Raw genomic sequence first — 144179 nt, 5'->3', positions numbered from 1 at the left:
TTGACTTTTTTCAGTAAGGAAAGATCAGCTCTAACGAAATTATGAAAGTAGCCTACTTGCAAAAAATATCATTTAAATTGTGGACAACCGATCTAAGATGTTAAAACCGGACAACTAAAAGGCTGTTTCTTTTCTTCGTTCCACCATTGTGGCTGCGTTATAGATAAAATGTGTTCTATTTGCATTTACATAACGTCTCCCTCATAACAAAACTGCTTAACTCACTTTTTGACAATTTTGAGATTTTCAGCCCAAGTCACTGGTTTTAACTTTAGTGATGCCTGGAAAAATGCTCGAGACGCTTCACTTTCTTTAAAGTACTTTTTGCTAATCTGCCTAAATCATATTGTGGGAGTTAGGCATATTCGCACTTGACTTGGGCAATTTTACTTGACAAGCATCAAGCCTGGAAAAAAACTGGCGATCACTATTACTTATGACAACCACAAAACAATGGTTTTTAATATGTTACAATGATCGTCTAAGATTTTATTGTTAACAACAATAGCCTACATCAACAAGATAAAGCCAATTTCTAAGAGAATCTATAAAAAGGATATTACATTGGTGCACTGTTACAAATGTGTTTTGGAGATGCGAGGAGCATGGTGAACAATTTCAATTCATGGTGAACAATCTCATTCAGGCATTTTATTTATGGAAAAACGCTCCAAGGGAGGTGAGATGAAGTCATGATGGAAGATTACATTTAGGTTTGTTACTTGAGGTTGTCACAAAATACAAACGAAAACTCTTTCCAGTGTGCATTTTTGATTAGGTGTCCATACTGTTTTTTTTATTGTGTGTTTATTGTGCTTTTAAGATGTAGTACGCCATTTTTACGGCATGTAAGAGCTATATGTGGGACATATTAACTTGAAATCATGTTTTCATAAAATTATAATTAGTGACAGAAACATTGACATTACAAACATTTTACCGCCATTTTTGAAATCAGCGAACCAAAAAACATACAAAAACACTCTAAAATTATGATAAAAAATATTAAAATAAATTTGTTGTCCAGTGGCTTGTCCTGATGAATATAAGAATGAGTGATAGTCGAGCATTCATCCTGCTAGCAAATCCAACGACCGCTTTCGGGATTTGCCCCAATTGAAACGAACTTATTGCTATGCTCACTTCTTTCTGTGTAAACCCTGATGAGGCTCCAGCTCACATACAGCTAGTTGAGCTTCACTGCGTCGTCGAGTACCGAAAGCGATAGCAATATCTTTTCCTTCTGTTTTTTTTTTACTAGCAAGTTGTTAAAAAAAATGCAAACGTTTTAAAAACCAAATGTTGAGTTTGTTTAGCTTAACATATTTGTGGGAGCAGACGTTCTCGGTTGTGATCTTAAACAAGAACAGCTCGAGATCAAAGCTGAGCAATTCTCGCCTACGTGATGTTTTAATTTTGTCTACTACTTTCTCTATGTGTTATCTGGATGTGTTAATTTATAATGGAAAAGCAGACAACTTATATAGCCTAACTTATCATAATTCAAAAAAAATGAAGGGGTGTACTGGCAAACATGTAAAGGTTTAGCCCATAATACAAGAGAAGGATCCACAGAGGATACAAACTGATATGAATAAATCAAAAAGTGAATAATATAAATAACAGTTACCTCTCAAGTACATGTAGCACCACACAAAATGAAATTTACATGACTTTTGACTCTTTTTCATTTTTTTCAAATAATGTCTAAAAAGACATTATTAAAAGTAACTACGGACTGTGGCCCAGGCCCGTAGCCAGACATTTTCAAGGAGGGCTTCCCAAATCCAAAAATATGGACCTTTTGAAAACGCTTTCTTCTTGGTGTGTCCACAAGCAAACAAAAACATAAGAAGGGGAAGTACATGTACCAACAAACAAAACAAACTTCAAATTGTCAATTATAAAAAAACAAAATAAATAAATACCGGTACAAACAATTTTCACATTAACAATAGCACATCTACAGTGGAACCGACAGGGGCGCCGGAGGCGGGAGGGAGAGGGCAGATGCCCTTATAAGGTCATGTAAGCTACTGCACAATTTGCAATATAACAATTTGCACCACTGGTGATCCACCTGGAATTTTTAGTGGTCCAAAGAGAATTTTATTGGTTCACATAATGGACATCAATTGCCAATGGCCAATGGAATTTTTTTCTTAAAAAATGGTCCATGGGACAATGGCACAAATACATGTAAGCTTCAGCGAATTTCACTGTAATTCAGCTTAAAGTATATCTCACACTATCCACTAAACTAGTGGTTCCCAACCTGGGGTCTGCGGACCCCTTAGGGGTCCGTGATTACCTTGATGAATTTTGGAAAAAAAGCGAAAAGCGATCTTTTTACTTTCATTTCTCTCATTAAATTTGCTTACGTTGAAAAAGTTTCGGCCTGGCACTTTGGGTCACCTTAATAATAATCAAATACTGCTGACATTTCTTGAACAATTCATTCATTTTCTTATTTGAGCGACTGTTTAACCTAATATTTGCCGCAGGAGTCATATTACAATAGTCAATAGTAGGCCTATGTTAATTGAGTTTCAAGCAAAATTTAGGTAGGGGTCCGCAGAATTAATAATTTGTCTAAAGAGGTCCGTGACAATAAAAAGGTTGGGAACCAGTACTGCACTAAACCAATACGCGTCCACAATTCCGTTGCCTGTTCTCACGTCAACTATCTTTTATCACGAGAACTGTATTCATACCGTCACCGCCCTCGATGTCGTTTACGCGCTGAAGCGCCAAGGACGAACCCTGTACGGTTTCGGCGGTTAGACGACTCATCAATGACAGCAACAACAATGCGTTCGAATGGTCAATTTTAAAGCTATTTTCGGGAAATCAGAATAAAAACAGACTTTCTGACGATTTTTGTTATCTCAAACACTTTATTTCAATAAATTTGTGGGAAAAAAATTAATTTCTGTACGCACAATCCTACACATGGCTATTATCTTATAAAATATTTTGACTCTGTGATTTTCGTAGCTCCCGTTATTAGCGATTAATTAGAACGGGGCAAAGAAAGCCGGTGACGTGCTTTCCGCGTACGAAAACAGCTGTATTAAGATAGGGTTAAACATTAGAACGATGGTAACAAGTTTGCACAGTTAACAATGGAAGGTTTCGAAATGAACACCTATACTATTAGAGGAATAACATCACTCTAGATCGCGTGTAGAACATTTATTTGAGCAGATATGAGCAGATGTGAGAGTATGAGCAGTAGTACTGTATTGCGTTTCAAACTAAGCTACAACAAACTAAAATTGCCGTTTTGTTGATAGTGTCTTGACAGTTAGCCTATTCTTGCTGCGAGGCACATTCCTTGCGCCCGATAATTTTCCAATTACCAGTAGGCTACCACATTTTCCACAGGTTGGCTTTCCGCAATGCTGGTAAATAAACCTTTCCCGCAGCTCTGTGCAATGAAGCGTGTCGTGGAAAACATCACGCTGGTTGATTCATTAACAAGGACAAAATTGCTTGTGAATACGTGTTTACCAGTTATTAGAATCTTTCTGAAAACGTGGCATCCATTAACGTTAAAAAAGCAAGGAACTGACTGTTGTAGTTTATTCAAGTTACTTTTACAAGAAAAACAGGTCAAGTGATACAGTAATAAGCCACTTATTAATGGGCTCCAGTAACTGCACATAAGCTATGGCGCTTGAAAGAACTGGTGGTAGTGTGTTACTGTGTTGGTGTGAAAGCAAAATTCTGTTGGTCTACTATTCTGATAGATTTATAATTCCTTTCTGCATTACTGTGTCTTCATAATAATAAGTGGGAATTATTGTCTTATTTGCTACAATAAGTAGCTTAAGATAAGTAGGTTTCCGTTTGTAACCTTATTTTGCTTCTACTTGTGAAAATAATATATCACTCATGGCCTAATTGCACTGAATATGAATCAACTGGAGTAGGCTAATAAGCCTTGTTAAACGGACATAACTTTAAAAAAACATTCAGCAAACTCGTTTATTTTAGCCAAATTAAACAAACTTGCAATAACAATAATTATAGATAATGGTTATAAAATTATATTTGAGGTAGGCTATCACTGCTGTAGAGGAAGCATTTTCCGTGGTTTTATTGAGCTGGACTGCCATTCAATCAAGGCCGTAGGTTAATTTTCTCCGTTGAGGCCCGATGCAATTATGGGGCCTCCGTTTTTTTTCTGTTCATATTAGAACGTAGATATGACGCATGTAAAGCTCGCAGGAACTACACACCACGAAACACCACTGTCTATCGCTGTCTATTCTTGCAACAATCGGCTGCCGGCAAACATTTATTGTTATCATATAACTTGTTTTGGCCGCTTTTTTGGGCTTAAAAGCTAACCAGCTTAACCTATTGATGAAGGCGTATGGGCCTATACACTTTGCATTTGCTCAAACTCATCAAATAAAAACTGGATTTCCGTAGAAGTTTGGTGATTACTTTAGCTTTGAAGTTAAAACTACGTTTTAATTGTTTTTCTGACCACAAAAGGATTTCAATAGTTTGTTTGTTTAGCCTACCCAGTTTCATATAGGCTACCTAGTAACGTTGACATGGGGGTCCAATAATAGGCTAGCCTAATCATGTTTTTTTTGTCCCCATTGCGACAACATATAGAGTACGTAGCCTTCACTGCGATCACAAATGCAACACAACAGGAAGCAGCAAAGAGATATATAGCCTAGTCGTCGAGTCAGCTGTTACACTTATTTTAGCATGCCATTAAATGTCTTTGCCGAGACACAGCCGCAAACACTGGAGCGGTGTCGAACAGAAGTTCTTTGCGAACGTCGCGCAAACGTTCTCACCACTCAACCATGCAGACGCTACATTACTATAAATTTTTTGTAGTTACTTAGAGTTTTAACATGTCAAAGATTTACTAACAATTTAAGCAACAGTTAGTAGGCTAATAATTTAATGAAATTGCAGTAGTTGAGCCTAACCAAAAACTATGGTATTGGGTGGTTCCACCTGCGCTGTAGTCAAATTCAAAATGAAAGCGTGTGTGTTGCAAACTTGTGGTTTGATTGTTTCTATTTCGACAGAAAGTAATAATTGCAAAAAATACAAGTGCTGTTTGATTCTGTATCAATACATTAGTTCTATAAGAGCAAACGAAGCCGAGCCAAACACAAACATGAAGTGGCTAGCAACTTGGAGTGACCCCAAGCATAGGCCAAGTTAGGACGAAAACATCAAGTGATAAACGAAAATGCTGCACGAAAAGATTATAAGCGTAGATTCTAAATGAAATAATAACAAGTTTAGGCTACCTACTTTAGTTGTTTTGACTAATAAAACTTTTTTGTTTTTTTGTGAACGACCCAGCAAACCATAGCCGTACGAGCCAGGGAGGCAGGGGAGAAGCCGCCCCCCTGTTGTTTCAAAACGTCGCGAATTCGGGCAAAATCTTGCAATTATTAGGGCAAATATTGCTATAAGAAAAGCTACAAAATTGCATGAATTAAGAAAAACTATAAATTAATATCTTTTACCTATCAAACTAAGTACAGCCTCTTATTTGCACAAGAAATGTGCCGCAAAATTTTCATTTGGCACACCGCATTGATGTATTGTGTTGCATGGTGATCAAACTGTAGTACAAAATACATTTAACCAACTGCATCATGCCAATTTGGGCAGCCACCAAAATATGTCTCTAATACTTTTGTGAAACTGCCCAAATCAAAACGCAAAATTTGTTATATAGCTGATTAAATGCATCGTATTGATTTGGGCAGCTGAAAACATGAAATTATCTGATGAAACTGATTAGTCTGTTTATGCAACTGCCCAAATTAGCGTGAGGCACTTTCCCCAAAATGAACAAATTCATTAATTTTTCCCATTTACATAACTGTATCGTTTAGATTTGGGCAACAAAAAATATGAAATTATCTGATCATAGTCTATTTATAAAACTTCCCAAATTGGCATGATGCAGTTGCCTTGGCATCAAAATTTACAAAGTCTTTAATTTTTTTCATAATATCCATAAATGCATCATCTTGATTTGGGCAACTAACTTACAAAATATGAATTCATATAAATCTGGTGAATACTTTTATAAAACAATTCGGGTGGAGACGTTATAGTAGGCTACTTTTTCAACCATAAACGAACATAGCTAAGCAACACCACAACATTTAACAAAAAATGTTATACCTGTTAAATGTAATGTTAATGTTGTGGTGTTGCTTAGCTTTGTTTGGTTACTTTTATAAAACTACCCAAATTAAAATGATGCAGTTGCGCCCCAAAAAAAAAAAATATATATTTAGTTTGTTTATGCAACTGTGTCATGTTAATTTCACCAACATTTAAAATGCTACTGTTGAAATATATAATCTCAAACCAATCATAATATATTCATTTATTTCAAAGCTTTCAATGTTTTTTCAATTTCAATTTTCAATCCATTTCAATTTTCAATCCTTCACTCTTTCAATGTTTTTGTTGTAGATCTTAATATTTATTTTATTCGCCTTTTCAGTTATAATTTTTGTCTTTTTGATGTTGACTTTAACAGAGCTATATGCATGTAAAAGCCCATATTTAATAGTTGTTCTGGTAGTTAGTTAAGCTCATTCATAAGTGTGTATGCAGGTAAAATTGGCAGTGAAAAGTGCTTAGATAAACTATTGTGCAGTACAGATGTAGCCACAGTATATACTCCAAGTGTGTAGCCTACTAGGCATATGAACTCTGCTCCTGCTGTTACCCTTTGGTATCTGATTAGTGTAATCCTACTGTTTAGCTAATAGAACACATTTTGAGTTTTTTTTTTTGGTGCAAGGTTTAAACTCTACATACCGGTACATTTGAAGTTTGCACCTGGTATCAATGTGGTATTGTTTATGCAATGTTGGTAGGTAGTCGTACCACTCAGCATGCGACAACTCAGCAAGTGCTTCAACTCAGCAATTGCATTTCAGCAACTGTTCAAGTCAGCAAATAAGATTTTCACCTAGCAGCGGATTTACTTGGTCATTGCTTGCGAAACTGAATTTGCTGACTTGTGACATGACAAGTTTTGGCTTGCTCAATTGTTACTTGCACAGCTTCTTCATTAGCCAACTTCAGCCTCTTGCTGAAATGTTGTTAGCTGAGTTGTCGCTTGCTCAGTTGTCACTTGCTCAGTTCACAACTGCTGACTTGTAGGAGACTCATGTTGGTATTGCCAGGCGCTGAGGTTAAGCATTACTTGATGATCCACTGTATTTTGAAGTGTTTATGCTACTTTTAGTTTTTTTACATTATCAATACAAAGATAATTACATATAGCCTTAAACCAACGATGTGGTTCTTAAAACCGAGCTGGTGATTTGCATTGTTATTCTGTACAGTACAGTAAAGTAGTAAATTTTAGTGCATATTTCTTTTGATCAATGTTTACTAATTTCATGGCCACACCTTATGTTTTTGCATGCTGTCTGAGGTCCAACCCACCAGTTGGGGATTATTTATGTGTGTACTGTGTAGCGGTCTATAAAATATATTAAAAAATTATACAATTAATTATCAGCAAGATTGTCAGTCTCTTTGTGTGTCTCAAGGCCGTTGCCTTAAGCATCAAGCAAGGGTTGCTCTGTTGTTGAACTTGGCCAAGTCTCAAGCCGAGCACTCTGTTTTCAGACCGTGGTTTCATTCAAAAAGGTGCTTAATTAGGGTGAGACATCCTAGAATCTAAAGTAAAATGTGCAAACTTGGGTTTTGTTATATTATCATGAGTGCATTTATATTGTCCAATTACAAATATACTCAATTTCAAAATTTCCTTTCAGAGAATGCTGGGTGTAATATTAGAAAATTAGGTGGGTATATTTTCTTGCCTGTAATTCTCATTAAACAATAGAGTACATTTTGGTAAGTACTAATATATTTCCTGTTGCTGATTTTCCTGATATGATTTCTGCAATCATATAACTGCAGACAGGCTCCATTTTTTCAACTTCAAGGTCTATTAATCAGTGCACTTGGTCTATATAGGTCTACCGTACCATATTTTCATCACCCAAAAAGAGGACATGTTTAGTAAGCAAGTAAAATGCCAGTGGATTTTTAAGTTTAAACATTTTTTACATCTTCTTAGATGATTATAGGCCTATGTAGCAAAAGTGACAAATAAAAAACATAACATATTTATTTGTCAGGCTCAGTCAATGAACATTTTGCTGTTCATTTGATTTTCTCCACAGAAAACATGTGTTTTACATTTGCATTTTGAGCCATAGATTATTACAGGTGAAGAATTGCTCGATTTTTAACAATTCATTAAAAAAATTTATAGTTATATGCAATGTTTGAACTATTCTGTCCATTTTCTAATGTGCCATCATTTAAACAAAGCTAATGCAAGCTAGCTATCAGGTTTAAGACGCCTTTGCACTAGCTTTGGTATAGATCGAACAGTTTAGCATCATCAATGCCAACATTTTTCTCTGACAGATACTGTACTTCCACACACCGCTGAAAAGAGTTATCCTATTCTTTGGTGTAAGACAGCATAAGCAATAAGCATCCAATCAAAGGATGTGAACTCGGAAAATGAAATTAGTGGTCTATTAATCCAAATAGGCGACACAAGAGTCGAACAATAGAAATACATCTGACATAGTCATCGAGTAACACTTCCTTCGTTTGCAAGAGAAATAAATGTATCTACCAAATCCACAGCAAGCAATGTATTGTCAACCTCAAAGTCAATAAACACTTTTCTTAAACAAGGATAGCCTACTTCTGCCACAGCTCACAGAAAACATATTTTTCCTTTTTGGTATCGTTGCTTAGCCTTATTTAGCTTTCGCCAAGGTCACAAAACCTTGTTGAAAATGATAGCAATGCAAAAAAGAGGACATTTGAGCATTTTCAAGTGTCCTCGGAGGACAATTCATCTTTTATGAAAAAAGAGGACAAATCCTTCTAAAAGAGGACATATAGTAGCACTATTTTAGGTCTAATTTTAACCAGTAGCCTACCTTAGGTTATACATTTTATACAGAATATTTAAGTGTTTTTTTTTTATTTATGGTGTGTAAAGCAATGTTTGTTACTCCTACCTACTATGCTAAAGTGCAGAAGCATCGAGCAATGCACAAGCAAGGTATCTTCAAAGATGAATTCAGTTGTTCTATCTTGATTACTATTAGCTAGCTGGTGATCTTGTTATGGTAGTTTTTCAATGTTACCATGCACCGCATACATTATATTTGGGCAATTTCTATAAAAGTGTGCAGATTTGGGCAAATTTACGTTCTGCCCCCCAAAATGGTTTGGTCTCGTACGGCTATGCAGCAAACTGTCCACTTGAAGCGGTTGACTTTCTTTTATCATTAGTCACGTCCTGTTGCTCAACACAACAAACAGTGTACCAGCCTCATTTTTGTAATCAAATATCGATTTCGCTTTTAAAGCATCTTCAGTTTGATATTGTCAAGAGCAAAATAATAATAAAAAATTCTTCAAAGGTTAAAAGTTTAGATATTATGACGTAACAATTGCATGTTGCGCTACCATGGAAACAATGAAACAAATTATATAATCTATTACTACGTAATTACTAATGAAGAAACGTAACATGTAAAATTAAATAGCATGAAAACCAAAAGAGTCTATAACTTTTATCAAATGAAGTAAAATATAACTAATAAGCAATTGATTGAGTTTCGCTTTTAGCAGCATGATCGTTGCTTACTTCACTGTGTAGATTCTAACGATCTTTTTAAGCCTGATGCTGCGAGTTAGTTGTGGCAATATCGAATTACACGAGCTTTCAGAACACAGTTCCCTAGTCATGTGCTATGACGAATGGTGTTGAATTCAGTGAGTGGTTCTTTCATGTGGCTCTTTGGTTTAGCTTGAGGCTGCCGGCTGTTGAGTTTCTGTGCTGTTAGGCGCTATTGTTGTGAAATTTTGTTGAATCAGTTGTTAGTAGATTAGGTAACGTAGTTCTTCCCTTTCGGCACGGTTGTTGATTTTTGGATTTCGTCTGCTGATGAATATGGCCTCTTTAAAACGTAATTGTACCGCGTCATTTTCTCTGGCAATAATTTTAAATTCAAAGTCGGCGTGTCACTGTTGTTGATGATCAAAGACCGAACTTTTATGTGAACTAAGAAAAACTATCTGAAATAATAATAAGTTTCTACACTGTAGATTTGACATTCAAGAAATTGACAAAATTAATGGATGCTCTAAAACAGGGGTTCTCAACCGTGGCCCTCGGCCCCCAAGGGGGCCACAGAGCGTTCTCAGGAGAGGCACGATAAAAGGCTTCATTAATGAACTACAACAGGTTATAGGTAAAGCTAGGTAAACGATTGTTTTTTCATCGTATGTTTTTTCTCACTCCATGTTCCATCATCATGCATCGCAGTGACATTCGTCTTACTGTATCAAAGACTGAGCCGAATATAAAAGGCTAAAACAAAGTCAGGCGCAAGTTTCGCAGTGAGGTATAAATCATTTAATCACTCGCTGTTTTCATTGATTTCGTTTCGTTCGTTGTTCTTTAAACAAATACATTTTTATTTCACGCAAGGGGGCCACGGTCTTTTAGAGCCACAGTCTGGGGGGCCATGACTCAGAAAAAGTTGAGAACCACTGCTCCAAAACAATTACGTATGCAGATCAAATTAAAACAATTAGCTAATCAATAAAATCAAATATCAAAATTAATGACTGTCTAATGTCTATGCATAGTGACATTTTTGAGATTTCGCTAAAAAAATTAACAACAGCAATTTCATGAAGTGCACAGAAACAAATGTTCTACACTTGGCCTACAAGTGTATGGAATCAATTGTGTATGGAGAATGCATTCGAATGCGTCGATTGAATGAAACTGAACCATATTACTAGAAGAGTTTAATTCGTTTGTACAATAAATGCATAGTCTCTGGCTTTAATAAAAGAAATGACCAAAAGCATTATTGACTTGGCAAAAACTTGGAAATCTAGACTTGCACCGGAGAAGAAAACCAACTCAGACAAAAAAAGAATCATTTGGGCTTCCTCTTTTACAAACATTTTGAAGCTTACCAACAAAGAAAAGAAATTAAAATCTTCGGCCAGTATTGTCCTCAAAAGACCACCAACTATTGCATCTTATGTCACGACTTACAAGGATTTAGCTTTTTCAAATAAAAAAATTAAAAACATTGGATCTTCAAAAAGGTCTGGAAATTGTGCATTGCGTGGTGGTAGAGAAAACTATTCTTGTATGGTCATACAGCCTTACATCGCAATCAAGAAAACTTCTTCACCTTAAACAGAATTTGACATGTAAAAACTTTGGAATTTACTTAGCTACTTGTAAAATTTACAAAGAGCAGTATGTTGGACAAACAAAAATTCATTTTCTGCAAGTCGGAACAAACATCGCTCCATTTGGAATTCAGGTAACTGTGGCAACTCCTCAGACAAAACCGACAAAACGGTGCTACTACAACATTATCAAAACAAAGCATACGTAGGCTATACTTCAATAAAGAAACTTCATTTACCGGGCTGTTTTGAAGTCATGTTTGTGGAGGAACCAGACCCAACCAAATTTGACCACAGAACACTTGTAGGCCTACTAGCACATTTGTTTGCTGTGCACTTCATGAAATTGGTCTTGTTAATTTTTTAGCTAAATGTCAAAACCTACACTATGCATAGACAGGCATTAATTTAGGATTTTATTGATTAGTTAATTGTTTTATTGTTATTTGCATGCGTAATTGTTTTAGAGCATCCATTAATTTTAAACCTTTGTAGAATTTTTTATTATTATTTTGCTCTTGACAATATCAAACTGAAGATACTTTGAAAGCGAAATCGATATTTGATTACAACAATGAGGCTGGTACACTGTTTGTTGTGTTGAGCAACAGCACTTTAATTGTTAACTGAAATATTTTAAAATAAATTTATCAATGCGAGGTCCTTTCGTTCAGTGGCCAGTGCAGGAGGCTATAGCGCTGTGCCGAGAGTAGTTAGGCCCTGAAGTAAATCCATCTTTTTTTGAAAATGGATAACTTAATTGTAATACTCAGCCAATGAAGTACTTTTAGTACAAAATGTACGACTAAAATGAGCGATTGTTCAATAAAACAAACAACCAAAACTTTCAAAAACTGTGCTTCACTGCTATGAACTTAGCTCCTGAAGTGCTTTGCTACCACATCATGCTTCATTGGTTGGCTGCGGGAAAGGTCAATTGTTACAGTTTTATTGTTACACAGCTGCCCAGCACATTTTCGTCGCTTTCTGGAAGGTCTGGGGAGTTTCCTCAGTTTCTCTATGTATGATCTATGCCAGGGGTTCCCAACCTTTTTACGGTCGCGTACCACTTGGACACTCTGTACTGCCAAGCGTACCACTTCTTGCATAACAGCTAATTTCATCGAGTCATATTTTATTCAAAAGAATAATATTGGCGTACTAAAATAACACTAAAGCACCACAACTAAACTTAGCATGGGAAGCTAACGTTGAATATTAGGAGGCCATACTGATTACTGAGCCAGAAGTTTATTGGAGAACATTCCTTGTAACTGTTGTTGAACATTTTATTCCGATCTATTTTTAGATAACAACTAGCATTATTCAACGCTATTTGTAGCTTTAGCTATAAAACAGTAGATGATATCTATCAAGAGCAATCATTTGAGAGAATTAGTTGACGCTCACTGTCCCACAGCGTTGTACGGCTTTTCAAAGCAACTGTGCTCCTTGTTGACAATTGACATGACCTGTATTTTGATGATCGTAATGTTACGAAACAACAGGAATAGTTACATAACAATAAGAATAGGCTTCTGGAATTTTTATTTTGTAAACAAAACCAGATAAACAAAATATAAAGTAGTGAATCTAGGTTTTTGTGAAAAAAACGGAAGCTACTGGGGTACCATCTGAAAAACCTTCGCGTACCACTAGTGGTACGCGTACCACAGGTTGGAACCCCTGATCTATGCAGTGCCGGATGAACCACCAGATTGGAAAGGCTGAAGCCTGGGACCTCAAAATTTAAAAGCGTCTCAAAATTTAAGATGTATCACGTGTATTAAAAACGGTTTAAATATTATTTGTATAAATTTTCACCTGGTAATAACGTGAACTTTTTTTAAACGCAGCCGTCATTAAAATACGTAAGCATCGTAGATTTAGTATTTACAAAAAGATCGTAATGTAATTTAATTTTCTAGTCTTTAAGAAAAGCAGCTATAGCCAATACAGCATCAAAGTTGCACAAATGTTTTGCTTACTTCCTAATCTGACAGCATCTAAGTAAGATAGGCTACTCATCAAGGTTTTGAACTACTGATGGAAGTATACCCAAAATACGTTAACACGAAACTGACTGATGATTTTTTGCATTTTCACATGTATGCAAGACATAAATACAAGTCTAAAGAAGAGCACGTTTGGTCTCACAGACCTTTATCAAATTATATAGACTACAAGCAAAACATTCAGATGGTCTTGCCAAGTGTAGAATCAATCATTCGGCTATTTCTCAGCATATTGTTTAACAACTGGTCAGGGGAGAGGCTCTTTTCAAGACTTAAAATGAATTAAGACCCACAACGTTTCAAGATATAAGTTGTCTGCACAGAGCATTCTGTGTATTGAAAATGACAAACTGAAATTAATAAATTGTGAATTGATTTTGGATTATTTTGCTTCAATGAAGACTAGAAAAATTTTATTTAGTCAGTCTAACTGTTTTTCATGATAAACGTTCATTTCTTAACCCTTTATCCTGTGACGTATTTTGGCCAGTTGACTTGCGGACGGGGGGGCCGGTTCGACACTATCACTTTGAGCTCGTGTAACTCAAAAACTACGCAAGATAGATCAATCAAATTTTCACATGGTGTAGATAATTTATCTGACAACATAACATCGAAACTCTTTTGCAATTTGTTCAACAGCACAACTTGAAAAATCAAATAATTTGATGGTTGGTCATATTTTTTTTATTTGACTTGAGAAATTGCTTCGTAATTAACTTATAATTGAGTGTGACGGGTTAATTCCATTGTGTAGATTTTAATCTCTTACGCGGAGACGTCGTCTACGCTTCAATGAAATCGTAATTGGCGTCCGACTCGCGTTTGCTTGTTGTTTTGCCGGGGGCATTGTAAAAAAAATTTGCTTTGTTTCAACATTTGCAGAGAATGAGACAAAATCACCACAAAAAAATTATTTCAAGTTCTTTTTGAGTCACGTGTTTATAGTCTACACTTTTTCAAACGTACTGTCATTACTTGATATTGGAACTAAATCAAGCAAATTTTTTTTCACATTCACACTGTCGAATTTGGTTATGCATGATCAAGAAACACTTTGTATTTCACAGCACATCTCAGGAAGCTATTTATTCGTTTTCAACATTATTTCAACGTCTAAAGACGTTGAATCGATGTAAAAAGTGTCTGATTTGCTGTCTGGGTAGCGGTTGAATACAGAAAAGTAAGGTAGCCTGTGGTGTCACGTGGTATTTGAACAACAACCTATCTAAAGGTAGTGACTTGCTTCGATAGGAGCTTGTTCCATTTTAGGCCATCATGCACTCCAAAAACAAAGAGCGTCTAAAACTCCTGACTGATAAACTATGTCACGATGCATTCCAAAGTGAAATGTTTCAATACTTACCAACAATGATCACTTTGAATGAAACAATTTTGCAAACAGTTGTGACAAAATGTAGTGATAGGCCCTAATAATCGTTTAGTCAAATCGTGTTGGTAGGTTATAGAACAGGTCGTTTGCCAAATGGAACTCCCGTTCTGCCTGACAAACTCAAAGTCGTGGCATAACGATACGAAAAAGAGAAAAAATTATTTTTCAGGCCGATGCTATTGTCGTAAAAAAACAAAAAAATCACTAAAGTGTTGAATTTTTCCTTGGGCAAAATTGAAGGTTATTGATATTTTAAAAATGCACGTTTGTGTCAATATGATTGAAGTGTTTTTTTTTCATGTTGTTAACTAGATTTGCAAAATAACGTTTTCTACATTTTTTTCTGATTTGTTGGACATGCACTTTTTGTCAAGTTATTTATTACGCATTAGAAGATTTCTTTCTGTTCAAATTTTGAAATAGCATTTTAGATGCAGTTTGCGGTTGATGGCGTTACTGCAAAAACCATCTTTTGTAATTGACACACATCCAAAAACAAAAGACGCATAAACTACTGCTGGCTGATAGACCACGTCACAATACATCATAATAAAAACAGAGAGAGACTGTTCACCAGGCATTTTATAATAAAAGTAATTTGCGTTCTTCTGGTGACTATTTACTAGGTTACCTCCTGATGTTAAAGATGATAACTAGCTTTTGTATTTCCGACGTTTCGTCAGTCAGCACGACTGACTTTATCAAGGTGGCTAAAACAGGTTAACACAACCTGTTCAGCAACGATGGCACAACACAAAAACGTACTGATAAAATGAATAAAGTAAGCAGCAAGAATCAGAATTAAAACACGCAACAAGATACCTAGAGGTTAAACTGAATGCAGTGAATGCCTAAAACCAGTAGGCTGCTTTCCAACAGCGTAAATTTATCTATCTATTGGGCCACCGTCAAGAAACATTGAAAAGTCATCAGACAAGACAGAATTCCCTTGGTTTCTGTCTTGTCTGATGACTTTTCAATGTTTCTTGACGGTGGCCCAATAGATAGATAAATTTACGCTGTTGGAAAGCAGCCTACTGGTTTTAGGCATTCACTGCATTCAGTTTAACCTCTAGGTATCTTGTTGCGTGTTTTAATTCTGATTCTTGCTGCTTACTTTATTCATTTTATCAGTACGTTTTTGTGTTGTGCCATCGTTGCTGAACAGGTTGTGTTAACCTGTTTTAGCCACCTTGATAAAGTCAGTCGTGCTGACTGACGAAACGTCGGAAATACAAAAGCTAGTTATCATCTTTAACATCAGGAGGTAACCTAGTAAATAGTCACCAGAAGAACGCAAATTACTTTTATTATACATCATAATGATGTTTTTCCGAACCGAAGACCTAGAAAACCAATTTTGTCGTATATTAGATTAGACGTCTGCAGACGTTGAACCAATGATAAAAAGTGATTTGCTGATTTGAAACAAAGTGATTGCTGTTTCCAATGTGCAAACATTTTGATAAAAAGTAATCAAGTTTTGGCCACAGCATTTTGGTCCATTTAGGCTACTATGGTCAATCAACTCACGTTGCAAATAACTTGTTTTGTGTAAAGTCTTGCTTGTGAAAAAAATCGAAGTAAAAACGCAAAAATGAAGTAAGCTATATTTACAAAGTATTATATTCTTGAATGAACCATAGTTTTAAAAAAATAGTTTGAACAGGTTTCATCTGATAGACCATTTGGTGTCACTGCGCAAGAAACTGACATCCCGCGCTGCATTACTGAAGCGCCTGGCAGGCTCTAGCTGGGGGGCGAGGGCTGACACTTTGCGAATAGCAGCCTTAGCCCTTGTCTACTCTTCAGCAGAGTACTGTGCACCTGTCTGGTGCCGCAGTGCTCACTGCCACAACATCGACACTGCCATAAACAGCGCCCTGCGACCGGATGCCTGCGTCCCACACCATTGGACAATCTACCCATTCTCGCTGGCATCCAACCTGCTGAGCTTCGTCGCGAAGAAGCCACTCTGTCCCTCGGTCGACGGGCACTGGAGCCTAATCATCTTTTCCACCACAAGATCTCTGCCTTCCCAAACGGGCACCCCCGCCGACTGAAATCAAGACACCCATTTGTGCCAGCCGCTCGGCTTCTGATCAACGAAGCTGATGAACAAGACATCTCTGCGGCTACTTGGGCGGACCATAAATGGAATTCTGAATGGAGGTCAAGCACCACCAGACTCCATTCATTCATCCCCGACGCCGACACACGCCCAATCGGCCTGACACTACAGAGACAGGCGTGGGTGCGCTTCAACCGTCTCCGTACGGGCGTCGGCCTTTTCCGCTCAACCATGCACCAATGGGGAATGGCTTCTTCCTCCTCCTGTGAATGTGGTGCCGAGGAACAGACCGCAGACCACATCATCAATGACTGTACCATCTTCAAGCCACCTAACGGAGTGGAAGGTCTGCGCGTCATGGATGATGAAACTAAAGACTGGCTGCTCTCTAGCAGCCTTCCAGTGTAGTCCGGGAACATCGTGAATCTGGGGTGGTAAAAGGATAGACCCTCGGCCCCAGAAGCTCAGACGACGACGACGACGATCTGATAGAAACTATATTGATATCATCGCGAAGGATCAAATAGCTGCAAAAATCACTTCAAGCAATTCTTTGGGGTGATTTTCATTATGCAAACCAAGGTGAACCTCAATATACATATTTTTATGCCAAACGATAAAAATCGTTCTTTCTTTTTTTCAAGGACAAGGAAAACGATCCGTATAAAATATAATTCAATTCAACGTATTTCCCTTCTTTTGTCAGATATGCATTTTGTGTAACAATGCTTTAGAAAAATTGCTGAGTATGGCATAGCGTTTGAGATGCAGTCAGAGAATACAACTCTATGGTTGATGGCGTTATTACAAAAGCCAATCTTTTGTCACGGAAATGTATTCGAAAACAAAAAGGCACAAAAGCGCTGACTGATAGATTACGTTACGACACGTTACACAAACGAGGCATTGATTTCAGATTCTTTCAACCCAACAAACAACTTTGCTCCAAATGACACAAACGTCTAAATTTATGGAGAAAAAGATGTAGGCCTACACCGTTTTGTGAATGAAAAGTTTGAAATTATTGAGTTGGTCCTAATAGTGTTTCTGCTGAGATATATCAAAACTTTTCAATCCTCGTATAAAAAAATAATTTTGTAATCTCTCAAGCAACTGCAAAATTACCATTTAGGTAAAGATTCAGTGATGATACAATATGCACAATGCTTGTCAAAGCACAATAATTTAGCTGCGCGTGTTTTTCCACAAAAGCCAAGCAGTTTAGATAGTCTATGTCAAGTTCTTTTCAATATCCATCAATCTCTCGTTTTCATAAAACATTTTCACAACATTCATGTGAATATAAGTGTACAGGTACATGGAAAAGTTTATTGGCGGGTCATGAACGCACTCCTTGCTTTTCGACAAGAAATCAAGAAACTTACCACATCAGTCTGTTTGTTTTATGAGATAAACAGAGTTTTGGCAAGAATTTTCCTACTGCTTCTTGTTATAAGTTAGAAACAAAATGTATTCGCCATAGAAAACAACGTAAAATTACATTTTTTTCAGTATAGCTTATCGGATGCTCTCTGATAATTTCAAAGCAACTCAGATGTAATTAAAAGATTAATCAAAGCAACTCAAAACTCGAGTTTGCAAACAAAAGGCGGACTCATTACGGTTGAATGCTTTACAACAAAGCCAACTCATGAGATATCTGCGTCGCAGTTCCACGCACGGCGGCGCTCAGTAATCCTATTAATCCGTATAATTTGAAAACAAAAGGGCTAGCTAGCTAAAATATCAGAGTATGTTATGAAAATCATGCCATATCTCTAAAACTATAGACAATAGCAACGTCATTTAAAGCGGAATAAATACTTGAATAATTTTTAGGAAAAGTCAAGAAATTATAAAGCTGTGGATCGCGTAGTTCTTTAATGATATTGCTTTGAAAAGGAGCAAGTCCCCACCGACCCCCCCCCCCCACAGGAAATAGGGTTAAGACGTGTGGTGATCCAAACTATTTAGTAAGAACATAAAACAATAAATAATAAATGCTATTCATCAGTGACGATCGGTGAGGGAAAGCAAGGAAAGCAGTGCTTACCTGAGCGAAAACTATACAAAATATAATGACTGAATTCTAGGTTTAACTTCTTATTATTTTTATCAAGTCTATTTTAACTTGAAAATTACTGTGTTCGTGACTAGAATTACTCGTAACGCTTGTGAGTAGTCTAAGTCCTCACCAAACCGCATGTCTTGCCTATAAATGCCAATTAACGCAAACGCTTTTGTCAGAAACCATCACTGAAGCTCCAGGGAAATCAACTTTCAAAATCGCTTTCCCACGTTGAAAAACGCCTTCGTTTTATCCAATCATCACTCGTTTTGCAAAACGACACCAGCTGCTTAGCCAATCAAATGCGTTATCTGGTGTTATGGTTAAAGTTGCTTTCCCAGTGACGTCAATGCGTATCTCATAGCAGCTGCTTTTGGTTTCAGGCGAAAGGAATACAGCCTCTACGCATGAGTGATTTTCGCGCTTGTAACTATAGGCTACTGAGTACGCTGAAAATAAAGCTGGTTCTCTTACATAAAAAAAAACATAGATTCTACAAAAAAATATGCAATTCCAAAGGGTACATTAACCAACCAGTACTGAAACAGCACAAGTGTTTTTTAAATTCTTTGGGTCAATAGACTGACATCACAAGTTCAGAGCAAATTTACTTGTGTTCTTCAAGAATGGACTAGCTTAATTGATAGGCTAAATATTTGCTCTTTACTAGCGCACCAGTCCAATGCATGTCTTAAATGCTTACAGATGACATTGACAATAAGCTTTTGTGCTCAGTCTAAAAAAGCAGCCAACATTCTAGACTAGTCCCAGTTTGATTGATTGATTGAATCTTTATCCTCGGACTGGGAAAGTCCGAAGATTTTGTTTTGGAAATGCTCTCAGAGCGCACCAAATTGGAAGTGTTTTTCAAAATTTTCTGGGGGAGGCCCCCAAGACCCCCCGCGGGAAGTGTTGCCTTCGGCAACACGCCTTCGGGCTTCGCCCCACGGTCTACCCGACGGTTACGCCCCTCGTGCCTACTACCTTGTTGCAGCATATTTCCAAGTTGCTTTCCCAATGGCTTAAGCCACCGAACGTCTAGTCTTTAAGAAAAGCAGCTATAGCCAATACAGCATCAAAGTTGCACAAATGTTTTGCTTACTTCCTAATCTGACAGCATCTAAGTAAGATAGGCTACTCATCAAGGTTTTGAACTACTGATGGAAGTATACCCAAAATACGTTAACACGAAACTGACTGATGAATTTTTGCACTTTCACATGTATGCAAGACATAACCACAAGTCTAAAGAAGAGCACGTTTGGTCTCACAGACCTTTATCAAATTATATAGACTACAAGCAAAACATTCAGATGGTCTTGCCAAGTGTAGAATCAATCATTCGGCTATTTCTCAGCATATTGTTTAACAACTGGTCAGGGGAGAGGCTCTTTTCAAGACTTAAAATGAATTAAGACCCACAATGTTTCAAGATATAAGTTGTCTGCACAGAGCATTCTGTGTATTGAAAATGACAAACTGAGATTAATAAATTGTGAATTGATTTTGGATTATTTTGCTTCAATGAAGACTAGAAAAATTTTATTTAGTCAGTCTAACTGTTTTTCATGATAAACGTTCATTTCTTAAGACGTGTGGTGATCCAAACTATTTAGTAAGAACATAAAACAATAAATAATAAATGCTATTCATACTACAAAAAGTGCTCAATGCCAAGCAAAAATAGCCAAGCAGAGCGAACTACATCAAATTCAGTTGTAACAACCGAATTCTTGGAGATCGTAAACTGACCTTGCATCCAACAGCTGTGCTTTTCGCCTGACAAGAACGGTTCCAAGGTTAGGCCTCAAATTATCACAAACTTACTCACGCTGATTAAAAGTTTATTCATGTACACACGAAAACAATTGCAATCCACGAACAAATAGTGAGTAATAGTGACTGAACAGCAAGAATAAGAACGCAAACTACCCTAGCGATGTTGCCTCAAAGTTTAAAGTAATAATTAAGTGTGAGGCGTTGAGCAGCGCCTGACTGACGCTGGCAAACGAACCCTAAAGTTGCTGCTATCACAATGATGCGCAGAAAGATACCGTATGAAAAGACAAATTAACTAAGCAAGTAGCAACTAAAGTACACTCTAATTGAGCTTTCATAAAGTAGTCACACAAAATGCACTGAAACCGTCTTCCACGGAATGAATCAAGGCAGTTAATAATTGTAATGTTTAACTTTTGCGCTACACAAACACAATAAGAAGCAACACAAGAAAACTAAAAGGACGGCTTAGTTGAACAAATGGCACATTAGCCTACTAGTGAAGATAGAAACATGGAATGGCCAAACAGGGCACGGACAAGTGTACAGTAAGAAGTGCCCGAAAAGGCTAAGCAATTAAATCACAAATCATTATCACACAACTTGAAACTATTCAAACGGAACAGTAAAGAATCGCGGCAACTGGAGACAATGATGCGAATTGCAGTAATGTTCAATACTAACTGGGTGGCTTAAATTACGTCACCATAAGAAATTAACCACACACACCAACAAAAGATAAAACTGAACAGAGAAACTTACAATAGACACAAACAGTAATGATGCACAGCACGAAATGGCCCGCAACCCTATTTTGAGTCTCGTTGAGTCTCCTTTCAAGCCCGTGAGTAGCATGCTTGGAGTGAGAGCTTGCAAGTCGTTTGGTGATGATGGAAGTGGGGTAATGAAGCGGTCATTCAGTATTCTTTCGACCTCCGCCACCAAGGTCAGAAGGTCAAATTCATCAAGCGTAGCATTTCTAATCATCGATCGCATCAGTTTCCGTACCAAAAGAAAAACTATTTCATAGAAACCACCCTGGTGCGAAACCCATGGATGATTGCAATGTCAGTTAGTCTCGTTTCGAAAAAGTTCGTCGCTAACCTTCTTCTGTTGTAGGTTCTTTATTCCTTGTTTGAATTCGTTTTCTGCCGCCACACGCTTTGCCGCCATTGTCACTGCACATGTCCCTTGGGCGAACGTTTCTTCGTTTTTTGCACAGCACGAGTCGCTAAACAATTAAAAATACATAATATGTATCTTTTGAAACTGCTGCGACCACTTTTTACTATCAGCGACCGAGAAGGTCGGTTTCAACGGCCTGGAATGAGCTGAATGTGTTAACACGATTGGCCGGCAGGTTCCCCACCTGTTGCTTTCTGACTGTGGCCTTCCACAAACGACAATAATTTATTCATGAAGGTCTTCAGCACTTGATGGACTGCAAATCTTCCCTTGAGGATCCAGTATCCACGGTTCAGGGTGGAAACGACTTGTGAAGCTCCCATGTGATCTTAGTCCACATGAACCATCATGATAAGTAAATCGGTTACCTGATGACAATTTAGCAGAATTATGGGATGCTTGACCTCTGATGGGAGAGATGCCGTTTGTAGAAGGCCTTCCACTCGTAACAAGCCATCAACTAGGTAAGGATTCAGCGCTTGGACACAGTCATTTAAGCATCGGATTCTTGGACAACTGCTGCTCGATAAGAACATCACTTCGGAAAACACTTGCCACTGTACCGCTTTTACGATAGTAAGACGGGCAGCATATATATCTTCGCGGGTCAAAAGCACATTCGGAATCGACTCTTTCCGCACGCGACCTTTCAAGGTCCCCCAAAAACGAAGTAGCCACGCTACGGTGCGCTGCAATTCATGAAAGTTCGAAAAACGGCGAAAAAAATTTTGCAATGGCTGCGACGGTCGCTAAGTGGGTGTTGCAAAGTTTGACGTCTATCACTTCAGGACCGTCTTTAGGCAAACATCATAAGAAATCGGGTTGCTTAGGCCAATTAGTCTCGTGCTCATAGAGAAAGTCTGGACAATGTAGACACAACTTGGCCTCATCGATTTGTTCAGGCCACACACCTAGAGAACTGAGGCCGGCCGGATTTAAAGACGTAGGAACAAAACGCCACTGTTCAGTAAACACCAAACAGTGAATGACATGCAAACGATTGGCTAAAAAGGTGTGAAATCTGGACGATCTGTTGTTGATATAACGCTAAACGACGGTAGCATCAGTCCACAACAAAGATCTCGAAATTTCCCACTTTAATTCGCGTGCCACAAACGCGCTCATTTTGACTGATGTTACAGCAGCTACAAGTTCCAGTCTCGGTAAAATAGTGGGTTTTAAAGGGACTACTCGTGATTTTCCCATAACAAAGTTGCATGTAACACAATTATCAGAGTAACGAATCAAAACATAACAGCATGCACCATATCCACTCAGTGAGGCGTCAGAAAACGTATGAAGTTCAACAGAGGAAACCATTTTATCTGAAAGAGTTAAGCTTCTCGAGAGTAATACGTTTTCAAGTTCAGGAAGATCACCTAACCATTTATTCCAGTGGTCTCCTAACTCTGTGACCGATAGAAGATCTGCGTTCCAACCCAACTCCTGACGACAGGCTTCTTGAAGCAACCTGCGTGCATGTAAAACGAACGGGCACAGAATGCCATTTGGGTCGAAGACCTGGCTTACCATCGAAAGCAGACCTCGTCCAGTTAATTGCTTCTCTGTTACATTAACCTTTACCCTCAGACGATCAGTAGCGGAATCCTAATGTCTTCTGAACCGAAAGGCTGCAATGACTAATGTCGACGGCTGACGCTATATCTTCCTGTGGAATAGAGCTTAAAACACTGGTGTCATTAGACAAAAATGTAATTAAGTGAAACCCGCCACTCTTGAGACGTTGCTGTAGCTCTCTCAGCAAGTTTACAGCTTCATCTGGGTTGGTGCCTGATTTTCACTAATCATCCACGTAAAAGTTCCTTGCAACTGTCTTGACAGTTTCTTCACCCCCACCAGTCAAATTCTCCTCTGCCGTTTTCTTCAAAGCAAAGGTGGCACATGTTGGTGAGGACTTGGCCGGCATTACTTGCACAGTATAAACGGGAGCATGCTTGGAAATAGATTGACCTCCGGCCCTCGAGTTGACTGGCTGTGACAGCTTCTCCAAATTTCTATCAGAATCCATTAAGTGTCCATATTCGCTGTCCGCCCGTGATGTCGCATCTTCAACCAAGACTCTGAGGTCAGAGAAGGTTGCGCAGTCTGCCTCTTGATAATCTATATTTACAAACTATTCTTTTAGTTTGTAAGGGAGACGTTGGAAAATCCTTTGGAGCATGTCATCGCTATTAAGCAGATATGACTTGCCCCAATCATCAAAGCTGACCTCACACATACATCTTGTGGCAGAGGTCCAAAAGCCCTTTGGCATCCCACTCTGAAATGAGGGGACCTTGCAACAAGTCTTCTTTTTCCCTGGCCATTAACTTTCCTGGACTTTTGAAGCGCTTCTCTAATCTTCATGCCATCTCATATGCCCTTTCACTATCGTCAAGACAGCTTAGCCCTGAAACTACTTCCAGTGCTTTCTCAACACAATGGTCTTCTAAGTAGGCAAGCCTGTTCTCTGTGGACCGATATTGCAACAACATATTTTTTGAGCTTATACTTGAAATTGCAAAACTTTAACACACTTCCATCAAATTTTTCTAAATTAAGAAGGGGCCCAAAGTCACAGGTTTAAAACCGGGCCAGTAATTTGACTCTCCTGTAGGCTACTGTATTGTAAAGACCCACCTTGTCCTGAACCACTCTGCACTTGAAAGGGTGGAGCATGAGAGCTTAGCTTGACTGGCCTTTGCTCTACTTCCTTTGCAGTCACGTTACTAGATTGAGCAGCACCACTTGACAGAGTATCTGCATTCACAGGGGTATTAATAGAGAGCTGACTGCAACTCGAGACAAGCGAGTTACACCTTTTCATTGAGCTATAAAGCTCCTTTTCTATATTGTTTAACTTTTTTCGAGAAGAGAACCACTTACAATATCCGCCTGTAAAATAGCTATTTGCATGTGTGAAATCTTTTCCAAAAGAAGGGTACGCTTATTCCTCATGTCGGCAACAATAACACACCAACTCTCTGCAACCAGGGAGTTAATTTCTCTACTAATGGAGCTCAACTCTAATTGCATATTGGCTACATCTACTATGTAAGATGTTTCATAAGTAGTGGATACAGAACAGAACATTTCGACTTTTTTTCAGAACCCTTACTGGCTTTTCCCCTAGTCATCAGTGACAGACTAACAAAAACTCAAAATTGCAAATACTTTTACCTACCTTGGTTCTTGTAAGCTAAGGTTTGATGAAGACTACCTTAATATCGGCTCTTCAAACCTGTAGCAAGACATATGCATTATGCAACCCTATGTGGCTGCTCACGCCAACCAAAACAGTGCAAAAAAAATTAACCAATCACTTCGACAAAGTAAAGATTATACAAAACTAATTCTTAAAGATTATATCAAAGATGACAAAAACCACAATGGTTAATTGTCTACAACAATGGTACGGTGCCTCGCACCAAGGGATAAACACAAAAAGACAAAATAATTTTGCCAATTAAACTAAATCCTTGACAAACTTAAAAAGGATGTCTCAGGACACAAATTTAATTACAATTAATTTAGCAATTAAAATAAAGTTTACGAGCTCGATGGCGTATAAGTGCAGACCTAGCAGGGCTGCGTAGCAAAACACATGAGTAAAAAATTGAATTGAAACATAGATTACAAGCTACTGTAGCTAGCACTCAAGCACAGACCTAGCAATGCAATCCTTGGCAGACCTAAAACGGCTACCCCAGGACACAAGTAAATCTACAGTTGAAACAACAATTACGAGCTAGCTGGCACTCAAGCACAGACCTAGCAATGCAATCCTTGGCAGACTTAAAAAGGCTACCCCAGGATGCAAGTAAATTTACAATTATTGAAACAAAGCATACAAGCTAGCTGGAACGCAAGCACAGACCAAGCAATGCAATCCCTGACAGACCTAAAACGGCTACCCCAGGACACAAGTAAATCTACAGTTGAAACAACAATTACGAGCTAGCTGGCACTCAAGCACAGACCTAGCAATGCAATCCTTGGCAGACTTAAAAAGGCTACCCCAGGATGCAAGTAAATTTACTATTATTGAAACAAAGCATACAAGCTAGCTGGAACGCAAGCACAGACCTAGCAATGCAATCCTTGACAGACCTAAAACGGCTACCCCAGGACACAAGTAAATCTACAGTTGAAACAACAATTACGAGCTAGCTGGCACGCAAGCACAGATCTAGCAAAAAAACCTTGGTAGATCTAAAAAGGATACCCCAGGACAAATATAAATAGCTATGACAAGCTATTTATATTTTATTTGATCAACCTTTTCTGTTTTATTATTCCACAAAACGTTCGAAATTAAATTACAAACATTAGTTGTCTTCAAATGGTTAATTTCTACACATAGGCTAGATGTATGTTTCTCCACCACCAATCATGACTGTATGAAATACTCATCTTTGTGGCCGTTAAGATAAAGGTTTGGTGGCTTCGAAAGGGGGAATTTTTAGGCTAAGGGCCACTCTTTATCTAAATCCGGTATTTTGCCGTCTCAAGGTAAAGCGACGTAACTACAGATTTTTGATTTTCCCACTTTTTATTGGTAAACGCTTCGCAAAGACTATATTTTTTTTCAAGCAAAGATTCAACAGCGTAACTGCAGTAGTTTGCGAGATATTTGTTGGTAAAACGACGTAACTACATGTAAAGATGATATATGCAAAGCCAAAACGACGTAACTGGCAATTACGTCGTTTTACCATAGAATCTAGAGCAAATAATCCCAGTTACGTCGAATTGCAGTGCTGTCTAGAGTTAATCCCAAATTCTCAATGGGGTGTCAGTCTCTGCCAAACAAGGCCAATTGTTTCGCTCGTTTTGTATTGATAAATGAGGTTAATCTTTTGTTAATGGGTTGACTTTGCAGCCTCTGTACTCAAACAGTAAACACTCTTCATAAAGCGCCTTGTAGCATCATTTTAGTGAACAGAATCAGCAGTTTGTGGATGGTTCTCATAGAGCCCAGCTCTCCAAGGCAGTCCCGCGTGTTAAGCTTGCTGATATGAGTGCCGTGCTGTTCCAGAGAGGATAGAGGTCGGTTAAGTACAAAACTTCCCACAGCATCAATGCTGACTACCAATCCCTTGATTTCTTAAAGAAGAGGTTCGAAGTCGACAGTGTTCTATCATGTCGTTCAGCACCGCGTGGTGTGCCAGCATCAAAACGCGGGGACATACTAAGCAAGCTATGCCCGCTTATACCGGCAAATCGACGTCAATTTTGGGAACCACTACCCACCAATGACAACTCACTTGACTTAATAGATGTTGACTAAAGATACTGCATTGTATTTGAACAATATTACAAATTTTGTGTGTGAATCTAATGCATTGTTTGAGATATGCTGGTTTGCCTTTGCAGCACAGTCAGAAAAACAATCAGATTAACAAAGGTAAAGCGACGTAACTACACTAATTATCTTAATTAGCGAAAATTAGGACAACAATCAATGTTTTTGTTCTCATTCAAACAAAATGTAGGCAAGTTCTTTTAGTTAGAGGCATCAAATGTTAAATTGCGATTAAAATGTAGTTATGGTTTATGATTAACTTTGAAGCGCTTTTTCTCGGTTTTTACTTTTCTGTAGTTACGTCGCTTTACCTTGGGACGGCAATTGCCTAGCACTCACGCAAGCTAGGAGCCCATATATTTTTCAATCCTGACTTAGATCTATGCATGTTTTTTTCTACAAAAACGCTACTCAGCTCTACGGATACCAATTAATTGACAGTATTTCCACTGCATTTCAGATTACATTTACGGACTCACATAAGCGTGCAGGCAATCCTTGCTTTGTCTATATAACATGATCACTAAATGCAAATCTGTTTGGTTGCTTGCAGGTGTCTGAATCAATAGTGCAATGTTTGCAACTGGATGGTTACAGCACCTGCCTTTTTTAAAAATTCATTGAGTTTATTCTTAGCATTCGGAAGATCATGTCTGTGAAGTAAAAATCTAAATTGCTTGCAATCAGGGCCGTGTTACCCGCCCCTATACCCGCCGGCGAGAGGGGGACCACTGCTGGTTAGGGGCCCACTCATTTTAGTCTGTTTAATGTTTTTTGAGTGTTCAAAACATAGAAACGTTGCTACAAAAGCTGGATATGTAATAGCTTAAATCATGCAAGGCCGTATTGACTGCTTCCCAAACCTACGGCTGGAGGACCACTCATATTTAGTTCGTGCAGCGTTTATCGGGTTGTAATTTTATATGTACCAGCAACATTTCATACGTAATTTTGTTTATATTTTAGTAAAATTTTCTTGCTAGCTTTGCTCGCCCAACCATGTTTCATTCACCTAATCTGCAATATTGGAATGGGCATGCATAGTTTCAACAGTGGATTAAGGGAGTAGCCTAAATAGTTGTTTGTGTCTCACAAAACACTGCGTAGGCTACTCTAATAGCCTAGTTCATTCACAATTAAGTGGACAAGTTATAAAACACATGACTAGGGAACAGTGTTCCGAAAGCTGGTGCATACCGCTACTACCACAGCGAACTCGCAACATCAGGTTAAAGCAGGTCGTTAGTATCTACTATGATCGTAGTCTACTTCACAATATACATATTGTGAAGTAGACTACGATCATGCTGCTAAAAGCGAAACTCAATTTATTGCATAAGTTGACAAATTTCGTTGTTAATCGAGATAGGTTATCAAATTAAAAGTGCTGTGATAATGCTTTTGGTGAAAAGAAGGTCAGGACACCTCAGATAGATTTTCGAAGTTCTTGGCTGCTGAAAGGCTACACCATACTCGACTATATAAACTTTCAAGAAATAAATTATTGAAATCTTTCTGTGATCGTGAATGAATTTTTCTACCCCAATCCAGTTTTTATTTGATAAATTGAGTTACATACCAAGGGTTCGTCTTGATAATAAACATTTGTTTCTAAAAATGCCCAAAAAGTGACCAAAACAAGATTATATTTGTCAATCTTTTCTGGTGGTCAAGCCTCTCACACCCACTTTCAATTTGTTTAACTTCGACAACTATTTTCTAGATCCGCTACTGCATTGTCGGCATAGCCAATTAGGCCTAGCTACTTTTTTCCAGAAAACCACCCTATATGGACAAAATTATCGTTTAGCTGAAAAAAAAAAATTGTTTTCTATTTTTTGAAAACATTTTAGTTTAGTCAACATATGTTTTATGTTCAAAAATTTTTTTTCCAGTATTTTAATTTTTTTTCAAACGTAGCAAATCTGTTACGTCAGGCACATTCGCACTACCTACAGAATTTTGAAACGTAGCAGATGTGTAACACCAGGCGCTCTAGCAACAAAAGCACACAATAAGCAGTAACAAGCAACTAGTTTATTTTCACTCAAAACAGCACAAAATTGTTCATTCTTTGTGGAATTTCAAGTCAGTGTTTCGTTTTGTCTATGCAAGGGTGTTCTTCACACTTCTAACAAAAGTATAGGCAGCTTGTGCAGCCAGACTTTTTGCATAACCCCCTTTCTTTGTAAATATATATGCAAACTTCTTAGCTGTTTTGCCAAGACGTTTGGAAGGGTCCAACTGGACCAAATACAAATAGGACTGCTCCACAATAGCTTCATCATATAACAGTTTGAAGTAATGGGCTGGTGATGAAATGTGGGTCAGCTTGTTTACGCACAGTGGTCATCGAAGGAGTGTTTCTCATGGAAAGACTTTTTCTTACACAGCTCTAAATTGAACACTGAACAGGGTGGCTTGGTTGGCCTTGTTGGTGGATTGATAGATTTCATTATGCCTTCATCTAAAAACAACGAGTTGTAAAAGAGTAAAGAAAAATACTACAAAGCTGTAGTATAGAAATAAATAAGAATCACCATTATTTTCCATTTATGATTTTGGCATAGCCTACAATTAAGGTGGGCCAAAATTGGGCGTTTTTCAAATTTATCTTTCAATCGCTTCAATAAATTGGTAAAACTTGCCATTTTCTATATGGTTAACGATGGCAAAAATTTTTTTGGAATAAAAAGGTTTTTAGGGTCCCGCAAACGCCCCAAAGTGGCCCAATTTTGTTAAATTTCGCAAAAAAACGATATAAAACGCCAATTATACCATCTAAATTATCGCCAATCGTTGTTATACTTGACAAATATATGGAGCAACTTGATACACAACATGTAAAAAAAATTGATTAACATGGCTCAAATACTTAGTGAGATATTCATGTTTAAAGTTTTAAAAATTTCAACCACATGGCGCTATAATTTTATATTTCCTTTAATAACTGGTGACACACTGAAGCCACCGACACATACAAGGTATCAATGGAAAGGTAATTAGCACGGCTATGCGATTGTGTATTGAACTTGGTCATGATAATTTTTGATGACGTCATTATGACGTAATATATTGGAAATTGAGTTCATATGAACGATTCATTTGCCTTTTACAGTATATCGAATTCTTAAAGCACAACTTTTAATTAGTGATATTTTCTTCCCAGTTTAAAGTAACATTTTCTTTTGGATGCAGGTAATCGGAAGTACGTGGTTTGTAATTATACACTTATACAGACAATAATTGATACTAATGCACAACACTATAAGTCAAGAAATCAGCCAAAGTTCTTTTGGTTACTCGTTCAGATGCAGTAGCTGCAGATCGTTGGAATTTTCTAACTGCATCAATCACTTTATATGTTGCTTGTAGCTGCTTTTCATTTTTTAGCTTTGTAGGACCATGAAAAGATGTTACCATGCCAAGTGCTCTTTCGGCACAATCATTTACCACTGACAGATTCTTGACAACAGATACGGTATATCGATAATCTGGTGATTCAGGCCATTTAAACGCTGACAGTTTTAGCAACTCTTCATTGAAATGTAGAAGATCAAAAAGTCTATATGTGTCGGCCCCAACAAAATCTTTCAATTGCTTATTGGAAAATGAAGAGCATTGTGGCATCTCCTGACTTTTTTGAAGAGGTTTTCCTTTGTATTTCAACAAAGCTGAGCGCATTGCTTCTTTGGTTGAGTTATCCACTGATGTATCGAAAAGAGCAAGACCTACTAGCCGTTCACTCAAGTAGCCTACCAAGTGTGATCTTGAATCTTATCTAGAGCAGGTTGGACAATCTTTAAAAACTCATAAGGCAATATTCCTTTACCACTGCAGTTTTCCTCTAGTGCAGAGGTCACCAAACTACGGCCCGCGGGCCAGAACCGGCCCGCGAATTGATTTCATCCGGCCCGTCACGTGCTGCGGAAACAACAGCTGTACTACAACTGTTAAGGAAAAAAGTTGGGTTTGTCTTTTGTGTAATAGAGACTTCTTTGTTAAAATTGTTCGTTCTTATAGTTCGTTGTTGTATGTTAAATTTGTACATTTTTCCACCAGGCAACCTACATGTTGGTGTTCTGTTTTTATCATTAGACCACCACAAATGGGGACAGCCTAGGCCAAATTTGGAAAGATGTAACGTTTTTTCAAGAGCACGATGCTCTGTAGTGTATCACAGCAGGGGATAACTTTTCCAGCAGCCTTTCGACCAGCAGCCTTTCGATTTTCATCACAAATTTGCTATTCCACCGCTGACTTTGTTATTTATTGTGCTCAATTCAAGTCAATGGAGATTCTAAATAGTTGTATATCTTTTCGCAATTTGCATCGGCCCGCAGCTGTTAATCTCGCAGCAATCCGGCCCTCAGAGAAAAAAGTTTGGTGACCCCTGCTCTAGTGCTTTGATGAAAGCCAAGTCATTTGAGGGAGCTTTGGAAGCAAACATGCATGTTAGCCACGCTTTGCCATAGTAAACGCTGAAGAATGTTGCCAAACTTCGAACGAAGTCTATGTCATGGGCAAAATATGGCTTAAGCATTGCTAACTTCATATCGTAGAGAACTTTAGACATCCATCTTGCATGATGGTAGGCAGACGGTGCCGCAGCTTAAATGGCATATATTTTCGTGGAAGAATACCACCAAGATACACGTAGCAAAGTTGGGCCATTTCTAAATAATCATGCCTTAACACTGTGTCATTTTCCAACCAACTTTTCAAAAATTGTTTAGCTTCTTCAATGTGGCGGAATAAAGTACGTGAAAGTTTCTTCTTATCCAAGAGTTCGAGATTTTGTTTATTTGTATTAATATCATTCCAAGCAGAACACAGCTTCTTAAAAAGTGGTTCAAAAAGACAGACTCGTGGTCCCCCCCGTCAGTAACATACGAAATTATACAAAATACGTATGCGAAACGAAGCTTGTCAAACAAGAGCTAATGACTCATACGACGAAGAAGACAATTTTCCGAGGACGGATTCACTTGCTGCACCACAAAGCAATTCGTAAATATGATGCCGACAGGCTAATTCCAACAGTGCATCAGATAAGGAAGTTTCCAAGCGTTTCACAATGCCAAATTTTACACCATTATTAACTGCGGTAGTGTCAAATACACATGCGATTATTTTGTTTAGTTCTATGCCCTTTTCTATTAGCAGATTAAGAATTTTGGAGTGCTCTTCAGCTGCAGATCCATTTTTCACGGGTATTATTCCGAGTAATATCTCGTCTCCCTCAGAAGTGGTTAGTAGCACGGCCGCTCGCTCCTCCTTGTCAGCACAGTGAGTGAGAGCTTTAAATATTTTCCCGTCCCGGTGAAGTGTGAAAAAATCAGTAGCTGCAGCAAGTTCATTAGCTAAGAGATTTCTTTCTGCTTCTGTAGAAAATTTCATCCAATTTCGGCGTACAGTATTTACAGAGAGAATTTTGTTATTAAGACTATTTTCTGCTGTTGCGGCACCTACCATTTCAAACACTTGCCTGTTCGACAAAGAATATTTGGCTGCCAGGCTGCAAACTTGGGGTGTAAGAACTTGCTTTTTCTTGGTTTCGGTTGTCTTGCTTGTTTTTGCCGACAAATCCCCCACATAGGTTTGATCCACATCTTCTTCACTTTCTTCTAAAGAAGTACTGGATTGCAACAAAGCTTGCGGAAGTGGTGTATCTAAAGCATCTTTAAGTTTACGTTTTATACCTTGATCTTGTCTTTCTTTTCATTTCTTTCTTTTCATTCTTTTCATTTTTATTTCTTTTCATTTTTATTTGCTCTTGAATATCTAAAGAACCCAAAGTGGCTTTTCGATTTTTACCCCGAATTGCTTCAAGATAATTCCAGTCCTCCATTTTCTTAGGGTTGGTAGACGTTCTCAAATCGTCTTCTACGTTTTTCTTAACAACCCATAGCGTATCTTGCAGATCATCTAAAAATTTCTTTCTGTTTTCTCTTTCTTTTCCTTCTCTGTGTTTGCATTTTTTCAAATTTTCGTACCGGTCTGTCAACTTCTTGACCATGTAAGTTATAGTATCTGTGGTTTTAAGACCGATTCCTGTTTTCTTCAACCATTGTTTAATATCTTCGACAACTAGAATTATTGCTTCTCTTTTCGGGGAAGTACCTTTAGATTCTTCTTGCTTAATTGTGAGATAACCATGGGACTGAAGCAAGACTTCTTTCCCACATGGAGGATACTTTCCAATAAATCCAAGTCTATAGGCACCAGCGTTGAGATATAGCAAAGGTGATTCGTGAATTAGCCATAGTTTTTTTTTTCAATACATTTTATTTGATTAATTGCAGAAAGGCAATTTTAAATAATATGACGTCATAGTGACGGCATCAAATACTAGTTTGGCCAAGTTTAATACATGATCGCTTAGCCTTGCTAATTACCTTTCCATTGATACCTTAAATGTGTCGCTAGCTTCAATGTGTCGCCAGTTACTAAAGTAAATATAAGACTACAGCGCCACCATGTGGTTGAAATTTTCAATATTCAAACATCTTCTCCACATGAATATCTCACAAGGTATTTGAGCCATGTTCATCAAATTTTTTTAATATGCTGCGCATCCAGTTGCTTCATACGCGTATCAAATATGAGGAAGATTGGTGGTAATTTAGAAGGTCTTATTGTCGTTTTATGTCGTTTTTTTTGTAAAATTTGACAAAACTGGGGCACTTTGGGGCGTTTGCGAGACCCTTAAAAGTTTTTTAATCAAAATTTTTTTTTTACCATCGCTAATTATATAGAAAATGGCAACTTTTTCCAATTTATTGGAACGAAATTCCAAAGTCGGTTTTTTTGGCCCACCCTAGTAGGCTACATATGCATAGTACAAACATTACCTATTGTGGGATTGAGAAATAAGTCAGACATTCTCCAACAAATACAAAACTCAATGTGGCTCAAGAGAGCATGGTGGAGAGTCCTTTTTACAATCAGAGTATATACCGAACACATCAATAAGACAAATAATGTTTGATAGTAGAGAGGTGTGATTTAGAGTTTTAGTTGCCGTTGCCATGTGAGCCTCTGGTTATCATTATAACATGGAATGGAGGTTTTTGCAGTACATGTAAGTTTCTTTTGTGACAAAATCCACTCAAGCTGAGTCAATGCTTGGTTATATGAAAGGCCAGCCATTATACGTGTTCACAGATAGCGTTTATTTGCATAAAACTTACTTGAATCACTAAAGCTGTCATCTGGCACATCAATAAAAGTAGAAGGGTACACTACTGGAACATATATGTTCCAGTAGTGTATACTTAGCGTATACACTAGTGTATTACCAGTTAGTGTATACTTAGCGTAAGTATACTTAGCGTCAGACTCCACGATATCAAAACATTCATCTCTTTTTCCACCAACTGGTTTTGTATACCAAGTTTTTCTATAAAATGATCATGCATTCATTTTGCACCTATGAAAATAAAACTTTACTGTTGACAAATCTAACAAGACAAAAGTTTTGAGATCAAACAAACAGTTGCATGATGGACCAAGTCAACAGATTTGTTACGTTTGAACTTATGATGACTGTAGCATATATAAACATCATTTATGAAATATTTTATTATCAACTACTCCAACAGTCTTATTTTAAAGTACAACAAAAATTCAACGCACCTGGGTGTTCTGAAAATCCAAAACTTTACGAGAGAACATCTAGGCTAAGCTGATGCTGCCATGAACCTGACTCAAAGAACTTTGTGTTAAAAAAAATTAGTGAAGCGAGACCGTAGTGTTTCCAAAATGAAATAGCACTATTGTCAGATGACACAGAATGATATTCTTTAAAATTGAAACTAATGACTGCTTTTACAGTAAAATAAATAGCAATAATTTGAAACGTAACAGATCTATCACAAATGTCCATATAGGGTTAAGAGTTGTTTACTCTTTGCCAAAATGATGAATGTAAACTTTTTCCCACCATTGAAAGAGTAGGTTTTTTGTCTCAAGCGCTATCACTAAATATAGGGGCCCACTCGTGCATTTCGGGGGGGAGGGGGTGGCAAAATGGTGCTCACACGGCCCTGCTTGCAATGTTTTGTACTAACAACTAACAATATAAACTTTGAGTTTTTATATCACATAACAGCTGTAACACTAAAAAAATGTTCAATTGATACAAATGCTGCTTGGAAGGTTTTGCGTTTTTTTGCATTTTTTTATGTGTATTCGGTCTAACTACAGTTTCAAATGCTAAAACTTATAGTTGTCCCACTTTGAATCACATCAACACTTCAACGTATGTTGAAATATAAGTCAGGAATATCTAAAGAAAGGCTGTGGAATTGTGGAGATCTTTGGGTGTCCGGAGTCGTTAAAAAAGAATCGACTCCGACTTGATACAAAACGATGAACAATAAAATATTTGTTTGCATGTTTTTTAAATATTGTTGCTTGTTTTACGCATTGCACTCTAAAACTTTCACCAGAAAATGGAAGTTTTTGTGAAAGTCGCTATTTCAGGTTCGATCACAGTTTCAGTGAATTGAATACCAAAAATTAAAAAATTAAAGAAATCTGGCAACACTGAAGTCGGAGTCCGCCAGTTATAAATCGAAGAGGCGGAGTCGTATATTTTCTATCCGACTCCACACCCCGCAAATACATCACTTTCTACAGTTATTTGTATGAATGTAGCCTACATATGACTGAAATACGATGGAATGAACTTCATAGTTTGGCTTACCTCCACTAAATGTTTTTTCTAAATTATGTAGGCTACCCACAGCCAAGCCCCGACGTAGTTATATGCTTTACAATATGCGTACATTAATAAAAACACTAATGACAACGCCTCGAAAAAGATTTGACCTAACTGCTCACAAGCTATAGTGACCCTCTTTCTTTTAACCCCGAGCGAGTTACGCATCCCTTTCTTTAGATTTCCCTGCTCAGCTCATAAGCCTTTACAAGATGAGCTCAAGATGCCCAAATTTGCTACCTAAGGCAAACAACTGCAAACGTACTTGGTTCAATTCTGCTAACATCTAAAGTTTTATTCCAAATTTGTCCGCCTTGTTTGACTTGAAAAATTTGTTTCACTGTTTAGAATTCACTAATAGTAAGGCTACATTCCGGCGTGGAGTTGTATGGAATATTATAAGTAAATACTTCAAAAGTCTCTAGAATGTCTACAATTTTGTTTGCTGCCAAGATCTGGCTTCGTCTGTCTTTCTTGTTAAACCTCAGAAAACTTTTATCTTCCACAAAACAATTCTTTAGCATTGAGTCAAAATATATTTTAGAACCATGTGAATGCTCACACATTTTCTAAAAACAATACAAAGTCTGGCTTAATTTACTTGGCTTCTCTTGTGGTGTGTGCTTGTAGGTTATTTATCAATAATTGAGGAGTGCCTAACCACTCGATCGCGATCTAGCGGTAGATCGTGAATTGGTCTCAAGTCGATCGCGAGAGGTGTAGAAACAATAAAAAGTCAAAAGTTTTTTTCCTACTTTACCTTCCAACTAATTGTCTGGCGCATTGATTAAACCGGCGAGCTCAGTGTATTGAGTGTAGAGCTACAGGGTGAAGGTAAAGGTGTAGCCAACATGATGAGTTCTTTGAACTCGTTTAAAAGTAAGCTGCAGCTGATGTCAAGTAGGCTGCAACATTGTAATCTACGCAACTTCCCTCACATGCAAGCAGAAGTACAACGTCAAAACAAAGGTGTGACAAAGCTTGCCAGTGCACGCCGTGATGAGCATGTTCGGAGCATACTTCGGAGCAAGTTATTTGAGTTTGAAAGGCGTTTACTAACTTTTTATCCATCGTGCCTGTAGCCAACTATAGGCTGTGCGATATCCATTCACATTAGTAGAAGTAGGTTATTGCTTTTGGGTATTGTTGCCCAAATCAAAATACTTTTTGACTTGAAAAGTTCCGTCCTAGAGCACAGTGCCGGATTAAGGGGGGGGCGGACTGGGCTGAAGCCCAGGGCCCCCACTTGTGGGGGCCCCCACTTCAAAGAAAAAATCTACTAATTTTTTTAGTTGCACAGCTGGAGATTACTGCTTTAATTCGTATCTCAAACAAGCAAGGGCGGCTCACCCATATGTGCTGCGGTGCTGCAGCACCCCTGCCCAATCCCAGTTATTCAATTTTTCTTCGTTTTTTCAACAAAAATCATATTTATTTGATACTTTTATATCCGAAAATGGTAGGCCTACGGATTGCGGGTCAAAGTTATGATAATGCTGCCAATATGAGTGGCAAGTATAACGGTCTTCAAGCTCTTCTGCGCGAGAAATGTAGTGTAGCTCAATATGTCCCTTGCACAGCACATTAACTTAATTTAATCGGTAGACTAAATGTCCTGTAGAAACATGCCGTTCTGCCGCTGAGCTTTTTGAATTGTTGCAAAGCCTTTATTCATGGCTCGTCTCGTCTAATCATCGTTGGCAAGTCCATCGAAAATTCCTAGATGGTTTGCCTGTTTTGAAGACATTATCTGATACAAGATGGTCAGTTAGATATGATGCAGTTCTTCTTCTTCTTCTATCGAGTCTTTTAAAGTTCGTTGATACCGTACACCACAGATTGACACATTCTTCCGCAACGGAGTTATACACTGACAGGTCCCACCTACTGCACCGGGTGGCAAGCCGAGGGCAAACAAGAAGGTGATCCGCTGCATAGGCGTAGCCAGGGGGGGGCGAAAAGGGCCATGCTCCCCAAATTTTCCAAGTTTGGATTCCAAAGTTGAGCCCTTTCTTGAAAATATAATAAAGTTTGTAGAAATTTATATCGTTTTCCAAGACATCTGGCTATTAACACCCCCAAGGACTTGTTTTAGACACACAGAAAGACACCAATAAATTTTGCAAATTGTAAATCGCGCAAAATTTACGCGATTTACGCTTCTTTTAACTAATTTGTGGAAGCAATTTCAGAATGGCTTACTCTGTTGGGTTTTTGTGTAGTTATTGAGTTTTTGTGTAGCTGAGTTTTTAGTGTTCTCTAATTTTAGCTGCAGTTTTTGCCCGTTCGTGTGTAAGAGCTATCTTTAATAAATTAATAGCTGTTTATCTGCTAATAAATTTCATACAAATATTACCCTAAAAGTGTTTTCAGAAAGCAGTATAATCCATTATTTGAGTGTAATTTTTCAAAAATTTTCCGGGGGGGCATGCCCCCGGACCCCCCTAGAATACGCGTGCCTTCGGCACACTCTAACCTCCCTACCACTTTTATTGCTTCAACCCACCAGGATACGCCACTGCACATCAAGTGGCGATGGCTTTAAATCAAACACTTTGTTGTTCTCTTCAATTCATCAAATATTTGGCCCCCCCACAATTTGTTTCTGGCTACGCTACTGGTCCGCTGTTTGGGGCTCGGTGCCACAGATACATGCAACTGGGCCCGTGTCGTAGCTCCACTCCACCATTAATTTTTAGCGAAAAATGTCACTTGATAAGGGCCCCCACTTTCAGCTCAGCCCAGGGCCCCATAAGCCCTTAATCCGGCCCTGCTAGAGCATGAGATTCTGACTTAAAAAATTGAAAAATTACATTGAATGTAAAATAAATATCAGAGCGAATGTGGTGTTCTGGAGACTACTGGTAGAGGAGAAGTATCCTAATCTCAGAAGATGCGCCTTGAGCCTTACAGCTCTTTTTAATTACTTATTTGTGCGAGACTACTTTTCGCACATGAATATCATCAAATCCAAGTACGATACAGATCAACAATGACTGATTACCACCTTACAACGTGCCTACTCCTTTCAACCAGCTTCTACACTCCTGACTACGAGAACCTTGCTTTCTCGTCCCAGGTTTTGCAGTAAGACAAGATATGATTTCCCTTTTTAAACTCAGAGGTCTACCTATTTTAAGAATGTTTTTCTACTTCCACCATGCCACAGGAGATATCTGCATAACTGAGTAATGAATGAGATGGTTCGACATTCAAAAAGGAGTTCGACACCGCTTAAAAGTATGCGGCTGTGTCTTTGGTAAGACACTTAACCCGATTTTAATACGAGCTGTTTTCGTACGCGAAAAACACGTTACGGGCTATCTTAGCCCGTGCTAATTAACCGCTAATAACGGGAGCTATGAAAATCACAGAGGCAAAATATTTTGCAAGATAATAGCCATGTGTATTGTGTAGCTAACTGCTCTAGGCTGCTGCTGAGCTGAGTCGGAGTCTGCCTCGCTTTCTGACCTAGTCTTGTTCTGAAACGATCCCTGTTCCATATCTAGAAAGCTAAAACCTCAATTGCTAAGGTAACAGGGATCAGTTGTCAGTAGATGTAACAAAAAATATATTTCGCACTTGCTAGTGCATCGTCAGTTCTGATAAAGGCATGTGTATTGTGCGTATAGAAATTAAATTTTAACCCAACAAATTTATTGAAATAAGGAGTTTGAGATGAAAAAGCGTCAGAAAGTCGGTTTTTATTCTGCTTTCCTAAAAATAGCTTCAAAATTGAAATTTTTGAATTATAACATAGAGTAATGCTAAACTAAACAAAAAATTACTTTTGCTCATAAATATAAGGCAACTTTGGGCGTTTTTACATTTCAAAGTAATTGCACTAATATTTGAATTGCACTAACATTAAATTATATCTATCTAGCATTGAACGAAAATGTCTAGCCACCTGAGACGAAATGCTTATTGTGAAGTGCAGGAAGGTAGAAAAATGACCAGTGTAGGTTTAAAAAATTCGCAAAGAATAAAAACTAAAAGTCAAGAAATTTCACATTTCTAGCATAATTCCTTCTGAGAAATATTTCACTACTAGAGTAGGAGGTCATCATAAAACCCGTGTCGCTATAGATAGGGTTAAAGGCATGCCTGAAAGTGGGCACGAAGATTGGCTTCCTTGCATTCCTATCTACTTAATCTAAATCTTGAACTGCTAAGGTAGGCCTGGATACGACAAAAACAAGAGATTTGCGTGAAAAATAACGTTTCATTCAAATGCACATGTAGGCTACGACACTGCTGTGGTGTTGTGATTTCATTGATGGCTTTTGGTGAAACTGAACAGCTAACATGTTGTTATTCGTTTGAACTGAATATACCTAACAAGTTTTCCTGCAAGCTACTTATAATCTATGTTACAGGTTTTAGTTTTGCTAAAGAGAAGCAGGTAGGCTAATCTGCACGAATCTTCAATAAATGTAATTTGGCATGTCAAATTATGGCTATTGCTCATGTTGATGATTGATAACGATCTGTGTGGCTTTGCGATGTTGACGCTGATCTGGTTGATCTCAGGAGGTTGGTTACTTACAAAGGAGTTGTTAGGTCAAAAAGGTTGGGAAGTTGGGCACCCGTGCTGTACACCATAAATAAATAATAAATCTGCTTAATCAAGTCTCGTCTCGCAAGCTGGTGACATTTGCTGAAACAATAACTGTTTTAAATAATGAAATCAATAAATTACGTTCATACTTTGGTGCTAATCATTATCCCAGTTGGTTTCTCAATTGCATTCTTAGAAGGTTTTTGAATTCAGCTTCCACTACGTCTTTGATTGAGGAGCCCGATTTCAAGAACTTTCTAACAATACCGTATATTGGTAAGCAATCCAAACGTTTTGGCACAAATTTGTCCAAGTTTGTTGTTTCGAAATTTAACGTCAAGATTTTTTTGGATTTATAAAACATTTAAAGCTGGTTACTATTTTCAGTTGGTATGATTCCTTTCCGCCTGTGTTCGAACGTCGTGTATAAGATCACTTGCTCGCATGATGCGAGTTCGACATACATTGATATGACCACACGACTTTAGTAGAAACAGTGATCTTGAGCCGGGCGCGTAAACACTGAGCTAACGGGGCGGACGAAAATAGTGCTATTGTAGATCATATTGGGAACAGCCGATCGTGTCCACATAATAAACCCTCATTGGAGTCTTTCCTGATTGTTGGTAATTGTTTGTCCGAGTTCAACACAGGATCCACGAAGCACTAATTGTTAAATCTACCAACCCAGAGCTTAACAGGTAATTGTTTGACGGCGAAACCCCTTATCTCTCCGTGATTACACTGTCACGTGTTTTGTTTCACGTATTGTGCTTTAATATTGTGCTTTTGTGCAATAATCTCGTGTTGTGCTTCCGTTTATCTTGCATTATTTGCTTGAACAATTCTCTTCTAAACTTAAATCTATCAAATACTTGACCTGTTGTGCTGCGTAATCTTTTAGTTATCATTAGGGCCATTTTTATATGACCTTAAAAAATCAATAATATGACTTTATTTTTTGGAAAATATGACTTTATATGACTTTATGTGAAAATCGTTAATTTTTACATGCGAACAACGTCACTCACGGAACTAAAGAGTAAAACATACGCAACATAACAGTAATACACATCCATTTTTATTTTAAACCACTGTTGTAGTACAATTTCATTTAGTGTGGAATGTTAGAGTCTTTGAAGTTACGATTTGGACGTAAAAATGACTTTAGTAAGTTTTACAATCGCTTTGACTTTCGCTGCATTTGATTCTTTCACTTTTGGCATGCTGAACCAGATATTCTCTCTATGTCTAGGCTAAGTCTCTGTATATTTAACTGTTTTATTCTTCAGTTTGCTACTAGTTGTACTGTATTTGTATATAAGTAGACCTAAGTTGAGCTTTTTTGCTTGCTTACCCACTGACTGAACTTTACATGACCTCCCTCTTCAATGCACAGAAGTAGAACAGATTGTGTTGCAACACAATGCAATGTGTGACCTCATAAAATATAGGTCTGTGACTGTAAGTGTTATGTAGGCTAATCCTACAGTTTGCCTTCGTTCAATCAGAAATTGGCTTACTTTCTTAGTGCTTAATTGCTTCACCGCTTAAATTGGTACTTTTTATTTAAAGTATACAACGGTATGACTTTATAACTCAAAAATATGACTATATAACTTAAAAAGCTGATTTATGACCTAACCAGGAAAATATGACTTTATATGACTTCATAACTTTCTTAATATACCTCATAGGAATGCTGTTTTTGCGTTAAAATTGATTTCACGACTTACAGATGCATAGAAAAAAATATGACTTTAATGACTTTAAATGGCCCTAGTTATCATTTCATTTGTGAGGAAGATAAGCAGTTCTCAATGGTTTAGGTCAGACTATATTTCAGTTTTTATACTGTAGGTTTCCAAAGTAATTCTTATACAAAGTAAAATTGATTTTCTTCTAAAGGCTTGAAATGGATTATATTCATCGCCAAAAACGTTTTGTATTTTCTTTTTGTATATGATCATGTTAAATGTTGTGGTGTTGCTCAGTTAGGCTCTATATCAGGGGTTCTTAAACTTTTTGAGCCGCGCCCCCCTTTGACGTGCCATCCAAACTTGCGCCTCACCAAACTACAAAATTAGCAAACATTTATGTGTAATGACTACAGGAATTTATATTTAGCTTTCATCAATGTGAGGGATGTAATTATTTTTCGGAAACCAAAAGTTTAATTCGAGGCTTTGTAGCTGATAATGCACACCTCAGATCGGCTTCACAATCAATAAGGTTGTTTCGATGTTTTGTTTTTATGTTCAAAAGTGTAGAAAAGCCACTTTCGCACAGATAAGTGGACGAAAACGGAAGAAGTGTGCGTATCGCCATGCTACCCACTCCCTTGTATATGTGCAAATATTTAACCCAAAAATCAGTTAGTGGCATTGCTTCATAATCGTCTTTTTCAGTGGAGTTACACTTTATTTCCAAGAATTCCTCTTGCAAACCGTCGGGAAGAATGTCCTCGTTAACACGAAAGGGATCTCTTGTCATCTTCCATTCTGGAAGGTCGGTGTCACCCAAGTCTGGGAAATAGCGTTCGAATTCTTGTTTCAAAAGCTGAAGGTGAGCCTCCACTTTAGCCTTAAGCTCACCTTCCAGTTCAAGTTGCTTTTTGTCAAGTGCAGTATCTAGGTTGGGAAATGAAGCTGCATTTCCTATTTGTATTCGGCGGTGCCACAACCCCAGCTTTGCCACAAATGCTGGAATGGAATCATAGCTATTAATCCGGTTAGTATTTCTGCCCTGCAAGAGCAGATTTAAGTTATTGAGGGCCTTGAAAATGTCCACGAGGTATGCCAACTCCAGTTGAAACTTCTCTGATGAAAATGGCAGAAGGAGATCTTGCTTCCCATGAGCTTCCAAAAATAGCATCAGTTCATCTCTCATTTCATACACGCGGGCTAACATATTACCTTTCGATAACCAACGAACAGATGTATGGAAGAGGAGAGTCTCATGGTTCGAATCCATATCCTTGCACAGCTTGGCAAACCGTCTCGTATTGACAGCACTGGTTTTGACGAAGTTGACGGCTTGTATGATTACTGTAAGCTTATCTTTCATTGCAGCTGGTAGAGTCCTGGAGGCCAGAGCCTCACGGTGAATCACGCAGTGAGATCCAATGGCATTGGGACTTTTTTGCTTTATCCTGGCAATAAATCCACTTAGTCACATGCGTTTAGTCACATAGTTTGACATCGCTCGCGCCCCCCTTGTGTACCTTTTGCGCCCCCCAGTTTAAGAACCGCTGCTCTATATCGTTCAAAAATAATAAACTATAGGTTTAAAATATTAACCTTAACCTTATATTATAACTTTATTAGCCTATATCGTTTAAAATCTTAACGTTTTTACCGAAATTGTAAAACAAACATCACGTTATAATATGAAGTAAAACTTTTAGACAGTCTAGTCTAGCGGGTCATTGCTTAGGCAGAACAACGTTTGTCAAGTTAATGATGTTTTGCTTACTTGAACAAACATTCATTCAAAAGGGAATATGCGATTTCAGTGAGAATTTAATAAACAAATAAAATTAAATATGAATTTCTGTTGAAATTGTCAATGTCTGCAACTCACCAGGGCAGCCAGCTCCACATTCATCCTCACCATTCTGGCATTCGAAACGTCCATCGCATTTAGTTGCTTTATACCCACTGAAATTGAACGAGATAACGAATCAAACAAATTGAATCACGACATTGCTCCAATGACATAAATAATTATAAAGAACAAACAAAGATATTTGACTATATATCACCTTTCATTGGTCCCTTCCATCATTACAGTCAAAATGTTATCTTACACTGGGGTGCTATGATAATAATTACGGCTTTTATTGGATAAAAATGTGCTATTCTGGTGTAAATTTTATGTGATTTTGAAAAAATAAATTTTATAACATGTAATAATTTTGTAAAAAAATATTAAATTATACTTGAGATAATAATGGGTAGCTGATAGGGTTTGAAACAAGAGCGAATGCAAAGAAAAAGGTTTTAATTTACTTTTCACATTAATGTATCAATACCATATCTGTGACCTAAAATAAAGCAAACGAAGGCACCTGCTATATAAACTGATCATGATTGACGTCGTAATATTTACAGGGGATTGATCAGTTTTGTAGATTAGTGTCTCAACTTAAGTTGTAACTGTTTTGGTTCATTTTTCAATTCATTTGTTGCACTCCCCGTGGACGTCGCTATAATAACATCTGGACTGGAAGCCAAATGCGACCGGACAGGATGAGGCTCAAACAGGATTGCTATGTTGGCGGATTTAATGTTAAATTTGAGAAATTTGGCATTTTTAATGAAATCTCACAAGGCACTGTCGCAACACATTTGGCCAGTGGTCAACGGTCGCAAAAATTCTATCAATTTTTGATAAAGTTTATAAAAACAATTAAATGAGCATAGGCTTGTCGTGTGTTTCTGAGCACGGCGCTCTGTCCCTCAAGCTTTCTGCTCAGTTAATTATTGCCTTGTTTTCTACACGCCTTGGTTCTACGTTTTCTTCATTCGTTCATTCATTCAGTTCTGTTGTTGCAGCATTGTGTACGTTCGGAAGCAGTTATTTATGTATCCTTTTATTTGCAGATGTAGTTGCTTTCTATTTTATTAAAGCCTTTGCAAGGTTGTTGTACAAGTGAATTAAGTTTACTTCAAGGCTATAGATTACTGATTTTTTATCCTGCGTGCCAACATATAGCTCATAACATAACTTCGTCAATGCCATCAATGGTCATAAGTGCGTCGCGAGTTCAGCAAATTCTTGTGTGCCGCTTCGAAACTTATGAAAGATTTGATTCCATTAGGAGACGCGAGATACCAAAACTTCAAGAAAACATTTTTTAGACGTCCGCGACCGCTTCGAAAGCACCACAAGGGGTCCGCCAAGACAAACAGGTTTAGAATCACTGCCTTAGGCTATGGGAGTAATCATGCTGTTGGCAAATTAACCCAAAATGTAATATGCCAAATGTAATATGTATATATGCTACAGCAAATTGAATGATCAAGTTTTTTCATTTTTTTCAAAACATATCAAATGCTGAATATAATTAAAAAACGCCAAACATATGTCAAAATGCCAAACTCAAAGTAGCTTGCTGCCAAACGCATTAAAAAAATGCCAAATTTCTGAAATTAGACATTGAAACTGTCAATATGGCTATCTTGTTTAAGCCTCATCTTGCACGACAGCGTTTGGCTTCCAGTCCAGATGCTATAAAAGCGGAGTCCACGTGGTACCTAAAGGTTTTCTCATCAGTTGAGAATTTGCTAGTGCAAGTATGAAGTTTCTGATTTTCTTCGAGTAGCCTATGTGGTGATCACAGAAGGAGGCATTGAAGTCACAATAGTTCAGAGAGGTTGACAGAAGGGAGCATTCAGTTTAGTTCAATAGGCCGTAGCCCTATGGAGGGTGGGAGTCATTTCTCTACAGAGCAGCTTTTTTTGCCCGATCAAGTCCACCTCTCCAATCGAGAACTTTCTCCATCCACTATGTTCTTCTTCTTTCAGGTTTCCCTTTTCCATACACCTCTCTTTCGATAGTAGCCAAAACCAAACTATCTCCCCCTTTTTCCAATGACCATATTTGCGAAGCTTCCTCTCTTTGACGTTCGTCAGCATACTTTGACTTTCCCGGATTTCAATTATGTTTCTTACCCATTCATTCCTGCGTCTGTCAGCCAACTTACTCTTAACACTCCTCTCCATAACCACATTTCAAAAGCATTGATTGTATTCTCCTTTGATTTTATTAATGTCCACGTTTCCAATCCGCAGAGCGCAACACTCCACATTGAAGCTTTTCCCTGTGTGGTTGATGGCATCCCAAACAATTGATAACCTTTTATTTTTAATAATTCCAGTTTGATCATAAGCAACATGTGATTAGGAAACTCATCCACATCAACGATGCCGGGTTCGATTCTGAAACAACTAGATCAGTGCTCTTCAACCTCTCTTGTATCTTCCGGAATCGATGCTGTTATGCCACGTTCCCTTGTTATTGACGTAACAACCAACTGGTTTTATTGATGATTTACAAACCTGAAATGAAGTCGCCAAACTAGAAAATATCAAATGCGCTGTCAGGAATATATCGAGTAGAGCGCTGATGGCCGAGACCTCATCAAACAACTCATTTGTCATCTCTACATGAAGATTAATCTGTTCTGCCATTTCTTTTACTTCTTGATATTTTTCGATTTCTGAGGAATGTCCATCCGACGTTAGCTGGGTGCTTCCCCTGATGATATCATTTGTCAATGTAATCCAGAGTGATGATGAAATTGGAAGCTTGATGGTAGCATCTCAGCATGGTCCTTAGCAATTCCTTTCAGTAATTCAGCTGTTCTTGCTCCATAAAAGTCAGAACTACGGCTTTGTGACATGATCATATTGAACGATTCAATTATAAAGTCATAAGACTCCGATCGAACAAAGATGGAAGACGCCATACTTGAGTTTCACGCTTGCTTTCGTGAAAACTCTTGTTTGGGTGTAACTTGATACATGGATATGCACCACTGATGATCCCTAACAAGGGTGAAACTCGAGTATGGCGTCTTTCATTTTCGTTCGATCGAGGTCTTATGACTTCACAATCCCTCGCATCCCATTCTTAAGACTCGATTGTACTAACCAGTTCAGAAATTTATTCACTTGTGCTTTGCAACAGTAACAACAACGTCTTGTTATGTTGTCCAATAGATCATGGTGAAGGAATTATTTAACAACAAATGACTCTTTTGATTTAAAACAATTCACAAAAATTCCCCGTGCACACTTCAGTGACAAAAATACTGCTTTGAAGGCTCCTGAAATTTTATCATCTGTTCGATCACAATACGACATAATGACATAACGATACAGTACGACATAACTCGTACATAATGTAGTCCACTGGGTTGGTGTGTGCGTAGTTAGTGCAGCATACCTGGCTTCGGGTGTGCACAGAAGAGCTCTCTACTTTCTAGCCCAAGCTCATTTCCTCAAGAGCAGAAACGATGAAACTTATACCCTGTTCTAAAGTCTCATGTGGCATTGATCGCTGCTGGAGAATGTGCATCAGTACCTCACCTTTGGCACTAAAGAACTTGATAATCAGGGGAATGTTTCACTGCGTTAAGAGTGGACGCATCAACAGATATTGAAAATGGCTGCTGTTCAAGTGCTGACAGCCTTTACTTCTGTGCATATGGAGCAAGAACACCAGTAACAGAGCCATAACTATCACGAGTGCAGCCGTGATTACCGCCAGTGCAGCCGTAACTACCACGAATGCAGCTACAACTGCGACCGGCAAAGCCGTAACTACCACCGGTAAAGCAGCTGCTGTAACTAACACCAATGCAGCCGTAACTACCGTCAGTGCAGCTGTAACTTCCACTGGTGCAGCGGTTGCTACCACCGGTGCAGCCGTAACTACCACAGGTGCAGCGGTTGCTACCACCAATGCAGCCGTATCTACCGCCAGTGCAGCTGTAACTACCACCGGTGCAGCGGTTGCTACCACCAATGCATCCGTATCTACCACCGGTGCAGCCATAACAACATCGGTGTAGCCGTATCTACCACCAGTGCAGCTGTAACTACCACCGGTGCAGCGGTTGCTACCACCAATGCAGCCATAAATACCACCGGTGCAGCAGTTGCTACCACCAATGCAGCCGTAACTACCGCCCGTGTAGCCGTAACTACCGCCAGTGCAGCCGTAACTACCACCAGTGTATCCGTTACTACCACCGGTGCAGCGGTTGCTACCACCAATGCATCCGTATCTACCACCGGTGCAGCCATAACAACATCGGTGTAGCCGTATCTACCACCAGTGCAGCTGTAACTACCACCGGTGCAGCGGTTGCTACCACCAATGCAGCCATAAATACCACCGGTGCAGCAGTTGCTACCACCAATGCAGCCGTAACTACCGCCCGTGTAGCCGTAACTACCGCCAGTGCAGCCGTAACTACCACCAGTGTATCCGTTACTACCACCGGTGCAGCGGTTGCTACCACCAATGCAGCCATAACTACCGCCGGTGCAGCCATAATTACCACCGGTGCAGCGGTTGCTACCACCAATGCAGCCGCATCTACCACTGGTGCAGCCATAACTACCACCGGTGTAGCCGTATCTACCACCAGTGCAGCTGTAACTACCACAGGTTCAGCGGTTGCTACCACCAATGCAGCCGTAACTACCGCCGGTGCAGCCGTAACTACCGCCAGTGCAGCTGTAACTACCACCAGTGTATCTGTTACTACCACCGGTGCAGCGGTTGCTACCACCAATGCAGCCGTATCTACCGCCGGTGCAGCTATAACTACCACAGGTGCAGCGGTTGCTACCACCAATGCAACCGTATCTACCGCCGGTGCAGCCATAACTACCACCGGTGCAGCGGTTGCTACCACCAATGCAGCCGTATCTACCACCGGTGCAGCCGTACCTACCACTGGTGCATCCATAACTACCACCGGTGAAGTCATAACTACCACCGGTGCAGCGGTTGCTACCACCAATGCAGCCGTAACTATCGCCGGTGCAGCCGTAACTACCGCCAATGAAGCCGTAACTACCCCAGGTGAAGCCGTAACGACGACAGGTTGGGCCGTAACTACGCCAGGTGCAGCCAGTGCAATGCTCCAGGTCCCCAGAACGATAGGGTCCATCATTGACCAAATGTAACATTCCGAAGTAAAAACATTGCTCCCTCATGCGACTGGTTAACAATTGAAATTGACCTACTACTGCTGTGTATGAAGTGTAAGGTGAAATGTACCTTGTTTCTGGATGTGTGGCATGATTTTTGGAAGTGTAAAGAGAATTAAGGGGCAGCACTTATCGCCATCAGCGGTGATCTTGTTTATTCCAGGCAACCTATACACATCTTTTGAAATTTCTAAATGGGTCTATAGTCTAATAGAAAAGGACATGAGATTTATTTCAGGTGGCTTCAAGTGATTCACATTAGATGTGCTAACAAAATAGTGGGAAAGCATAAATATACTGGCATTTTGTTTACAGAGCGATTATTTTTAAAGTCAGTGAATCTCGTTTAGGACTGTAGGCCGACTTCACATAATGCAGAGAAGCATAGATTTGAAACTGCTGAAGTACTTTAGTAATGACTCGGCTTCCGATCTAGTTCTTAGTTTCAAGTTGCTACATTTCTGTAAAGCCTTTAGAGCTTCAATTACAAAAGGGATGAAAAGCCATAGGTTCGACTACGTCAGACATGTGCAACCAGTGGCCCGCGGGCCGCACTGCAGTCCGCCAGGTTGTTCCGTACGGCCCGCGTGGTGCTCAGCAAAATGTTAGAAGTTCATACTAGCCATCACTATTTGATGCAGTTTACATCAAAGCATAGGAAATTTTCGCACGCTGTGCACAGAAATATTGTGCTTTGTGATGCAAGAATGCTGCGTTGCATAATTTCGCAATGCGAGATTAGCACTAAGAAAAAGCTGTGTGGCGTTGTACAGTACCGTAGTTGATACTTGATGTAGTTGTTGGTGCTACATAGATAGTCTACAGTTGAATTTTGTTTTAGCTTAAGTAGTTGGCATCATTTGCTAGTTCTTTTACTTACGTTATTTGTAGTTGAAAGTGTTAATTTCGACACTTTTACAGTTGATAAAAAGTTATAACTTTTAACAATAATTTAGTCTTTAGCCTACATCCAATTATATTATGAGTAAAAAGCGAAAAAAATAACGATGAACGGCGGTTGTTTAATGACGAATGGTTTGTAAAATACTTTGTTATTCAACAAAATACAAATCCCATTTGCTTGATTTAAACATAAAAAGTATAAAGGATTTTGTAAAACATTTTTGGAAGCTTACTTCACAGTGTAGATTCAAACGATCTGTTATAGCCTGATGCTGCGGGTTCTTTTTGGCAATATCAAATTACACTAGCTTTCGGAACACAGTTCCCTAGTCATGTGCTATGACGAGTGGTGTTGAAGTCAGTGAGTGGTTTTTTAAAATGGCTCTTTGGTTTAGCTTGAGGCTGCCGGCTGTTGAGTTTCTGTGCTGTTAGGCGTTATTGCTGTGAGGTTTTGTTGGATCAGTTGATTAATAGATTAGGTGACGTAGTTCTTCCCTTTCGGCGCGGTTGTTGATTTTAGGATTTTGTTTGCTAATGAATATGGCCTCTTTGAAACGTAATTGTACCGCGTCATTTTCTCTTCCAATAATTTTAAATTCAAAGTCTGCTTGGCATTGTTGTTGGTGATCAAATACCGAACTTTTATCCGAGCTGAGATGTTCTTTGAGGCGGGAATGGAGTGGGCGAATCGTGCTGCCTATATACTAATCAACTGATCCAACAAAACCTCACAGCAATAACGCCTAACAGCACAGAAATTCAACAGCCGGCAGCCTCAAGCTAAACCAAAGAGCCATTTTAAAAACCACTCACTGACTTCAACACCACTCGTCATAGCACATGACCAGGGAACTGTGTTCCGAAAGCTAGTGCAACTTACTATTGCCAAAAAGAACCCGCAGCATCAGGCTATAACAGATCGTTTGAATCTACACTGTGAAGTAAGCAACGATCATGCTGCTAAAAGCGAAACTCATTCAACTACAATTTTTGGAAGCATTTGGAGCACAAAAAGTTGTTTTGAACCATTTTATAATCCATCAGGAAAATTTGTCTATTAAATTCCTGATGGCATTGATATTATGAAAGAAGTTTTTCACTGTGTCAATTACGTTCGTTCTCGAGGATTAAACCATAGGCAGTTTAAGTTTTTTTTTAAAGAACTGGATTGCGATTACCCGGATATTAGCCTACTTATTTCTCGTCGGTTCGTTGGTTAAGCGGGGCCAACAATTTAAAAAGATTTTGTAACTTGAGAAATCAGATCAAATGTTTCATATCAACTAAAAATCAAAATGTCTCTTTTTTAAAAGGTGAAAAGTGACTTGGCAATCCTCTCCGATGTAACGCAACATCTCGCACAATTAAATGGACAACTACAAGGAAGGAATCAACTGGCAAATAAAATGTTTGAGCACATTACATCATTCCAGAGGAAACTGGTTCTTTTTATAGGTCAATTTAGCAACTCTGTGCTCACACACTTTCCATGTTTGAAAATGCAACATGATGAAGGACAAGATATCAATACCAAAAATACGGCTCTATGATAGAAAAATTATCTGCTGCCTTTGATGCTCGCTTCTTGGATTTTCGACAACTTGAAAGTGATTTTAATATTTTTTCAAACCCATTTAACACAGCTGTAGATCAAAGCCCTGATCAACTTCAACTTGAACTGATTGATTTGCAGTCAGACAATGACATGAAAAGAGCTTTTGATGAAAACGATTTGGTGAACTTTTATAAAAACTATGTTAGGGGGAAGCATCAGAATCTTATCGACCATGCCTTAAAAACTTCGCTTTTTGGAAGCACATATTGCTGAGAGCAATTTTTCTCTAAGATGAAATATTGCAAAGGAAAGCAAAGAGGCCAACTATTGGACCATCATTTTAAAAGTCAACTTCGAGTTGCTTGTAGTTCTGTGAAAGCAAATATTCCAAAAGTTTGCAAAGACCTGCTGCAGCAAAAATCACATTAATCTGTGATTAAATACGCTTGACTGAATTTAGATTCCTCATCTTCCATCGACAATTATTCACAGTTTTTCAATAAACTGTCGCACAAGTGTGTCGTTGACTACATTGAATCTATTTCTTAACTACATAAACTATTTTCATAGGAAAGTAGTTTTATGATACTAATTTTTTCTGGAAAAATCATGTGGCCCGCGTTATCATTCAAAATTTTGTATTTGGCCCTCCAGTGAAAAAGGTTGCACATGCCTGGACTAGGTCATGCCTTATCCTTTACAACAAATAAGAAATCTGTTTTTCCCCAAGATATTTGAAACAACTATTTTCAGTGGGCATCCACATTTATGTACATGGTACAATAGCCAATGTGTGCCTTCCGTATACTAGGGTAAAGTCAAACAATACTTGATTCGTTTGAACTACGTTAATTAGTTGGTATCCTTACATTCTTATTTATCAACACGCAACAACTTGTTGAGATGCCTAACTGGAACATCTTGGAGTGCTAGTACATCCACACTACGTAAGGTGTATAAGCATACCTACTAGGCCTATGTGGTAAGATGGGGACGCCACGGACGGGTATTCGAAATTTCCTAATCGACTATAGGCAAGTCTTCGTCGAAGATGGATATCAAATCAAATGCGATATCAAATCATGTCGCCATGAAAAAACTTTAATTGAAACTTAACTTCAATGCTAAAACAAACTTTGTAGCTCTAACTTCTACAAAAATATAGATTTTAATTACATCAAATGTTGTTATTATTCTCTAAATCCTTACAGCCTGTTTCACCCTAAAAGGGGGATCGTCAGAAGCTCCTAATTCAAGGATAATAATAATATATTTTAATTTGGTATATTTAGTCAAATACAAAGCATCAGTCTTAGGAAAAAAACCGAATATTAGAGAACAATATGCACAAAATGCTACCAAAAAAGTAAAAAGATGGATTTTTTTTAATTTCGAAATTCACATTGTTCATTTTGCAAGTAATTAATGGTCATTTTAAAGTCTTGCACCCCAACACTCAATTTTTTTTTCTGGATCCGCTTTTGCGTACAAACCACCACTTTGAATTTCAATCTCATATGTATTATATAGGCTACAAGCAATTTTTAAATAAATTTAGTCACTTGCACACACTAGAATATTTGAGTAGGCTGCCAAGGCTACACTGAATATTTGAGCGTAGCTATGCGTAAGTTTTTTTGTTTTTTTTTTAATTTCCCAGCGCACCTCTGTAAAATAATTGTATCTTCGATAATCTAGTTATCGATCCTCAAAAAGGATTTTTATATTTTTACCGGTCGGATGAACTTTTATTCTTGAAAGGTGAAGAGCCACTGACCCCTACGCCAATATCATGATTACTAAGCCCGTTAAAAATAATAATGAAGGAAGTCTAAACTTAAACCATACTGTGATATCATCAAAACGTCTACTGGTGATTTTTATGCAATAGCCTATTTATACGCTTAAGATCTCACGCAAACCATTTTGAGCCTATTATGATTCAAATTTGTTTAGTGTCTGATATTGGCCACCATATGATGAGTGGAGGTTTTTCATGCTTGGGAAGAAAATATCAGTAACAAAGCTTAACAAGTATAAAAAGTCACCCTCCTCATTGGAAACGTTTTCACGTATTGCACGTTAATAAGATATATATAAAAGCAAGTGTGATTTAAGGGTTTCCACACTATTTTGAACTTAAGAGCTAAAAGTATCGAACAACCGAGACAGCCACTTTATTTGGTCCAGATCTGGTAGAGATCTTGTCAGATCCGTACCCGATATGGTAAAGATCTGGACCAGATAAAGTGGCTGTCTGAGAATGCAACTTCTTTTGAAAAGGGAAAAAAAACTTTAAATTCGGTGCAATTCCAGGAAGATAAGACTTCGATAAATCATACAACTGTGGGTAGTCTCAATCAAAGGCTATAAATTCCAAAGAACAACGTATCTTTGATAGATACAAAACTTTATCTTCATGTATGAAAATCAAAAGGAGAGAGTTGTGTTGGTAGCAAGTGAAGTAAAACAATTATGGAATAAGCCAAATTTTCCAATTCAACAAGTTAAATCAACTGTTCAAAGAAAAAGTGAGTACAAAACCTTGTGATAAAGTGAGTACAAAACCTTGTGAAAATTTAAATATTGCATAATCATGACCTAAAAAACATTTTACAATATTGGTGGAGAACAAGACCGTCCTACACATAGGACACTAGGCAAATCCGCTATCAAATTTTGCAAGTTTCTTGTGCGTAATGCGTAGGCCTAATCGTTATCGCTCAAAGTGATAAATGGGAAATGTCTTATCATCGAGCATTTTATTGAAATGAAAGTTCACAAAATACGAAAATGAAAAGTAGCAAAGCAACACATCACTGAAACAAGTCATTGCAAAATATGATATTGCTTGAAGCATTTGACATGCAGACCGATATCACATTTTTTGCATCTTGTAGTACTTATTGCATGGCAATAGGCGCATCGAGTTTGTTTGTCCTGGGGTAGCACGCAATGATCGGATAAAACCTTTTTTTGTCATCTTCCCCGCTTTCCTTGTTGAGGTGGCTTTCCATGTTGTGACAAGTATACTCTGGCAATATATCTTCGAAATGAAAGCAAATCCATTGAATTGCCGCTATTGCAATTTCTTTGCAGTTGCCATGCATTGTTGACAGAAATATGGAGCATGTATGAAATCAAGCACGAATAACATTTTTTACTTCTCATTGCGATGCGATAGTTCGAAATGTTCTGATCCATTCTATCAACACCTCTCATTTGTTCGTTATAGAGCTTGATCAATCAAGGTTGTTCAATTTGAACACGCTTCTTTTCAGAGGATGAATATCGAGAGGCTTAAAAGTTGGATAAACTCCGGCCGCATTCGAGCATAAATTTACCACGCTGTTGTCATTTCATTTGCAAACCAGCACGCCGTTGTTGGTATCGGTTCTAAAATCAAACTGGCCTCTTCCTTGTTTTTTAAGAGCATCTTTAGCGATCAGCGGACATTTTTCGGTCTTGTTTTCACGAATTGTACCTGTTGCTTTCAATAATTAGTCCTTCAGCGTCGTAGCCTATTTCACACTACTGAAAAAGTTGTCGTAGCGCAAGTGGAAAAACGTTTTGCCGCAGCTGGGGAGGACATTAGCAAAATTGTTGACAAGGTTTCCTCCAAGGCCTAAACTACTTCTTACTTACTTACTAGATCCTTATAGTTACTTCGCTTACATCACGATGCGGATGTGAAAACGCCAAGAGAAAACAAAAATTGTATCAAAATCTTTCTAAAAACAAACACAACTACTTTCTTCACAATGTAGATTTAAACGATCTGTCTTAGCCTGATGCTGCGAGTTTGCTGTGGCAATAGTTTGTTACTACTTTGTTAACTACTTTGTTATACAGCGTAGCGTAACGCGTAACAAAGCGTAACAACTACTTTGTTATACAGCGTAGAAATCGTAGGGAATCGCTGTTTGATACCGCTTGATGCGTGGCAATTGATTGACGCTTTTGCTTCATTTTGCTAACACGTGTGCCTAGCGACCTATATAGAGGACACCAATCTTTTGAACCAATTTCCTCAAAAATTTGCTGCCAATTAAATTTAAACATTTGCTGTAAAATATGTTGATACATAACGAATAAAGACATTGACAAATATTTTTGGAAGCTTTTTTGCATAATTATGCAGATTTATTATTATAATTCGACATGCACCTCCAAAATTTCAGACTTAGCAAAATCAGGAAAATTGAAACTGATGTCAAGTCTCAACCAAAAAAGCAATTTTTAAAAAAAAGTTGTGATGTATGCTGCAAAAATACTCAATAATGTATTTTGACTTCGTCTAAATCTAAAAACTGAACGTGCGAAGAAAAATTTTAATTTTAGTAGCTGTCCTACATATAGGACGCTATAGGCATAAATGGGTTAAAATGTCTGTTTTCGAATTTCGAAATTGTCTGTGAGCATAGGGTTACTTATTTTATGTTTGTAAATGTCATGTAAACACTAGTGTGTGGTCCACGTTTATTGTGTTCCACGACCAGTGTTCCCTTTATGCAAGTTTTTGTTGGCAAAATAGGCCGGTGTGCCAACTCAATTTATAATAAATTGGCAAAATATATATAAATTTAAAAACTTTTTCTGGTTGTATTATAAAAACATTTAGCTTAGTACTGCAAAATGTTGTTAATCATCAATTCTTGCCATGCTGATAAGCACCGCAAATGACAGTTGTCTAATAATCAAAGAAAGACGGTTTTATAAATTCTCACAAAAATGATGAAAACCCAACTCATTGCCTTTTAGAGGGAACCTAGTGGCGTATCCTGGTTGATTTTTGTAGGCATGCAATGGAAGGAGGGTCATAGTCAGTGTAGGGGGGTCTGGGGGAATGCCCCACCAAGAAAATTTCTGCAAATTTGCCTTAGGTTTTATAGCTGTTCTTGCAATCTGAGCCTTACTTAGCTGATAATTATTTGAGCTGTTTTGCAAAAAATGAGGTTTGGAATGCACCATTAATCCAATGTCTTAATTTTATATCTTTATCCTGCATTGCAGGAAAGCGGACTTGAAGCGCTATGCAGCGGCGTATGGCCTTCAGCATACACCCGACCCGTTTTTTTGATGATCTGTTAAACTACTGTGCTTAGGTCTCAAGTATATCATACTATCTACAATACAAAACCGCAAGGATTTAAACTATGAGAACCAAAAGAAAAAAGGCCAAACAAATGCCAATCGGAAAAAGACCAAGCGTCCAAACAAAAATAGTCCGGCCAAACACTTTTTAAAAAACCCGAATTTCTGAAATTTGGCCTTATAAAGACCAATCTGGCAACCCTGTCTCGAGATAGTGATTTTTGTTTTGCATGCAATTTCAAATCTGCATGCCTTGGTTCCATTTGCGCCACAGGATTGTAAAAGAGCGGCGAATAGGCAAATAGTATTATCAACGCATGCTGAGCTCTTCTCAGCATGCAGGGTTGCCAGGGTCAGCAAAGTTGCCAAATTTTGAAAACAAACAATTGTTTCGAATATTGAAATTAAGAGAGCGAGGAGGTTCTGCTTTTAACATTTTCAATTTTTACTAATAAATTCGTTGTTTCTGAAAGATTTCTGATTTCATCAGAATTGTAAGGCATGCAGTGCATGCCTTGCATGCATGGCGAATACGCCACTGAGGGAACCCCTGTTCATGAGTTACGATAGAAATGTTTTTTTTATGATTTCCACAAGCGTTTGTTTCATGGTGCCTGGTTTCTTTCTCCCTGTTATTGGAGCCTAGTTTTCGCTGATATGTTTGCAGGTCACTATTGTTGCCTGTATTGCGATGTGTCAAACATTTCCTTGTTTACTGAAACTGTTATTTGCAACTTGCAAGATATGTTTTGTGAAGCGAAGTAACTATACCATACTCTTACTTGGCAATGAATATTCTGATGAAACCGCTCGCCTCGCTATAAGTGCGCAAAACAAGTGACCTCATTTATTATGCATTGTTAAAGAAGTCAAAAGTGTTGTTAAAGGAGCTTGGCCTGGCAGTAGCGTTGTTCGACTAATTTTGTTGCTGCGTTATTCTAAGATAAATATTAACAACATGTAACGCTGGATACTGGGTACGACATGCGTTCTTTTCTAGCACAAGAATCAACCTACTTAAAATTTTATTAGTGCGGCCCGCCACAGCTCTCCTTAGTGCCAAAGTGACCTGCGTGCAGAAAAGGTTGGTGACCCCTGCTTTTAGTTGATCCTATAATTGGAAATATTACTGAGAGAGAAGTTACTTCTTATTCTTGTGGCAAGAATGGTGACTTTGCTCGAGATTGTTCTGCAGATAATCAGCGACGATCTCACTATCGCGGATACTACGAGCGCGAAGAACCGAGGAGAGGAGGCAGGCGACGACCATTTGGGGTTTGCTATAGATGCGGTAACGCAGACACTTCGCCAGGGAGTGCGTTGCTGACGGCGGACATTCGGAAAACAGACGTTGCCGTGACAACCACTGCTACCGATGTGGGAAGATTGGACACATAGCCAGGAGCTGCTCGTTTGATGAAAAGGCTTGCTACAACTGTCACAGAGAAGGTTATTTGGCTAAGGACTGTGTGGAGAGGTAGTGTTTTCGATGTAAGAAAATGGGTCATCTTGCTCGTGACTGCACTGAAGATATTGAGGACCGTGGAAACTTTTGCAGTAAACATGATAATTACTGTTTTGAGAAACGCTGTCGTTGGTAGATCATGCCACCATAGATTAATGAGTCACTTGAGAATTGTTTATTGAGTAATTAATTGTTTTTGTAATGTGTTTCGTATTGATTGTGTTGTTTACATTTTTGCAACAATATTCTAAGGGGGGGCGTATGTCACAATCAATATGCGAAGCCTAACGACAGGATACATTTTGTCTTGTTCGAGCGTACTGTCTGTAATGGTAAAATTCTTATACGATATGTTATTATCGGTTATTGTCCTGTAATGACCTCTGATTGCGAAATCTTATTATATGACGTATTTCCAGAACATTGTGATACGTGCAAGTCGGGAATATTTTTTGCTTGCTTGTCAGAATTTCCCAGGTGCAGGGTTTATGACGTCACGAAGATATTTACGTGTATTAAAACTCAGTGATGTACGCGCATACAAAAAATATTGACGCCGTCAACGTAAACGCAAACGTTCGAAAAACCATACGCCGTATGCGTCAACGTAACTTGTAAAAAAAGTTGGCGGCGTCAGCGCATACACTAGCGTAAACTAATTTTGTTTGCTAGGTGCCAAACATTCACACGGTATAAACCACTCGAAACAAACAAGTTTTATTTTGAATTTCCACGAAGAAACACAAGCATCTGAAAGTGTTCATCTGACATTTTGCTGTGTTTTGGTTCCAATATGGGTTTGCCCATTGAAGACATTCTTTTAACTGCAGCGCTGGAAGGTATTGGCGTGTTGTAGCCAAAAAAATACATTAAAAAGTATGCGTTGACGCTATACGCTGAAAAACCGCGAAAACTTTACGGCGTAGCCTCAAGCGCAAACTATCCAAAAAATTGTGGCCGCAAGCGTTAGCGTGAACAAAAAGTCTACGCCGCAAGTATGCGGCGTAGAATTTGCGGCGTATACGCACATCTCTGTTATAACTTGACAGAACAATGAGTTCTTATGATGTAACATTATGGTACCTTCTCGAAGTTACTAGACCAAACAACCAGCTTTAAATAATGATGTAATTTGCGTAATGATTATTATTATTGTTATAGTTGGTAATAGATGCAGAGATGATTGTTGATTGAGAGTTGAAGTAATTGAATACTAGTAGATGAGAGTTGGTGCTGATATAAATTGTGATCGAAAATAGAGTTACATGAGAAGCTGTGAGTGAACCACGTTAAAGTCGATTAAGAGTTACAAACGTTGGAATATATTGCTGTTCACTGTTACTTTGATTTTTTGTTGGAAGTGTTGAGCCATTCGTTAAAGTACTTCAAGTATTTTCATTGCTTTTCGGTGATGTCCCATTAAACTACGTCATTGAACCTTTCCAAGTCTCTTTCTTGGTAAGAAATAGAAAGAATCGTGACATTGATACATCCAATGTTACAGCGTCCAGTAGGGCGTTGCACACGCCCTGACTTTCTCAAAAACAGCTTGAATTTTTTGGTTTTGTGTTAATGAATATTGATCATAAATCTAAAGTTTGAAAATATTTCAATAACTTTTGCCCCACCCACATGGGCAGCTTTGTGACCCATAAAATCAACTTTTTTGCCACTAGCGGTCGCTATGTTAACGTTATGTCATTAAATAAACATAAAAAAAATTATTTTTAGTTCTTTAAACAATTTGAAAAACGTTTGCCCTGATTGGGACTTTGGGTCTATAGATATGGGCATATTAGTACTCATCTATATCTTTTCACTGCCATTAGCGCCGAAAATGTAATCTGCGTTTTCTTGGCAACTACTCAACCGATTAGAACATAATTTGGTATATCCCCCTTTTATTCTGTTAGGGTTTTGTTTCTGGCATTGGTCCATTGTAATACTGCCACTACAAGGCAGAAAAACATTTTCTTAATCAAATCAAATGATTTGATTCACTAGAGTGCTGTAATCTACTGTATGATTTTACCAAGTATAACACCATATAGAAAAATACATTTGAAATTAGAACATCTCTCTCTCACAGGCAAAATAAAGGGAAGCGTGCCCAAGGGAGATAAAGATTAACCAACTTAAACCAACAAACCGACAAGACCAACATCAACATACACCTAATACACACGGCAAATAACAGACAATCTTGGAAATTTTTAATACAAGAGGTTGTCAATGCTTGGAATCAAGTGCGACAATAAAAAAAGAGGATAACACCATAGTGATTTAATCGTACAGTGTTATCTTCGCTCACCTTTTTTACAAATCAAATGCAATAATAGATCCTATGTCTTAAACTAAATTCACCTTATGAAAATAAATATATTGCCATTTTGGCCTAGGGACGATCGAAAAAGATGGAAGGACTAAAAAAAGAAAACCTCAAATAAAAAATAAAACAACTATGGAAAATATTTTGATGTTTTTTGTAGTATGAAGAATGGCCGAATTGCACAATACAACATCAATCAACACCTCTCAGATTGAACGGAAAGGCGTTCCAGTAAAAGATGTGGTCAAAGAAAGAAAAATTACGGCTGTAGTTATGATCATATTTGTGGTTTATACCGGACAAGAAAACAAAGGGGAAAATGCTGAAGCAGAATCGAAGATTTCAACTTCTGTCTTTCAACTTCAACGCTGACCGATCATTTTGACGTTTGCTGAGTTAGTGAAGCAGAGGAGTTTTTCCTACTGCTTCATAAAACAAGTAAAACTGAATATATTAAGTCCATGAGATTTTGAAAATTACCAGGAATCGCTTCAAACTTCCAATTACAAAATGATTTGTGGACTTTGTATTCTTGTTTTTAATAACCCAACTGGTGGTTTAATTCTCCTTCTTCCGTTTGAGCCGCCGCAGGTCACGTAGTAATATCCAGGTACAACAGCCAATGGATTGAGTGTTCAATAAGGTGCATCCAACACACCTCATGAAAAAATTTTCTCATGGAAGTATATCAGCGGTCGGCAACCTGCGGCTCCGGAGCCGCATGCGACTCTTTTATCTCTGCGCTCTGGCTCACGTGATACTTTTTTGTACTAGTTCGTGTCACAATAAAACCATTGTACCCAGTCAGCAAAGGTTCGTGGGGCCCACTTGGGCTGCATATGGGTTACTCACATTGTATTGCGTGGGCCCCAGTACCTATGTGTCCACGGTTTGCAGAAATGTCCCAAGTGGGCAGCCTACCTACGTCTAATGGGTGGGCAGCCAACCATGAAACCATTATTAAAATGTAAACTGCCGTCGCATTGTATCTTTGTATATATTCAATTTTTATGATTATTGCACTTTAATATAGCATAATGGACCGGTGCGAACGTATATTTTATAATTTTTCATCATGGTGGGTAGCCCACTTCATGCCCACAGAAAGCCCAGAAAGTTTATTTCAAGAAATGAAAATAAATTCCCAGATACATTTTCATGATATGATAACATTATTAAGATAAATTCAATAAAAGATGTCGGGAATCGGTTGTAAAGAAAAAAATATGAAGTAGGCCGCGCACTTGGGGCCTAATCGGAAACATCAGATAAACTCACCTTAAGCCCACAAGCCCACGAATGCCCATGGAAATCCCACGTGGGCCCCACGAACCCTTGCTGACTGGGTAGTACAATAATCAAAAACCGAATAGTTGCGACAAGGAGGCGCAACACTTTACCTTTGTAGCTACAGTGTGCTTTGCAGCTAGTAATGGTAATTTGTAGCTAGTCAGCATAGCTAAATATTCTAGCTAAAAATTTAATATCAGCATTCCTTGAATAGATTTGCATTGATTAATTATAAATAATGGCTAAATGCAAGAAGAGAATAACTCGAACAAAAGGCTTTCCTGAAAGCGTTAGGTTTTTGATGTAAGCAGTCAATTAGATGGTGTGGCTCAGAGCAGGTTTTAGTTTGATGGAGACGAGACCAAATGGCTCTTTCAATTCTAAAGGTTGCCGACCCGTGAAGTATATTAAATTTGTACTATCCTTAGAAAAAATCAATTGCGTAAAATATTACCAAATTTGGATGAACTCTACCGGGTCCACATCGAGCTTGAAAAAACAAAAATTGGGTCATTCCTCATGATAAAAGACAATATAAAAATATCTCAAATATGATATCTCTCAGATTTGGGTAAAAATTTTCATGCTATGCTTTAGGCTGCCAAACGAAAGAATCAAAAGTTTTAGATCAATATCTCGAAGGGTACGTCTATGGCGGCCATTTGAATTACGAATACCACACTCGATTTTGGCTTGTGGGGATAGCCTATAGCAATTTTTGCAATTTTCAAGGCCCCATAACTTGTATTGTAAATGTAATGGAAAACTAAAATTGGCTATGCTAGCTCATTATAAACTATACTACAAAATTCAACATCAACAAACAACATTTCTTGATGCATGGGTATGAGTTGGGTCACTAAAATCTTAATATTTTTCCCCGTAATGAGTTGATTTGATCACATTGTCACGATTTCTTTCTATCTCTTACCAGGAAAAAGACTTGGAAAGGTTCAATGACGTAGTTTAATGGGTCAAACCGAAAAGCAGTCAATTAAATGTCGAATAATTCTACTAGTGAAATGATAATCTGACTTCTTGAAGAACTTTAACGAACGGCTTCTCAAATAACTCTAATTTCTGCATCAACTATCAATCCACAACTCATAGCACAACTCTCATAATCAACTCATAACAATCACCATAATAATAATCTCAGAATCAACATTACACAAACTACACCACTATTTATAGTTGGTTGTTCAGTCCAGTAACCTCGAGAAGGTAACGTAGTATTGCATCACACCAACTCATCGTCGGTCACGTAGCATTTAAATGTAAACAACAGAAGTCTCTAGAATGTCACGTAGGGCCGAAGGTTGTAGAAAACACGTTACATAATACAGATTTCGTCATCAGAGGTTACTTTAGGTCAATACCCGATATAACACATCGCTCAAAATTCCATAATGAAAACAACACGCTCGTTGAAGATACAAAGCAAGCCATCGCGAGGCATTGCACCTTGATTGTGACATACGCCCCCCCTTAGAATATTGTTGCAAACAATATAACAACACAATCAATACAAAACACACTACAAAACAATCAATTACTCAATAAAACAGTTCTCATTAGTCCATCGTTGCATGATCTACCAACGATAGCTTTACTCAAAACAATAGTCACGTTTTCGGCGAAAGTTTCCATCGTCCTCAATGGGTTCAATGCACCGGCGAGCAAGATGACCCATCTTCTTACATCGGAAACACTTCCTCTCCGGACAGTCCTTGGCGAGATGACCTTCTTTATGACAGTTGTAGCAAGCCTTTTCATCAAAAGGGCAGCTCCTGGCTATGTGTCCAATCTCCCCACATCGGTAGCAGTGGTTGTCACGGCAACGTCTATTTTCCGAATGTCTGCCGTCAGCAACGCACTCCCTGGCGAAGTGTCCGCGTCTACCGCATCTATAGCAAACTCCAAATGGTCGCCGCCTGCCTCTTCTTTTCGGTTCATCGCGCTCGTAATATCCATCATCGTGAGATCGTTGCTGATTATCTACAGAACAATCTCGAACAAAGTGACCATTCTTGCCACAAGAATAACAAGTAACTTCAGAATTTCTCTCAATAACATTTCCGATTATAAGATCAACTAAAGAGTTTTGTAAGCATAATGCTTTCACAGTCCCACTACAATATGGAGTTTCGATATATATCTTCGCTAACGGTCCTTGGATTGAAGTGTTATTTATTGACATCACAATTCCAGTTTTTCCCGTTAACCCTTTGCTTTTCAACGTTTTTTTGGAAGTTAACTGCTCAAGGGGGGGCCGTTTTTGGATCAAATTCAATCAGCTGTTACGTGTTATCCGCTGATGCTATTTGAACAGAAGTTGCACTGGTGTGAAAGCAAATCATTTGTATATAAGTTTGAAAAGTCATTATTTTAAAATTTTATATGTTAAACTTGATATTTCAATTTTTGCAAAGGTACCCAAAAACGACAATTTTGATTTAACTTGCCGCTATTTAATTACCGTGCTAATCCGATTTCATGCAAACTTCTGAATAACAAAGAGCTCGATCGAACGCACGAAGTGTGTGTGCGGTGTGCCGAATCATTGCATTGATTAGAATTTACGACTTGCGAGCAAATCTTATTGTAAGCTACTCACTGATTCTAAAATAGTTACAATCAAAGTAACATTGTTACACGAATTTGAAAAAAAAACAAAACTGCGTTTGTTGTCTTACATTTTTATCCTAAACTAATGCATTCCCAAACTCATGGCTAGCTTCTAGTTTTATGGAACCAAATTTCTCATAAGTAACACCTTAGCCTGCTTGAATAGCTGTTTACATCTTCGTTTGTGTATTTAGGTCTACAATTGAGTTTGTAGTATGAATATTTTTAGTAGAGAGAAGACAGTTGAACAAGTTGTTGAAATTATCTGAAATTTCTAAGTTCAAATTAGGTGCTTTTGAAATTGTGGATTTGTGTCAAGTCGCATCACAAATATCATGCAGGCCACATCATAAGTCATTTCGCTTACGGGTGTTTATAAACATGACTCATAAATTACATCCACAAAAAATACAGCATTTATATCAACAAAGCTAAGTTCGAAGCTCACTTTTTATTGAAGATTGTGTCAATCAATTCGAAATAATGCAACAGCGAATTGCCGCCAGCGTCGAAATAATGCAACAGCGAATTGAGGAACGTGCGTAAACAAAGGAAATGTGAAATAACCCACAGTCAGCAAATCTACATAAATTTAACGTTTACAAATGTTGAATCAATGTAAAAGGACTGGATTGCTGACTGGGTCCTTATTGTTTGAAGCACTAAAAATACGCGTAATATCGACAACATCAGCAAGGCAGTGATTATGTTTCTGGCCAAAAAAAAAAAAATAACTTTTGACTTCAAAGATAAAAATGATTATAACGAAGCTTCAAAGTTTGTCGTAAAACATTTTACAGAGATACAATAAACATAATCATTTTGTGCCAGATTGTGAGAAGACTTCCTAGATTCTTTCCAACCATTTGCATGATTGCAAATTATTTTCTATAACTCTATATTGCTAAAAAATGGCTTCTTTGTTGAAACAACGTGGCTACAATTCTATAAGAAATTCTTAGGCCTACTACATTGAAGTAATGAAATTTTTTTTGTGATTTTGCTGATGACGTTTTACAATATCCGAGAAGTAAAAAATAATAATGATGAATTATTTTATAAAACCGTGGTTTGCAAGTGCTTCACAAAAAATTGTTGAGGGAAAATTTACTATTAGACGTAAAACGTTTGTAAAAGAAAATTGTCGGTTTACGTATTTATAATGTTTATTGCGCTGTTATCGAATTATAAACTGCCTGTATTGTCTACCTTTGTGGTTGCCGGCCAGCTTAGAGCAGCATGCAAACCATGCGTTTTTGGTATTTGCATCGTGTTATGATTCTCGAAAATCTCCCACAAGGTCTTTATTTTTATCGTGATATTTTTGTGCCTTGTCTGTCCTGAACTTGAAGTCATTGTGCAGCACAATCCACATCGGTTTTTAGACTCAGTCTTCATTGAAAATCTTTTGTGTGGTGCATCATTTCAAGTAGTGTCTTCCCCTAAACTGTTACACAAATCGCCCAGAACCAGAACCATCGTGTTATCTTACAGCAGTTGAGAGCCCGTTATTGTATGTGTGGAATTATTACTGTAGATGTCTGACTAAATTCATGCCAAAGTTGAGCAAATTCTGCTTTCGGGATCCTTGCCGTTATTTACGGTATTTTTTGTTGATAAGTTTGGGCAGCATTTTTCCAAGATAAATGAAGACATCGGTATTGTTCGTCACTTAGATTTAGTTTTCTCAGCATTGTTTATTCATTCTTTGATCCACTAGTTTGTCCCACTTTTGGTATAATCGGATCGTTTATAGCCTAAATGGCGGGTCTTCACAATAGCCGGCCTCTTATACATTGGCGCAACGTATTCAGATGTTGAATCAATGATGAAGAAAGCTGATTTGTTGTTTGTCTTATGTGACGCCTAACTTTATGCCTCGTCTACAGTACAAAATATTTTGTAATGTACATTGTGTACATTGTACATTTTGTTTGTAGGCCTACATTACAAAATATTTTGTAATGTAGATGAAGCATTATCATCTTTATTTTGCGCTCTTTGGAACAAAACACAGTGCACTGTGAAACAAAAATACAGGACATAACAACAAGTAGGCGACATAAATCAGTGAAGGGACGCCATCGAGTTAGCTGCTACGTGTAAATGAAGCCTATCTCATAATTTTGAGTATCTCACAATTACTGTTTGCAAAAACGCTATTTCTCCGGCTTCTCCCAAAAGCATTTGCAGTGATACATTTCCTCAATTGCAAGTTTTGTCAATGAGAGCATTTCCATAGAACGTTTATTTCGAAACCAAGTTTTCGTGTCTTTATCCAAGAGAAGATTTCTTATTGTAACGTTTTTTATTCGTCAATGAATATTATCTGCTTGAAACAACTGTTTTGAATAGTTTGTGGCCTCCATAGTCTACTATTTTGATCGTGGATTGCTATTCTTCTTTGTAGAGCTGATAACGCAAAAAACGTTTGCTATTATTGTTTCTAATTAACAGCTTTGCGATCACTGGCTTTTCTTTGTAGCATAAGAAATAACGCGCTTTGTATTATTGAGGTCAAACCAAACAAAAGAAAGCAAGAGAATGCTTCTCTCTGCTCGCGCATATCGATGCACGAAGCAATTATGAGCTTATGGCTTGTCATCGCAATGTAATCCATTTCACGCTTTGCTGGAAGTTAGCTAGAAATAGCAAAAATTCACCAAAATCTTGAATTTACAAGAAAACTACACAACTTTTAGCATCAAATTTAATATCATCAGATCCGCCTGGCAATTTTAGGAAAAGTCAAGAAAAACCAAGTGCATGGCGTTACTGTGCTTCAAATAATTAAAGGAAATATGAGGGGGGGGCCAAATCCGGCCTCCCTTTGAGGAGCAAAGTGTTAATTGACTGTCTTTAACCAAATCTCTCCTCACTATTATACCAGTAGAACCAGAATCACGTAAAACTTTTACCTTTTTGTTTCCAACTTTTCCATCCACTACTGGCAGGTAATCTTCAGGTATTATTTTTCCGCAAACATCTTCATCCGGTTTCTCCTCGTCAAGCTTGGGTTCCGGAATCATTAATGCACAACCGCATCGATAAACGTCCGTGTCTTTTTTTTTTCCAGACTGATTAGGTAAGGAAAACGACTTGTCCTTGCATTTCTTCGCTTCGTGTCCTTGCCTATTGCAACGATTGCACCACTTCCTCGATTCCTGATGATTTCTGTTAGTCTTTCTCCGGCAGTTAACAGACTTATGACCTAAGCCATTACAATTAAAACAACGTACTTCTCTTGGAACAGCATCTCTTTTAGAATTATTTGTTTGCTCCTCGTCATTATCGCATGACAACGTTTCTTCAGTCGACAACTTCTCATCATGAGCAACTAAGTACTGTTCTGCCACACTGGCTATTTCTTCTAGAGTCTTTGGACTTCTTTCCATTAAATAAACAGACAGATCTTTTGAACATGAATCTGTGAATTGTTCCTTAACTATAAGGTTTGCCAATCCGTCCAATGATTGGTCGGCCCCCGAAAGTTCAAACCATTTTAACAAAAGGTTTCTTAAACGTTCAATAAATTGACCTGGGCTTTCGTGTCGTTCAGGCTTTGCCTCACGGAATCTTTGACGGTATCCATGCTCGGTAAAATTGTATCGCTTTAACAGAGCTAACTTCAATCTGTCGTAGTTCATGGCTTCTTCTTGCGAAAGTCTTGAATATACATCAAGAGCTTGTCCCGATAATAACATGCTTAGCTGGGTAGCCCACGTCGACTTCTCCAATTTGGCTATTGTAGCATATCTTTCAAATCTTAACAAATAACTATCCAACTCATCTTTTTCTTCAACAAATGATGGCAAATCTGGACGTCTAACTTGCGCCACAATAACATCTCGAGCATTATCATTAGTAGAATTAGATCGCTCACCAATGTCCAGCTTTTGTCTTTCTAATTCAAGTTTTAACTTTTCCAATTCATATTGCGCTCTTCTTTCTTCAGCTTCTGCTTCGCGCTGCGCTCTTCTTTCTTCAGCTTCTGCTTCGTACTGCCATTGAGCACGTTTTTCTTCAGCTTCTCGTTGTGCTTGTTTTTCTTCAGCTTCGCGCTGCGCCCGCTTCTCCTCTGCTTCAGCTTCAAATTGTGCTCGCTTTTCCTCAGCTTCAAGTTCTGCTTTCCTTATTTCACGAGCAGCTCTTCTATCTTCTCTTTCGTCAGCTTCTCGCTGAGCTTTTTGGTCCATTATCTTGTGATACTCTTCCATCACAAACTGAGACTTCTCATTACCAGTCAGCCCCATTCGTTCAGCCATGCTCCCTAAGTCTTCAATCATCTCATGTTTGACAGTATCCGCCATCTTGACATTAATTTATTATTCTTTCAATAAATCTTTCGGTATTCTTCGGTTTTTCTTTTTCGGTTTTTCCCGGACGAGCCCCCAGAATGTCACGATTTCTTTCTATCTCTTACCAGGAAAAAGACTTGGAAAGGTTCAATGACGTAGTTTAATGGGTCAAACCGAAAAGCAGTCAATTAAATGTCGAATAATTCTACTAGTGAAATGATAATCTGACTTCTTGAAGAACTTTAACGAACGGCTTCTCAAATAACTCTAATTTCTGCATCAACTACCAATCCACAACTCATAGCACAACTCTCATAATCAACTCATAACAATCACCATAATAATAATCTCAGAATCAACATTACACAAACTACACCACTATTTATAGTTGGTTGTTCAGTCCAGTAACCTCGAGAAGGTAACGTAGTATTGCATCACACCAACTCATCGTCGGTCACGTAGCATTTAAATGTAAACAACAGAAGTCTCTAGAATGTCACGTAGGGCCGAAGGTTGTAGAAAACACGTTACATAATACAGATTTCGTCATCAGAGGTTACTTTAGGTCAATACCCGATATAACACATCGCTCAAAATTCCATAATGAAAACAACACGCTCGTTGAAGATACAAAGCAAGCTATCGCGAGGCATTGCACCTTGATTGTGACACACATCTACATGATGTCTACAGTTGTCGACGTGGGTGTGGATAACACATCTACATGATGAGCAAGATATGCATTTCTTTGAAGAACCTTAGCCTAATTGCAACCTCCGACCACTATATTTTAAAGACCAGATGTCTGGTTCAACAATATTTAAAAAGTTGGTTGATCCATCAGTAGGCCTAATCTCGCTTGATTTGAAACCAGCTGTAAAACAAACTTTATCACATATTCTGCTAATATAGAATGAAGGAAAGCAAAAAGCTCAAAGCAAATGATGGGTTTTCTCGTGACGTATAAAATCAAAGTATTTGGTACCAAAGCATCAAGCACTGTGAATGGTTTAGCCCCTCCAGTAGCTCAGTTGGTTAGAGCGTAACTTCGTGAACAAAGAAGCTTCAAGATCAAGCGGTGCTGGTTCGACTCTCGGGGTATGCGCTTGAGCAACGCATTCTAAGGACTGCTCTTCAATTAGCGGCACCTAGTGGATAGAATAATTTCTCGGCAACAACACTTCAACCGTCGGAAACTTTACTCTGTCAATCTCGGTAACCGGCCTTGTGTCAAAAGCCTCTGCAAGTATGCGAAACTACTAGAAATAACCTGTCAAGGCTTTATCAGTGAGAGGATGAAGATTCAAATCCAACCCACCAACTAACTTTGTTATTATACGTCACAAGAAAGCCCATCATTTGCTTTGAATTGCCTATATTAGCAGAACATGCAATAAAGTTTGTTTTTCAGTTGGTTTCAAATCAAGCGAGATTAGGCCTACTGATGGATCAACGAACAATTTAATATTGTTAAAGGAGTGATGTGGTTTCAAGAAATAATGTTCGGGAGGTGGCTGTTAGGCTAAGGTTCTTCAAAGAAATGCATATCTTGCTCATCATGTAGATGTGCTCCTTGCAACGTTGGGTGACAAGGAAGAAATTGTCCATCGTCTAGCAGTGAACAAAATACTTTTGTCTATTGTATTACTCTGCAACAGGCAGTTGGATGACCATATAACCATAAAATGCCCACACGGTCATAAAAATGCTCTAAACATATAGGTCTTCTTCTTCTATCAAGTCTTCTAAATTTGGTTGATACATTACAGATCGACACATTCTTGTACGAAGGAGTTGTACATTGAGAGGCAATCCCACTTGCTGCATTGCTGCACTAGGTGGTAAGCTGCGGGCACACAAGAAGATGGTCCGTTGTTTAGGGCTTGGTACGACAGATACATGGAACTGGGACCGTGTTGTAGCCCCACTTTACCATTGCAGATTTAGTACGGCCAACACCGGATCGGAGTCGATTCAAGGTTTTCCGCTTTGCCAGGGGCGTTTGCTCCTGGGAGAAGAGACTCTGATGGTGGAACCTTCATTTCCTCGTGTTATGGGTCATTTTCGAATTGTTGTTTCCATTACTAAAGCCTTGCTGTTTGTTGAGATCAGTAGCTGAAGCTTTTTCTTGATTATAACCGCGTCTGTGCAGCAGTTTGTCCATAGAGAGGGTGTCTTTTGTAAAATGTTTGCTTTAGCCTTTCAACTTCACTGTTAATATCTCTTTTAATGTGTGAAGTTTTGAAATACCAGCAAGAAGGTAACGTTTGTTGGTATTTGTAGGCTTCAGACATCCAGTAATAAGGCATCAAGAATCGTTGAGTGAGCCACTGAAAATGAATCAATTACCAGAAGGTTTGATGCTAGATTTGGTAAGTCAAAACTACCAGACATCCAATCTACGCAAGAGCTTTCTTTGACGCAGTTTGTCATATTTGATAACAAACCGATTTTTCAAATTTTGCAATCCTCAATGCTTTTCTTAAAAAGCCTGCAGTACAGCGAAAAAAAATGAGAACGCCGTTTGCAGAGCGATTATGCTCTGAGAGTTTGCAATGACTGAGAGGGAAGTGCAGCTTGTGACCAATTTTTTACATTCTTCCCAAAGTGAAGAAAATCTTCAAAATTGTGTCCAGGTTGCAGAAAAATAAAGAAGCAAAATTCCTAACATTCATAAGCGTCCCCAGAGGTCTGATTGAGAAAAGTGTTTGGAACGTGTTTGTATACTTTGTTGGTTGTTTGAACTGATGAAAGTTATGTTACGGAAAAATTATATTTGATCTTAGGATTTTTGATCAATTTCATTAACAAAAAAGTAAAAAAATGTCAAGCGAGTTTAGATGAGAATTTAAAATACATGGGACGTGTGCAACACCCTAAATGTCCAAAATAAAAACGTATGAGTGCTCCAAATGCAATATGCTTCTGTGCACAAAAGTGCTTGTGAAACTAAATCTTCAAGCCCTACGATCATTTATAAATGTATGTTGACGTAAAACTGACGCAAAATAAATTTGGAATCTTGAATGGTAAAATCAAGCTGTACTTCATAAGTTGGGTAATAATGTTATGACATCTCAACCTGATACAAAAATCAAACATGAGCCCTGTCGCTTAGCGACAATAAATGAATCCATAACATTATTATTGTTATCGCGCGGACATGGCCAGTACGTTTATCTTGCGTCTTCTTTTCGATGAGCTTTCCATGATTTTGTTCAGCAAATTTTGGAACGAACTGCAGCCCGGCCAGCAAAAGTTGGCTTTGTTTTTTGTTTTGTTTTTTCTCATGTAATTCCATACGGATGTGTAACATGTGTGCTTATCTGAAGCAAATAAATAAATACATCGTTTCAACGTTTAGCTATGTAAAATCAATTTTCGACAGTTTGAGAGTTACATTATGTGAAACGACTGACAAAACAGGTGATTGGAGCCGTGATACTTACTTCAAAAGAATTTAATAAAACTATTTCCAACGAAAAAATCAATCATCAGATGTTGATTGTTGAATGAATCTAATATATTTGCTGGCGATAGTTGCAGACTAGGGTGGAGTGAAAATAACTTTTTCGCAAAATTCAAAAACATAGCCCCCTAAAAAGTTGCTTTTGTTCATGAAAAACACATTTGTGAAAAAAATAAATAAATAAAATAATGTCTTGATGAAGCTCAATCCACAAATCAAAGATGGCCGCCAACTTTGCTTGAAAATACAGTAAATTCACCATAACTTTGCCAATACTTGCCCAATTTTCATTATATTTCAACAAGCTTTCCTCGTTCATGTCATAAAACACTAGAAATACCTTATGATGACAGCGTGAGCAAATTATGACGTCACCAAATCCAATATGACCGCCAAATTATGTTTTTTTTGCATTTTTTCCATTTCTACTATTTCTTCTTTCATTTTCTTGTAGTTATATAGGCTACGTTCTCTTCTTCAATGGGTATGATTGCGTATTGCAGACCTGTTCAAAAGTGTTCATCTTATACCAGAAATACTTGTGGCACAAGGCATCAATCCCTATTGTGACGTATCTTAGGATGGAACAAATGATGGACTCAATCTACAAGGAATACAGGCTTATTCTGAAGAACTATAAGCGAGATAAAGACAAAGATAGTTACGAAGAAAGACTTTGCAAGTTCAAGGAGAAAGCTGACCAGTGCCGGTCTTAGGGTATTGCGGGCCCTGTGCGGAATATGTTTTGCGGGCCCCAAGGAAAATGATCCAATTCAGTAAGGTATTTAGAAATGGGAGGGGGTGTTGACGGCCGGCAGGCGAAGCCTGACGGCGTGCCCGCCGAAGGCGACACCCAACGGCGGGGGGTCTGGAGGGCAGCCCTCAGAAAATTTTGAAAAATTACTTTGAATTTGGTGCATTCTGAGAACATGTTCAACAAAAATTTGGGTATGAATATTACTGTAAAATGGTGCTGTCCGGTGGCATAGCAAAAGGATAAGATCATGTTCTCTTGGGCATTTTTCGGAAATACAGCTAAGTCTCTATGTTTTCTTGTTGCTAATTCCTGGCTAAGATATTTGAATGTTTGGTATTGGCAAAACTAGCTCTTTTAACCGTATCTGTTACTGGCGTAGACCTTATGGTCTCGCCCTCCGCTAATTCAGCAATTTCACATAGAAGCAGTGACGCTAGAAACCGGAGATTTCTTTACTTTTACTTTGTTTTCTTGCCCCAACTTTTAATCCCGATTATGTTGGTTTCGGATAATTGTGAAGTTCACAATAAACCTTTTGTCACAGCCAGTTATAAAATGCAAGAAATTTCCTGATATTCAATAGCTTGCTTGACAGTTTACTATTAGCGTGCGGTTTCGTTTTGTGTCTGTCAGTCACAACACCACGGCGCTAATATTCCATTCTCTATCCAGGCAGCAAAATCCGTCATTTTTACATCGATTCAAAGTCGATTTTGCTGTCTGGGTAGGGAGTTGGTCTTTGACGCGATATGAGTCATTCTTTGCTGGCAGACATCAATTAGGAAGATAATTTATTATTTGCGCAAATTGCTTTGTAGTGCAAAAAGTGCATGGAATACTGTTTGCACAAAAACGTAAAAACAAAATTGATGAAATTCTGTGTTCTATGCAAGAGGACTTTCAAAATAAAATGTGAACTGAGAAATTTGACCAAGAAATGGCGAAAATAGGTCAAAAACCAAGTCTTTATCACCTTTTCTACCTAACATACACAATCACGAATATATTTTGCGAAATAAATTGGTTAAAGTGATAGATAAGGCTTTTGACCAACGCAGGGATTCATACTATAGGGATCGCCAACTCGGCTGGAAATCTGACAAGCGGAGTGTAAAAGTGTTGCCAGATATTTTTTAAATTTTTAGTAAAAATATCATCTTGGCATTTTTAAAGTAGTAGTTGCCCAAAACTTGCCCGTAAATAAGCGAACAAGCTTTGGGCAATCACTACTTTTTAAAAATGCCAAACAAATTTTTTTTTTTTTAATTTAAAAAAATATTTGGCAACACTTTTACACTCTGCTTGTCAGATTTCAAGCCGAGTTGGCGATCCCTATACTATGAATCCCTGGACCAACGGCATACTTTTTTTCGTTGTTATTTGATATAAGCCGACGGAGTAATTAGCAATAAGAGGGACGTAGACCTGATGGTCTCGGCCAGTAAGTCTTGACGCCAAAAGGAAGCAGTGACAGATACGGTTAATGTAGTTTCGTTTCAAATTAGGCAAACTTTGTTTTAAAGACATAGGTTGATTGCTTTTTGCCAGATTATTACAGTTTTATTATTGATTAATTTTGTCCTTGGTTGATCAAAAAACGATCTTATTCCGGTTAGCCACTAACTTTTATGTTCAGTTCAGTTTATTTTTTGTTTTGTTGGCGAAAAAGAAAGACACAAAAAGCAAAAACACAATAAACACAAATAATTCGCGCAACAAGGATGGCAGCGAAAGACCAAAAGGTCACCAAAGTCAGCTGCCACCCAAACATTTAAACAAAAGACCCAAAATTAAGAACATTAACACATACGGTATATAATAAATAGCACAATACCAGCACTTTAATTTGTAAAAATTAACAATGATCTAACATTTATTGATCTAACATTTATGCTTTAAAGTTAACCCAAAGTTTAGAAAATGTAACTCCCAAACCCCCACTTGGCTACGTTACTGATCCAATTTGATTTAAGAAAATCGGTTTATTTTTACTTGATTGCATAAATAATTAAATATGCATACAAAGCATGAATGAAAATACATCAAAAACACAATGCTCAACTTTCAAGAAATGTGTGCATATTGTTTTATGGGAATATTTAAGCATGAAATATAACAATGCAAAAGAAACAAACCCAACCAAATGTACCTGGGCAGCAACCAGCAAGGACTCCTTATTATGCTTAAATTGGTCGGAATCCATCTGAACTCTGAAGTAGGTACCTAGATTGAAGTTGTTTGAAATGCTTGCAAAATGTCCAGCAGGTTCACTTTAGAAAAAGTTTTTACTAAAACTGCTGGCTGCCAAACTCAAAGTAACCCTGCAACTGAAGATGGGCAATATTCTCTGTCAGAGTCAGTTTCTATACAGTGGCAGAGGAGCATTTAATTAAATTGTTTGCCTCATTCCTGCAAATGCAAGTTAAAACATAATCAAGCAGGCTAGAAATGGATTCGTACATGAAACTAAGCCACAACAGGCAAGGCAACAAGGGGAAGTTTTGAAGAAGAGTGAAGGTGTTATTATTGAAGACATCATGCATCAAGTACGTAAACCATGCAATCATGCATCGTAATACTTTGCGGTGAAATACCTCATGTTATACAAACATATTGAAAAATAAATACAGCTACTCAATCCAAGGAAAAAAGCACATTGAGATGTATATCTCAATAAGTTAAATATGAAGTATATAACATAATAAAAAAAATGAAAACCACTGCATTTGCTATTTGCATGCCACATCTAGTACTGTAGCTCAGAGTAAAAACATGTTGTAAAACAAATTTAAGATTATGGTATAGCGCACACTAAGCAAGCCATGTAGCCTAGTTCATTAGGGCTATATAGTGAATGATGTAAAATACATGCAAAAATGCTATGGCCAGGGCCGTTTGAGAAAATATTTATCTGGGATTTCTTATCATCAACACCAAATTTAACTGAATAGACATTTTGTATGCACACTAGCTCTTCGAACAAAGACTTGGCGTTTAGGTCATTTGGGTTAAAATTAGCCAGCACATCACATTTAGAGGAAATCGAGCATTTCTGCTATTGATCTAACATCATTGCAAGCAGCTGGAGTATGAATAAGGCAAAGCTGACCTCAGAATTTAGTGGAGTTAATTTGTTACCACCAGTAGTGACATCATTTAAGATGTTGTCAAAGAAGTAGATTCACTGGTGTCATTACTGCATTTACTGCAACTAGTATATTTTAAAAACTTAGAAATTGAAGAATGCTTTGTATAATTGCTCAACAACTCTTTTTTTAAATCCTTTTTTTCTTTGCTCCACTTTTACAATGATTAAGTATAGCTAATAAATAAATCACTAATGGTACTCTATTATTGAGTTCAACAACCTTTGCTGGTACAAAAATTACATTGGTAGGCTATATCATCAATCAATCATAGGATTATATTACTATTCAGTGAAAAAAATCCAAGCAATGAATAAGTGTACAATGTAGCCTACTGCACAAACTGTATCTAAATACAATAACAAGTATAATTAAGATTTAAAAATTGTTTAGGTTGGGTACTACAGAGTAGGGTGGAGTGAAAATAACTTTTTCGCGAAATTAAAAACATAGCCCCCTAAAAAGTTGCTTTTGTTCATGAAAAACGCATTTGGGAAAAAAAAATTTAAAAGAAATAATTTCTTGGTGAATCTCAATCCACAAATCAAAGATGGCCGCCAACTTTGCTTGAAAATACATTAAATTCACCATAACTTTGCCAATACTTGCCCAATTTTCATCATATTTCAACAAGGTTTCCTCGTTTATGTCATAAAACACTAGAAATACATATGATCACAGGGTGAGCAAATTATGACGTCACCAAATCCAATATGGCCGCCAAATTCAGTTTTTGCATTTCCTATCCAAGTTACACACTTCTAATAAAAGTAATTTGCGTTCTTCTGGTGACTATTTACTAGGTTACCTCCTGATGTTAAAGATGATAACTAGCTTTTGTATTTCCGACGTTTCGTCAGTCAGCACGACTGACTTTATCAAGGTGGCTAAAACAGGTTAACACAACCTGTTCAGCAACGATGGCACAACACAAAAACGTACTGATAAAATGAATAAAGTAAGCAGCCCCTGTTTTAGCCACCTGTTTTAGCCACCTTGATAAAGTCAGTCGTGCTGACTGACGAAACGTCGGAAATACAAAAGCTAGTTATCATCTTTAACATCAGGAGGTAACCTAGTAAATAGTCACCAGAAGAACGCAAATTACTTTTATTATAAAATGCCTGGTGAACAGTCTCTCTCTGTTTTTATTACACACTTCTTTTTCGATTTGCTCCTACGTTTGATAGTTATATGGTGTTATCCTGTCTTCTGTCTTGGGTACGATTGTTCCTCTTGATAATAGTAAATACAGATGGAAGCTTTATTTAGTATAGTATTCATCTAAAAATTAAAAATACCTTCAACAATTGCAACAGAGTAGGATAGGACGTTTAGCTGTTAAGCCCGTAGAATTAACGTTTCCAGTTCACGCCACGTGGAGGCAGTCCTACATGTGAACCTTTTAGGGGACAAACCGGGGATGGAATACGTTTGTCGCCCAAGGGCATTCTGGAAAGTCCAAGGGATATGAATTTCACCCCAGAATGACCTGTTCAATGTAACCTTCACTGAAATTCTAAACTTTGAAATCAGCCTTGCTGTCAAACTTTGGCATTTTGCGCCTGCTCTCTAATCGAGCCCCGATGAAACCATCTCTGTTATCTTTTCCACAAACGGAGCCTGAAGCCTCTGTCACAAGCTTAACATGACGTTCCACAGCCTGGTTATGACTGGGGAAACTTTCAACTGTGAGAGGATTCATCGTGAATGGATTTGTTTTGATCATATTAATCAAATCTTCATTGCTAAAGTTCTTGGTGTGGGGAGGTTCAGTGATATCTTCGGTCTGCCAGTCAATTATTTTTATATAATTCCTAGCGTGAAGGTTCAAGGTTGGCACTCTAAAAACTCGCACTGCACTGCTGCTCTTGCGTTCTCTGGACTTCAATATTCGCCTGAGAGCCAGTTCTCTGATACTGATGTTGTCGTCTGCCAACATTGCCAGCAGAACGTTTTCAGGGTGCGCAAAAAAGGCATTTCTCTGGATAGCATTCATAACAACTTCCTTAAGCTCATCCTCAAGATACCTGACCTTGTCTACCATGTTGTAGACATGTTTTGCTCCATCTGTACACAAAGATGCCTTTTTAATAGAGAACCACATCGGTGCATACACTTTCAAATTAAAGGTGACAACAGTCTTCAATTCTAAGGACGTTGCTTCTGTTGAAATATACAACCGCAATATGCGATTTGCTAAAGTCAGCCATCTTGCTTGATTAATTGTACCAGGGCATTTGAGTGAAAGGTCCAAGGAGCAACAACCTTAGCTAATAGCCAGACAGATTTCAAACAGATACTTCTGATCGGTGCTTAAGTCTTTGGGCTGCAGTATGTGCTCTAAATCACAAGGTATTTTGTCAAAATTTACCAGTGGTTGACGGTCACAGGTATGAACGGCTTTGCCGATTGGTCTTGCAAATCCATGGGGGCCCGTAGTTGGACCATCTATCTTCTGAAAAAGATACCTGAGAGGAATCTCATTTGCATGCAACAGGCAGATACACCATTGTAATGGTCTACCTAGTGACTCTTCAATTAATCGAATGACTCCCTTCTTTACACCAGTATTGACGACTGTTCCATCAGTACCAATTACCAGTGCCGGATTAAGGGGGGGGGCGGACTGGGCTGAAGCCCAGGGCCCCACTTTTGGGGGCCCCCACCTCAAAGAAAAAAATCTACTAATTTTTTTAGTTGCACAGCTGGAGATTGCTGCTTTAATTCGTATCTCAAACAAGCAAGGGCGGCTCAGCTTTAAATCAAACACTTTGTTGTTCTCTTCAAAACATCAAATACTTGGCCCGCCCAAAAAAATTTTCTGGCTACGCCACTGGTCCGCTGTTTGGGGCTCGGTGCCACAGATACATGCAACTGGGCCCGTGTCAATAGCCCCACTCCACCATTAATTATTAGCGAAAAATGTCACTTGATAAGGGTCCCCACTTTCAGCTCAGCCCAGGGCCCCATAAAACCTTAATCCGGCTCTGCCAATTACATTGAGTTCATTTGTATCTACTCCCCTTTTTTCTAAATAATCTAACAACTTTGAAGCTATCTCAGCCCCTGTCCCGTTACTTGCACAAACATGCCCGAAGTAAGATGATCCTGGTTCTGCTATAATTGTTATGTGTTCCTCTGATATTATTTTACGGTGAAATTTGCCATCGATCTCTTTTGCATTAAACATTGTCTTATCTTTTCAGCCATCAAAATATAAACATGTAATCTTTGTGCTGGCTTCACCTGACAAAGCTGTGCGTTTCTTCATCCTTTCCCTGCAAACTTTGCTTCTGTCGATCACCAAGGAGTTGCCGCCTTGAACATCAGCAAGAACAGAACTCGCTATGGCTACTGCTGCCCTATCTGAGACACCGTATCTGTCACAAATGGTTGCCATTGTTTGCAAAGATTTGAGGAAGACCTTTCTTTTCTTTGGACAGGAAGCATCTATGTAAAGGTAAAGGTGAGTCCCATACTTGATCCAAGCATCGGGGGATGAGCAGATAAGGTTCTTATTATACTAAGCCATCGGCACTAACGAGAGTAGGGTGGCCAGTTCCTTTCTCTCGGCCGCCTTTACTTCAGCAACTACGCCCACCCAATTTATTACACCCTGGGTAGAGGTGAGCGGTGTTTGTCAACAACCAGCATAAGCCGGGAGATGAACCAGGATTGCATGATTGGAAAGCGAGCGCCTTACCCGCTGCGCCATCCCACCGCCAAGCATCTATATATGTACCACTATTGTTAGGACATTCTGTGTCACTGCTACTGTCACTATGATAAACCTGAGATGATGCAGACAACTGAGTTGCACAACTTCTTGGGGTCATTTCACAATGCTTTAACATTAGTGTTCTCCTTTTGTTTCTTCGTTCTAGCTTTTGTGTTTCTGCTTTACCAACACTACCAATAATCATTTGCTTAGCATTTCGTTGATCTATCAGAAATTCCTTTTCGCAAGCCGAAACGTCAAATAGATGGTCAGCTTTCTCCTTGAACTTGCAAAGTCTTTCTTTGTAACTATCTTTGTCTTTTTCTCGCTTATAGTTCTTCAGAATAAGCCTGTATTCCTTGTAGATTGAGTCCATCATTTGTTCCATCCTAAGATACGTCACAATAGGGATTGATGCCTTGTGCCACAAGTCTGCTACCTTGTTTAGTACTACTCCTGATATTTCTTTATGTGGGCGATTCGTCCTCAATTCATTCTTCATTCTCTGCTGAGTGAAACTGTAGAATTTTATTACATCGCGATACGTCGGAAGCATATTCTCTGGCACCTCAGCTGATGCACCAAGGATAACACAGAATGCATTTTTCCTTAATACTGCCATATCAACTGAATAAACCTAAACTGCAAGCAACTCAATATAAACAGAATAATCTGCACTTGAATTAGTAAAGCATATTCTGGATAAAAAACCTTCGTGACGTCATAATATCACATTAAGTTGCAATAATAATATATTCTGGATTTGGAACAAATCGAAAAAGAAGTGTGTAACTTGGATAGGAAATGTGAAAAACTGAATTTGGCGGCCATATTGGATTTGGTGACGTCATAATTTGCTCACACTGTCATCATATGTATTTCTAGTGTTTTATGACATAAACAAGGAAACCTTGTTGAAATATGATGAAAATTGGGCAAGTATTGGCAAAGTTATGATGAATTTACTGTATTTTCAAGCAAAGTTGGCGGCCATCTTTGATTTGTGGATTGAGATTCATCAAGACATTATTTTTTTTATTTTTTTTTTTCACAAATGTGTTTTTCATGAACAAAAGCAACTTTTTAGGGGGCTATGTTTTTGAATTTCGCGAAAAAGTTATTTTCACTCCACCCTACTACAGAGTAATCAACTTGAAATAATTTGAAAAGATCAAGGCCCCTTAAATGTTATTTTTCAACCCATGGAATAACAATGACATTTTAGTATTGCACTGGAAGTAACATGTACCTAAACACAGTTGCCACAAGATTGAAAATTTTGGTTTCTGTTGTCACTGAGCAATGTTAAACATTTGGTACATGGCGTTTTGAAAAAACCTGGGCCCCTCAATATTAGATTTTAAAAATTACATGCATAGGGCATAATAATGATAGTTTAATACTGGAAGTAACAAGCATTTAAATTTTCACAAGAGTGAAGTTTCCTGAATTCATAGAATATTAAGCGATTTGATACGTGGCGTTTTAAAAATCCGGGCCCTTTAAATGATTAGTTTTAAAACTACATATCATATGTATGGCATAATAACAATGGTTTTGTATAGAAAGTAACATGTATTCTATTTAAATGCAATTGCCACAAAACGAAATTCTGTTGTCACACTGCAATGTTAACTATTTGGCACATGGTGAAATGTTGTGGGGGCCTAAAAGCATGTAAAGGTGGCCCGACGGGACAATCTCAGCACTTGCCTCCCCCTAAAGCCGCAACTGACTTCAAGGATACCGGTACTTGCTTGGGAATCGAATTGAATTTTTTCCATTGGACATGACAAAAATTACTGCAGTTTCTGAGTAAATTGCGGGCCCCCTAATTTGCGGGCCTTGTGCGATCGCACGGTTCGCACACCCCAAAGACCGGCACTGAGCTGACCATCTATTTGACGTTTCGCCTTGCAAGTGTGCTAACTTGTATAACTGCAAGTGTGAGAAAGAGTGTAAATTGCCTAATGTCGAAAAGGAATTTCTGATAGATCAAAGAAATGCCAGTCAAATGGTTATTGGTAGCATTGATAAAACGGAAACACAAAAGCTAGAAAAAAGAAACAAAAGGAGAACATTGTTAAAGCATTGTGAAATGACCCAAAGAAGTTGTGCAACGCAGTCGTCTGCATCATCTCAGGTTTATCATAGTGACAGTAACAGTGACACAGAATGTCCTAACAATAGTGGTACATATATAGATGCTTCCTGTCCAAAGAAGAGAAAGGTCTTCCCCAAATCTTTGCAAACAATGGCAACCATTTGTGACAGATATGGAGTCTCAGATAGGGCAGCAGTAGCCATAGCGAGTTCTGTTCTTGTAGATGTTCAAGGCGGCAACTCCTTGGTGATCGACAGAAGCAAAGTTTGCAGGGAAAGGATGAAGAAACGCACAGCTTTGTCAGGTGAAGCCAGCACAAAGATTACAGGTTTATATTTTGATGGCCGAAAAGATAAGACAATGTTTAATGCAAAAGAGATTGATGGCAAATTTCACCGTAAAATAATATCAGAAGAAGACATAACAATTATAGCAGAACCAGGATCATCTCATTTCGGGCATGTTTGTGCAAGTAACGGGACAGGGGTGAGATAGCTTCAAAGTTGTTAGATTATTTAGAAAAAAGTGGGGTAGATACAAATGAACTCAATGTAATTGGTACTGATGGAACAGTTGTCAATACTGGTGTAAAGAAGGGAGTCATTCGATTAATTGAAGAGTCACTAGGTAGACCATTACAATGGTGTATCTGCCTGTTGCATGCAAATGAGATTCCTCTCAGGTATCTTTTTCAGAAGATAGATGGTCCAACTACGGGCCCCCATGGATTTGCAGGACCAATCGGCAAAGCCGTTCATACCTGTGACCGTCAACCACTGGTAAATTTTGACAAAATACCTTGTGATTTAGAGCACATACTGCAGCCCAAAGACTTAAGCACCGATCAGAAGTATCTGTTTGAAATCTGTCTGGCTATTAGCTAAGGTTGTTGTTCCTTGGACCTTTCACTCAAATGCCCTGGTACAATTAATCAAGCAAGATGGCTGACTTTAGCAAATCGCATATTGCGGTTGTATATTTCAACAGAAGCAACGTCCATAGAATTGAAGACTGTTGTCACCTTTGTTTGGAAAGTGTATGCACCGATGTGGTTCTCTATTAAAAAGGCATCTTTGTGTACAGATGGAGAAAAACATGTCTACAACATGGTAGACAAGGCCAGATATCTTGAGGATGAGCTTAAGGAAGTTTTTATGAATGCTATCCAGAGAAATGCCTTTTTTGCGCACCCTGAAAACGTTCTGCTGGCAATGTTGGCAGACGACAACATCAGTATCAGAGAACTGGCTCTCAGGCAAATACTGAAGTCCATAGAACGCAAGAGCAGCAGTACAGTGCGAGTTTTTAGAGTGCCAACCTTGAACCTTCACGCTAGGAATTATATAAAAATAATTGACTGGCAGACCGAAGATATCACTGAACCTCCCCACACCAAGAACCTTAGCAATGAAGATTTGATTAATACCATCAAAACAAATCCATTCACGATGAATCCTCTCACAGTTGAAAGTTTCCCCAGTCATAACCAGGCTGTGGAACGCCATGTTAAGCTTGTGACAGAGGCTTCAGGCTCCGTTTGTGGAAAAGATAACAGAGATGGTTTCATCGGGGCTCGATTAGAGAGCAGGCGCAAAATGCCAAAGTTTGACAGCAAGGCTGATTTCAAAGTTTAGAATTTCAGTGAAGGTTACATTGAACAGGTCATTCTGGGGTGAAATTCATATCCCTTGGACTTTCCAGAATGCCCATGGGCGACAAACGTATTCCATCCCCGGTTTGTCCCCTAAACGGTTCACATGTAGGACTGCCTCCACGTGGCGTGAACTGGAAACATTAATTCTACGGGCTTAACAGCTAAACGTGCTATCCCACTCTGTTGCAATTATTGAAGGTATTTTTAATTTCTAGATGAATACTATACTAAATAAAGCTTCCATCTGTATTTACTATTATCAAGAGGAACAATCGTACCCACGACAGAAGACAGCGTAACCATATAACTGTCAAACGTAGGAGCAAATCGAAAAAGAAGTGTGTAACATGGATAGGAAATGTGAAAAACTGAATTTGGCGGCCATATTGGATTTGGTGACGTCATAATTTGCTCACACTGTCATCACATGTATTTTTAGTGTTTTATGACATGAACGAGGAAAGCTTGTTGAAATATGATGAAAATTGGGCAAGTATTGGCAAAGTTATGATGAATTTACTGTATTTTCAAGCAAAGATGGCGGCCATCTTTGATTTGTGGATTGAGCTTCATCAAGAAATTATTTTTTTTATTTATTTTTTCACGAATGTGTTTTTCATGAACAAAAGCAACTTTTTAGGGGGCTATGTTTTTGAATTTTGCAAAAAAGTTATTTCCACTCCATCCTATTGCAGACCAGTATGTATTTGTTCCGTAGACGTCGCTATAATATCATCTGGACTGGAACCCAAACGCTAGGCCTCATCTTGCACGGCAAGCAAGATTGATGTATTGGCGGTTTTAACGCCATGTTAGAAATTTGAAGGATTTTTGATGCGTTTGGGAGGCTACTTTGATTTTGAAATTTTGATATATTTTTGGCTTTTTTCTAATTTTGGTTTTAATAGTTTAAGAAACTCTGTTTTGTCAATGCGCAGGTAGACTGTTTACAAAAAATTAGGTTTGGAAAGGCAACTTTCCCTGAATCCTGATGATGCTTTATTAGTGTAATTTTTCACAATCATCTCAAAACAGTTTTATGCAGCATGAATATGAAAAATACTGTTTTATTGAAGTAAAACATAGCTTGTGTTTTTAGACACATAAGAAAAACGAAATAAGTCAGGTCGTAGTGACAGACGGACTGTCGAGGTATAAAACGTAATAATGAGAACCAACTAAGTAGAATCTTCTGACCTCCTGTACTTACTTAACTTTGAATAGAAGAGTAACGCAATATATACTAACAAAGAAACGCAAGGAATGCAACTGAGGAAGTGGCACAGAACGCTAATCGATTGCGACGCGCAGTGCGAAGGTAATCAATTCCAACGTCTGTACCAGTAAACGCTGGAGGTAGTTGTTGCAATGACCTTGGTCATGAGTTCTCCGACAATTTTTATGCATATAAAAATGAATAAGACACAAAATTAAACAATAAAAATTTGAAGTCGGAAAAGAGCTGGAGATCTGGGGCGGCGACTCCTTCATGGATTGTGTGGCCAGTATTCCGGTACAGTAGGTGTGTCTTCGGAATCAGTTCAAGCTGAGAAGAAACGGTAGAGGAGTCGACCATTGATATAAAAGTTTTTCCGGCCTCCTGGTCCTCAGAGAATGCATGGCGAGATTGTAGTTGATCCGTATGACGCCTCTAAGTTAGATCATGTGGAAGTAGACGCACCAGGAAGATTCGGCTTCCCTAGCGCTTAATTACTTTTGCTGGAACCCAGCGAGGATCCAGGCTCCGTTGTGAAGTAAAGGATAGCGCGTAACAGGGATCTCCCGGTTTGAAATGTCGTTTTGTATTTTCGGAGGCGTCCGTGTTGCGAGTGTTTTGTCTGGGTACCACTTCAGACGATGTGGGGAGAAGCGTGTCGATCCTGGTTCGAATCTGACGATTGTTGAGTAGTTGGCGTAGAGAGTAGCCACCTGAAGTGTGCGTGCATCGATACTGCTGTAGGAACTCCAATACGGGTTGTCTTGGCGGCAGGGAGGACTTGCGAAGTGCTTGCTTGAACGTACGTACGACCCGCTCTGCCGCTCCATCGGTTTCCGGATGGCAAGGGGGGCCAGAGATTTGTACCATACCCCTCTCATTACAGAAAATTTGGAAGTCTATTGGTAACTAAAGTAAGGGGATAGGCAAAATCTTCTTCTAGCAGGTTGATAGAAGCATGAATGCATGGATGTTTAGAAAAGGCAGCAATGTTGAGTAACCAATTGTAACTTATGAGATCTGCCGCATGATCTAGTGTAGGCGACTCCACAGTGCTTCTGGAACCGTCCATGATTGGACCTGGGTTTTACATTAGGGTTGGTATTCGCAACAGGTGCTGCACTTGTGGCAACGTTCAGTTATGTCCCGATCGATGTTTTGCCAGTGAACGGTAGTTCTTGCCAACTGTTTCATTCTTTCAATGCCAAAATGTCCCTGGTGATGCAACTGAAAGACGAAAGGACAAAGTTTGGACGGGATGACCACTATGGAGCCGTAAAGTAAAAATTCGTAACAAGTAGAAAGAGAGTCTGCGTACTTACAAAATGGTTCTTGCGGAAAAGACTTGGCCGACATCCTTTATGACTGAAACACATTACCGTAGAAATTATTGAATATTTTGAATATTTTTTGTAGTGAGGCAGCATTTTGGCTGTGCACTTGCAAATCTTAAGGTAGCGATAGCACAGACAATCATCCGCACTCTCCTCTTCATCGAAGAATTGATGCCCTTCTGCTGGTAAGGGACTCAAAGCATCAGCGTTTTGATGATCCTTCGTCTTCCCATACTCAATGGTAGCCTGTATGTAAATTGCGACAAAAAGAGTGCCCAAAGAGTCAAAGAAGGTGCCAATTTGGTCGAACCAATAAGCAACAGTTTATGTTCAGTGACTAAAATGAAAGATCTAGAAGAGATATTGATAAAATTTCTTTAGAGCAAAAATAATCGACAAAGCCTCTTTCTGAATTGGGTTATGGTTTCTCTTGAAAGGTTGTTAAAATCTTTGAAACGTTTGCTATCGGCCGTTCTGTGCCATCTGGGTAACGGTGGAAAAGAGTAGCATCAACACCCAAACTAGAAGCATCACATGCGATACCTACCGGAAGTGACGCGTGGAAATGTGTAAAATCTCATCAGCAGGAAGGTAATGCTTGAGTTGAACAAAAGAGCTTTCTTCTTACTTTCCCCATCATCAAAAAAGTTCTTTTTTCGTTAGACGGTGTAGTGGTTCGAAGCGTTTAACCGTAGAAACTTTAAATAAAATTGTAAGGAACCTAAAAGCAAACGAAGAAAAGACACGTCAGTGGGAGCAGATATCTCCAGTATGGCGTTTACCTTGGGACTTTGGAGATGCCCTTCCTGGACAAGATATGTTCTAGGTACTTTACCTGAGGTTGTGCAAACTTACACTTGTTTTTTCTCCACCTCAGGTCCTTTGAGTGAAATCATTCGAGGAGCCGTCTAAGATTCGGGAGATGCTCCTTAGCAGTAGTGCCACTTACAAGAATGTCGAACTAAGTAGAATGCGATCCCTGGAAGGACGTCCATTAGCTACTGAAAATAACCTGGAGAAGAAGATATACCAAAAGATAAAACGTTTTGTAAAAGTACGCCATAGTGAGTGCATAATGCGAGTCGTTTTCGACTGTCAGGACCAAGTCGAATCTGATTGTACGCATCAGCCAAGTCTATCTTGCTGAAACCATCTCCACTACCCAACTTGTGCATTAAATCTTCTGGTAAGGGTAACGGGTGCCGATGAGTCTCCAGGTAAGGGTTCACTGTTACTGAATAATCGCCACACACGCGTAACTTAGCCGCTTCAGATGAGGTTGAAAGCTTAAAAACTGGAACAACCGGTGTGCCTCAATCGCAAAACTGAACTGGTGTCTATACGCCACGTGCAATTCTAGAATAATAGGCCTGGGCTAAGTGTTCCTTTAAATGCAGGCCTGGATTTGAGAAAAACAGGTTTAGCATCGGATTTAAAATCTATGACTAGTTCATAATCTCGTAAGCACCCGAGTTCGGGCTTAAAAGCATTTTTGAACTCGTTACATAAGAGGGACCATGCTTGCTCCAGACTCTTATCAGGCTTGTCGTACGATTGAATGCTCTGTAAAGTAGAATAGTCCGACAGAAGTCAGACAGAAGAAATTTATCGATCAACATTCCTAAAAAAGAATTTGCATCACGACCTAGCAAGTTAAGTCCTTTGATTTCTGTGACTACAAATGGAATATAATTTGAACTTCCTGTGGAAGGACAAGTTACCTGGTCTCCGAAAAACTGCAAATATGCACTAGATGCTTACTAGCAGATTGCTGTTACCGTATTAATGGAGATCGGTACTTCTAACTTTGAATTTCGAGGTTTTCTGCAAGAACTAGAAAGCATGTTAACTTCCTCGATACAATTTACCTTAGAAGGTTTATATTGTTGAACTTCCTTTTGTCAAAAAGTTTGTAAGTTTCCTGTAGGATGCAGGTGGCTACCAACTGAAGTCACTACCGTTGTGGTTGAAGTTATCACAACGATAACATTTTCTATTTTTTGAAGTAAAGAAAGTACCAGTAACCTGCTTAGCCTTTGGAGGTTTGCTGATGGTCCTTACTTTTGCAACAAGCGCCGGTGGAGTGCCGTATACAGTTACTTTGGCCACCTTGGCCGCCTCTTCAGTTTCTGATGCTACTTCTACCGTACGTTTGTTAGTAAGTTCATCAGCTCTAATTTTGAACAACGCTTTTAGCACCGCCTCATTACCGAGTGAACAAATGAAGCGAGTACGTAAACCTTCGTCCAATGGATTTGTAAAGGACGAGAAGTTACAGGTGGCGGCTGCTTGGCGTATGCAGACGGCTAGCTCTTAAGTGGTCTCACCCGGCTTGAGCTTCATCTCGCTCCAGAAACGGCATCGCTCTCTCATGATGAAGCGTTTGGGGTCGAATTGCTGAGACATGTAATCTGTAATCTCCGTCATGGTTAGATCGTTGACCTCCTCGGGGTTGGTTTTCTGTCCAGCTAAATTTGTTAACATTTTGTAGATTGCGGGTGACTGATTGGTCAGAAATGTCTTGTAGGGCTGAATGTGCCGCTACAGAGGTGTTAAACCTCTTCCAATAATCTGCCCACATTTCAGTGGTGGCATTGAATGTTGCGAACTTAAGTAAAGATACCTGCTGCTCTATTGTTGTTGGTTGTGGACTTGAAGTTAGGGATCTCATTTCTCGTAGTTGCTCCATGAGTAGTTTCGTCTGATCTTGGTGACGTTGTTCTTGTGCTTGGTGACGTTGTTCTTGTTGTTGGTGACATTGTTCTTGTCTGGTAATTTTCTCTTTTGTCGAACTTTCTTGGTTGGCAATTTGTTGTTGCAGGACTTTGATCAGTTTCTTCATGCCTGTAAAATCCTGCCGGCGACGCCAGTTATGTACTGTATGTTGTATTTTTAGACATATAAGAAAAACGAAATAAGTCAAGTCGTAGTGACAGACGGACTGTCAAGATATACACTAAAGCGTACTAATGTAAACCAACCCAGTAGAATCGTCTGACCTCTTGTACTTGACTTAAATTTGACTACAAAGAGTAACGCAATATACCCTAACAAAAAGACGCAAGGCATGCAAACGAGGAAGGTGATACAGAACGGTCATTGATTGCGAAGCCCAGTGCGGTGGTAATCAACTCCAACGTCTGCACTAGAAAACGCTGGAGGTAGTTGTTGCAATGACGCTGTTCATGAGTTACATAGAACCAATGTAAATTAATGTCGACTATAAAAGACAAGTTTCTACAATTGACGTCACAACTGCCAATCTGGCAATCCTGTTTGCCGTGCAAGATGAAGCCTAGCGTTTGGCTTCCAATCCAGATGCTATTATAGCGAAGTCCACGTTTGTCCGGGGAGATTCTGTTGTAGGTACATGCCAAGGGACGAGAACTCCCGCAGAGAACTTATTAGTGAAATTTATCACAATCACCTCAAAACCGTTTTATGTAGTATGAACATGAAAAATACTGTTTTATTGAAAAGAAACATAACTTGTTTCAAAATATTTTTTTACATGTTTATAAATCGTCAAAAACAAAATTTTTCGTGACAAACGTACGTCATAAATCGTTCAAACAAATTTCAGATAAGCCAGCATCGCATTTCAAAGAAACGATCCATGTTCAAACAGCGCGTCATAGTTTTTACAACTGTAAATTACATGGGGGTCAGTCTTATAAAGATTGGATAGCAACTTTACGAGGGCTTGCTCAAAATTGTGAGTTTACGTGCAAAAGTGAGCAGTGCAATCATCTCAGCTATGTCAAAGAGCAAATTAGAGATGTTATTGTGTTAAACACCCCACACCCTGAAATCAAGCGTCAATGTTTGATGAATTTAAGTTTTTCACTCGATGATGTTCCAAACAAAGACGAAGCTTATATCAGAACGATGCAAACTGATAACATCCTGAGAGGGAAGTTGCATCAGATGAAGCAGTGGTTATTAATAAGATGTTCGCAATCTACATTAAGAGTAGAAAGAAACCTTCAGTTGGTTCCACAAATCAAGATCGCAAGGCGTGGAAATCATGTCAGGATTGTTTTTCTTGACCGAGTAGAAACTCTGCCGTAATTTGTCAGAACCTAATAATATCCGCCATTTTCAAGATTTCGAGATAAACGACTTTTTGTGTTTATAGCTGTAAATATACCAAGGAAAAATACTCGAAGTTGATTTTTGGAAGGCTGGAGCGGAAAACCAAACAAAATTTTTAAGAATGAAATTTGAGCCAGGTTTTTGTCTGTTTATTAAAACATGGCGTGTATTTGGTTTTGCCAGATAACTAGTTATAAAAAAAGTATTAGGTTTGTATGATAAAACCTAATATATACTCTCGATGTTGACTTTAACCGCCTTATTGGCTTATTTAATGTTATGTTTTTGTATGATAAAGCCTCATATAAGCTAAATGTTGGCTTTGACCACACTATGTTGGCTTTGTAAGCCTAAATCAAACCTAAAGTAGGCTACTGGTAAGCCTCTGGATTTCTCCCAGAACTGTGTATCATTTCATCACTGTAATCTGTAGATAACTTTGGTGATATCACAGAAGCCTGCTAGGTTAAAGGCTATCGCCGATTTAAAATTAGTTGCTAGTAGCCTACTTAATAATCATGCTTTCATTTAAGGCTACCGTACTACATTGGCTCATCGGCTACACAGCATCTGATTAGAAATGACCAAACACACTGAGTAGCGTACTCCCGGGCCTCTGCTTTAAAACCTCAATAATTGTATGCAAGCTTAGCTATTAAGCCTACCGTAAAGTCAACTAAGCCATCAGTACACCAGTAGGCTAGGAAAAATCAAACTGATCGGCGAGACATAAATGATACGGCATTTAATGAAAAGAAAAGCTAGGGTGTTCGAATGGACATTTTTAGGCTAGCCTACATAATTAAGCTTACTTAGTGATTAGCAACATTTTAGCCCAATCTACTTAATCAAACGCTTTTAAATCCGCTTCATGCAACTCAAGAGATGTAAGATGTAGTGAAGTAGCCTGCTGCAATTGCTGCTAAAATTATGGCTGTCACGTGACGATATCCTGTTACGTGATTGGAGTAGATGAATAATTATGTTAGGTTTCAGAAAATTATTCTTGCACAGATTAGAATATGTTAGGCTTTACACAGCAATTATCTCGAAAACCATACCACATAGAGGCACAAATTTTTGTCAGGAGATGCATGAAGTCTTTAAACGTAGAATGCAAAAAAATATTTTTTGACAAAATGGCGGATATTAGGTTTACCAAAATCACAGCAGAGCTATAGGCCATGTAAACAGTTGCAACCAAATTAAAAAAACACTTCCATGGAAGGAAAAGCGGAAGTCGAAACCATCACATCGGAAAAGCAAATTTGGATCCAGGCGGAGGTCAACGGCAAACCGTTCACGTGCCATAGTGGGACATTGGATCAACATGTTTCATGTTTGGGTTACATGGATATCGTGAGTTAGATTCTCCCACATGCTATCCATAAGAAACCTCACCACATACTTATGGTGGTAGACCTTTGCATGTTAAAGTTTTTGAAAATGTTAAGATAGGTTGTCAATTAAAATTAAGGATGAAGTTAATTGTACTTAAAGAAAACAAAGACACGAATCTGTGTGGATTTTTGGCTTGACTAGTCAGTGCATTTCGGTGCTAGATCAAAATTCACACAAGAAAAAACTTCTCGTATCATCACAAGTTCAACAGACAGAAGAAGTTTCACCAATGGAGACGGAAAGGCAAGTTTCAGCTTTAACCCTATCTTAGTACGAGCTGTTTTCGTACACGGAAAGTACGTCACGGCTATCGCTGAATAATCGCTAATAACGGGAGCTATGAAAATCACAGAGCCAAGATATTTTACAAGATAATCGCCATGTGTTTTGTGCGTATAGAAACTAAATTTTTACCCAACAAATTGATTGAAATAAAGTGTTTGAGATGAAAGAACTTCAAAAGTTCGGTTTTTATTATAATTTCTCGAAAATAGCTTCAAAATTGAAATTTTTGAAGTATTACATAGAGTAATGCTAAACTAAACAAAAAATTACTTTTGCTCATAAATATAAGGCAACTTTGGGCGTTTTTGCATTTCAAAGTAATGCACCATCATAAACCTATATATAACCTATGATATAACTAGCATTGCACGAAAATGTCTAGCCACCTGAGACAAAATGATTAGTGTGAAGGGCAGGAAGGTAGAAAAATGACCAGTGTAGGTTTATAATTTTCCAAACCAGCGTAGGTTTAGAAAATTCGCAAAAGAATAAAAACTAATAGTCGAAAAATTTCACATTAATAGCATATTTCCTTCTGTAAAATATTTCTTAACAAGAGTGGGACATTTTCATAAAAATGCCGTGTCGCTCGAGATAGGGTCAACTCGCAAATTTTCCAGAGTCTTTTCGTATGATCTTGGAAAATGTATTTAAATAAAGATTTCTATAAACTTAAACCGGAAGCAAAGCCTGTTTTTGCATATCAAGGCCAATTTGATTTTCTAAAATGCAACCAATCCAAGAAGAATTGGACAGACTTGTAGAGCGTAACGTTTTGCAGCCAATAAAATAATGCGATTGGGCAGCTCAATCGTTGCGGTGTCGAAATCGAATGAAAGTATACGAATTTGCGGTGACTTCAAGGGACTGAACCAATAAATACAAGTGAATCAACATCCGTTGCCGACGTTGGACACATTGCTGGAATTGCTGGGAGTAGATCAGTACTTTCCTAAAATTAACTTGTCGAATGCTTACTTGCAATTAGAGCTTGATGATGAAGCAAAAAAGCTTTGTATCATAAATACTTTTTGGTCTCTTCCAATACAATCGTATGTGTTTCGTTGTGGCATCAATACCAGCCCAATTCCAACGTTGCATGGATTAAATGATTTCTGGAATCCCTGGTGTAGTAGCATATCTAGACGATATCTCAGTAACAGGTCCAACAGAAAAAAAAAACATTGGAACAGCTTAGATAAGCTTATGGAACATTAAGCGAGTATGGCTTATGCGTTGAAGTACAAAAATGTAAATGTTTCAAGAATTCGGTCGAATACCTTGGTCATGGAATCGACAAAGACGGCAAGCGACCGTCGAGCACATCAGAAGAAGCAATAAAGCAATTACTCCAATCGCAAAACTATTATGGTAGTTTTATAGCTAATCTTCCACAAGGAAAAACTTTTGAATTCGTTGTTGAAGAAAAGAGCAGCGTTTAGGTGGACGCAACATTGCAAACTTGCTTTTCGATGTGGGTAGAAAACGGTGTAATACTTTTACAAAATGACGGTTTTCCACCAGCAGTAATTCCGCAATGTTTGCAGACACGAGTTTTAGATCTCTTGCATGAAGGTCACTGAGGAATCACCCTAACGAAGCAGAAGGCACGCAGATACGTATAGTGGCCGGAGTTGAACAAAAGCATTGAAGAGATGGTCAAGTCATGCGGACCTTGCAGGCTTATCACAGAAGCTTCGGACAAAGAGTACCAAGCATAGCCGAAAACAACAAAGCCATGTGTCTCTCCGCAGTCGAGTGTAGCTAGATTTGACAGCGATAGACACGTATCTCGCCAATGCCGAGAAACACATATTTTTGGAAAAGTCTTGATGGCTACTGTAGAGGCTACAACGGTATGGTTAGAGAAACACAATGCTCCCTGTTCTATAGTTAGTAGTCAGGTAGTGTTGACACCAGGAAGATCGCTCCTTCTCAACAACAAAGCCGTGGCAGCGGATTCATCTCGACTATGCTGGACTTTTCTTAGGGAAGATGGTGGATGATTTGCGTTGATGCACACTCAAAATACCCTTATGTTTCTATGCAGAACATCGGACAGGCAACCTCTAAAGCAACGATCAACGCACTGCAGCAGATCTTTACGCTAGAAGGCTCTCCAGACATGATTGTCTCAGACAACGGATGTCAGTTCACTCCTGGGGAGTTCAAGGTTCTTTTCAAAATTAAAGATAGACCAGATCACCTCGCCAGTGTTCCATCCAGGTTCAAATGGCGAAGAGGAACGCTTCGTACAAACCTTTAACAAGGCAATGGACAAAAACTGCAAAGGGAGAAGTGAGAAAGCAAGATGCCCATCTGTTAGTACTTACGACGTATAGAAGCACACATCACCCATGCCTCGACTGGAAGAATCCAGCCGAAGTTCTTCATGGGCGCCATCCGAAAACGCTGTCCTTGTTCTCGCCAATTGAAAAAAGTAATTCAAAACAAAGACTTGCTTCTCATAACAAGTGAAGCTATGAAGAAGATTCATTAGTTTGTATTCGAAACTATGCAATGCATCTGGTTCGAAGTGGCTACCAGGTACGGTAAATAAAAGACGTGGACGTGTTCTGTGCAATGTACGAACGGAACGAGGCGTTTGGAGGAAACACATAAATCAACTCCAGACCAGGTTTCAAAACGTTTAAACCGAAAGTAAAAGTGACTTTTCTAATTCAAGAAAAGATAAGTTTGCACGAAGTCCATGGAAAGAGTCTGAACCGATCCATACCAACGAACACTCTGGGCATAGTAAAGCTGTACCGCAGAGACGCTATCCTCTTCGAAACAAACACAAACTTGATTTCTATCAAGCTTAGCCAATACGTTTGTTAGTCGTATGTGCTTCTGACCCTAATTGTAATATGACCATTATTGCAGTGATCTGTTAGATGCACTATATATTGTTGTGTATGTTGAGTTGTAAATACTTGGTTAGTATCTCCTTCCTTCAGCTGTAATGTTTTTACACGAGATCGTGTGTCGTGTAAGTCTACGTTTATGGTGGAATGCCATGTCTTCTATTTATTGCTAAATGTTAAACTATTTCGCGCCCAGCATCATTTTAAAATGATTTGAGGTTTGATGCGAAACGCCCAGCATCATTTTAAAATGATTTACAGTTTAATGCGAAGCGCCCAGCATCATTATAAAATGATTTGAGGTTTAATGCGAAACGCCCAGCATCATTTTAAAATGATTTGCAGTTTAAAGCGAAGCGCCCAGCATCATTTTAAAATAATTTGAGGTTTAATGCGAAACGCCCAGCATCATTTTAAAATGATTTGAAGTTTAATGCGAAACGCCCAGCATCATTTTAAAATGATTTACAGTTTAATGCGAAGCGCCCAGCATCATTTTAAAATGATTTGAGGTTTAATGCGAAACGCCCAGCATCATTTTAAAATGATTTGCAGTTTAATGCGAAGCGCCCAGCATCATTTTAAAATGATTTGAGGTTTAATGCGAAACGCCCAGCATCATTTTAAAATGATTTGCAGTTTAATGCGAAACGCCCAGCATCATTTTAAAATGATTTGAGGTTTAATGCGAAACGCCCAGCGTCATTTTAAAATGATTTGAGGTTTAATGCGAAACGCCCAGCATCATTTTAAAATGATTTGCAGTTTAATGCGAAGCGCCCAGCATCATTTTAAAATGATTTTAGGTTTAATGCGAAACGCCCAGCATCATTTTAAATGATTTGAGGTTTAATGCGAAACGCCCAGCATCATTTTAAAATGATTTGCAGTTTAATGCGAAGCGCCCAGCATCATTTTAAAATGATTTTAGGTTTAATGTGTGATATAAAACGTTGTCTTTGTAGCAGAATATCCATAAATTTACTGGTCCCTTGTAAAATGCTTATTTTATTGATATTCTTGTGTTTTTCAAAAAAAAAATTGCTCAAATTTGACAAAGTGTGGTTACTTTAGCCAACAGTAAAAAGAAAAGTATGTACTAAAGGAACAAGGCGTGTTTGATTTTTCCTTGACACTTCATACCATTAGGAAGTCCACTGAAGAAAAAAAATCTTTTTAGGTTCTACAGAAAAGGTGGGAGTATTTTTTTTTGTAAGATGCTTCATTTTCACAAAATTATTAACAAAAAAAAAGTTAAAAAAATACACATTTTGAAAATACTGCATCTTCAAATATGTTGTATTAGGAAAGTAGGTTCTAACATTTATAGTCAGAACTTGAAATTATCTTTCCAATGAGATATTCCATGTCAAAATACACAATCGGTGTCACGCGTATCAACTCGATAAAGTTAGAGAAAAAACATCAAAAATGCCTGGGTTTTGCGGTCAAACCGTGCAAAATCGCTGGGCGCGAAAGAGTTTATAAGTGAGGAATGATACATTTCAGTAACGTTAGTTTTATGTTATGATTATTGCTTTATTACTAGTGCATTGCACCGAGTCACGTGCGCTTGATTACGTCGTGTCGCCCTGTGGCTGTGATTACTTCGTAATTATTGCAGCAGGACTTAGTACCTACTACACAAGTGATTTCTCACTTGTACACATAGCTCTACTCGTGTTAAAACCTCTTTTCCATTTGCTTACGTTTGTGGGTTTCAGTAGCTATTCTGCAGTACTTACAAACGTAACAACAATAAAAAATAAATGCATTCGACCATGTGCATATTAATTTTCTCAAATGTGCGATATTTAGCGGCTGAGTTATAAACCATTAAATAGGGTGGGCTTAAAAATTCCTGTCTCGTGCGTTTCGAACATCTTTGGAACGAATGCCAGATGGGGTTAAGCTAATAACATTACCCATCATAACCAAGGATTTCTAGAGTGCGGAATTTCTAACTACTGTACCTCCCAAGAAAAGGTTGTATTGAAATTCAGCGTTGCCGGATCTTGTTCAAACTTTACGGCTAAACTTTTATTTTACAGTTGTTGCCGCCCAATACTTGCCCAGTTAAAATTAATCTAAAATGAACTAAAAGAATTTTTTTATCATCTTAATCAAACACATCAAAACATAATAATGTTTACAAAATAATTTAATTTACAAGCAGAACTTTTAACCACAAAGAAGTTACAAGATTTGTCACGTGATACGTGATGTTTTATATTTCTCGAGACCTCATTACAAATGACTGCACCATGTTCAAGTCACTTAACGGAGTGGAAGGTTTGCGTGTCTGACATGATGAAACCGAAGTCTGGCTACTCTCTAGTAGCCATCTAACAAAGTCTGGGAACATCGTGAATTTGAAGTGATAAAAGAATAGGCCCTCTGCCCCAGAAGCTCACACGGCGAATAAGAAGTAACGTTGGCAAGGGAGTCCATGGCAGTAGAGGATTCAGAACGTAATTTATGGGTGGGCCTAGGAAATATCTTGGTGGGCCTTCACCAATAATGCCACGGCGGGCCAGCATACAAAACTTAGTGTTACCGGAGCTTCTACACAAAGCGGAGTCTCCTAGGTTTCGAGTTAAAAAAGTTGATTATGTCATCATAATCCGAACTGTCAATGAGTTGTCTTTCAAAAGACAAAAGTGTCAAGTTGTTAAGGCGTCCAGTCAGCATGGATGATCTCAAGCGCGTTTGGATCCTGTTTGTTGCGGAGAAAAGTCTCTCAACGCTGCAGGACGTGGAAGGCAGTGTCACGAAGGTCCTTAAAACACCGTTCATGTTCGGGATATGTCAGCAGGGCAGCTGTCCAGTACTTCATTAAAGTAAGAAAGTGTTCCCGATCCAGTTTTCGTCTGATGTGTTGAATGAATACACCATGATCACTGATCAGCATCTGCGATCTCAATGCCATACAGTGCACACGGACCATTTAGAATGTTTTTTTCGCCAAAAGTGGCAGATCCAGGTGCAAAAGAGGCCGCTGCTCTCATTAATCCATACGTTTCGTCCATAAAGCAGCAGTTTAACTCCGTTATCTGCCTGTCAAGAATACAGTTCCACAGTGCCCTTGAATTCTCATTGCTCTTGACAGCCAACGTATTTCCCAGCGTTGTGGTGACAACAGACTTGTGAAACTTCGAAGCCAGCTTGCGTTCACAAGAAGCAACCATGTCCCAGTTAGTTAGCCTGTCTCATGTTTTACCATCAGTTCTTCATGTTTTACCAACACTACCAAGACAGGCATGGGTGCGCCTCAACCGTCTCCGTACGGGCGTCGGGCTTTTCCGCTCAACCATGCACCAATGGGGAATGGCTTCCTCCTCCTCCTGTGAATGTGGTGCTGAGGAACAGACCGCAGACCACATCATCAATGACTGCTCCATCTTCAAGCCACCTAACGGAGTAGAAGGTCTGCATGTCATGGATGATGAAACCAAAGACTGGCTGCTCTCTAGTAGCCTTCCAGTGTAGTCCGGGAACATCGTGAATCTGGGGTGGTAAAAGGATAGACCCTCGGCCCCAGACGCTCACACGACGACGACGAGTTCTTCTGTCAGTTTGAGCACGTCACCAAAATCACCCTTCGAATCCTCGCGGAAAGTTGGATATGACAATTCAGTCCCACTTGGTTGTTCTAGTGTTAAACATTAATAGCCTATGTTTTTTTTCATGAATCTGATTTTGGGTGGGCCCGCTGTTAATCTGGGTGGGACTGTACCAATCAGGCCCACCCGGTAGATCCGCCCCTGGTCCATGGAGTATTTTTTATTATTTTAGAGGCCTCAAACCTTCTCAAGAGGCAAGAACTTGAAGAAACCGCTGGGTATTGTTTCAATACTGTGAGTATTCTTAAAAGTATCTCGATTTGGCGCTTCAAGGTCTTTTTGGAACCTAGCACAAATTATCCTTTTAATTATATAGACCTAATTATTTTTGTCTACACTGAGGTTAAGAAAGACAGAAATTATGTTTTGATAACAGCAATTATAGCCAAGAAATTTTTTGTGATGGAAAAAGAAGTCAAAACTTCTAATTTTTTGCCGACTAGTAAATTTTTTGTCCATAAGCCTATCGTCGTCGTCGTCATCGTGTATAGTATGTCTGTATAAAGCAATGTTGGCTATTGTAGACCCAGGCAAACCATCTGCTTGAATAAGCTTAACTGGTATAATTTTCACTTGTAGCTGGTCTAATTTTTAGTGGACTACAACTTTGACTTGTATTGGAACTACTCGCTTTAATTTCAACATGACAGCAGGTTAGTGCAACTTTGCACCAAAGTAAGTAGGCCTGGCTAATTGATGATGTTAATTTAAACGTTATTTATGATGTTATTGAATTGATGATATAGTTTAAAATGTTAACATCTTAAATGTCGTGAAATTTGCAAAAACCTGTGCAATAATTAACTGCATGGAATAGATAAACTGGGCTGTGCTAGTGATTATTAAGTAAAACTATTGTGCGGAGCTTGTGCAAGTGGTTAATAAGCTGCAAATTTTATCGATAGCTATTTATCTATATATCGATAGCATAGTTACAATGGATTGATCTGAATTCAAGTCTGATTTACTTCACTCGCTACTGCTCTTGCGCACTTGACAAGTGAAAGAAGTTATACAGTATTTTGTTCAGCAATGATGGAAATTATCATTCATTGAGAGAATGAGCATTTTTTATTCAATTATCCGAGTAGGCTATATCAATGACTCTTTTGCTGCTGAAGATTTCCACCTTATAAAACTTACTTACCTTATAAAACTCACCTTATAAAACTCACGTTATAAAACTCACCTTAAAAAACTCACCTTATAAAACTTACTATAAAACTTACCAACTATAAAAGCACAGATGCAACCAGTTGCTGATGATAATTCCAGCACTTCTAAACAACAACGTTTGCAAAAACGTACTCTTTTGCACAGGTAAATAAGCTTTTACATTAGGGTGGGCCAAAAAAACCGACTTTGGAATTTCGTTCCAATAAATTGGAAAAAGTTGCCATTTTCTATATGATTAGCGATGATGAAAAAATTTTTTTGATTAAAAAAGTTTTAAGGGTCCCGCAAACGCCCCAAAGTGTCCCAGTTTTGTCAAATTTCGCAAAAAAACGACATAAAACGCCAATAAGACCTTCTAAATTACCATCAATCTTCCTCATATTTGATACGCGTATGAAGCAACTGGATGCGCAGCATATTAAAAAAATTTGATGAACATGGCTCAAATATCTTGTGAGATATTCATGTGGAGAAGATGTTTGAATATTGAAAATTTCAACCACATGGTGGCGCTGTAGTCTTATATTTACTTTAGTAACTGGCGACACATTGAAGCTAGCGACACATTCAAGGTATCAATGGAAAGGTAATTAGCAAGGCTAAGCGATCATGTATTAAACTTGGCCAAACTAATATTTGATGACGTCACTATGACGTCATATTATTTAAAATTGCCTTTCTGCAATTAATCAAATAAAATGTAGCCTATTCAAAAAAAAAAACTATGGCTAATTGACGAATCACCTTTGCTAAATCTCAACGCTGGTGCCTACAAACTTGGATTTATTGGAAAGTATCCTCCATGTGGGAAAGAAGTCTTGCTTCAGTTCCATGGTTATCACACAACTAAGCAAGAAGAATCTAAAGGTACTTCCCCGAAAAGAGAAGCAAATTCTAGTTGTCGAAGATATTAAACAATGGTGGAAGAAAACAGGAATCGGTCTTAAAACCACAGATGCTATAACTTACATGGTCAAGAAGTTGACAGACCGGTATGAAAATTTGAAAAAATGCAAACACAGAGAAGGAAAAGAAAGAGAAAACAGAAAGAAATATTTTGATGATCTGCAAGATACGCTATGAGTTGTTAAGAAAAACGTAGAAGACGATTTGAGAACGTCTCCAACCCTAAGAAAATGGAGGACTGGCATTATCTTGAAGCAATCCGGGGAAAAAATCGAAAAGCCACTTTTGGTTCTTTAGATATTCAAGAGCACATAAAAATGTAAAGAAAGAAAACGAGACAAGATCAAGGTATAAAACGTAAACTTAAAGATGCTTTAGATACACCACTTCCGCATGATTTGTTGCAATCCAGTACTTCTTCAGAAGAAAGTGGAGAAGATCTGGATCAAACCTATGTGGGGGATTTGTCGGCAAAAACAAGCAAGACAACCGAAACCAAGAAAAAGCAAGTTCTTACACCCCAAGTTTGCAGCCTGGCAGCCAAATATTCTTTGTCGAACAGGCAAGTGTTTGAAATGGTAGGTGCCGCAACAGCAGAAAATAATCTTAATAACAAAATTCTCTCTGTAAATATTGTACGCCGAAATTGGATGAACTTTTCTACTGAAGCAGAAAGAAATCTCTTAGCTAATGAACTTGCTGCAGCTACTGATTTTTTCACACTTCAGTGGGACGGGAAAATATTCAAAGCTCTCACTCACTGTGCTGACAAGGAGGAGCGAGTGGCCGTGCTACTAACCACTTCTGAGGGAGACGAGATATTACTCGGAATAATATCTGTAAAAAATGGATCTGCAGCTGAAGAGCACTCCAAAATTCTTAATTTTGCGTCAGCGATAGCCTTTAACCTAACAGGCTTTTGTGATATCAGCAAAGTCATCTAGAAATTACAGTGATGAAATGATACACAGTTCTGGTAAAAATCCAGAGGCTTACCGGCACTTTAGGTTTGATTTAGGCTTACAAAGCCAACATAGTGTGGTCAAAGTCAACATTTACTGTAGCGTACATGAGGCTTTACCATACAAAAACATAACATTAAATAAGCCAATAAGGCGGTTAAAGTCAACATCGAGAGTATATATTAGGTTTTATCATACAAAGCTAATACTTTTTTTATAGCTAGTTATCTGGCAAAACCAAATATAAGCCATATTTTAATAAACAAACAAACCCTTGGCTCAAATTTCATTCTTAAAAATTTTGTTTGGTTGTCCGCTCCAGCTTTCCAAAAGTAAACTTCAAGTGTTTTACCTTGGTAATTTTAAAGTTGTAAACACAAAAAGTCGTTTATCTCAAAAACTTGAAAATGGCGGATATTAGCTGATGACAAATCACGGGAGCGCTCACCTCTACCCAGGGTGTAATAAATTGGGTGGGCGTAATTTCTGAAGTAAAGGCGGCCGAGAGAAAGAAACTGGCCACCCTACTCTCGTTAGTGCCGATGGTTTAGTACAGTATAATGAGAACCTTATCTTCTCATCCCCCGATGCTTGGATTCAAGTATGGGACTCACCTTTACCTTTACTGCATAAAATTGTTTTGAAATGATTGTGAAAAATTACACTAATAAAGCATCATCAGGATTCAGGGAAAGTTGCCTTTCTAAAACTAATTTTTTGTAAACAGGCTACTGCGCATTGACAAAACAGAGTTTTTTTTAAACTATTAAAACTAAAATTACAAAAATCTATCAAAACTCCAAAGTCAAATTAGCTTGCCAAACGCATCCAAAAACCCTCAAATTTCTACAGTAACATTTGGCGTTAAAACCGCCAATACGGCAATCTTGCTTGCCAATATATAGAGCCACTATCGCTTACCCAGCCAGCAAATATTTTTTTTAGATTCATTCAACATCTGATGATTGATTTTCTCGTTGGAAATAGTTTTATTACATTCTTTCCCAGACAGCAAAATTCGTCATTTTTACATTGATTCAACGTATGTAGACGTTGAATCAATGTAAAAATGTCGAATTTTGCTGTCTGGGTTTGAAGTAAGTATCACAGCTCCAATCACCTGTTTTGTCAATCGTTTCACAGAATGTAGCTCTCAAACTGTCGAAAATGATTTTACATGGCTAAACGTTTAAACGGTATATTTATTTATTTGCTTCAGATATGCACACATGTTACAGTGTATCCATAATATATATGAAATTAAATGAGAAAAAAACAAAAACCAAGCCCACTTTTGCTAGCTGGGCTGCAGTTTTTTACAAAATTTGCTGAACAAAATCATGGAAAGCTCATCGAAAAGAAGACGCAAAATAGACGTGGTCTGGCAATGTCCACTCGATAACGATAATAATGTTATGGATTCATTTATTGTCGCTGAGGTCTGCGACAAGGCTCATTTTGATTTCTGTATTAGGTTGAGACGTCATCACATTATTACCCGACTTATAAGGTATACTTGATTTTACTTTTCAAGATTACAAATTTATTGTGCCTCAATTTTGAGTCAAGATACATTTATAAATGAACCTAAAGCTTGAAAAATTAGTTTCACAAGAACTTTTGTGTAACGAAGGATATAGCATTTAGAACACTCATACGTTTCTATTACGGACATTTAAGGTGTCCATGTATTTTAAATTTCCATCTAAACTTGCTTGACATTCTTTTAGTTTTTTATTAATGAATATTGATCAAAAATCCTAAGTTTGAAAAAAATTCATTAATGTTTACCCCACCCACATGGGCAGGTTTGTAACTTATTTTGTAAAAAAATCAACTTTTTTACCAATTTTAAGTTGCATCATTAAAGTAAGGTTTAAAAATGTCCCTTGGGTTATTGCACCTCTCAAAAAAATTGTGTCCTGATTTTGCTTTTGGCTCAGGAGATATGATGATATTAGTACTTATTTTTAGCTCTTTACTGCCATTAGTATCGACATAAGTGTATATTATAAGTATATCATTATAGATATACTGTATCAATTCAGTTGTGTCATTTTTCCGTAACATTAGTAAACCTTCATTAGTTCAAACAACCAACAAAAGATGCAAGTACCTTTCTCAATCAGACCTCTGGGGACGCTTATGAATGTTTGGGATTTTCCTTTTTTATTTTTCCGCAACCTGGATACAATTTTAAAGATTTTCTTCTATTTGAGAAGAATGTAAAAAATTGGGAACAAGCTGCATTTTTCTCTCAGTCATTGCAAACTCTCAGAGTGCATAATCGCTCTCCAAACGCCGTTCTCATTTTATTTCACTGTACTGCAGGCATTTTAAGAAAAGCATTGAGGATTACAAAACTTGAAAAAATGGTTTGTTGTCAAATATGACAAACTGTGTCAAAGAAAGCTTTTGCATAGTTTTTATGTCTGGTAGTTTTGAAAATCCAGCACCAAGACTTCTCGTAATTGATTCGTTTTTCAGAGGCTACTCTTACAAGACTTTCATCAAGGACGTCTTTTTGTCTCAAGGTTATATCTTCATCCTACAGGCTTCATCACACATGAGTTTTCCTGACAAATGTCATGTGTACTTTGAAAAAGCATTAAGTGAAGCAGCACTTACAATGGAGTCAAAATCAACGAAGCTCTTGATATTGTTGACAAGATCGAGATCAACATGGTAGTGCTGATGTTGCAAGCGGGCAACTAAACCACAAACCATGAAATCGCAACGCCGTTTTTCCCACCACGTTGCCGCTATCTGCAACTCTAACTTCCACAGTTCCAAAGTTTGGAATAGTGAATGGAAAGAAGTCACGAGATCAACTCAATTTATAGTCCTTCCAACACCAATCCACTACCTGGAAGAGAACTATCTCGAAAGGAATGGGTGAAGCTCAATCGCTTGAGAACTGGTGTTGACCGTTTCAATAGCAACATGTTTCAATGGGCCTCGCCGACTCACCATCTTGTGCATGTGACTCAGATTTTTAGATTGCATAACACATTCTCTACCAATGTCCTGTATGAATGTTTAGTTGAACCAATAAATCGATTTGCTCAGAAAGCTCAAGTTTCCTTTGCGATTCTTGCAGCTATCATTAAAATCGTGCATGTATTCCCAGACAAGGCAGTGCCTATTTTTTGTGCAGGATCTGTAAGTAAACTAATCTTAAACTTAGTATAGCAGTCTCCACTTATTAAGCTTACGGTTAACAGTAGAGTGCGTTAGCGATACCTCTAACATGGCATTCTTGTAATCGCCCTCTAATCTATATCTAACAGTGAGATGACCTATACTTTTTTTAAGTTTGCTGAAGATCAAGGACTACAACTACGTTTCAAAATGTATGATCGTGCAAAGCCTTTTCAATATACCATTACACTCATATTACGGCAACCTGATAACCAACTAGCAGAAACAACAACAGCTTGTGAATTCGTGGGAAGTCACAACCAGCTTGCACGCATTTTTGAGTAGGCGTATTGTTGATGAGATAGTTATCCCTGTAACTTCGTTATCTACTGTGATAAGACTCAAGAAGAACAATACCTTTGGGGACACACGTAGTAGATAAAATGTTATCATGTATTGCTACCAAAGATGAACGTATTGTGTTTTTCGATAACTTTTTTCAAGCCATCAATTAGGGGAGAGTGGGGTTAGTTGGAAGGCGGGGTTAGTTGAAAAATGATCATTTTTTTAACTCTCGATAACTTTTTTAAATATTTACTGCCAACATGTGAAGTAGTTTATAAAAACACATAATCCATGTTAGTTTCGATTTGTTGAGTCAAGATATACGTGTTTGGCTGACAATTTTCTATTTTCTTACTTTCAAAGTAAAATTTTTGGCGTATTAAAAAACATCTTATGCGTCGATATCGTTAAAGATAGGCAAAGTTTTTTGGTGTGTGTCATCTGTAGGTGTTCAGCAACACTAAGACATAAACAAATTTTAGTCCAATGCGCCATGCTTGAATATTTTAGGAAAATAGTTTGTCATATGCTAATGGGGCTAGTTGGAAAATTGGAAAATAGTGGGTGGGGTTAGTTGGAAAGTGGTTTGATAACGGTATGACTATGTAGTACGATAAGAGTATATCGTCGTGGTATGATAATAAGTAGTATAAGCTCCAATGTATTTGTTTTAAGCAGACATACATTGTAAAATTTTAATTTGAACAACTTGGAAAGTGTTATACATACGGCATCACAAGTTTTAACAATGCGTTTATTAAAAAATGGTTTTACGATGATTAGGTGTAGAATTCATTGCATTTTGATTTTAAAGCAGGTAAACATATTTGCTTACAACCCCATGTAAAATGTTTGTTGGTTGAAAAAAGAGTATCCAGTTCATTAGTGGGCATTAAACTGACGTTTTTCAACTAACCCCAGGCATGGGCTTAGTTAAAAAATCAATTGTATGTTTGTTTATGTTAAATTTTCATTAAAAGTTGAATTGACTCATCCTTATTTTTGGTTGCATGATAGAGGACACCATAGATGATAATTTAAGCCACTTCACGTTGTCAGGTTATGCACCAATTGTTTTAAATTTCAATTTAAAAAAAAATCATTCCGACTAGCCCCACTCTCCCCTACTCACTGATCTTGCTAGAGAGAAGATCAGAGCATGCGGTACAGTTAGGGACAATGATGATGATGATTATGTGCCTGATCTGATACAGACGTTGGCGATCAGGGTCTTCCAAACTTCTCTGTCATTTGCCATTCGTATAAAATCGTTCGTTTTAACTGTTGTGTTTGTGGCCCATTGATTCAAGCTGTTTAAATAAGTTAATCTTTGTCGACCTCTGCTTCTTTTTCCCTGTATCATCCCCAATAGAGCTAATTTTTCCAAATCTCCATGTCTGTGAATATGACCTACAAATTTCATCTGACGCCTTCTAACTGTTGTTATTAATCTCCTTTCTGCATTTGCCAATTTCATAACTTCGTCATTACTCTTCTTTTCAGTCCAAGATATCCTCAACATCTTTCTGAGAAACTACATCTCAGCAGCCTCTAGTCTTTTCTTCATATCTTTACTTATTGTCCAGCATTCACATCCGTAGGTTAGAATTGATTCTACATATGCTTTTAAAACTTTAATTTTGGTCTTTATTGTCATGTTGCGATTCCTGAAGACTGTGCTCATTTTACTGAAAGTATCCTTTGCTATGGCGATTCTCTTTTTAATTTCAGTGTCACTTTTGCCATCGGAAGTTATAATGTATCCAAGATATTTAAATTTTTCAACTTGTTTCACTGTAACACCATTGAGTGTTAGGTTGCAATTTGGATAAGTTTTCTTTTTTGATACCGTCATGCATTCTGTTTTTCTTGAATTTAACTCTAAACCCTAAACAATAGGACAGGTAAATGCCCTCTCATCTGCAAGAAAGCCAGAAACAGCCTAGAGGGACATATGACTATCGCTCCGATGGTACTGTAGTTTGCGCCAGATGGAACGATAATTGTGTCGTCACCATTACAAACAATTACAACGGTGCTGCACCAACGCAAATCGTCCAAAGAATGGTAAAGAACGAAAAAATGAAATTAGTTGAGCAGCTATTTCTTATTACGATGTATAACCGCGAAATGGGTGGCGTAGATGTATGCGACAGGCTACTCTCCTCCTATAGACCACGACTTCGACCCAAGAAATGGTTGTGGAATAGGGTGGAGTGAAAAAAACTTTTTATAAAACTTTTATTAGCTTGGGGTTCGAAAACTTGCCAATTACTAATAAAACTAATTGTGCAAAATTAGAATGTAACCTGACGAGAGCTTGATCTGCCACCCTCCACTTGAAAATTTACCATTGGACCATTCCGTGTCAATTCACACAGTCAAGAAATTCGACCTCTTCAATTTTTTTCTAAATTTTACACACCTTTTCAGTATCGTATATGATGAACACCTGCAAAATTTGAGTGACATTTATTGAGAAACACGAGAGGTATAAAGCATTTAGTTTGTGGGGGTCTGCCGAGGGGCACATTTTTTCTATTTTTGGCCATGTTTGAGGTCCTATTACTGCTTAAGTAAATTAGGTAAGAACCTAATTTTTTTACAGATGATAGTACTTCTACCGAATATTGAAAAAACAACATCGTTCATATTGTCACTTTAAAAGGTCAAAGGTTATAGACATCCAAATGTGGCCGTTTCCAGCTCTCGGTTAAAATTTTCCAAAATTTTAAAATCTTGCCAAGACCCTATTTTTGATTGGTTTTGGCTGAAATTTAGTAGAAATGTTGTTTACAGGATTCTCTATGCAATTTCAATGTAGCCTAAATTTTAACTGGGGTTATGGTAACCGGGATATTAAAAGGACTTCTTTTTTGCTTATTGTCATTTCGACCCATGTTTTACATTAAATACTTCCCAACCCCATTTTAACCGAGAGCTGGAAACGGCTGAAAAAAGAGGACACATTTCGCCAGCAAGTAGAATTTTACGCTTAAAGAATCGTTTACATCATTTTAGATCATTACAGTAGGCTTTAGGCCTACGCAGCAAAAGTTAACTAAAAAAAAAAAAAACAATACAAGAAAACAGACTGACTGAACGTCTTACTTTTTCTCATTTTTAGTGCTTCCTTAACAAATGATTTTATATTATTAAGAGTCCGCAAAAAGTGAAAAAATACCTATGCCTGGGGTTACCCATGCCTGGGATTAGTTGAAAAACGTCAGTTTAATGCCCACTAATGAACTGGATACTCTTTTTTCAACCAAAAAACATTTACATGGGGTTGTAAGCAAATATGCTTACTTGCTTTAAAATCAAAAGGCAATGAATTCTACACCTGATCATCGCAAAAACATTTTTTTAATAAACGCATTAATAAAACTTGTGATGCCACATATATAGCACTTTCCAAGTTATTCAAATTAAAATTTTACAATGTATGTCTGCTTAAAACAAGTACATTGGAGCTTATACTATTTATTATGATACCACGATGATATACTCGTATCATACTACATAGTCATACCGTTATCAAAACATTGTCCAACTAACCCAACAAACAATTTTCCAACTAGCCCCATTAGCATATGACAAACTATTTTCCTAAAATATTCAAGCATGGTGCATTGGACTAAATTTTTTTTATATCTTAGTGTTGTAAAACACCTACAAATGACACAAACCAAAAAACTTTGCCTATCTTTAACGATATCGACGCATAAGATGTTTTTTACTACGCCAAAAATTTTACTTCAAAAGTAAGAAAGTACAAAATTGTCAGCCAAACACGTATATCTTGACTTAACAATTCGAAACTAACATGGATTATGTGTTCTTATAAACTACTTCACATGTTGGCAGTAAATATTTAAAAAAATTATCGAGAGTTAAAAAAATATTTTTTTTGTTTGTTTTTTTATTTCACACCAGAGGATTTTATCAACGAATCAAGTGATACCAATAACAGACGCAAAAGAAAAAGAAGCAAATTAGGTCGAAGGCGTTTAAAAAATGATGCTGTTCCAACAGTCTTTAGTAATTTGCCTTCGTACTATTTGTACAAAACTGAGCCTCGTCGCTCCGGTCTCTCTTCATCTTCGATTCGGCATGAAAATGCAGTAGCAAGATTAGAAGAACGCTGTAAAAATTTTTTGAATGCAGACAACCTTAGTAATTTCGATGATCTTCTTACAAAAATACCTGAAGAGCTTGAAAGACGAAAGTATCTGTTGCATCATGCAGATAAGGGAGCATATTTCATCCATCTATCAGATCACCAACCTCCATCTATTTTGGCAACAATCTATATCAGTGTTGATTTGGAAGTGACTCTTTATCGAGAACAAAAAGTCATACCCTCATCATCATACAATCACATCCTACCTACAGGCAAAGTGACTTTACTTTCTCAAGTGTCCAACTTAATGGCTTTTGCAAAGAACAATTAAGCAACAGAAAAAAAACATCACTGGAATAAGAATTTCAAGTAAACATCAAAAATTGATTTTAGACTTTCTTTTCATTACAGAAAATGATCAACAAATTTCCTTTTTGAAATTTTTTATTGAACAGATTAGCTTGGTGTTTACCAACAAGCACAATCGAAGATATTCTGCAGAATCATTAATGATGGCGTACATCATTTTTGCTACAAGTCCAAGGGCTTATGAAAGATTAATAGAAGAACAAGTATTGTTGTTGCCCCCAACTAAAACGTTAAACAAGATTACCATGAATCTTGATTACAAAACTGGTCTTGATGATGAGCAATATTTGCAGTTGCGATTTTCACAACTTAATTCTTTTGATCGAAATATCATAATAATGATTGATGAAATATATCTTTCCAAGCGCATTTAATCTTTAGGAGGTCAAGTATTCGGACTGACTGACAACTGCTAAATTGCAACTAATGCTTTGTGTTTCATGATTAAATCTCTGTCAAGTCGATATCAGGACATGGTTGGTATCTATCCAGTAAAAATCTTAAAGCAACAACACAAAAGCAGTGTTTTGATAAAATAATGTTCTTACTACATGAAGTTAGATTTAATGTTACTGACATATCAGTAGACAACGCTGCCGCCAACAGGAAGTTTTACAAAGATCTTCTTTGCGATGGAATATGGAAGAAATCAATCACGAATCCCTTCACTGGAGGAGAAATTTTTCTGATATTTGACCCCACCCATATCATCAAAAATGTCTACAACAATTTGTTGACAAGAAAGGTTTTTAAGTTACCTTCCTTACCTCCATTTGTTCCAGAAGCCCTCAAAGCAACTTTTTGGACGTTGTTACTGTTTACAACAATGAGTGCCACAAACCTTTACGAATTGCCCACAAATTTTCAGAGACTGTGCTTCATCCATGTACGATGGAAAATTTCATGTAAAACTGGCTCTATCCCTTTTGCACGAGTCAACTGTATGTGCTTTAAGACATTATGGATTTTCTGAAACTGCTGCTGTGTTGGTGTTATTTTCAACGTTTTGGTCTATCTTGAATGTTTCTTCACCGACTACTGGCAAACACAAGCGAGATATTGTTTTAGATACAATTAAGTCTCCTGAAGATTGGAAGCTGGAATTTCTTTTGCAATTCGGAAACTACATATCTGGTTGGGAAAACTCAAAAGTAAGTTTATAATGTCTTCATAGTTTATTAGGTTTCTCTGCAAAATTGAATGAAAGTTTTTGCTATGAGACGGCTTAGTGATTTTGTTTTCTTTCCGACCTTAATTGTTAAAAATCACATAAATTACTAATTTGATGTATTTTTAAACCACGTTTGTATATTTTGTAAAGAGTAGCACAAAATTAGGATTCTCAATTCTTATTTTTTCCTCGACATTTTTGATGAACTCATGAACTAGCATACTTGTTTAGAAATATGTATGACATTGATTATAAAATCATTACAATTAATTATTTATTCATTTTTGCAGTTACCTGGATTAACAAGAGAAACTTTCTTGGCCGTTCGTCAAACGTGTCAAGCCATCACTGGTCTGACCAAGTACCTCATCAACTTTTGTGATTTCAAGTATGTGCTGCTGGGTAAAATTCAGTCTGACACTATTGAGGGTCGATTCGGACATATCAGACAACTTAGTGGTGCTAACTACTATATTTCGATGAGTCAGTTGCTGGAAAGCGATCGAAAACTAAGAAGGCTATCATTGATAAAATACTCCCATTGAACAAGCCGTTCAAGCAACAAACAGTGCAGATCATGAAGTGGAATCAAAGCTGAGTTGCTTTGTGGCGATCTGCAGTTCAATATCTTGCCAACAGAAAATGACATAGGCGTCATATACTACGTCACTGGCCACTGCTGCATGTCGCTGGTAAGGAGCACTAAATGCTAAAAATGCAAAGACGCTACTGTTGCAAGCGTCAATAACGCTACTGAAGACATTGTGCCCGAGACTGCTCACAATTTTTCAACGGACATAAACCCTGGCGGCTTGTGGAAGCCGACTCCCGAACTATTCGGTATTGGTTGTCTTTGGAGAATATTTGCTGAACTCTACAGGGAGAACTTGCGGCAAAACTTTTTAAGCTCAACGAAACCTCGAAACGTATTTCGAGAAATAGTGACAATGGCTTGTTATGAGGGCGTTGAAGTATCACCTTGGTCAGTGGCTGCAATGTGTGAGAAAGGACAAAATATTTTAGAAGGCATTTCGATTCGTTTTTTTAATACAATGTGCAAAAATCTTATTCGTCAGAGGAACGAATTTGAACCTAAAAAAGGTTCGCGCAAGGTGCGCAAGCTCAGAGGAAAAAACGCATCTAATTAATGCTGTGTTTGCGAGCTGTGACTGGCATTTTTTTGACGTAGCCATGGTCACAACAAATATGTTTTTTATTGTGTAAAACGTATTGCCACAGTTATTACATTTTCTGTTTGCTTGTAAATTGTCGGGCTTAACTATAGGTGCTGTGAAAGTCACCAGTAAGGGCAATATTGCAATCATAGTTGTAACCTGTTTGATTATAGTTATGAGTTATGACATATAATCTAGATATTATGACTGCAGCATAAACAACTATTGTACTAGATTGTAACATCAGCACTTAATGGTTACACTTACATCCTATGCATGTAACGCAAATATTTTTTGTGTAGATAGCAATATCTTTCGCACATCTACTTTGTGAGTAAAGTATCGTCACTAGTTTTCTACAGTATATTCGTAATAATAGCATACCTCTACTTTGCAGTATCAATGCAGCAAAACTTTGTGTTTGCTAATTTCCTGTTGTCTTAATAACAAATTGATTAAACAGCAAGTTTTAAATTTTTTGTAGTCTTTAATGACCCAGTTGAGACTCAAACTTAATCTTTTGTATGTTTCATTCTATTAATAATTTGTACAAATACAGTACAATACAAGCATACTTCGTATAATACAGTTATTAGTTTTGCTTACAACTTAAACTAACAAAAGATGCGCGCAAATTGGATAGCCACTATTGCTATGCACATAATGCGATACTTCTCTTTAGCCAACTGTTGTAAACTGCGTAAAGTCCGTTTCCAGTCCTGATTCTACTATTTAGAAGTCCATGAAATTTGGGACACAGTGAGTGAGTGAGCTAACAAAATTCCCAGTGAAAGTACGTCAAAGTAGGCTTTTGCTGTTGCATTGCAGAGAGCATGACACTAGCGTTTTAGGAAAGTTTTCAGGTCTGTAGGAACAAACGTGTATGACAAGGCAGGGCGTACAGAAAACCTTTCCTGGGGGCGAAGACCTGCAGCTCTTTCATTTGCGTAGATTACCTTGCAACAACTTACACGTGAAAATAACGTTGGTGGAATCTGTTTGTTTAAAGATCACGTTTAACTTTGTGAAAAACCACCAATGTCTGTTGACCTGCGTATTTTGGGCTTGTTTTTTACGCAATAATCTACTTTCATAAGAAAATGATAATAAATTTATTTCTAAAAACATTTATGCGGCCGCGTTATCCTTCAAAGTTTTATACTTGGCCCGCTAATAAAAAAGGTTGCACATGCCTGGTCTAAACCGATCGATACGAACGAACACTCTGGGCATAGTAAAGCTATCCCGCAGAGACGCTATCCTGTTCGAAACAGACGCAAACCTGATTTCTATCAAGCTTAGCCAATACGTTTGTTAGTCGTATGTGCTTCTGACCCTAATTGTAATATGACCATTATTGCAGCGATCTGTTAGAAGCACTTATATTGTTGTGTATGTTAAGTTGTAAATACTTGGTTAATATCTCCTTCCTTCAGGTATAATGTTTTTACACGAGATCATGTGTCGTGTAAGTCTACGTTTGTGGTGGAATGCCGTGTCTTCTTTCTATTGCTAAGTGTTAATTTATAAGGGAGGAATGATAGTTCAGTAACGTTAGTTTTGCGTTACGGTTATTGCCTTAGTGTTAGTGCATTGCACCGAGTCACGTGCGCTTGATTACGTCATGCCATCCTGTGCCTGTGAGTTGTTCGTTATTATTGCAGCAGGACTCGGTACGTACTACACACGTGATGTGTCACTTGTACACAGCTCAGTGGTTTCGAGTGGTTTCGCCTTCGGCTCCAGTGCTGGTAGATCTGAGATCGATTCCAGATCGGGTCAAACCGAACTTTAAAAACGGTACCGATTGTGTTCCTTCTTGCATAACGCAGTGAGAATAAATCGGGTAATAATGTGATAACATCGTAAAACCTGATATAAAAGACCTTAGCTCTTGTAGAGCGACAATAAATAAAACCATAACATTAGTATTACTTGTACACATAGCTCTACTCGAGTTAAGACCTATTTTCAATTCTCTGACGAGTGTGGGTTTATATAGCTATTCTGCAGTACTTACAAGCGTAACAACAATCAAAAATAAACGCATTCGACTATGTGCATTGTGCATAATTTTCTCTAATGTGCACTATTTAGGGGCTGAGCTATAAACCATTAAATACGGTGGCTTAAAAATTCTGGTGTCGTGCTTTTCAAACATCTTTAGAACGAATGTCAGATGGGGTTAAGCTAAAAACATTGCCTATCATAACCAGGGATTTCTAAAGTGCGGGATGTCTAACTATCTCCAAAGAAGAGGGTGTATTAAAATTCAGCTTTACTGGATGTTGTTCAAACTTTTCGGTTAAACTTTTATTTTACAGTTGTTGCTATCCATGACTTTCCCATTGAAAATGATTCTAAAATTAACTAAAAATTGTTATCATCATCTATCATCACATGACTAGGGAACAGTGTTCTGAACGCTAGTGCAATTCGCTACTACCACAGCGAACTCGCAGCATCAGGCTAAAACAGGTCGTTAAAACTTACATTGTGAATTAAACAACGATCATGCTGCTACAAGCGAAACTCAATCAATTGCAAAGCACAATAATGTTTACAAAATAATTTAACCTACAATCAGAACTTATAACCAGAAAGAAGTTAAAAGATTGCTACTTGATACGTGATGTTTTATGTTTCTCGGGACCTCATTAATTACACAAGCCAACACACTTTTTGTGTCAGCATAGTAAATGTCATTCTAGGGTATATTTTGGGTGCTGAATTCAAAAATCACATCAGATTTGTTGTATCACATCAGGATTTTATGATATTTGAATGCTGTTTTGGTAAAAATTGGTAAAATCGACTCCTGATCTGTATTGGTAGACTATGGCGTTTCGTGGAATTTGAACCCTTTTTTGTCAACAAGGTCTGCGATAAAGTCTAAATTCATCACGATAAATACATCACGAAAGTCTACACAAGACATACAAATATAATATTTGTTGTGTTCTTAGCTCATTCAATCAGAGTCATACTGGAATTCTGTTTTATTATAAAATTGCACAACCAAGATATAGTGTGAAACCTGCAAAGTAAGCCCAAAACGAGAAGTGCCAATTAACAAAAGCAGGCGGATGAATACTAAGCAAAAGAGAAGACCTGAGGGAAACGAAAACAAAGTACATCGTTTCAATGCAAATAAACTAAAATACATAACACCTCCCCAATAAAATTTATGACCACCCATAACGAAGAGGTGGTTGGCGTCTTCTCTTTGATCGCCTTAATGTTTGTTCTTGATGCGATGACGATGATGGATCGTCGGTTGCTATCGGCGTCGATGAATCCTCGGTCGCAATCGGCGTCGATGAATCCTCGATCGCAATCGGCGTCGATGAATCCTCGGTCGCAGTCGGCGTCGATGAATCCTCGGTCGCTGTCGGCGTCGATGGAACTGGAAACTCGTCAGCTGTCGATGACGACGTGAAAGTAGTCTCCCCTGGGTCCCCGTCTTCCGGCGAGATGTAACGCGGACGTAGCTGGTTAATATGGCGTCTCCATATTGGACCTCGAGGGTCTACTCGAACCTGCAAACTACGACTCCCGTGTCGTTTCACCACGACGGCAGGAACCCACCGAGGGCTTCGGCTTTGCCTGGAACCAAAGTATAAAGCATAACAAGGATCACCAACATCGAAGTTAATTGTTTTCCGGTTTTGTTTCCGAGGCGAAGGACTCGTCGATGGTTTCGTGATCTGAGCTGAGGAAGGAAGTAAAATATCTAATTTAGTACGTAGTTGTCGGTGGTTTAATAACTCACTAGGAGAGTAACCACTGGCATTAGGCGTACGGCGAAACTGCATCAAGAATTGAGTGGTCGCACTTTTAGGCGGTAACGACGATTTTCTCAACGCCTGTTTGAAAGTGCGCACCAAACGCTCGGCAGCACCATTCGTAGCTGAATGGTATGGTGCTCCAGTGATGTGGACTATACCTCTAGCTTTACAATAATTCTTGAAGTCTTCTGAAGAAAACGTAGTCGCATTGTCTGAGACAATGGAGTGGGGGTATCCAAAATGGGCAAAATCCTGCTCTAAAAGATCAATAGTAGCAGACGTCGATACGGAAGAAGTTGGGTGAATAGAAGGATACTTACTATAAGCATCGGTAACAATAAGCCAATTATGACCTAAAAAATTAATAGCGTGATCGACATGAATTCGACTCCAAGGCTTCTCTGGAGCTATCCATGGGTGGATAGGAGCCTGGCTTGGTGCAGCTTGATGCTCACCACATGTAGTACATGTTCGGCAGAGGTCAACAATGTCCGCATCGATATTGGGCCAGTAGACTGCTGTCCTGGCCAGTTGTTTCATTCGCTGCATGCCGAAATGACCTTCGTGTAAAAGAGAAAGAATATCATTGCGGAGTTTAAAAGGAATAACTACTCTAGAACCATATAATAAACAACCATAACATGTTGTTAGAGAATCAGCAACTCTTCTAAACTGTTCGATTGGATCGTTAGAGTTTGATTTCGCAGGCCATCCTTCTTGTGTAAAGCGAATGATTTTAGACAAGACTGGATCCTTGGAAGTTTCCTTGCGCAAAGTAGAAGAATCGGAATGACTAACCTGCGAATCCAACGTATCAATTGCACAGACAATATCAACATCATCTGCACTTTCCTCCCCATCAAAAATTGTGTCATCGTTGGACGGAAGACGGCTCAAGGCGTCAGCATTTTGGTGATGCGTTGTTTTGCGATACTCTATAGTATAACTAAATTGACTAAAAAACAACGCCCAGCGTGCTAACCGGTTAGCCGCCAGCGAAGGGGTAGGTTTATCTGGACCAAAAAGTGAAAGTAAAGGCTTATGATCCGTTACCAAAATAAAATTCCTACCGTAGAGGTATTGATAAAATTTCTTCAAAGCGAAGATGATAGACAAAGCCTCCTTTTGGATTTGGCTGTAGTTTCTTTGAGCCTTTGTCAAGATTTTCGACACATTGGCTATTGGCCTCTCGCTTCCGTCCGGGGAGCGGTGAAACAGTGTGGCGCCAATGCCCACGCTTGATGCGTCGCATGCAATTCCTAAAGGAAGCAACGGGTTAAAGTGTACGAGAACATCTTCTGCGGAAAGAAACGTTTTTAATTTTGCAAAAGCGCATTTTTCTTTGTGTTCCCAGCTCCAAGGAACACCACTCTTGGTTAAATGATATAATGGTTGCGCTACCGTAGAAAATTCTGGGGGCATAAACTTAGAATAAAATTGAACCGACCCCAGAAAAGAACGTAAGGTATCAGCATTGGAAGGAGCAGGCATGTTCAGTACTGCATCGACTTTAGGACCCTTTGAAATCCCCTGTTTAGAAAGAACATGACCTAAGTACTCGACATTTTCCTGGGCAAATCTACATTTTTCCTTCCTACATCTAAGACCTTTCGAAGATAAACGATCGAGTAGTCGTTTAAGGTTCTGGAAATGCTCTTCCGCTGTAGCTCCACTTATCAAAATGTCATCCAGGTACACTGCTACACCTGGAAGGTCACTGGTTAAATCATCCATTATCTTTTGGAAATGGCCTGGGGCAGAAGAGATGACAAACGGCATAACATTTTGCAATAAAACCCCTCTATGGGTACTTAATGCCAATATTTTTCGACTCTTTGGACCTAACCTAATCTGGTTATAAGCATCTGCCAGGTCAATCTTAGTGAATACGTGGCCACCCCCTAGTTTACGCATTAAATCCTCTGGAAGAGGCGAAGGGTGCCTGTGAGTTTTAAGTTGTGGATTAACCGTCGAAGAATATTCACCACAAACCCTTAATTTGGATTTCTTACCTTCGGTAGAAGCCTTGCGAACTGGTACTACAGAAGTTCCCCAGTCGCAAAATTGTACAGGTGTCCAGATACCTTTTTCTATGCCGGCGTCATAGGCAAGAGCTAAGTCTTCTTGAATGGCGAAAGGCACTGGTCTGGGCTTGGAAAACACTGGTTTACAATCAGAGTTAAACTCAATCTCTAATTCGTAATCCTGAAGACAACCTAACTCAGGTTTAAATAAGTCTTCGTATTGGTCACATAACTCGGAACATGATTTTTGCAAGTTAAAATCTATGTCGTTGTGACGATGAATAGCATGTAAAGATGAAGAAAAGAACTTATCTACCGAAATATCTAGTGCTTGAATAGCATCACGCCCTAATAAGTTAAGGTTAGGGATTTCACATACCATAAATTGAACTGTGGTTGTCTTTCCCGATTTGTTGCAGCTCGCTTCGGCAGTGAAAGATCCAATAATAGGCATCGAGTGCTTACTTGCCGACGTAAAACGTAGCTGCGGAGTCTGCAAGATAGGTTTGCCTAGCTGCGACCAAACTTCAGAAGAGATGAAATTTCCCCCTGTAGCTGTATCAAGTTCCATTAAGACGGGAAAAGACTTAATAAAAATTTGAACCTCGAGTTTAGGAACTTTACTCGACGAATTATGAACAGTATTTACCTCCTGTATGCAGTTGACCTTAGAAGAATGAACTTGAGCGGCTTTTTTACGACATGCGGATTGTACATGCCCTGTAAGTTTACAGAAATGACAGATCGCATTTTTAAATCTGCAGTTGTTAGCAAGGTGATTAGAGTTACCACATCGATAGCACTTACTTTGCTTGTTCGCATTAGCACTGGCCACTGTAGCTTTCTTGAAAGAATATCGTCTATCGGTGCCTTTAACTTTATGTACCACCGACGGTTCAGTGCCAAACACCGTCTCCTTAGCCACTTTGGCAGCGTCTTCAGTTTCTATGGCTATTTCAAGAGCACGTGAAAAAGTAAGATCATCAGGTTTAATTTTAAAGAGAGCTTTAAGAACTGCTTCGTTTCCTACCGAGCACATAAAACAAGTACGCAAAGCTTCATCTAAAGGATTAGTAATAGAAGAAAAGTCGCACGTGGCAGCGGCTTGCCTTATTCGTGCACCCAATTCTGGAACAGTCTCACCTGGTTTCCGCTTCCAGTTGCTCCAGAAGCGAAATCGTTCACGAATAACGAAGTGCTTAGGGTCGAACTGTGCCTTCATGTAGTTAGAAATTTCCTCCATTGTAAGTTCATTGATTGGCTTTGCTGTAGACTCTTGTGCGGCCAGATTGAGGATCATCTTGTAGATGCTGGCTGACTGGTTAGTGAAGAAAACTTGAGCCTTCTTATCATCAGGAACGGACTGTGCTTTTACAAATGTGCAAAAACGTGACCAATAATCAGTCCAAAGTTTTAAAGCTGAATCAAACTCACAAAATTTTGGAATGGCTTGAGATAATCGATTTTGGTTTTCTGATTCGCATGGAATTTTGAGGGCTGAAATCAACTCCTTCAGTTGTTCTTCATGATGACGTTCTTGCTGTTGCATTTGTTGTCGTGCCTGTTCTTCTTGCTGTTGCATTTGTTGTCGTGCCTGTTCTTCTTGCTGCTGCCTTTGTTGTCGCGCCTGTTCTTCTTGCTGTTGCATCTGTTGTCGCATGTGTTCCAGCTGCGACTGCATTAATTCCACGACTTTTTCCATATTGTAAATAATTTTAAAAAAACTAAAATTTGTAGAAAGTAAAACTCGTAGGGACTAAAACTGAACACTTCTGCGTACCACTGTAAGTTTCTCGTTCAGACGTTCAGCATCCCATCCTCGTCGCCAAATAACTCTGTTGTGTTCTTAGCTCATTCAATCAGAGTCATACTGGAATTCTGTTTTATTATAAAATTGCACAACCAAGATATAGTGTGAAACCTGCAAAGTAAGCCCAAAACGAGAAGTGCCAATTAACAAAAGCAGGCGGATGAATACTAAGCAAAAGAGAAGACCTGAGGGAAACGAAAACAAAGTACATCGTTTCAATGCAAATAAACTAAAATACATAACAATATTAATGAAAACATTGAGGTATTTCAAGACCTGTTTTATTTTTTTGTTTTATTGACGTCTGGTAACTTGAACCCAATTCTTCAAAGTTTATCTGCTAACACTAAACGTTCAACATCATTTTTTTTTACAAGAGTAGGCTATACATTGTTATTTTTTCGTGTTAAGAAGTAAGTTTGGTGGCTGTGCAAATCCCCAATGCATATTTTAACCCTATTTCCTGTGGGGGGGGGTCGGTGGAGACTTAGTACTCTTCAAAGCAATACCATTAAAGAACTACGCGATCCACAGCTTTGAAATTTCTTGACTTTTCCTAAAAATTATTCAAGTATTTATTCCGCTTTAAATGACGTTGCTATTGTCTATAGTTTTAGAGATATGACATGATTTTCATAACATACTCTGATATTTTAGCTAGCTACTAGCTAGCCCTTTTGTTTTCAAATTATACGGATTAATAGGATTACTGATCGCCGCAGTGCGTGGTCTGCGACGCAAATATCGCATGAGTTGGCTTTGTTGTAAAGCATTCAACCGTAATGATTCCGCCTTTTGTTTGCAAACTCGAGTTTTGAGTTGCTTTGATTAATCTTTTAATTACATCTGAGTTTCTTTGAAATTATAAGGGAGCACCCGATAAGCTATGCTGAAAAAAATGTAATTTTACGTTGTTTTCTATGGCCAATACATTTTGTTTCTAACTTATAACAAGAAGCAGTAGGACAATTCTTGACAAAACTCTGTTTATCTCATAAAACAAACAGACTAATGTGGTATATTTCTTGATTTCTTGTCCGAAAGCAAGGAGTGCGTTCTTGACCCGCCAATAAACTTTTGCATGTACCTGTACACTTATATTCACATGAATATTTATGGATGTTGTGAAAATGTTTTATGAAAACGAGAGATTGATGGATACTGAAAAGAACTTGACACAGACTATCTAAACTGCTTGGCTTTTGTGGAAAAACACGCGCAGCTAAATTATTGTGCTTTGACAAACATTGTGCATATTGTATCAGCACTGAATCTTTACCTAAATGGTAATTTTGCAGTTGCTTGAGAGATTACAAAATTATTTTTTCTCTACGAGGATTTTAAAAGTTTTGATATATCTCAGCAGAAACACTATTAGGACGAACTCAATAAATTCAAACTTTTCATTCAAATTTTGGTCTTCAAAAGCTTATTTTTACAAAACGGTGTAGGCCTATATCTTTTTCTGCATAAATTTGGACGTGTGTGTCATTTGGAGCAAAGTTGTTTGTTGGGTTGAAAAAATCTGAAATCAATGCCTCGTTTTTGTAACGTATTGTAACGCAATCTATCAGTCAGCCGCTTTTGTGACTTTTTGTTTTCGAATACATTTCCGTGACAAAAGATTGGCTTTTGTAATACCGCCTTCAACCATAAAGTTGCATTCTCTGACTGCATCTCAAACGCTATACCATATTCAGCAATTTTGCTAAAGCATTGTTACACAAAATGCGTATCTGACAAAAGGAAAATATGTTGAATTGAATTATTTTTTATACGGATCGTTTTCCTTGTCTTTGAAAAAAAGAAAGAACGATTTTTATCGTTTGGCATAAAAATATGTATATTGAGGTTCACCTTGGTTTGCATTATGAAAATCGCCCCAAAGAATTGCTTGAAGTGATTTTCGCAGCTATTTGATCCTTCGCGATGATATCAATTATAGTTTCTATCAGATGAAACGTGTTCAAACTATTTTTTTTTCAAACTATGGTTCATTCAAGAATATAATACTTTGTAAATATAGCTTACTTCATTTTTGTGTTTTTACTTCGATTTTTTCAATAGCAAGACTTTACACAAAACAAGTTATTTGCAACGTGAGTTGATTGACCATAGTAGCCTAAATGGACCAAAAAGCTGTGGCCAAAACTTGATTACTTTTTATCAAAATGTTTGCACATTGGAAACAGCAATCACTTTGTTTCAAATCAGCAAATCACTTTTTGTCATTGGTTCAACGTCTGCAGACGTCTAAACTAATATACGACAAAATTGGTTTTCTGGGTCTTCGGTTCGGAAAAACATCATTATGATGTATTGTGACGTGGTCTATCAGCCAGCAGTAGTTTATGCGTCTTTTGTTTTTGGATGTGTGTCAATTACAAAAGATGGCTTTTGCAGTAACGCCATCAACCGCAAACTGCATCTAAAATGCTATTTCAAAATTTGAACAGAAAGAAATCTTCTAATGCGTAATAAATAACTTGACACAAAATGCATGTCCAACAAATTAGAAAAAAAATGTAGAAAACGTTATTTTGCAAATCTAGTTAACAACATGAAAAAAACACTTCAATCATTTTGACACAAACGTGCATTTTTAAAATATCAATAACCTTCAATTTTGCCAAGGGAAAAAGTCAACACTTTAGTGATTTTTTGTTTTTTTACGACAATAGCACTCGGCCTGAAAAAGATTTTTTTTCTATTTTTCGTATCGTTATGCCACGACTTTGAGTTTGTCACGCAGAACGGGAGTTCTATTTGGCAAACGACCTCTTCTATGGCCTACCAACACGATTTGACTAAACGATTATTATTATCACTACATTTTGTCACAACTGTTTGCAAAATTGTTTCATTCAAAGTGATCATTGTTGGTAAGTATTGAAACATATCACTTTGGAATGCATCGTGACATAGTTTATCAGTCAGGAGTTTTAGACGATCTTTGTTTTTGGATTGCATGATGGCCTAAAATGGAACAAGCTCCTATCGAAGCAAGTCACTACCTTTGGATAGGTTGTTGTTCAAACACTACGTGACACCATTAGGCTACCTTACTTTTCTGTATTCAACCGCTACCCAGACAGCAAATCAGACACTTTTTACATCGATTCAACCTCTTTAGACGTTGAAATAATGTTAAAAACGAATATATAGCTTCCTGAGATGTGCTGTGAAATACAAAGTGTTTCTTGATCATGCATAACCAAATTCGACAGTGTGAATGTGAAAAAAAATTTGCTTGATTTAGTTCCAATATCAAGTAATGACAGTACGTTTGAAAAAGTGTAAACTATAAACATGTGGCTCAAAAAGAACTTGAAATAGTTTTTTTTGCGGTGATTTTGTCTCATTCGCTGCAAATGTTGAAACAAAGCAAATTTTTTTTTACAATGCCTCCGGCAAAACAACAAGCAAACGCGAGTGGGACGCCAATTGCGATTTCATTGAAGCGTGAGTAGTATAAGATGTAAGATACAAGCATTGAATGTGTTAACCCTCAGTGTTAACCTGCCACAAGCACATTTGATTTTATACCACATTTATATAGTTATGAATATGAATGGTCTTGTAAATGTATTTACCCAAAGTGGTGACGCAACAACCACATTTGATTTTATGTGAGAAAGGTGAATCGCAAAGTGCAAAGTCCGAAAGTGCTAAGTCCGAATTATGTGCAACAAGCACATTTGATTTTATGTAGTTATGAATATGAATGGTCTTGTAAATGTATTAACCCTAAGTAGTGACGCACATTTGATTTTATGTGAGAAAGGTAAATCGCAAAGTGCAAAGTCCGAATTACGTGAAGCGATATAATTGTGTAACCGGGTTCGCTTTTCTCAGGATAGGATACTGATAAAAAGGCATTATGAAATAATGAATTGAAAAATAAATCTTCCCTGGCAAAAACATAAGATGCAATCAACAGACATACGTCATCCAAGCATCAAAAAGTGGTAACGCTAAATGGTGACGCTATATCAAATGTAGTGACGCTAAATGGTGACGGTTAACTCCTCATTAATTTTCTAAATTATAAAACAAAAATGTCTTATCACGAGCCTAAAAGAATGCATAGGCTACATAAGATTCACTTACATAACCTACACAGAATTGCATTGCTAAACCTGATTGTAACCATTTTTTTGCAAACCTTTATTACATCATTTTTTTAAACGCGTCATCGCTTTTGTTTCGTGATGCTGCGCATTGAATGTATTAATTGCGAAATCGTTTTAATCTCGTAGGCTTTCATAATTACCTTGCTTTAATTTCTTTCATTACAATTACACTATATACATTACATTACATATAAGAGCTTGTAAATGAGGTGATTTTGACTATGTTTCATCTTCGCTTCGAAGTACTGCCATAATTGTTATTACAATACAATGCCTAAACACACCTAAAGCATACACTTGAAGATCATAAAGGTTTATTAACGTTATTTATGTTTCTTGCTCAACCAACATAAAAATATCAATCTCACAAAATAACTAATGTAGTGTTGTTGAATTAAATTGCAGATCTTTTGGTTCTAGGCATATAGAACATCACGATTTGAAATACCAACACAAAATATATCAAAATCATGGACACAGTTATATTACCAACATTAACATATGGAGCAGAAACATGGTCATTCACAAAACAACAAACAAGAAAACTGGCAGCGGTGCAAAGGAACACGGAAAGAATAATATTAAACATAAATAGAAAAGACAAGATTAGAAATGAAGTCATCAGAAACAAAACTTGTATTAAAGATGTTATAGAAACAACAACAAACCTAAAGTGGCAATGGGCGGGACATGTAGCAAGAATGACAGACAACAGATTGCCCCAGAATGGACACCAAGATATGCAAGAAGAACTAGAGGGAGACCAAAAAGAAGATGGCGAGATGACATAGAAAAAAAGATTGGCACCACCTGGATGAGAACAGCAAAAGACAGAATGATGTGGAAACATATGTGGAGGCCATCTGCCAGCAGTGGCATGACCGGCTGATGTTGATGATATATCAACGCATGTTTGTTTTTCTTCCCGTACAACACGAAGTGCGGGCCGATCGCGTTGAAGTTAGCAAACTGTCTGTATGGACCTAAAAATTATAGATCGGTTAATATGTAGGATTTAATTACGATGATTTCATAAAAGTTTTGCTGACTTTTTATCGGTTTGGTTGTAGCCATGTTTTTTCGTAAAGCTGTTTGCTTGCAGGAATAGAGTTTTCACTGTTGATTCTGATGGATAGGTCTGTTGGTTCGATTCCAGAACATTTCAAATGCTGGGTTTTGTTCTTGCTGGATGTGTTATTTTGGTAAATCAATGAGGTTTCACTATTTTTTGGCTTGTATGGGTTAGTTAATTTCGTTATACTTTAATTCTTTTATTCAGTGGTTTGCTTTTAGTTTATTGTATAGTAATTAGTCAAAGGGGTGCTTAGTCGCTTATTAGTTAGTTATATGTATTATAATCTATGAGTGGTCCAAAAGCTTAATAAATAATGCATTTTTGCATCTCTATTTCGGTTAATCTTCGTTTCGCTTTATGTTGGTTTCGATAAACCTTTATTTCTTTAGGTCTACGTTTCGCTAAAACAGTGGTTTCAGCTAAACCTTTATATAGTAACGTTTGAAAAATATAACTAACCTGGAAATTAAAGTTGTTGGTATGATGTCACTTAAAGCTTATAAGAATAATAGCTTTTTCAAAACAACGTTACTCTAACATTGTTATTGTTTTTTTGTACGAATAAATTTTTATTTTAGATGATGCTAATTCCAGCTAAACAATCAACATTCCTTTTATGCATTAAGAACACCCAAATGAACAGCTATAGAACAAATTGTTGCATATACTTCTGCAATCTAACAACTAGAAAAAAAATCAAAAGCTCTAACAGAATGCAAGCACAAATTTTGCAACATGTAATGACACCTGATGATAAAAACACACAAACAAATCTTCGAACACAAATTTTAACGTTACAAATTATGCAAAAGAAACTTGTGATATTTTGTTGTATTTTCTTAAGCTTGTAAAAATAAAATTGCAATTTGTTGAAAATATTTTTTAAGTTTGTAAAAGAAAATTTAAGTATGTGGCTTAAAATAATTTTTCATGTGTATGTTTTCAGAGATAAACTTTCAGATTACAATTTGTTGAAACTATTTTTTTTTATTTTCAGTTTGTAAGTTATGGAACTTAAAAGTTTGCAGCTAGTCAGTTAATTTTTGTTTTGATTTGTCAATCATACAACTTAAAAGTTTATAGTTTGTTAAAAAAAAATTTTTTAGTGTTGGTTTTCACAAGTAAAGCTTTGTGATTTATTAAAATTATTTATTTTCATTTTTGCAAGTAACAGAACTAACTTTTTCAATTTCTTAAAATAATTTTAGAGTAAAAACTTTCAGTTTACAGTTTGTTGAAATAATTCTTTTATTTGTTTCAAGGATAATACATCTGCTTATTTATTTGTTTAATTTTTATATGTTACACAATTCAGTTTGTAACGTTTTAGCATAGAAAACCAAGATGAGGTATTTCCAGCAACTTAAAGCACGCTTATGGTTTTATATATTTATGAATATGAATGGACTTGTAAATGTATTAATCCTAAGTGGTGAAGCACATTTGATTTTATGTGAGAAAGGTAAATCGCAAAGTACAAAGTCCGAATTAAGTGAAGCGACATAATTGTGTAACCGGGTTCGCTTCATAATTCTCAGGATAGGATATTGATGAAAAGGCACCTTGTTATAAAATAATTAAAAAATGCTCATAACATATATAAAGTATAAAAAGGGTGGAATGAATGTTTTTTTTTATGTGATAGTTTGGAAAACATGGAGAAACAAATCTCACCAATCTATGCGCCACAACCGTATGATTATAAACCATTGTATGAGGCTGAACAAGACTTAGCTAACGAATCAAAACTTAAACGTGCTTCAGCAAAAGTTGTTGACATTGCCAGTACTTTCAATGTGAAGCATGAAATTGAATTTAATCCTCACTTAAGACGAGCTTCATTATCTGTTTGCGTCGGAAGAAAAGCGTTTCATCCTGAACAACTTTGCAAAGTCGCGAAAAAGCTAATTGTGAAACAACCGTTTTTTGCTTTTCCCTCCACGAAAAATATCTTACCAATTTTATACTGGAGCAAAGAAGAAGATTTAAATTATTGTTCTCATAGTCAGCATATCCAGCGTGTGAAAGAGGAGCTCCTACCTCAACAAATTGATTTGAATTTTACCAATGGGAAAGTTTACGCGCCAGCTGCCTATCTCTCGTATATTATCGATGGGAAAGTGAATGTGAAGGTTTATCATGAAGCGTGTCCCTTGCCAACTCCAGAAGATCAACACCAATTACAAGAAATCCTCAAATATTTAAAAGTCCTAAAGGATCAAACACCCAGCGCTTTTCGACCTCAAAAACGTATTAAATTAGATTCGATTCTGTGATTGTTTTGCACCATTTGTCAATAAAATATGATTGAAACTGTGCTGTCTTGTTTCTTTTGTCAGTCAGCACATAAGTTTTATTAAACAACAAGATTTCCAATAAAAAACACAGCAAAAATAAGTCGTAAAGCACATAGACACATACACAAATTATATTGGTAATGGCAAAGTAGCGACATCATCAGAACAGACGATACGTTTCGCATAAAAATACGCCAATCCTTTTTTAGTTTGATGATATGTGTAAATTTTGTTTCTACATTCTGATAATTAGAAAGAAAAATAATCAACAAACCTAACGCAAACTAGGCTACATCACTAATTGTTGCCTAAACTTAAGACAAGCATGAAAAAATACAAATTCTAGCAGAATGCGAGCACAAATTCTGCAACACGTAATGACACCTGATGATAAAAACACACAAACAAATCTCCAAACACAGATTTTAACGTTAGAAATTATGCAACAGAAACTTGCGATATTTTGTTGTAGTTTCTTAAGCTTGTAAAAATAAAATTGTAATTTGCTGAAAATATTTTTAGTTCGTAAAAGAAAATTTAAGTTTGTGACTTGAAATAATTTTTCATGTGCATGTTTTCAGAGCTAAACTTTCAGATTAAAATTTGTTGAAACTATTTTTTTTTTTCAGTTTGTAAGTTATGGAACTTATCAGTTTGTAGTTTGTTAAATATTTTAGTTGTTGGTTTTTGCAATGAAAACTTTGTGATTTGTTAAAATTATTGTTCAGTATGTAAACGAAAATTTAAGTTGTGATTTAAAATAATTTTTCGTGTGTATGCTATTAGAATATTTTTTTAGTTTACAATTTGTCAAAACTACTTTTTTAGTTTGTACTGTAAAACAAAACTTAACTATTATTTTTATTTAAATTAATTTTTGTGTGTATTTTCTTTGAGCAAAACTTTCATCATGTTTCCTTATTTCACATTTATTAACTTTACAAAATTAAATGTGAATAATTATATATAATGTAAACTTGATATTTGATTTAACTTATAAATTAATTAAGATAATAATAACTCAAGTTGATAGTTTTCTTGTACATAGTTTGTTTGAAGCAAAAAAAAATTATGATAATGTTTAGTTTACAATAACTTATTACTACTTATTGCGAATTAATGTGAGTTACTCTTAGATTGATATTTTGTTTTCTTATTTCTAAAAAATAATACATCGGCTTATCTATTTTTTATATGTTACACAACTCAGTTTGTAAAGTTTTTAGAGTAACAAAAAATCAAGTTAAAGTATTCCAGCAACCATATCGGGGTGCTTGAACGCATAAGATGTGGCTACTCAAAGCGCACTTATAATTTGCAAACTCTTCAAACACTTTCGATGTGTCACATTAAACTTATAAATGGCAACACCATGTACTTAAGGTTTCACCTCCATTCTGTTCTGAAGTTTTTATTATTGAGCTGTTGGTTCTCTGATCGATCCCATGCTTCCATTTGTAAGAAGTATTAGTTGTCTTGTTAATACTGGGGTCACATTTTTTTTTGACATTTTCAACCCTCCTGTTAGTTTTGTCAAAAACAAGCATGGTTTACTTTGTAAATGCTAAAACTTTTATGCTGGTAGTTTTATCAAGCATATTAGGATATATTACAATTCATCTAGAACAGGGCTTCTCGATTGGGGGTGCTCGCACCCCCAAGGGGTGCGCGTAGCTGTTGCTGGGGGTGCGAGAATCTACCGAGGAAGAAGAGCTATTCCGTATATAGAGATGGATTTTGCTTAACGAGGGAGGTGGTGATTATCTCTCAGAGCATTCTATGTTGGCCTATACAGCACAATGCACAACAAAATACCACCCGATAAGTTGCTGAAAACAAAACGGCTGTGGTGCGAACGTCACATGATTGGTGGCGGGATAATGCGATAATATTGTGTCAGCAATTGTCTCATTGTTGGCAATTTCTTATCGTACACATTAGGAAAGAACGCGTTTTAGGCGAGAACAAAGTTTTTCACGTTTGTGGATTGACTTAGCCTACGAAAAGGAAAGTGTCAGCTATAACTAGTCAGGCTAAAAACAGAACTGATATTGCCTATTGGCCTGACCAGTGACTAGCAACTGGATTGTTTTTTTTTGTCAATTTGAGTGAGCTAAGTTGGGCTGATTGGCCATTGGCATTACACGCCGGTGGCCCTTGCAATAAAGGTAAGGCAGAGGCAGGAGAAAACTCAAAGTTCTTGATTAACGCCATTATTTTCTCAGTTTGTGTTATTTCTTTATTTATATATTCGCTTTTGCATTTTGTGTGATTGCGTTGTTGAAGGCTGCCCTTTTTCCTATTCGTTAGCCATATAAAGCTGCTTTTCTGCGTTGTTTTCGTACGTATTTTGAATTTTTTTCTCAGAACCACTCCGCTTCAAAACAGGGGGTGCGAGATTGGCTTCATCAATCCCATGGGGTGTGGGGTGATAAACGAATCGGGAAGCCTTGATCTAGAATGATAATGATTACCGTACCTAAAACTTTCTGTTTTAAAGTAACAAAAAAATATTCTATCTGACTCTTCCTTGTTTCTTCTCCATCTAAATTTGTTGTCTTATTATAAATCTCATGTACAAAATCGTGCCCAATGGACATCTATCAATGTCATCATACTTCTTCCACTAGATTTGTTCTATTGGCATGTATTATCGTACTTGTAGATTGATGTTACACTAACGACAATTTATCAATCACCAAGCCAAGATAGTCAACAAAACAACATGTTTACAAAAACTATAATATTTATAGTATATATTCTTAAAGTTCATATAAATAAATATAATATATAATACTATAATATATTTTATATATATGTGTTAATAACATAAATAGGTATAACTTTGTAGGATAACCTAGTTATAATATGTTTTTTTAAACATGTTGTTTTGTTGACTATCTTGGCTTGGTGATTGATAAATTGTCGTTAGTGTAACATCAATCTACAAGTACGATAACACATGCCAATAGAACAAATCTAGTGGAAGAAGTATGATGACATTGATAGATGTCCATTGGGCACGATTTTGTACATGAGATTTATAATAAGACAACAAATTTAGATGGAGAAGAAACAAGGAAGAGTCAGATAGAATATTTTTTTGTTACTTTAAAACAGAAAGTTTTAGGTACGGTAATCATTATCATTCTAGATCAAGGCTTCCCGATTCGTTTATCACCCCACACCCCATGGGATTGATGAAGCCAATCTCGCACCCCCTGTTTTGAAGCGGAGTGGTTCTGAGAAAAAAATTCAAAATACGTACGAAAACAACGCAGAAAAGCAGCTTTATATGGCTAACGAATAGGAAAAAGGGCAGCCTTCAACAACGCAATCACACAAAATGCAAAAGCGAATATATAAATAAAGAAATAACACAAACTGAGAAAATAATGGCGTTAATCAAGAACTTTGAGTTTTCTCCTGCCTCTGCCTTACCTTTATTGCAAGGGCCACCGGCGTGTAATGCCAATGGCCAATCAGCCCAACTTAGCTCACTCAAATTGACAAAAAAAAACAATCCAGTTGCTAGTCACTGGTCAGGCCAATAGGCAATATCAGTTCTGTTTTTAGCCTGACTAGTTATAGCTGACACTTTCCTTTTCGTAGGCTAAGTCAATCCACAAACGTGAAAAACTTTGTTCTCGCCTAAAACGCGTTCTTTCCTAATGTGTACGATAAGAAATTGCCAACAATGAGACAATTGCTGACACAATATTATCGCATTATCCCGCCACCAATCATGTGACGTTCGCACCACAGCCGTTTTGTTTTCAGCAACTTATCGGGTGGTATTTTGTTGTGCATTGTGCTGTATAGGCCAACATAGAATGCTCTGAGAGATAATCACCACCTCCCTCGTTAAGCAAAATCCATCTCTATATACGGAATAGCTCTTCTTCCTCGGTAGATTCTCGCACCCCCAGCAACAGCTACGCGCACCCCTTGGGGGTGCGAGCACCCCCAATCGGGAAGCCCTGTTCTAGATGAATTGTAATATATCCTAATATGCTTGATAAAACTACCAGCATAAAAGTTTTAGCATTTACAAAGTAAACCATGCTTGTTTTTGACAAAACTAACAGGAGGGTTGAAAATGTCAAAAAAAAATGTGACCCCAGTATTAACAAGACAACTAATACTTCTTACAAATGGAAGCATGGGATCGATCAGAGAACCAACAGCTCAATAATAAAAACTTCAGAACAGAATGGAGGTGAAACCTTAAGTACATGGTGTTGCCATTTATAAGTTTAATGTGACACATCGAAAGTGTTTGAAGAGTTTGCAAATTATAAGTGCGCTTTGAGTAGCCACATCTTATGCGTTCAAGCACCCCGATATGGTTGCTGGAATACTTTAACTTGATTTTTTGTTACTCTAAAAACTTTACAAACTGAGTTGTGTAACATATAAAAAATAGATAAGCCGATGTATTATTTTTTAGAAATAAGAAAACAAAATATCAATCTAAGAGTAACTCACATTAATTCGCAATAAGTAGTAATAAGTTATTGTAAACTAAACATTATCATAATTTTTTTTTGCTTCAAACAAACTATGTACAAGAAAACTATCAACTTGAGTTATTATTATCTTAATTAATTTATAAGTTAAATCAAATATCAAGTTTACATTATATATAATTATTCACATTTAATTTTGTAAAGTTAATAAATGTGAAATAAGGAAACATGATGAAAGTTTTGCTCAAAGAAAATACACACAAAAATTAATTTAAATAAAAATAATAGTTAAGTTTTGTTTTACAGTACAAACTAAAAAAGTAGTTTTGACAAATTGTAAACTAAAAAAATATTCTAATAGCATACACACGAAAAATTATTTTAAATCACAACTTAAATTTTCGTTTACATACTGAACAATAATTTTAACAAATCACAAAGTTTTCATTGCAAAAACCAACAACTAAAATATTTAACAAACTACAAACTGATAAGTTCCATAACTTACAAACTGAAAAAAAAAATAGTTTCAACAAATTTTAATCTGAAAGTTTAGCTCTGAAAACATGCACATGAAAAATTATTTCAAGTCACAAACTTAAATTTTCTTTTACGAACTAAAAATATTTTCAGCAAATTACAATTTTATTTTTACAAGCTTAAGAAACTACAACAAAATATCGCAAGTTTCTGTTGCATAATTTCTAACGTTAAAATCTGTGTTTGGAGATTTGTTTGTGTGTTTTTATCATCAGGTGTCATTACGTGTTGCAGAATTTGTGCTCGCATTCTGCTAGAATTTGTATTTTTTCATGCTTGTCTTAAGTTTAGGCAACAATTAGTGATGTAGCCTAGTTTGCGTTAGGTTTGTTGATTATTTTTCTTTCTAATTATCAGAATGTAGAAACAAAATTTACACATATCATCAAACTAAAAAAGGATTGGCGTATTTTTATGCGAAACGTATCGTCTGTTCTGATGATGTCGCTACTTTGCCATTACCAATATAATTTGTGTATGTGTCTATGTGCTTTACGACTTATTTTTGCTGTGTTTTTTATTGGAAATCTTGTTGTTTAATAAAACTTATGTGCTGACTGACAAAAGAAACAAGACAGCACAGTTTCAATCATATTTTATTGACAAATGGTGCAAAACAATCACAGAATCGAATCTAATTTAATACGTTTTTGAGGTCGAAAAGCGCTGGGTGTTTGATCCTTTAGGACTTTTAAATATTTGAGGATTTCTTGTAATTGGTGTTGATCTTCTGGAGTTGGCAAGGGACACGCTTCATGATAAACCTTCACATTCACTTTCCCATCGATAATATACGAGAGATAGGCAGCTGGCGCGTAAACTTTCCCATTGGTAAAATTCAAATCAATTTGTTGAGGTAGGAGCTCCTCTTTCACACGCTGGATATGCTGACTATGAGAACAATAATTTAAATCTTCTTCTTTGCTCCAGTATAAAATTGGTAAGATATTTTTCGTGGAGGGAAAAGCAAAAAACGGTTGTTTCACAATTAGCTTTTTCGCGACTTTGCAAAGTTGTTCAGGATGAAACGCTTTTCTTCCGACGCAAACAGATAATGAAGCTCGTCTTAAGTGAGGATTAAATTCAATTTCATGCTTCACATTGAAAGTACTGGCAATGTCAACAACTTTTGCTGAAGCACGTTTAAGTTTTGATTCGTTAGCTAAGTCTTGTTCAGCCTCATACAATGGTTTATAATCATACGGTTGTGGCGCATAGATTGGTGAGATTTGTTTCTCCATGTTTTCCAAACTATCACATAAAAAAAAACATTCATTCCACCCTTTTTATACTTTATATATGTTATGAGCATTTTTTAATTATTTTATAACAAGGTGCCTTTTCATCAATATCCTATCCTGAGAATTATGAAGCGAACCCGGTTACACAATTATGTCGCTTCACTTAATTCGGACTTTGTACTTTGCGATTTACCTTTCTCACATAAAATCAAATGTGCTTCACCACTTAGGATTAATACATTTACAAGTCCATTCATATTCATAAATATATAAAACCATAAGCGTGCTTTAAGTTGCTGGAAATACCTCATCTTGGTTTTCTATGCTAAAACGTTACAAACTGAATTGTGTAACATATAAAAATTAAACAAATAAATAAGCAGATGTATTATCCTTGAAACAAATAAAAGAATTATTTCAACAAACTGTAAACTGAAAGTTTTTACTCTAAAATTATTTTAAGAAATTGAAAAAGTTAGTTCTGTTACTTGCAAAAATGAAAATAAATAATTTTAATAAATCACAAAGCTTTACTTGTGAAAACCAACACTAAAAAATTTTTTTTTAACAAACTATAAACTTTTAAGTTGTATGATTGACAAATCAAAACAAAAATTAACTGACTAGCTGCAAACTTTTAAGTTCCATAACTTACAAACTGAAAATAAAAAAAAATAGTTTCAACAAATTGTAATCTGAAAGTTTATCTCTGAAAACATACACATGAAAAATTATTTTAAGCCACATACTTAAATTTTCTTTTACAAACTTAAAAAATATTTTCAACAAATTGCAATTTTATTTTTACAAGCTTAAGAAAATACAACAAAATATCACAAGTTTCTTTTGCATAATTTGTAACGTTAAAATTTGTGTTCGAAGATTTGTTTGTGTGTTTTTATCATCAGGTGTCATTACATGTTGCAAAATTTGTGCTTGCATTCTGTTAGAGCTTTTGATTTTTTTTCTAGTTGTTAGATTGCAGAAGTATATGCAACAATTTGTTCTATAGCTGTTCATTTGGGTGTTCTTAATGCATAAAAGGAATGTTGATTGTTTAGCTGGAATTAGCATCATCTAAAATAAAAATTTATTCGTACAAAAAAACAATAACAATGTTAGAGTAACGTTGTTTTGAAAAAGCTATTATTCTTATAAGCTTTAAGTGACATCATACCAACAACTTTAATTTCCAGGTTAGTTATATTTTTCAAACGTTACTATATAAAGGTTTAGCTGAAACCACTGTTTTAGCTAAACGTAGACCTAAAGAAATAAAGGTTTATCGAAACCAACATAAAGCGAAACGAAGATTAACCGAAATAGAGATGCAAAAATGCATTATTTATTAAGCTTTTGGACCACTTATAGATTATAATACATATAACTAACTAATAAGCGACTAAGCACCCCTTTGACTAATTACTATACAATAAACTAAAAGCAAACCACTGAATAAAAGAATTAAAGTATAACGAAATTAACTAACCCATACAAGCCAAAAAATAGTGAAACCTCATTGATTTACCAAAATAACACATCCAGCAAGAACAAAACCCAGCATTTGAAATGTTCTGGAATCGAACCAACAGACCTATCCATCAGAATCAACAGTGAAAACTCTATTCCTGCAAGCAAACAGCTTTACGAAAAAACATGGCTACAACCAAACCGATAAAAAGTCAGCAAAACTTTTATGAAATCATCGTAATTAAATCCTACATATTAACCGATCTATAATTTTTAGGTCCATACAGACAGTTTGCTAACTTCAACGCGATCGGCCCGCACTTCGTGTTGTACGGGAAGAAAAACAAACATGCGTTGATATATCATCAACATCAGCCGGTCATGCCACTGCTGGCAGATGGCCTCCACATATGTTTCCACATCATTCTGTCTTTTGCTGTTCTCATCCAGGTGGTGCCAATCTTTTTTTCTATGTCATCTCGCCATCTTCTTTTTGGTCTCCCTCTAGTTCTTCTTGCATATCTTGGTGTCCATTCTGGGGCAATCTGTTGTCTGTCATTCTTGCTACATGTCCCGCCCATTGCCACTTTAGGTTTGTTGTTGTTTCTATAACATCTTTAATACAAGTTTTGTTTCTGATGACTTCATTTCTAATCTTGTCTTTTCTATTTATGTTTAATATTATTCTTTCCGTGTTCCTTTGCACCGCTGCCAGTTTTCTTGTTTGTTGTTTTGTGAATGACCATGTTTCTGCTCCATATGTTAATGTTGGTAATATAACTGTGTCCATGATTTTGATATATTTTGTGTTGGTATTTCAAATCGTGATGTTCTATATGCCTAGAACCAAAAGATCTGCAATTTAATTCAACAACACTACATTAGTTATTTTGTGAGATTGATGTTTTTATGTTGGTTGAGCAAGAAACATAAATAACGTTAATAAACCTTTATGATCTTCAAGTGTATGCTTTAGGTGTGTTTAGGCATTGTATTGTAATAACAATTATGGCAGTACTTCGAAGCGAAGATGAAACATAGTCAAAATCACCTCATTTACAAGCTCTTATATGTAATGTAATGTATATAGTGTAATTGTAATGAAAGAAATTAAAGCAAGGTAATTATGAAAGCCTACGAGATTAAAACGATTTCGCAATTAATACATTCAATGCGCAGCATCACGAAACAAAAGCGATGACGCGTTTAAAAAAATGATGTAATGAAGGTTTGCAAAAAAATGGTTACAATCAGGTTTAGCAATGCAATTCTGTGTAGGTTATGTAAGTGAATCTTATGTAGCCTATGTATTCTTTTAGGCTCGTGATAAGACATTTTTGTTTTATAATTTAGAAAATTAATGAGGAGTTAACCGTCACCATTTAGCGTCACTACATTTGATATAGCGTCACCATTTAGCGTTACCACTTTTTGATGCTTGGATGACGTATGTCTGTTGATTGCATCTTATGTTTTTGCCAGGGAAGATTTATTTTTCAATTCATTATTTCATAATGCCTTTTTATCAGTATCCTATCCTGAGAAAAGCGAACCCGGTTACACAATTATATCGCTTCACGTAATTCGGACTTTGCACTTTGCGATTTACCTTTCTCACATAAAATCAAATGTGCGTCACTACTTAGGGTTAATACATTTACAAGACCATTCATATTCATAACTACATAAAATCAAATGTGCTTGTTGCACATAATTCGGACTTAGCACTTTCGGACTTTGCACTTTGCGATTCACCTTTCTCACATAAAATCAAATGTGGTTGTTGCGTCACCACTTTGGGTAAATACATTTACAAGACCATTCATATTCATAACTATATAAATGTGGTATAAAATCAAATGTGCTTGTGGCAGGTTAACACTGAGGGTTAACACATTCAATGCTTGTATCTTACATCTTATACTACTAGCGTGGACGACGTCTCCGCGTAAGAGATTAAAATCTACACAATGGAATTAACCCGTCACACTCAATTATAAGTTAATTAAGAAGCAATTTCTCAAGTTAAATAAAAAAATATGACCAACCATCAAATTATTTGATTTTTCAAGTTGCGCTGTTGAACAAATTGCAAAAGAGTTTCGATGTTATGTTGTCAGATAAATTATCTACAACATGTGAAAATTTGATTGATCTATCTTGCGTAGTTTTTGAGTTACACGAGCTCAAAGTGATAGTGTCGAACCGACCCCCCCGTCCGCAAGTCAACTGGCCAAAATACGTCCCAGGAAAAAGGGTTAAACCTTTTGATTTTTCCATCTTGTCCTTTTGTTGGTGCTACAGCTGTGTGTTTGTAATGTCATTCGCTATATGTTTGCGCCAGCAAAGAAAAATAAAGTTGTAAAATTGAATAAATAGACGCTGTTTTCAAAGATATGCTTGTTTCACAAAATTTGTTATGGTTTGCCTTTGGTTAGGAACAGTATAACTGCCACATATGTAACAAAAAACATAAGGGTCATTTTCACTTTTTCTCCTTGAAGATGCCATCCTGCTACTTATTCACACCACAAACAGAATTAACACCTTGATAATATGAAAAAATCTGAATACATTAAATTTCAAATAAGAATGAGTTATAGACAAGTTTCACATAAGCTTAAATATCCATGTTCAGCAAAAAAGATAAAACCTACCTCATAGCCTATATCAAAAGTGGAGTGGTATTAAACATTCAAGCGAAAGTGAATGTAACCCTGCCTGTAAGGGGTGGTTTATGGACAGCTCTAAGAAGATACATAAGTTGGATGGTCTACCATAGACAGATGGTCCACTAGCTAGATAGTCTAGGTGACTCTTTTGACCAGTGGACCATCTAGCTAGGGGGGCTTCTGACTAGTGTACCTTCTGAAGATAGGTCGGTCACTCCAATGGTCATGGTGTCATCATACATCTCGAAATGTTGCAAAATAAAATCATTTCCATGATTATGACAAATTTTCAAACACTATTGGCTCATAAGGTCTTTATAAAACGTTAAGGGCGCGTTCACACTATAAGAAAACATCGCGGCAGCAACGCGAAGCAAACGTTTGACGAGAAAAAAAAGTGTCTACACTGCAGTTATTTCAACGCAGGCAAAGCAAAACGAATGCTCATGCCTTTATGACGCAACAATGCTTTTTTCAGCCACTGTAAAATTGTTTGATCAGTGTCAATGGTGCCACTACTGCTGTTTTTCCACTAGATCTAGTGTTTTTGGATTGCATCTAGTGTTTTTTTTTCGTTATCTAGTGTTTTTTAGCGATTTAGCGCTATGTTGATGTGCATAACTTTGGACAGTGTTCAAAGTAGCCCTACCTATTGTTTTGTTTGGCTGTATCAATGTGTTTTTAGTACTTTTCAAAATGGACTATGTTGCACCCAATGATGACCAAATTTGAGATATTTAGCATAAATACTTTAAAAAATACACGCAAATAACTGTGAAATGTGTTCAAAGTAGCCCACCTTGTGGTACGCTTAGTCGCTTACATTTCGGGTGTGGATTATAATGGTAAAAGACGAGGGACCATTTTATTTTGCTCCTGCAACCTTTCCACTCGGGCTTTGAAAGTAAAACACAAGGGCCTTATCCAAACAGGTTATTTGTGCAGATTAAATTATAGCGACATAGCGATTCTATTATATTCGCGCAGTCTGAATTTGGAAAACTGTTAATCAGTGGGCAGCTTGGACTTCCAGCAGATAAACCGCTACACGGTAGGCTACAAACCAACTATCAATGCCGTTTGTATTTGTAGATGAAGCTTTTCCCCTTAGTCAAAACTTGATGTGACCCTACCCTGGTTCAGGCTTATCTCATGATAAAAAAATATTCAACTATAGGCTGTCGCGTGCGCAACGAATTGTAGAAAATGCTTTTGGCATATTAGCTTCAAAGTTTAGATGTTTTCGTCGTCCTCTTCTAGTTGCTCCTACTTCTTAAATTGTTAAGGCAGCCGTTGTTGTTCACAATTTTCTCCGACGTGAGTGTGGTACACAATATCAAAGTCCGAATTCTACTGACCATGAAGATAGCAATGGGACCGTGCACCTAGGTGAATGGAGAACGGAGGGCATTTCTCAAATGCGTCGCATCGGAAGACGAAGCTCATCTGAAGCCATGAATGTACGCGAATCTTTCAAAGATTATTTCAGTAACGTTGGAGCAGTTTCATGGCAAAATGAAAAAGCTCTGAGCACCATGTAGCTTAAGATGAATTGTAGCATGAAGTAACCATTTTCAAGTTTGTTTCATCACAATGTATTTCAATGAAAAATGTAGAAACATCAGAAATGGCACACTAATATAATAGGCTACTAGTTACAATGTAATGATTCCAATTGTTGTGTGTACGTTTTAACCAGCTCCATCACTTCGTTTTGGAAATTCATCCTGATTAGTTTTGGCATTTGTCTGGCCTCTTTTGCTACAAAGTCAAAGAAAGAGCCGATGGAATCATGTTCTTGTTCTGCAAAAATGAAAACAGATACATTATAACATCATCATCAACCAATTTTGATTATACAGGCCATGAATTAATCCTCATGTCGAGGGTGTGGCCTGTCTGTCTGTCGAGAACGAAGTCTTCCCCTCCACACCTCGCGATTTATTGGGTTGGCAGAGTCCATGTTCAGGGCTACAAGGTCACGTTTTACAAGTTCTTCCCAAGAAAGTTTTGGTCTACCTTGACCCCGCTGTGCTGCGATGTTGACACATCTGACCTGTGAGATCCAGCTTGAGCTACGCTCAACGTGACCAAGCCATCTCAGTCTGCCTAATTGGAGGACTTCACTGATGTCTTTTAGTTAGAAGAGTCTTAAACTGAATGTTGTCTTCAGGCTTGACTAGGCAGGTCCATCTTACCATCGCTCTGTCATTACGTTGTAGGCGCTTGACGGTGCTTGCTAAAGTAGCCTACGTTTCAGAGCCATAGAGCATCACACTCCTCATACAACTGGAGTAAACTTGCCCTCTGGTTGCAGCAGGAAATTGCTTGCTTGTGAGGATAGGTGTTAACACTTTGCTCCTCAAAGGGAGGCCAGATTTGGCCCCCCCCTCATATTTCCTTTGATTATTTGAAGCACAGTAACGCCATGCACTTGGTTTTTCTTGACTTTTCCTAAAATTGCCAGGCGGATCTGATGATATTAAATTTGATGCTAAAAGTTGTGTAGTTTTCTTGTAAATTCAAGATTTTGGTGAATTTTTGCTATTTCTAGCTCACTTCCAGCAAAGCGTGAAATGGATTACATTGCGATAACAAGCCATAAGCTCATAATTGCTTCGTGCATCGATATGCGCGAGCAGAGGGAAACATCCTCTTGGTTTCCTTTGTTTGGTTTGACCTCAATAATACAAAGCGCGTTATTTCTTATGCCACAAAAGAAAAGCCAGTGATCACAAAGCTGTTAATTAGAAACAATAATAGCAAACGTTTTTTGCGTTATCAGCTCTACAAAGAAGAATAGCAATCCACGATCAAAATAGTAGGCTATGTAGGCCACAAACTATTCAAAACAGTTGTTTCAAGCAGATAATATTCATTGACGAATAAAAAACGTTACAATAAGAAATCTTCTCTTGGGTAAATGCACGAAAACCTGGTTTCGAAATAAACGTTCTATGGAAATGCTCTCATTGACAAAACTTGCAATTGAGGAAATGTATCACTGCAAATGCTTTTGGGAGAGGCCGAAGAAATGGCGTTTTTGCAAACAGTAATTGTGAGATACATTGAAAATTATGAGATAGGCTCCATTTACACGTAGCAGCTAACTCGATGGCTACAATATGTCCCTTCCCTGCTTTATGTCGCCTACTTGTTGTTATGTCCTGCATTTTTGTTTCACAGTGCACTGTGTGTTGTTCCAAAGAGCGCAAAATGAAGATGATAATGCCTCATCTACATTACTAAATATTTTGTAATGTAGAAGAGGCATAAAGCTAGGCGTCACATCAGACAAACAACAAATCAGCTTTTTTCATCATTGATTCAACATCTGAATACGTTGCGCCAATGTATAAGAGGCCGGCTATTGTGAAGACCAGCCATTTATAAACGATCCGATTATACCAAAAGTGGGACAAATTAGTGGATCAAAGAATGAATAAACAATGCTGAGGAAACTAAATCTAAGTGACGAACAATACCGATATCTTCATTTATCTTTGAAAAATGCTGCCTAAACTTATCAACAAAAAATACCGTAAATAACGGCAAGGATCCCGAAAGCAGAATTTGCTCGACTTTGGCATGAATGTAGTCAGACATCTAATAATTCCACACATACAATAACGGGCTCTCAACGGCTGTAAGATACATAATAATCAACCTGGTTCTGGGCGGTTTGTGTAACAGCTTAGGGGAAGACACTACTTGAAATGATGCACCACACAAAAGATTTTCAATGAAGACTGAGTCTAAAAACCGATGTGGATTGTGCTGCACAATGACTTCAAGTTTAGAACAGAAAAGGCACAAAAATGTCACGATAAAAATAAAGACCTTGTGGGAAATTTTCGAGAATCATAACACGATGCAAATACCATAAACGCGTAGTTTGCATGCTGCTCTAAGCTGGCCGGCAACCACAAAGGTAGACAATACAGGCAGTTTATAATTCGAACAGGGCAATAAACATTATAAATACGTAAACCGACAATTTTCTTTTACAAACGTTTTACGTCTAATGGTAAATTTTCCCCCAACAATTTTTTGTGAAGCGCTTGCAAACCACGGTTTTGTAAAATAATTCATCATTATTATTTTTTACTTCTCGGATATTGTAAAACGTCATCAGCAAAATCACAAAAAAAAATTTCATTACTTCAATGTAGTAGGCCTAAGAATTTTTTATAGAATTGTAGCCACGTTGTTTCAACAAAGAAGCCATTTTTTGGCAATATAAAGTTATAAAAAATAATTTGCAATCCTGCAAATGTTTGGAAAGAATCTAGGAAGTCTTCTCACAATCTGGCACAAAATGATTATGTTTATTGTATCTCTGCAATGTTTTTTACGACAAACTTTGAAGCTTCGTTATAATCATTTTTATCTTTGAATTCAAAAGTTAATTTTTTTTTGGCCAGAAACATAATCGCTGCCTTGCTGATGTTGTCGCATTTACGCGTATTTTTTGTGCTTCAAACAATGACGACCCAGTCAGCAATCCATTCCTTTTACATTGATTCAACATTTGTAAACGTTAAATTTATGTAGCTTTGCTGACTGTGGGTTATTTCACATTTCCTTTGTTTACGCATGTTCCTCAATTCGCTGTTGCATTGTTTCGACGCTGGCGGACTAAAAATGTTATTTCAAATTGATTGACACAATCTTCAATAAAAAGTTTAGCTTCGAACTTAGCTTTGTTGATGTAAATGCTGTATTGTTGGTGGATGTAATTTATGAGTCATGTTTATAAACACCCGTAAGCGAAATGACTTATGATGTAGCTTGCATGATATTTGTGATGCGACTTGACACAAATCCACTATTTCAAAAGCACCTAATTTGAACTTAGAAATTTCAGATAATTTCAACAACTTGTTCAATTGTCTTCTCTCTACTAAAAATATTCATACTACAAACTCAATTGTAGACCTAAAATACACAAACGAAGATGTAAACAGCTATTCAAGCAGGCTAAGGTGTTACTTATGAGAAATTTGGTTCCATAAAACTAGAAGCTAGCCATGAGTTTGGGAATGCATTAGTTTAGGACGAAAATGTAAGACAACAAACGCAGTTTTGTTTTTTTTCAAATTCGTGTAACAATATTACTCTGATTGTAACTATTTTAGAATCAATGAGTAGCTTACAATAAGATTTGCTCGCAAGTCGTAAGTAAATCTTTATCAATGCAATGATTTGGCACACCGCACACACACTTCGTGCGTTCGATCGAGCTCATTGTTTTTCAGAACTTTGCATGAAATCGGATTAGCACGGTAATTAAATAGCGGCAAGATAAATCAAAATTGTCGTTTTTGGGTACCTTTGCAAAAATTGAAATATCAAGTTTAACATACAAAATTTTAAAATAATGACTTTTCAAACTTATAGACAAATGATTTTTTTTCACACCAGTGCAACTTTTGTTGAAATAGCATCAGCAGATAACACGTAACAGCTGATTGAATTTGATCCAAAAAAGGCCCCCCCTTGAGCAGTTAACTTCCAAAAAAACGTTGAAAAGCAAAGGGTTAACAAATATTGTTAACAATAGGTGTTAACAACAAATTGTGTTAAATTATTTCATGTGCTTTCAAACTTGTGTGGAGTTCTCGAGGTTGCAATGCCAGTTCAGTATATTTGTATTTCTGACCAACAAAGCGGAAAAATAAACTTTATGTTCATAGCCGGGGTCTAGCTAAAAGTTGAGTAGGCCTACTGAATAGAAATTAACTACTGAACATTTTGAAGTTTATTATGGCAAAGAAAGGTAGGCTATTGTAGTTTTAAAACAGCAGATAGTTTAGTTACCTGCTTCCTTCTGCATGTCTTTTAACTCCTTCATGCAAAAGCTAGCAATGGATGTCGTACAATCGCTTAATTTGCGTTTGCGACCGCCAGTTCTTTTCCTTTGCTTTGTACAAGTATCTGTGAAAGACGTAAAGCAATATGAAGACGTGTTTGGTTGGTTTTTGAATTTTTATCCTCAGACTGACGAAGCCTCAATATGCCCGTTTCGCATACTTGTAGAGGCTTTTGAAACAGGACTGGTTACCGAGATTGACAGAGTGAAGTTTCCTATTCCTATAGTTGTTGGCGAAGAAATGTTCCATCCACTAGGTCCCGCTGAATGGTAAGCAGTCCTGAAATGCGTCGCTCAAACGCACACCCCAAAAACCGAACCGGCGCCGCTTGATCTTGAGTCGAGTGCTAAGCCACTGACATCTGTTAATAGGTCCATAAACACACACAACATAACCCACAAACGATTTGCGATGAATTCATCATTTACAGGCCGCAAGGCGTAGCCTACTTCAGCTTATTTACCTGAACTCATACGCTGGTTCAATGAAATTGGCGATGATTCTACTGAAGCAAGCTCGCTGTCCTCAAGAGAAAGAGTGACATTTTCATTTGGAGCCTCCGATGATTGGCTGTTGTCAGGCAATGAATTAAAAACTGACTGAGCGTCAGCTTGTATGTCTCCAGCAATGTGGCAGTCAGCTTCATTTTCTGTAAGAGGTGATTTTTCTTGAAGATCCTCTGAGATTCCAAACGTCAGATTAGAAGTAGTTCTGTGAAAACATTTGTATACTTTCAGTGCCATGGGTATTTGGGTAAGGCTACTCGAAACAAAAATATTTCGTTTCGAAGCAAAATTCCTTTTCTTGATTTCGTTTCGAAATAATTTCTGAGTTAAGAAATTCGTTTCATTTCGAAGTTCAAGCCATTTCGTTTCGTTCTGTGTTCGAAACGAAATATACAAGAGTTTGGAAATATAAAAAGTGCCAAAAACTCATACATCAAAGTGAATTCGCATTAAGGCTGTTCGAAACAAAATTCCTTTTCTTGGTTTCGTTTCGGAGCAAAAATCTTTAAAAAGAATTTTGTTTCGAACAGCCTCAGTATTGGGTACGCAACAAAACATTTCAGTG

General features: G+C 37.6%; 1 protein-coding gene across 1 annotated transcript in view; it reads right to left on the bottom strand.

Moving 5' to 3' along the window:
* Nucleotides 1-138886: 138886 nt before the first annotated feature.
* Nucleotides 138887-144179, bottom strand: part of LOC145767507 (uncharacterized) — a 6481-nt gene continuing 1188 nt past the window's right edge. Inside the window, exons 3-4 of the mRNA XM_082579375.1 lie at nt 143572-143819; nt 138887-139038 (exon numbers count right to left, since the gene is read on the bottom strand). Coding sequence (XP_082435501.1) covers nt 138887-139038; nt 143572-143819 — 400 coding nt within the window. The remainder of the gene's footprint in view (nt 139039-143571; nt 143820-144179) is intronic.

This window comes from Aplidium turbinatum, chromosome 1, assembly GCF_918807975.1.
Source record: "Aplidium turbinatum chromosome 1, kaAplTurb1.1, whole genome shotgun sequence".
NCBI classification, from domain to species: domain Eukaryota; kingdom Metazoa; phylum Chordata; class Ascidiacea; order Aplousobranchia; family Polyclinidae; genus Aplidium; species Aplidium turbinatum.
Note: the sequence above shows the minus strand (reverse complement) of the source record. Positions and strands in the feature narration are given on the sequence as shown.